Below are 141,977 nucleotides of genomic sequence, written 5' to 3'. Positions count from 1 at the left end.
GCCCCACTGTGTCCCGTAAGTAACCCACATCCAAAATATATCCTGAATTCAGCCATTTTCCTTCTTAGGTCAATTCATTCCTTCTCTCCCTCTCTTTCTCTCTTTCTCCTCCCTCTGTCAGAGAGACAGAGTCCTGCTCTGTCACCCGGGCTGGAGTGCAGTGGTGTGGTACAGTCATAGCTCACTGCAGCTTTGAATTTCTGAGCTCAAGCAATCCTCTTGCCTCAGCCTCCCAACTGGTTGAACTACAAGCATCTGCCACTGCATCCAGCTAAGTTTTTTTTGTTTTTGTTTTTAGTAGAGACACAATCTCATCATGTTGCCCAGGCTGGTCTCAAACTCCTGGGATCAAGCAATCCTCCTGCCTTGACCTCTCAAAGTGCTGGGATTACAGGCTCACGTGAGCCATGGCGCCCGGCCTCTTCCTCCTCCTCCTCTTCCTCCTTCTCCTCCCCCTTCCTCCTTCCTCCTCCTCCCTCCTCCTCCTCCTCCTCCCTCCTCCCTCCTCCTCCTCCTTCTCCTCCTCCTTCTCCTCCTTCTCCTCCTTCTCCTCCTCCTCCTTCCTCCTCCTCCTCCTCCTCTTCCTCCTCCTCCTCCCTCCTCCTCCTCCTCCCTCCTCCTCCTCCTTCTCCTCCTTCTCCTCCTTCTCCTCCTCCTCCTTCCTCCTCCTCCTCCTCCTCCTCCTTCTCCTCCTTCTCCTCCTTCTCCTCCTCCTCCTTCCTCCTCCTCCTCCTCCTCCTCTTCCTCCTCCTCCTCCCTCCTCCTCCTCCTCCCTCCTCCTCCTCCTTCTCCTCCTTCTCCTCCTCCTCCTTCCTCCTCCTTCCTCCTCCTCCGTCTTCTTTCCTCTCCTCCTCCTCCTTCTTCTTCTTCTTCCTCTTTTCTTCTTCTTCTTCTTCCTCCTCGTCCTCCTTCTTCTTTCTTCTTTCTTCTTCTTCTTCTTCCTCTTCTTTTTTTTTGAGTTGTACAAGAAAATGAGAGGTAAAAGGCCAGTGATTTACAGGCAGCCTGATGGAGGAGAAGTGGTGTGTGGTGTTGTTACATGCTCTCTAGGGCCATATGCTCTGGTTTGAGTTTCTAGTTCTTTGACTATATGACTATGGCTAAGCAATTAAGTTTTCTAGACCTGCATTCTCATTCTTTTTTTTTTTTGAGACGGAGTCTTGCTCTGTCACCCAGGCTGGAGTGCAGTGGCCAGATCTCAGCTCACTGCAAGCTCCGCCTCCCGGGTTTACGCCATTCTCCTGCCTCAGCCTCCCGAGTAGCTGGGACTACAGGCGCCTGCCACCTCGCCCGGCTAGTTTTTTGTATTTTTTAGTAGAGATGGGGTTTCACTGTGTTAGCCAGGATGGTCTCGATCTCCTGACCTCGTGATCCACCCGTCTCGGCCTCCCAAAGTGCTGGGATTATAGGCTTGAGCCACCGCGCCCGGCAGAAATTTTTTTTTTTTTGAGACGGTGTCTGGCTGTGTCGCCCAGGCTGGAGTGCAGTGGCGTGATCTCGTCTCACTGCAAGCTCCGCCTCCCGGGTTCACGCCATTCTCCCGCCTCAGCCTCCGAGTAGCTGGGACTACAGGCGCCTGCCACCACGCCCGGCTAATTTTTTGTATTTTTAGTAGAGACGGGGTTTCACCGTGTTAGCCAAGATGGTCTCGATCTCCTGACCTCTTGATCCTCCCTCCTCGGCCTCCCAAAGTGCTGGGATTACAGGCTTGAGCCACCGCGCCCGGCCCTCTCATTCTTTAAATAGGAATGATAACACCTCATACGTATCTAAACGAGATACTGTAGGTAAGTGTATTTCATAGAATTTTAAATCTGGTAAGTGTGTGGTAGGCTGAATAATGACCCCTAAAAGATGTCCAGGTCCTGCCGGGAGCTGTGGCTCACACCTGTAATCCCAACACTTTGGGAAGCCAAGGCAGGCGGATCACCTGAGGTTGGGAGTTCAAGACCAGCCTGACCAACACAGAGAAACCACGTCTCTACTAAAAATACAAAATTAACTGGGCATGGTGGCACATGCCTGTAATCCCAGCTACTCAGGAAGCTGAGGCAGGAGAATCACTTGAACCCGTGAGGCGGAGGTTGCGTTGAGCCAAGATCGCGCCATTGCATTCCAGCCTGCGCAGCAAGAGCAAAACTCTGTCTCAAAAAAAAAAAAAAAAAAAAAAAAGTCCATGTCCTAATCTCTAGAACTGTAGAATCTATGATTATAGGAAAGGAGACTTTGTAGATGCATCAAATTAAGAATTTTGAGATGAGGAGATAATCCTGGATTATCTGTGTTGGCCCAATATAATCACACACAAGTCCTTGGAGGAGGCAGGCAGACCAGAGTGAGTGGTAGCAGATCTGACGATGGAAACAACCGATCGATGAAGGGAATGTGAGCCAAGGAAGGCAGGTGGTCCTCTAGAAGATGAAAAAGGCAAGGACACATTCTGCCTTCAGAGCCCTCACAGGGAACCAACTCTGTAAAACCGATTTCAGATTCATGACCTCCGGAACTATGAGAATAAGCTTGTGTAAAGTCAGTATTTGTGGTAATTTCTACAGCAGCAGTAGGAAACTAATACCGGCCGTTACTCAAATGTATTTATTTATTTATTTATTTATTTTTGAGACAAAGACTTGCTCTGTTCAGGCTGGAGTGCAGTGGTATGATCTCGGCTCACTGCAACCTCTCTCTCTCAGGTTCAAGTGATTCTTCTGCCCCAGCCTCCCGAGTAGCTGGGATTACAAGCCGGCACCACTACAGCTGGCTAATTTTTATATTTTTAGTAGAGACGGGGTTTCACTGTGTTGGTTTCACTAGGCTGGTCTTGAACTCTTGATCTCAAGTGATCCACCTGCCTCGGCCTCCCAAAGTGCCAGGATTACAGGCATGAGCCACCGTGCCTGGCCTCTTTTCTTCTTCCTTCCCCTCCCCCTTTTTTGATTGAGATATAGTTCACATACTATAAAATTCACCCTTTTAAAGTGTGCAGTTCAGTGGTTTTTATTTTATTTTATTTATTTTTTTATTTTGTTATTTTTTTTTGAGACGGAGTCTCGCTTTGTCGCCCAGGCTGGAGTGCAGTGGCACGATCTCGGCTCACTGCAAGCTCTGCCTCCCGGGTTTATGCCATTCTCCTGCCTCAGCCTCCCGAGTAGCTGGGACTACAGGCACCCGCCATCTCGCCCGGCTAGTTTTTTGTATTTTTTTAGTAGAGACGGGGTTTCACCGTGTAGGCCAGGATGGTCTCGATCTCCTGACCTCGTGATCCACCCGTCTCGGCCTCCCAAAGTGCTGGGATCACAGGCTTGAGCCGCCGCGCCCAGTTCAGTGGTTTTTAGTGTAGTTATCAACTTGCCCAACCACTTTCATAATCTACTTCCAAACCATTTTTATCTTCCCCAAAGAAACCCCACACCCATTCACCGCCACTCCTCATTCTCTCACCACCCCCAACCTCAAGCCCTTGTCAACATCTAATCTAATTTCTATCTCTATGGAGATGCCTATTCTGGACATTGCATATAAATGGAATCATACGATTTACAGTCTTTCTGTGTCTGGCTTCTTTCACTCTGCATAATGTTTTCAAGGTTCATCCATGTTGCAGTGTGTCAGTGTGTGTGTCAGTAATGCATTCCTCTTTTTTTTTTTTTTTTTTTTGAGACAGACTCTCGCTCTGTTGCCTAGGCTGGAGTGCAGTGGCACGATCTCAGCTCACTGCCACCTCTGTCTCCTAGGCTTAAGCAATTATCATGCTTCAGCCTTCCGAGTAGCTGGGATTACAGGCCTGTGCCACCACACCCGGCTAATTTTTGTATTTTTAGTAGAGATGGGATTTTACCAGGTTGGCCAGGCTGGTCTTGAACTCCTGGCCTCAAGTGATCCACCCACATTGGCCTCCCAAAGTGCTGGGATTACAGGCGTGAGCCACTGTGCCCGGCTGCATTGCTTGTTATGGTCAGAATCATTCTATTGTACAGATAGGCCACATTCTGTTTCATCAGTGGATGGACATTTGGTTTGTTTCCACTTTGGAACTACTATAATGCTGCTATGAGCTTTCACATCCAAGTTTTTGTTGAACATGGTTACCGCGTGCCTGGATAAGATCACCAACCTCCTCACTGGACTCTCAACCTCTGCCCTTAACCTGCAAGGGCCCATTCTCCTTACAGCAGCCAGAGAAGTCCTTTGAAAGTCAGGTCATGTCATTCCTGTGTTCTAAACCACCAGTGGCTCCGCAGTGCCTTGAGGATAAAGTTGAAGACCCAACCCAGCACAGTCTCTACCCGAGCTCCAGCCCCACTTCTCCCTCACAGGCTGGTTCTCAGTTCCTCAAATAAGCCATCCTCCTTCCTGCCTCCCTCCCTCTGCAAGTGGCAGCCTTCTGCTTGGAATGCTCCTCCGGCTCCTTATTCCCTTCTGCCTTTAACTCCTCTTCATCCTTCAGGTCTCCAGGGAAAATCAGGGTTCAGGGAGGCCTTCTTTCTCTCTCTCTCTCTTTTTTTTTTTTTTTTTTTGAGACAGCATCTCACTCTGTCACCCAGGCTGTAGCGCAGTGGAGTGATCTCTGCTCACTGCACCCTCAACCTCCAGGGCTCAGCCTGTTGAGTGACTGGGACCACAGGCACCCACCACCATGCCGGCGAATTATTTATTTATTTATTTAGATGTAGTTTCGCTCTTGTTGCCCAGGCTGCAGTGCAATGGCGCCATCTCAGCTCACCGCAACCTCTGCCTCCCGGCTTCAAGTGATTCTCCTGCCTCAGCCTCCCGAGGAGCTGGGATTACAGGCATGCGCCATCACACCTGGCTAATGTTGTATTTTTAGTAGAGATGGGGTTTGTCCATATTGGTCAGGGTGGTCTTGAACTCCTGACCTCGAGTGATCCACCCGCCTCGGCCTCCCAAAGTGCTGGGATTACAGGCGTGAGCCACCGCACCCAGCCTGAATTTTTTAATTTTTTGTAGAGACGGGGTCTGGCTATGTCACCCAGCCTGGTAGGGAAGGCTTTGCTGATCTCCCCACTAAGAGGCGCTGGGGGTAGGTAATGAGGTTGGAAGGGCAGAGCGAGGGGGTTTGTCTTGGAGCTGCCTGTCGCTCACTGTAGAAGATGCTGTGGGTGTCCTGCCCAGATCCTTTTTCTCAGCAGGTGCTCCCATTCCCCAGCTGCCAGGAGTGTTGGCTGCTCCCTTCTCCAGAGAACTGTTCACGCAAGGGGCCCTGCCACTCCTGGGAGGTTACGATGTCTCCGCTCCACTCCCCTGCCTAGCAGCCTGCAGTGACATCAAATGGGTACAAAAGGCTGGCCTCAGCCAGGCTCCCTGGTTCATGCCTGTAATCCTAACACTTTGAGAGCTGAGGCAGGCAGATCACCTGAGGTCAGGAGTTCAAGACCAGCCTGGCCAACATGGTGAAACCCCGTCTCTACTACAAATACAAAAATTAGCTGGGCGTGGTGCTGCATGCCTATAATCCCAGCTACTCCGGAGGCTGAGGCAGGAGAATCGCTTGAATCCGGGAGGCAGAGGTTGCAGTCAGCCAACATCATGCCACTGAACTGCAGTCTGAACTCCAGTCTGTGTGACAGAGCGAGACTCCATCAAAAAAAAAAAAAAAAAAAAAAAAAAAAAAAAAAAAAAAAAAGGCTGGCCTCCTTGCCTCAAGGTGGGATGATTCTATGGCGCAGTTTAGACTCCAGAGCACACCCTCCCCATGGTGTGGGTCAGGCCAAGAATAGACTTTACCTGAGACTCGGCCCCTGATCCTCCCCATCCTGCTTCCTCTCCCTCACTCCTTAGTGAATCATGTATGCCTGTCTCAGAGTCCACTTCTAGGGAATTCAGAAATGAGATAGTGTTTTCCATTCCATGAGATTGACAAATTGTCCATGTCAATATCCAGCCTTCCCTCTCTCTACTCCTGCTGATGAAAATGAGAGGGAGGAAGGCTAAACCCACCCCCAACCCCTCTTTGGCACTGCCTCTGTAGGTCAGTACCCTGTGAGTGCTTCCCAGGGCATGACACACTTGCTGCCCCTACATTCTTCACTTGTTTTTGTGACTGTTCGTTTTTTTTTAGACAGGGTATCACTCTGTTGCCCAGGATGGGGTTCAGTGGCACAATCACAGCTCACTGCAGCCTCCACCTCCCAGGCTCAAGCCATCCTCCTGCCTCAGCCTCTGGAGTAGCTGAGACTACAGGTGTGTGCATCACCCCGCCCAGCTTGCTTATTTATTTATTTACTTTCACTTTTCATAGAGATGAGGTGTTACAGTGTTGCCCAGGCTGGTATTGAACTCCCAGGCTCAAGTGGTCCTCCCCGCTTGGCCTCCCAAAGTGCTGGGGTTACGGATGTGAGCCACTGCAACGGGCCCTACTGTTGATGACCTCTCCCCAACTTGATTTTAAGTTCTCTAAGTGCGGGAATCTCATCTGCCTCATTTTCTGCCTTATACTCACTACCTGGCACCTTGGGGGATGCTAACAAATACCTGGTGAGGAATGTTCCTTGTCACCCTGTTTATAATACCAAGAGATGGAAAACAACCTAAATGTCCATGAAAGGAGAATTATTAAATAAATCATAACATGGCTGTACAATGGAATACTATACACCCATTAAAAATGAACAGGGCTTGCACAGTGGCTCGTGCTTGTAATCCCAGCACTTTAGAAGGCTGAGGCAGGAGGATCACTTGAGGCCAGGAGTTTGAGACCAGCCTGGGCAACACAGGGAGACCTCATCTCTACACAAAATAGAAAAGTTAGCCAGGCAGGGTGGTGCATGCCTATAGTCCCAGCTACTCAGGAGGCTGAGGCAGTAGGAAGATTTTAAAAATGAACAAAGCAGATGGATGTGCACTGATGTAGAACAATCTCCAAAGTATACAGCTAAGTGAAAAAAAGCTAGATGTGGAATGGTATGTATAGTATGCTATTCTTTGTGTTTTAAAAAGTATGCATTTTCAAAGACAAAAGCTCCAGAGTATATATAGGGTTGCAAAAATACCCAACAAGGTAAAACTCACAGTTTCACAACCAGTCAAAAAAAAAGTATATGTACATTTTGGCTTGCTTATCCATAGGAGATTGGCGATCTCTACAGTGGGAACCTGCATGTCTACATGAGATGGAAAGGGAACTTTTGTCTTCTGAATGTTTACTATGTTCACAGCTTAGCTATTCAAATAACACAAAATCTTTAATACATTTTTGAATGAATGAATGGAGCTGGAAAAAGAAGCCCTTTTCATGCTCTCTATACAAAAATGGCTGAGTCCTGTCCAGCTTGGGCAACACAGTGAGATCCTTTCTCTACAAAACACAAAATAAAAAAAAATAGCCTGGTGTGGGGGTGTGTACCTATAGTCCCAGCTACTAGGAGGCTGAAGCTGGAGGATCACTTGAACCCAGGAAATGGAGGCTGCAGTGAGCTATGATCATGCTACTGCACTCCAGCCTGGGCAACAGAGTGAGACTCTGTCTCCTAAAAAAAAAAAAAAAGAGATAGCCTCTGGTCAGCTGGGCTTGCTTCCCCAGCAGACTTCTTCCTTGCTTGATTTCAAAGACCCACATGCAGCCAGTCAGCAGCTCTGGGTCCACTTCCCCAATGTCCTACAGCTGAAGCCAGAGACGTCAAAGAAACCTCAAGGCACCTCCCAGTCATCAGCCAACTGCTTGGGAACCAGCATAGGGCAATAGAAAGGGCGTGGGATTTATTTGCTATATGTATTTCTGAAGTCTAAGAAAAAAAATGTGCAAGCACTTTGACCCAGAAATTCCACTGCTAAGAATTTATCCTAAAGAAACAATGAAGGATCATGCATAAATCTCTAGCTACAGGGATATTCATGGAATGATTGCTTATGACAGTGGGGGAAAAAATGGAAACAACCTGCAGGAATAGGAAACTGACTAAATGAGTTAGGGTGCATTGGCGTGAAACATTGTACATATTCCTTATGCAGCTTATGGTGTTTTTTTTTGAGAGATGTTTCCCAGACTGGAGTGCAGTTGCTATTCACAGGTGCAATCATAGCACCCTACAACTTTGAACTCTTAGGCTTGAGTAATCTTCCTGCCTCAGTGTCCTGAGTAGCTAGAACTATAAGTACATGCCATTGTGCCAGCTTCTTGTTTTATTTTTCTTTTTTTGAGGTGGAGTCTCGCTCTGTCGCCCAGGCTGGAGTGCAGTGGCACCATCTAGGCTCACTGCAAGCTCTGCCTCCTGGGTTCACACCATTTTCCTACCTCAGTCTCCCAAGTAGCTGGGACTACAGGCGCCCGCCACCACGCCCAGCTAATTTTTTGTATTTTTAGTAGAGACGGGGTTTCACCGTGTTAGCCAGGATGGTCTCGATCTCCCTACCTCATGATCCGCCTGCCTCGGCCTCCCAAAGTGCTGGGATTACAGGCGTGAGCCACTGCGCCTGGCTACTGTGCCAGCTTCTTATGCACTTTTTTTTTTTTTTTTGAGGCAGAGTCTCGCTCTGTCGCCCGGATTGGAGTGCAGTGGCCGGATCTCAGCTCACTGCAAACTCCGCCTCCCGGGTTTACGCCATTCTCCTGCCTCAGCCTCCCGAGTAGCTGGGACTATAGGCGCCCGCCACCTCGCCTGGCTAGTTTTTGTATTTTTAGTAGAGACGGGGTTTCACCGTGTTAGCCAGGATGGTCTCGATCTCCTGACCTCGTGATCCGCCCGTCTCGGCCTCCCAAAGTGCTGGGATTACAGGCTTGAGCCACCGCGCCCGGCCCTTATGCAGTTTTTAAAAAGTTGTTTAGGCCAGGCATGGTGGCTCTAGTCGAGTAGATCACATCTCTACTAAAAATGCAAAAATTACCTGGGCGTGGGTGCGTGCCTGTGGTCACAGCTACTTGAGAGGCTGAGGCATGAGTATCACTGGAACTCAGGAAGGGGAGGCTGCAGTGAGGCGAGATTGCTCACTGCACTCTGGTGAGATTGCGCCATTGCACTCCAGCCTGGGCGACAGAGCGAGACTCCGCCTCAAAAAAAGAAAAAGAAAAAAGAAAAAACAAAACAAACAAACAAACAACAACAACAAAAGAACCAATGAAAGGGATGTCTAGTGTTAGACAGAGCTGGGTTCAAATCCCTGTTGTACTACTTATGAGTAGTGTGAGCTCCATCTGCTGAGCCTCTGTTTTCTCATTCTGTGAAATGGGTCTATCAAATACCGTGTATTCATCAGGATTGGCTCACTACTGTAACAATGACAAATATCTCACTGCCTGAACACAATGAAGGTTTATTTCCCTCCCCTACAGAGTCTGATGCAGATGTTTCCGGGAAGGGAGCAGTCCTGGGCAGTCTTCTTCCAGCTGGTGGATGCTGGGATTGGGTTCCTTTGCATAATAAGGCATCTTAAAGTCTTTTGCCCTCATCCTTATGGACAGGAGACAGAGACAGAGCATGAAAGATCAGACTGAATGTTTTATGACCAGGCCTGGTGGGCGGGTACATCCCTTCTGCCCACTGACAGTGCAAAGTACATGTCCCTTTCTAACTGCAAGGGGGCTGGGAAGTGTAACCCAGTCAGTGCTTAGAAAAAGGAAGTGGGTTTGGTGAGTCCTTTGCTTTGTCTCCAGCACATGCCTCATGGGGCTCCTCCTCCTCCTCCTCCTCCTCTGAATGAATGAATGAATGAGTGAGTGAAATAATTTAAACACCGTGGCACAGGACAAGTGCTTAAATGTGTCAGGTGTCGGCCGGGCCTAGTGGCTTACCCCTGTAATCCCAGGACTTTGGGAGGCCGAGGCAGGCAAATCACAAGGTCAGGAGATTGAGACCATCCTGGCTAACACGGTGAAACCCCGTCTCTACTAAAAACAAAAAAATTAGCTGGGCGTGGTGGCGGGCGCCTGTAGTCCCAGCTACTCAGGAGGCTGAGGCAGGAGAATGGCGTGAACCCGGGAGGCAGAGCTTGCAGTGAGCCGAGATTATGCCACTGCTTTCCAGCCTGGGCAACAGAGTAAGACTCCATCTCAAAAAAAAAAAAAAAATGTGTCAGGCGTCTTTTCCTCCATCCCTTCCCTTTAAGGTAGATTCTAGATAGGACCACCTTGAGTCTTTAAAAGTTGATGCCCTCGGCCGGGCGCGGTGGCTCAAGCCTGTAATCCCAGCACTTTGGGAGGCCGAGACGGGCGGATCACGAGGTCAGGAGATTGAGACCATCCTGGCTAACACAGTGAAACCCCGTCTCTACTAAAAAAATACAAAAACTAGCCAGGCGAGGTGGCGGGCGCCTGTAGTCCCAGCTACTCGGGAGGCTGAGGCAGGAGAATGGCGTAAACCCGGGAGGCGGAGCTTGCAGTGAGCTGAGATATGGCCACTGCACTCCAGTCCGGGCGACAGAGCGAGACTCCGCCTCAAAAAAAAAAAAAAAAAAAAAAAAGTTGATGCCCTCCTGAAGTTTTCCGTATGTTGAATCAAGATGTTTATGTGAGCTGGGCATTGTAGATGGGCTGGGCATGGTGTCTCATGCCTGTAATCCCAGCACTTTGGGAGGCTGAGACAGGAGGATTGCTTGAGGCCAGGAGTTCAAAGACCAGCCCGAACAACATAACAAGATTTCGTCTCTTAAAAAGAAAAAAAAGGGCCGGGCGCGGTGGCTCAAGCCTGTAATCCCAGCACTGTGGGAGGCCGAGACGGGCGAATCACGAGGTCAGGAGATCGAGACCATCCTGGCTAACAGGGTGAAACCCGGTCTCTACTAAAAATAAATACAAAAAAAACTAGCCGGGCGAGGTGGCGGGCGCCTGTAGTCCCAGCTACTTAGGAGGCTGAGGCAGGAGAATGGCGTGAACCCGGGAGGCGGAGCTTGCAGTGAGCTGAGATCCGGCCACCGCGCTCCAGCCTGGGCAACAGAGCGAGACTCTGTCTCAAAAAAAAAAAAAAAAAAAAAGAAAGAAAAAAAGATGTTTATGCTGGTGGGGGAAGAGGCTGAGGTACACTAGAGGGCAAGGTCTCCATTTAAAGGAGGCCTGGAGAAGAGACCACCCATCCCACCACTCCACCCTCACCCCACCTCTCTTAGGCCATAGGTGTTGCCAAAGGAATACCTGAGACTGGGAAATTATAGCCAAACTCTATCTCAGAAAAAAAAATTAGCCAGGTGTGTTGGCGCGAGCCTGTAGTCCCATGGGAGGCCAAGGTGGGAGAATCAATTGAACCCAGAAGGTGGAGGTTGCAGTGAGCCAAGATACCACCACTGCACTCCAGCCTGGGTGATAGAGTGAGATTCTATCTCAAAGAGAAAGAGAGAAAAAGAAAGGAAAGGAAAAGGGGGGGGGGAGGAGAGGAGAGGGGAGGGGACAGTGGCTCATGCCTGTAAACCCAGCAGTTTGGGAGGCCGAAGTGGGCGGAGTTCAAGACCAGCCTGGCCAACATGGTGAAACCCTGTCTCTACTCAAAATACAAAAATTAGCCAGACATGGTGGTGGGCGCCTGTAATCCCCGCTACTTGGGAGGCTGAGGCAGGAGAATTGCTTGAACCCGGGAGGCAGAGGTTGCAGTGAGCTGAGATGGCGCCATTGCACTCCAGCCTGGGGGACAAGAGCGAGATTTTGTCTCAAAAAAAAAAAAAAGAAAAGAAAAAAAAAGAAGAAAAGAAAGAAAGAAAAGAAGAGATATAAAGAAGAGGTGATGTGAGCACACAGCAAGAAGGTAGCTGTCTACAAGCCAAGAGAAGAGGCCTCAGAATAAAATCTACCTTGCCAACACCTTGATCTTGCACTTCCCAGCCTCCAGAACTATAAGAAATAAATGTCTTAGCTGGGTGCAGTGGCTCATGTCTGTAATCCCAGCGCTTTGGGAGGCCGAGGTGGGTGAATCATTTGAGGTCAGGAGTTCAAGACAAGCCTGGCCAACACGGTGAAACCTCGTCTCTACTAAAAATACAAAAAAAAAATTAGCCACTCATCATGGCACACACCTATAATCCCAGCTACTCAGGAGGCTGAGGCAGGAGAATTGTTTGAACCTGGGAGGCGGAGGCTGCAGTGAGCCCAGATGGCATCACTGCACTCCAGCCTGGGTGACAGCAAGTCTCCATCTCAGAAAAAAAAAAGAAAAGAAAGAAATTTCTCAGTCTACAGTATTTTGCTATGGCTGACCAAGCAGATAAGACATAACAGAACACACCTTAAATTATTGCTTCTTTTGGACGTATCTTTGACAGATATTTGAATATCTGGAAAGCACCTGAAACTGTGTCTGGCATGGAGTTAGCCCTACTCACTGTTTTTTTGTTTTGTTTTGTTTGTTTGTTTTTTGAGACAGAGTCTTGCTCTGTTGCCCAAGCTGCAGTGCAGTGGTGCTATCTCAGCTCACTGCAACCTCCACCTTTTGAGTTCAAGGGATTCTCCCACCTCAGCCTCCCAAGTAGCGGGGATTACAGGTGTGCGCCACCATGCCTGGCTAATATTTGTATTTTTAGTAGAGACAAGGTTTCACCATGTTGGCCAGGCTGGTCTCGAACTCCTGGCCTCAAGTGATCTTCCTGCCTTGGCCTCCCAAAGTGCTGGAATTACAGACATGAGCCATCGTGCCCAGCCCCCACTCACTGTTAAGATTGTCACACAGCAGCTATATGTATTTATGGAATGAATAAACAAATCAAATTTATTTTTCAAAATAAGTTCTTACATAGTGGATCTCTTAAAGTGGATTTGCCTGTATTATTATCCCAGAATTCTCGGAGACAGATGAACTTCTTTTTTTTTGTTTGTTTGTTTGTTTTTTGAGACAGAGTCTCACTCTTGTCACCCAGGCTGGAGTGCAGTGGCGTGATCTCAGCTCACTGCCACCTCCACCTCCCAGGTCCAAGTGATTCTCCTGCCTCAGCCTCCCAAGTAGTTGGGATTACAGGAGCATACCACCATGACCAGCTAATTTTTGTATTTTTAGTAGAGACGGGGTTTCACCATGTTGGCCAGACTGGTCTTGAACTCCTGACCTCAGGTGATCCACCCACCCTGGCCTCCCAAAGTGTTGGGATTACAGGCGTGCACCACTGTGCCTGGCCAGATGAACTTCTTAAAAAGAGAACTTACAAAAAACAAAAGTATCAACTTGAAATGGGCAGGTGGGTAGAAGAGGTATGTGTCTCCAACCTCTTCCGAGAGCATCCACCAGGGGACTGTGTGCCCTCTCCTTCTTCCAAAACATCACTGGCCCCTGGAAGCAATCATTTCAGAAATGAAGAGAAAGTTGGGTTTTCTCCATGGGTTTACCCATGGAAATAAACAAAGCCAAAGCCAATACAATCTAGGTGAGGCTGGGTGGAGAAAACAAAAGAAAACAAAACTCAGGCTGGGGTAAGAAGAAGTCTGGGTCTTTGTTTCACTGGCCCTGGGGAGGAGCCCAGGTGATATCTCTGAGCCTCAGTTTTCTCATCTGGAAAATGGAAATAATCCTATCTAGTGCACAGAGTTCTTGGGAGCACCAAATAAAAGCATTTTCTTTTTTTTTTTTTTTTGAGACAGAGTCGCACTCTGTCACCCAGGCTGGAATGCAGTGGCGCCATCTAGGGTCACTGCAACCTCTGCCTCCCGTGTTCAAGTGATTCTCCTGTCTCAGCCTCGCAAGTAGCTGGGATTACAGGCACCTGCCACTACGCCCAGTTAATTTTTTTTTTTTTTTTTTTTTTGAGACGAAGTCTCACTCTGTTGCCCAGGCTGGAGTGCAATGGTGCAATCTTAGCTCACTGAAACCTCCGCCTCCTGGGTTCAAGGGATTCTCCTGCCTCAGCCTCCCAAGTAGCTGGGATTACAGGCGTGTGCCACCAGCCCAGCCAATTTCGTATTTTTAGTAGAGACGGGGTTTCTCCACATTCATCACGCTGGTCTTAAACCTCAGGTGATCCGCCCTCGTCGGCCTCCCAAAGTGCTGGGATTACAGGTGTAAGCCACCGCACCCTGCCAATAAAAGCATTTTCTAAAAGATTAGCTGTTGCTATCTGACATAAGTAGGGCTGTGTCCCCACCCAGATCTCATCTTGAATTGTAGCTCCCACAATTCCCATGTGTTGTGGGAGGGACCTGGTGGGAGATAACGAAATCATAGGGGTGGTTTCCCCCATACTGTTCTCATGGCAGTGAATAAGCCTTACAAGATCTGATGGTTTTTGTTTTGTTTTGCTCCTACCCCTTGCCTAGTCGCTGGTTCTTTTGTACCCGCTCTGGTGGTCTTAGAAAAACAAAACAGTTTTATAAGGGGTTCCCGCTTTTGCTTCGCTCTCATTCTGTCTTACCTGCTGCCATGTAAGACGTGCCTTTCGCCTTCTGCCATGATTGTGAGGCCTCCCCAGCTGCGTGGAACTGTGAGTCCACCCTTTTTCTTTATAAATTACCCAGTCTCCAGTATGTCTATCAGCATCGTGAAAATGAACTAATACACTATCATATCACTAAGTTACATGGACCCATTTTATGTGGAGTATCTACTTATGGAGAGAGTGAAGGCCCCCTGAGACTACACCCCAGGACTTGCCCAATTCAGACCACCAATGTGTGTTGTTTAGCACTCAGCAATTAAATGCACTTAGATTGGACATAAATTCTTTTTGCCATAGTCTCTGCCATTACATGTTGTATATGCTTGTCTTGCTTTGCTTCACCTGCTTGGACCCTAAAGGCTTCTGAGTTTGCAACTTCTGGTCTAAATAGAGTTTTCCTCTGTGTCAGTCAGATGATATCTGGAGCGCTGCTATTTATTGAGGCAGGCACCAAGCTCCATGCGTAATATATGTAAGCCAAATATAACCAAGGCTTCTCATTGCCTCGTCTCTGCATGGTGACTTATTTGGCAGAAAAACATAATTGGAAGTAATTAAAATCTTTTCTCAATCTCAAAAAATGCCAGAGTGAGTACATTTTTAAAAAAGAGTGTTTTGGAGGTATAGTTGACATACAATAAACTGTACACATTTAAAGCATACGATTTCATAAATTCTGATATAAGCCTACCCCTGTGAAACCATCACGATGATCACAATAATTGGCCAGGCACGGTGGCTCATGCCTTACAATCCCAGCACTTTGGGAGGCTGAGGCGGCCGGATCACATGAGGACAGGAATTCGAGACCAGCTGGACCAAGATTGTGAAACCCTGTCCCTACTAAAAATACAAAAATTAGCTGGGTGTGGTGGTGTGTGCCTGTAATCCCAGCTACTCAAGAGGCTGAGGCAGGAGAATCCCTTGAGCCTGGGAGGTGGAGGCTGCAGTGAGCTGAGATCATGCCACTGTACTCCAGCCTGGGGAACACAGCAAGACTCTGTCTCAATAAATAAATAAATAAATAAATAAGAACAAAATAATTAATATAGTGATAACTCCTAGAAGTTTCCTCATGTCCTTTTTTGTTTTTGAGACATAGTCTTGCTCTGTCACCCAGGCTGGAGTGCAGTGGCATGATCTCAGCTCACTGCAACCTCCACCTCCCAAACTCAAGCGATTCTCCTGCCTCAGCCTCTGGAGTAGCTGGGATTACAGGCGTGTGCCACTGTTACTGGGAGTCCTTGCTCCCAGAGCTCCCAAGATGGTGGCGGGCCGCTTCCAAAATGGCAGAGGGCCACTTCCAAGATGGTGGCAAGCCTCCTGTTCTCTGACCTGGGGTTCTTGGCCTCACAGATTCCAAGGAATGGAATCTTGGGCCATGTAGTGAGTGTTATAGCTCTACTAGAAGCCGTGGGTCACGGAAGAGAACCGTGGAACCCAGTGACTAGTGTTCAGCTCGATTAGGACGAACTCAGGCACTTAGCCGTGCAGGAACAATGGCAAGCCTTAATATGCTGCAGGATCGGGAGCGGCAATGGGCGCCTCGCTGGATCAGGAGCATAGTGGACACCCCGCCGGATCTGGAGGGATGGAAGTCAGCGGCGGGTCTGCGATGGTGGCAAACAGCTGTGGTGGACTGCGAGTGAAAGCTCAGCTCCAGCCGTAACAAACACGGACCAGAAGAGTGCAGTTGCAAGATTTAACAGAGCGAAATAGAGTGGAAACAGAGCTCCCATACAAAGGGAGGGGACCCAAAGAGGGTAGCCCTTGCTGCTGGAATACCTGGGTTTATATCCCCATCATTGCCCCCTCCCCCTGTGCTCTCAGGCAATAGATCACTGGCTATTCCTTTACCTCCTGTTTTTGCCTAATTAGCATTTTAGTGAGCTCTCTTTACTATCTGGTTGGTTGGATGTAAGCTAAGTTGCAAGCCCCGTGTTTAAAGGTGGATGCGGTCTCCTTCCCAGCTAGGCTTAGGGATTCTTAGGAAATCCAGGTAGTCCTGTCTCTGACCACCATGCCCGGCTAATTTTTGTATTTTTGGTAGAGACGGGGTTTCACCATGTTGGCCAGGCTGGTCTTGAACTCCTGACCTCAAGTGATTTGCCCACCTCGGCCTCCCAAAGTGCTGGGATTACAGGCGTGAGCCGGCCTTCATGTCCTTTTGTGATCGCCTGGCCCAGACAGCGTCCATCACTCCTCTCAGTCCCAATTTGCTCACTCAAGGGCCGACTCCTGGAGGGAACATGTGACTGCCCTAGCCTGGATTATGTGCCCACTGTACGATTGCAGCTGGAGCAGGCATGGGGAGAACTGGACTTTTGTACATCTGTGTAGGGGGCAGGTGTGTCACCCACTCCCGTGACTGCTCACAAGGGAGGGTGGGTCTCCATCGGGAATGGAAGTGCTGTTGGCCACTGAATATCCCAAGCCCACAAATGGTCACTGCAGCTGCTACTATTTAAATCCAGGAAAGCGCTAGTCGTGGTGGCTCATGCCTGTAATCCCAGCACTTTGGGAGGCCGAGGTGGGTGGATCATGAGGTCAAGAGATCAAGACCATCCTGGCCAACATGGTGAAACCCCATCTCTACTAAAAATACAAAAATTAGCTAGGCATGGTTGTGCGTGCCTGTAGTCCCAGCTACTGGGGAGGCTGAGGCAGGAGAATCACTTGAACCCGGGAGGCAGAGGTTGCATCGAGGCGAGATTGTACCACTGCACTCCAGCTTGGTGACAGTGTGAGACTCCATCTCAAAAAAAAAAAAAAAAAAAAAAAAATCCAGGAGAGAAAGCACATGCTTCCCGATAAGACCAGGGCAGACTTAAGTGGCCTATTCTACCCTCCCTCGTTTCCCAAGTAATCACTAACCTCCCCTCCCCTCCCCTCCCCTCCCCTCCCCTCCCTTCCCTTTTCTGTGTCTTGCTGTGTCACCCAGGCTGGAGTGCAGTGGTGTGATCTCGGCTCCCTGCAACCTCCACCTCCTGAGTTAAATAAATTCTTGGCTGGGTGCGGTGGCTCACACCTGTAATCCCAGCACTTTGGGAGGCCAAGGCGGGCAGATGACGAGGTCAGGAGTTCATGACCACCCTGGCCAATATGGTGAAACCCTGTTTCTACTAAAAATACAAAAAATTAGCAGCGCAGGAGAATCACTTGAACCTGGCGTTACGAGCGGCCATGTGAAGAGACCACCAAACAGGCTTTGTGTGAGCAACAAGGCTGTTTATTTCACCTGGGTGCAGGTGGGTTGAGTCCGAAAAGAGAGTCAGCAAAGGGTGGTGGGATTATCATTAGTTCTTATAGATTTGGGATAGGCATACAAAGTACATTCTTTTTTTTTTTTTTTTTGAGACAGAGTCTTGCTCTGTTGCCCAGGCTGGAGTGCAGTGGCGCCATCTCGGCTCACTGCAAGCTCCGCCTCCTGGGTTTACGCCATTCTCCTGCCTCAGCCTCCTGAGTAGCTGGGACTACAGGCACCGGCCACCGCACCCGGCTAATTTTTTTGTATTTTTAGTAGAGACGGGGTTTCACCGTGGTCTGGATCTCCTGACCTGGTGATCCGCCCGCCTCCGCATCCCAAAGTGCTGGGATTACAGGCGTGAGCCACCGCTCCCGGCTACAAAGTACATTCTTAAGGGTGGGTGAGAATATTACAAAGTATCTTCTTAAGGTGGGGGAGAATATATGTATCAGTCAGGGTGACACAGGAACAAATCACAGTGGTGGAACGTCATCAGTTAAGGCCATTGTCACTTCTTTTGTGGATCTTCAGTTGCTTCAGGCCATCTGATGTCTACATGCAGGTCACAGGGGATATGATGGCTTAGCTTGGGCTCAGAGCCTGACACTCGGGAGGCGGAGCTTGCAGTGAGCCGAGATCGTGCCACTGCACTCCAACCTGGGCGACAGAGTGACACTCCGTCTCATAAAAAAAAAAAAAAAAAAAAAAAAAAAAAAAAAAATTCTCATGCCTCAGCCTCCCAGGTAGCTGGGACTACACACCACCACACCCAGCTAATTTTTGTGTTTTTAGTAGAGATGGAGTTTCACCGTTTTTGCCCGGCTGGTCTCAAATTCCTGGCCTCAAGTGATCTGCCCACCTAGACCTCCCCAAGTGCTGGGATTACAGGCGTGAGCCATTGTGCCCAGACTAATCTGCTTTCTTTCATGCAGATAAGTTTGTGTTTTGTAGAATTTTATGTATATAAAATTGTACAGTATATACTCATTTTTGTCGGGCTTCTTTCACAGCATATTATTTTGAGGTCTGTCTGTGTTGTGTGTAACAACAGTTCATTCTTTTTGATTGCTGAGTAGCATTCAGTTACATGGATAGACTATTTTCTATTTGTCCATTCACTGCTTGATGGGCATTTGGGTTGTTTCCAATCTTTGGTTGTGACAAATGAAGCTACTATGAACATGTGTGTACAAGTCTTTGTGTAGACATATACTTTCATTTCTCTCAGATAAGGAACCAAATGACTGGATCCTATGATAGTTACATATTTATCTTTTTTTTGTTTTTGTTTTTGAGATGGAGTCTCACTCTGTCACCCAGGCTGGAGTGCAGTGGCATGATCTCGGCTCACTGCAACCTCCGCCTCCCGGGTTCAAGCGATTCTCCTGCCTCAGCCTCCTGAGCAGCTGGGATTACAGGCACCTGCCACCACGCCCAGCTAATTTTTGTATTTTTAGTAGAGACGGGGTTTCAGCATGTTGGCCAGGCTGGTCTAACTCCTGACCTCGTGATCCGCCCACCTCGGCCTCCCAAGGCGTTGGGATTACAGGTGTGAGCCACTGAGCCCGGTCTGTCCTCAGATACTTATTTCAAGGACTGTATTGGACCCGGCACACATCATTTTTAAACCCTCCCTTCCTCTAAATCACAAAAATGTTTTCAGTATCAATCATGTAATCATCAATGATCATCATTTTCTTAATTCATTCTTTCATTTCAAAACAATTAACAATTAGGAATGAAGAATACATTTCAATTTTAAAGGTTTTATTTAAATTCAGTAAACTACTTCACATGTGAACTTTACTAAGCAAAAGTATTACACCCTGTTGACCGGGCGTGGTGGCTCACGCCTGTAATCCCAGCTCTCTGCGAGGCCGAGGCAGGTAGATCACCTGAGGTCAGGAGTTCAAGACCAGCCTGACCAACATGCTGAAACCCCGTCTCTACTAAAAATACAAAATTAGCCGGGCGTGGTGGCGGGTGCCTGCAATCCCAGCTACTCGGGAGGCTGAAGCAGGAGAATCGCTTGAACCCGGGAGGCAGAGGTTGCAGTGAGCTGAGATTGCACCATTGCACTCCAGCCTGGGCAACAAGAGCAAAACTCTGTCTCAAAAAAAAAAAAAAAAAATAGTATTACACCCTGCTGTTCATACTCTCTCACTGTTTTATATTTTAAACACAAATAAAAACTCCAAATGGACTCCTAGAGTGACAAATTGAAATAGACCAAGTTCTGTTTTTTTGTCTTTACAATCACTGCATTATAATTTTTTTAAAATCTGTATTTAAATGCGGGAATACATAGCACCATTGGGGCTGGAGTTATAAACTATGCCCAGTGATTTTGCATTATTATAGATTCCTTAAAACCATCACGGCCATAACTGAATCCACAATGTGCCAGGGATGAGCTGCAGAAGTGGGAATTCTCTGAATTAACTTTCATGTATGTGATAATGTTTGTTAAAGCATAAATTATTAGCTGGATCCGAGGGCTCACACCCGTAATCCCAGCACTTTGGGAGGCTGAGATGGGTGAATCACTTGAGGTTAGGAGTTTGAGACCAGCCTGACGACCATGGCGAAACGCTGTCTTTAGTAAAAATAAAAAAATTAGCCTGGCGCAGTGGCGCATGCCTGTAGTCCCAGCTACTCAGGAGGCTGAGGCAGGAGAATCGCTTGAACCTGAGAGATGCAGGTTGCAGTGAGCTGAGATTGTGCCACTGCACTCTAGCCTGGGTGACAGAGCAAGAGTCTGTCTCCAAAAAAAAAAAAAAAAAAAAAAAAAAAAAGCTATTTTGTCTAGGTGTAGTGGCTCACGCCTGTAATCCCAGCACTTTGGGAGGCTGAGGCGGGTGAATCACCTGAGGTCAGAAGTTCAAGACCAGCCTGGCCAATATGGTGAAATCCCATCACTACTAAAAATACAAAAATCAGCCGGGTGTAGTGGCAAGTGCCTGTAATCCCAGCTACTCGGAAGGCCGAGGCAGGAGAATCACTTGAACCTGGGAGGTGGAAGTTGCAGAGAGCCGAGACTGTACCACTATGCTGCAGCCTGGGTGACAGAGCAAGACTCTGTCTCAAAGAAAAAATTTTAAAAAGCTATTTTTAAATTTATATTGTGTTACATTTTATATTTTATTTTAGTTATAGGATTATGTTATTTATATTACTAAAACTCAGCAGTAATTATGGCATTTAGAACATATCAACTCAAGGAAGAGTATTTTATCACTGATATAGTTTAGAATTGCAATAGCATAGTGAGAATAAAAAGCAGACTGACTTTTAGTTGGTTTTATTCTTTTTTTTTTTTTTTTTCAGATGGAGTCTCGCTGTTGCCCAGGCTAGAGTACAGTGGTGTGATCATAGCTCACTGTATCCTCAAACTCATGGGCTCATGCGATTCTCCTGCCTCAGCCTCCCAAGCAGCTGGGACTACAGGCTCATGTCGCTGCAACCAGCTATTTTTTTTTTTTTTTTTTGGTAGAGATGGGGATGGGGTCTTGCTGTAGTGTCTGGGCTGGTTTTGAACTCCTGGACTCAAGTGATCTTCCCACCTTGGCCTCCCAAAATATTGGGATTATAGCTATGAGCCACCTCACCCAGCCTAGTTGGTTTTATTCTGGCTTTTACATTGTGTACACTAAATGCCCCCCTCTGATGCAAATTGCCCCACTGCCTCACCCTTGGCACGTCACTGGCAGAGAGACTGGACATCTCATCTGACATATATGACATAGACGTTAGGAGTCAGAGGCAGTGGATAACCATGTAGCCTTGACTTCTCTGCTTTTTTTTTTTTTGAGATGGAGTCTTGCTCTGTCTCCCAGGCTGGAGTGCAGTGGCGCGGCTCACTGCAACCTCTGCCTTTCGGGTTCAAGCAATTCTCCTGCCTCAGCCTCCCGAGTAGCCAGGATTACAGGCGTGCACCATCCCACCTGGCTAATTTTTATTACTAGTAGAGATGGGGTTTCACCATGTTGGCCAGGGTGGTCTCGAACTCCTAATCTCAGGTGATCCGCCCACCTCAGCCTCCCAAAGTGCTGGGGTTACAGGCGTGAGCCACTGCGCTCCGCCCTCGACTTCTCTGAACCCCAGTTTCCTCATTGCTAAAATGGGAATTTATTTTTATTTATTTTTGAGACAGAATCTCACTATGTTGCCCAGGCTGGAGTGCAGTGGCATGATCTTGGCTCACTGCAGGTTCTGCCTCCCAGGTTCAAGCAATTCTCCTGCCTCAGCCTCCCGAGTAGCTGGGATTACAGGCATGCACCATCACGCCTGGCTGATTTTTTGTATTTTTTGAATAGAGATGGAGTGTCACTATGTTGGCCAGGCTGGTCTTGAACTCCTGACCTCAGTGATCTGCCCACCTCGGCCTCCCAAAGTGCTGGAGTTACAGGCATCAGCCACTGCCCCAGCCTAAAATGGGAATTTAATAACATCTCTCTTAAAGGACAGCTATGAGATAAAAATGGGATAAGGTATGTGTAGATGCTCTCTTTTTCTGTACAGTGGATTTCTGCCTTGCCTTTGGGGGATCATAGGGAGAGATTTCCCTTACTGCCTCCAGCTGGACCAGGGACTGTAGATGGGGACTCCTGGGTCCACGCTGCCCCTGCAATGTCGTTACCCACAGAGTGATCTGTGGTACCCACTGAAGAGGCCACTCTTCCCCTCCCACACTCACAGCATCTCACCCACCTTCCTCCAAAGTCACCCTCATGCCTGGACCTTGAGGATGATTAACAAAGCCTTTAATCAAGGCAGAAGTTCTTCAGTGGGAGCACAACCTAGAATTCCCTAGAGGGCTTGGGAAACAAATCCAGCTCACTGGGCCCCACCCCGAGTTTCTGATTCAGCAGGTTTGAGGTGAGGCTGGAGGATGTGCAGTTCTAACAAATTCCCAGGTGAGGCCAATGCTGCTGGCCCTGGGACCACACTTTGGAGATCCACTGAGCTCAGTCAGTGCTGCTAATTCCATCCCCATTTGCCAGTGATTGGACCTGAGCCAGTGGGCCAATGAGATGCAAGGCAGGGCTTACTCTGGGCTGATGAGGGTGAGCAGCTCCTCCTTCTCCCCAAGGGAGAAAAAGGTGCCTCCGTGAGTGGTGGCAGCCACTTTGTGACCATGAGGAGAATCAGCCTTTACTGAAGCTGATGCTGTAGACTGAGAAAACCTAGACTCCTAATAACATACACCACCAAGCCCAACCAACTTTGGGATTTTTTTTTTTTTTTATTCTGGGGAAGCTTTTATTTTTATTTCCAGACCAACTGACTATGGGATATGAAAGAAAGTGAGGCATCAAGGATAAAGCCAATATTTGACCCAAACAATGTACAGGATGTTTGTTTTCAGCTTACTTGAGGAAGGCTGTGGCAGGGTAGAAGGCTTAGGGGGAGAAGACTGAGAATTGTTTTTTTTTTTTTTTTGAGACAGGGTCTCACTCTGCTGCTCAGGCTGGAGTGCAGTGGTGCCATCCTAGCTCACTATAGCCTCGACCTCCCAGGCTCAAAGAATCCTCCCACTTCAGCCTCCTGAGTAGCCAGGATTATAGGCAGGTGCTACCATGCCTGGCTAATTTTTTGATTTCCAGTAGAAACGAGATCTCACTATGTTGCCTGGGCTGGTCTCAAATTGGGCTCAAATGATCCTCCCACCTTAGCCTCCCAAAGTGCTACGATTATAGGCATGAACCACCTCACCCCATCAAAGATTAATTCTGATCAATGCTAAGGACTTTCCATTCTTTACAACTTTAACTTTGTTTTGGTTGTTTCAAAAGCTACATTTGATTTGTTTTTTTTTTTGTTGTTTTTTTTTTTTTGAGACAGAGTCTCACTGTGTCACCCAGGCTGGAGTGCTGTGGCCGGATCTCAGCTCACTGCAAGCTCCGCCTCCCGGGTTCACGCCATTCTCCGGCCTCAGCCTCCCGAGTAGCTGGGACTATAGGTGCCCGCCACCTCGCCCGGCTAGTTTTTTTTGTAGTTTTTAGTAGAGACGGGGTTTCACCGTGTTAGCCAGGATGGTCTCGATCTCCTGACCTCGTGATTTGCCCGTCTCGGCCTCCCAAAGTGCTGGGATTACAGGCTTGAGCCACCATGCCCGGCGATTTGTTTTGTTTTGAGATGGAGTCTCACTCGGTCGCCCAGGCTGGAGGGCAGTGGTGCAATCTCACTGCAACCTCTGACGCTCGAGTTCAAGGAATTCTCCTGTCTCAGCCTCCCGAGTAGCTGGGATTACAGGCGCCTATCACCACCCCCGGCTAATTTTTGTATTTTCAGTAGAGACGGGGTTTCACCATGCTGGCCAGCTGGTCTCGAACTCCTAAACTCGGGTGATCTGTCCACCTCGGCCTCCCAAAGTGCTAGGATTACAGGCGTGAGCCAGCACGCCTGGCCTAAGAGCTACATTTTTGATCACAGTCTTAGCCTTTTCATTTTCCCATACGCCACGCTTTCTATAATATAAGGGCCAAATGCGGCCGGGCGCGGTGGCTCAAGCCTGTAATCCCAGCACTTTGGGAGGTCGAGACGGGCGGATCACAAGGTCAGGAGATCAAGACCATCCTGGCTAACACAGTGAAACCCCGTCTCTACTAAAAAATACAAAAAAACTAGCCGGGCGAGGTGGCGGGCACCTGTAGTCCCAGGTACTCGGGAGGCTGAGGCAGGAGAATGGCGTAAACCCGGGAGGCGGAGCTTGCAGTGAGCCGAGATCCGACCACTGCACTCCAGCCTGGGTGACAGAGCGAGAGCGAGACTCCATCTCAAATATATATATATATATATGGGCCAAATGCAATAAAAGAGATGTGTATGTGCACTCATGCTATGGAGTGGAGGAAGATGCAAATCACTGTGATCCAGCCCCTGGCAGGAAGGTGGCAGCCCCGTAGGGTGTAGGGATCAGAGGTAGCCCAGGCCTTCCCTCCACTGTGTGTGTCCACAGGGCAGGATAGTTTATCCCAGAGCTCAATCAGTTGTTTCAGCTAACTTCCTGCTAAACAGAGCTGGTCACTAGGAGCCAGGCTGACACCTTTGAACCCCTTCTTTCCCTCTACCTCCTTTCTCAGAAAAACAGAAAATACAAAGTGCAAAATGGCCCAGAGGTGGACAGTGTGGGGAGGGAGGGGACACTGAGTCTTGATGACCTGTAGATTTACACCAGTTTCTGCAAAATCCTATCGTGGGCTTTATCTGATCTCAGAGGCACCCATCCCTTTGCAAGAAAAGATTGCATCTGTTCTTACTCCCCCTTTCTGTTGGAAGCTGATAAGCCAGGGACGTACTTTCCCCAGCTGCTCTCAGCTTTGATTCCCATTAACACAGAGGCATGCCCAGGAAAGGGTTGGGCTCCCCAAGGTGTTTGCTGGAGAACCCGCTGTCACTCTGCAGAGATGTACAGGTATTTAGTGAAAGAAGAACCTCTCCAGGAATATTGTGCAAGCAGATGACACTGGATCTCCCTGCCCTTGGATATGGTGAAGCTCAAAGAGGGGAATCCAATGCACAGAAAGCTCCATGTTTAAAGAATATCTTGTGGCCGGGCGCGGTGCCTCACGCCTGTAATGCCAGCACTTTGGGAGGCCGAGATGGGAGGATCACTTCAGCCAGGGAGTTTGAGAACAGCCTGGGCAACATAGGGAGACCCCCATCTCTATAAAAAATGAAAAAATTAGCCAGGCATGGTGGTGCACACCTGTAGTCCCAGCTACTGGAGAGGCTGAGGTGGGAGGATCACTTGAGCCTGGGAGTTTGAGGCTGCAGTGAACTATGATCATGTCACTGCACTCCAGCCCGGGCAACAGAGTGAGACTCTGTCTCAAAAAACAAACAAAAAACCAAACCAAACCAAAACAGAGCTTGTGAACTGGTTTGGGGATTGCTGGTAAGAGACAAAGGGATGATCATCAAGTCTGGGCGGGGGGCATCCACTGCCACATCCCCAAGGGGATCACTCCAGCTGGAGCACATTGCTGCACGTCGCATTTTTGTTTTGTTTTGTTTTGAGACGGAGTCTCACTCTGCCGCCCACAGTGCAGTGGCACAATCTCAGCTCACTGCAACCTCCACCTCCCGGGTTCAAGCAATCCTCCTGCCTCAGCCTCCCGAGTAGCTGGGATTACAGGCATGCACCACCACACTCGGCTAATTTTTTTTCTTTGTATTTTTAGTAGAGATGGGGTTTCACCATATTGGCCAGGCTGGTCTTGAACTCCTGGCCCCACCCCAGGTGATCCTCCTGCCTTGGCCTCCCAACGTGCTGGGATGATAGGCAGGAGTCACTGCACCCGGCCCTTTATTATTATTATTTTTTTTGGAGACGAGTCTCACACTGTTGCCCAGGCTGGAGTGCAGTGGCGTGATCTCGGCTCACTGCAACTTCTGCCTCCAGGGTTCAAGTGATTCTTCTGCCTCAGCCTCCTGAGTAGCTGGGATTACAAGCACGTGCCACTATGCTTGACTAATTTTTGCATTTTGAGTAGAGACGGGGTTTCACCATGTTGGCCAGGCTGGTCTGGAACGCCTGACTTCAAAGGTCTGCCTCGGCCTCCCAAAGTGCTGGGATCACAGGCGTGAACCACCGAGCCCGGCCTTGCACATTGCATTTCTAGAGACTAGAAGCCTCAAATTAAGGTGTTGGTAGGACCTGGACCCCTCTGAAACCTGGAGGAGAGGGGAGATTCCGCCTTTGCCCTTTCCAGCGTCCCACGTCTCTGGAAATTGTTGGCAATCTTTGGCTTGCCGCTGCAGCACTCCATGGTCGACCTCTCTTGTCCTAAGATGTTCTCTCTGTGTGTGTCCAACTTTGGATTTTTTGTTTTGTTTTGTTTTCATTAATTTTTTTTTCTTCTTCTTCTTTTTTTGAGATGAAGTTTCGCCCTTGTTGCCCAGGCTGGAGTACAATGGGGTGATCTCGGCTCACCACAACCTCCACCTCCCAGGTTAAAGCAATTCTCCTGCCTCAGCCTCCCAAGTAGCTGGAATTACAGGCACACACCACCACGCCCAGCGAATTTTTTTTTTGTATTTTTAGTAGAGACAGGGTTTCTCCATGTTGGTCAGGCTGGTCTTGGACTCCCTCCCAAAGTGCTGGGATTACAGGCATGAGCCACTGGGCCCGCCGTTTTCATTAATTTTCATTTGAAAACATCCTGATACCTAACCAAAGCCTCATGACTTTGGGGCTGAGAGGACAGGGTGGTGATGGATGTATAGTTGGCAGGGTGTGGTGGTACACACCTGTATTCCCAGCTGCAGGATTGCTTGAGCCCAGGAGGTCGAAGCTGCAGCAAGCCATGAGTGTGTCACTGCACTCCAGACTGAGCAACAGAATGAAACCCTGTCTCTTAAAAAAAAAAAAAGTACTGTAGGAGGATTATCTTTACCCAAAGACAGGTCTGGCTTTGCCTTCAGCTGCTGGGAGGTGATCTCTAGGCCCCTTAATGTCCTGTCTGATAGAAGCGTCTGTGTTTGCCTGGGGCCTTTGGCCATCAGATAGTCTAACAATGTGATCTGTAATGAAGGCTTTGGAACACCTGTATCTGTTCCAACCTCCAGATGAGCTGGATACACAAGAGTTAGCTCAGGAGGGACTGGGGATGAAAGGTCAGCCACACAGGCAGTATGAGATCAAGCCCCATTAACAAACGCTGGACACTGGCCGGCAGTGGCTCACGGCTGTAATCCCAGCACTTCGGGAGGCTAAGGTGGGCGGATCACCAGAGGTCAGGAATTTGAGATCAGCCTGGCTAACGTAGTGAAACCCTGTCTCTACCAAAAATACAAAATCAGCCGGGCATGGTGCATGCCTGTAATCCCAGCTACTCGTACTCTGGAGGCTGAGGTGGGAGAATCGCTTGAGCCCTGGAGGTGGAGGTTGCAGTGAGCTGAGATCACGCAACAGCACTCCAGCCTGGGTGATGAGAGCGAGACTCCATCTCAAAAACAACAACAACAAAAACAAAACCCCAAAAAACGCTGGACACCAAAGCCTCCGGAGCTTCTCTGCTTAGTAGTATTCTCTGAGTGTCATCACACATCATAGCTGGGAGGAGGTGACTGTCTGGAGAGAAGATAACTAGGAGCTTTGCACTTGAACCCCTTCCACGCCTCACCCTCTATGTCCTTTCTTGTGGCTGGTTCTGATCTGTATCTGTTTGCTATCATGAAAACTGTCGTTACGAGGCGGGGCACTTTCTGAGTTCTGTGAGTCATTCTAGTGAATTATTGAACCAGAGAGGGTGGTGGGAACCCTCAAATTTGCAGCCAACTGGGAGAAGTGAGGGTGGCCCAGGAACCCCCAGTTGTACCTGGCATTTGAAATGAAGGCTGCCTTGTGGAGGGACTGTGTTCTTAGCCTTGAGTTTGAGAAATTCATTGCCGTAGGGTCCTGTCATCTGCCTCTTACAGAACACCCTCATTTCCTTGCAATTTGGGACAGGTGTTAGGAGCCTCATTTTATTCTTCTGAAATCAAATCATCCCTGACTCAGACTTCAGGTAAGGTGGCATTCAAATGCAGTCGTGACTCAGGGCTCACTATTTCTATTCTTCTATAAAGGTTATGGGATTCTCATGTAGGTGGAAAAGTTTGAGTGGGCGCCTCTGGCCTTTGGTCTACACACACTAGCCTGATACATGTCTCCTCCACCAGGCTGTAAACTCCTGAGGTCTCTGTTTTGTTCCTGACTAGAACAAGGCTTAGCACCTACTGGGTGCTCATTAAACACATGAAGAATGAATCAGTGAGTGATTTCACATCTTGTCATCTCTGAAAAGCCTGTTTGCTCACTTCTAGGACCAGGAAACTCCTGGCATTATCAATAATGTTATTCCAGCTTTGGTTGGTTCTGAAAATAATAATAATGTATCCGTCCAATATTAGGTTTAGCTGTATAGAACAGAAAACCCCAAGTGAAATGGCATAAACATATAAGAGTTGATTCCTTCCAGAAGCAGGCAGTCTAGGACTGGTGCGGGCCTCCTCTGAAGGCTAACAAGACCACTATTTCTGTGGCAACCTTTGGCACAGGGTTCTTTATTCAGACTGGCTACTCCGTACCCAGAATCCAGCCTCCCCGAGTTTTGCCTAGGTCACCAATCCTCAGGATCCCCCAAATCATATCTCCAGTCTTGGGGCATCTCCAACATCCCATGAATCATCACCCATCTCTGTAAAAATAAAAAATCCCAGGCTGGGCGCGGTGGCTCATGCCTGTAATCCCAGCACTTTGGGAGGCCAAGGCGGGTGGATCACCTGAGGTGAGGAGTTGGAGAACAGCCTGGCCAACATGGCGAAACCTTGTCTTTATTAAAAATACAAAAATTAGCTGGGTGTGGTGGAGGGCGCCTGTAATCCTAACTACTCAGGAGGCTGAGGCAGGAGAATAGCTTGAACCTGCAGGTGGAGGTGGCAGTGAGTGAAGATCGTGCCACTGCACTCCAGCCAGGGCAACAGAGCGAGACTCTGTCTCAAAAAAAAAAAGTAAAAAAATTTTTTTAAAGTCCTAGAGCCCCTTTTTGTAAATTGCAAAGTACACAGTTCCCGAGTCTGCTGACTGTCTAAAGATATTCTTCTCTGATTTCTGCTGACTGCAGAGAGGAACAGGGGACTTTGGTCCTCTGTTCGATGTTTGTCGACTCCTTAGCAGGGAGGAAGGGGGCGTGGTCTCTGGTTCTCCAAGGCGCTGGCTGGAACAACAGGAGTTTCCACACCAGGCTGTAGCTGGTTTTCTCTCAACATATTTAAAATTAAACATGTCTCAAACCATAAAGATCAATTTCCTTCTGCAGTCATTCCCCTCTATCTTCTGAATGGGAAATTGATATTCCTCTGAGTTACAGCACTTTGATTTAATTCTATGAATCCTGATCTTATTATGCTAAGAGGACACCACCCCCTCCCTGCTCAGAGTCATATGACAAAGAGTTCGCATGTCAGTGCCCCCAGTGAAGGGGGCCAGGCCCAACTGACTCCTGTGCGTGCGTGTGCATGTGTGTATGTGTCCCTGGCTACCGAAGGGGCAGAGGGCAATCTTGTTTGACAGGGCCACATTTATTAAGTACTTAGGACTCTTAGTAAGCGCTCAGTAATGGAGATGGCATGATGATTTGTAGCTAGTTACAAACCTAATATCCATTCTTCCTATTTTTTTCCTTAATAACAGATTCCGATCGCGCTGCCTGGAATGAAGACATTTCCCAGCCTCTCTTGCATTTTGGTGTGGCCCTATGACTACACCACTATGTTCCATGGACTGTAGTAGGTAAAAGTATACGAGGCTCCCAGGAGCCTCAGCCTTGAGGTTCACTGCTTTTGTCCTTTATTCTACCTCTTTTTGCTGCCTCGTATTTGGATATAATGGCGAGAGTCCAGCAGCCACCTTGGACCATGAGGTAACCCTGAGTACAGAAGCCACCCACTGAAGATGGTACAGCAGGAAGGTCAAAGATCTGATGACACTGTGGAGCCCTCACACCAGTCCTGGACTGCCAGCTTCTGGAAAGAAATCAACTCCTATATGTTTATGACATTTCGCTTTGCAATGGCATCCTTGATAATGTCAGGAGTTTCCTGGTCCTGGAAGTGATCAAACAGGCTTTTTAGAGATGATGAGACGTGAAATCACTTGCTGATTCATTCTTCATATGTTTAATGAACACCCACTGCTAGGTGCTAGGGTTTGTTCTAGTTATGAACAAAACAGAGACTTTATGAAGCTTACAGCCTGGAAAAGAAGACAGACACCCTCACAAATGTTAAAAAGCAGCTTGAAAGAGCAAACACAGTGCAGGGATGGAGAGTCACAGAAAAGAATCTGTTCAGATGTGTCACCAAGGGCTCTGTGCAGAGGTGACGTTTAAGCTGAGAAGTAGGATGTCTTAGTCTGTTCCTGCTGCTATAAAAAAATACTATAGGCCAGGCACAGTGACTCATGCTTGTAATCCCAACACTTCGGGAGGCCAAGGCGGGAGGATTGCTTGAGGCCAGGAGTTCGAGATCAGCCTGGCCGACATGGTGAAACCTCATCTCTACTGAAAATACAAAAATTAGATGGGGGTGGTGGCGGGTGCCTGTAATTCCAGCTACTCAGAAGGCTGAGGCAGGAGAATTGCTTGAACCTGGGAGGCGGAGGTTGTAGTGAGCCAAGGTTGCCTGGACCACAGAGCGAGACTCTGTCTTGAAAAAAATAAACAAACTAACAAAAAATACCCCAAAAAACATAAACTGGGTTACTTATAAACAATATTTATTTCTCATAGAGTCTGGGATCTCCGGCAAGGGCACCTTTTTGCGGGGCCCTCACCTGGTGGAAGGGTCCAACAAGCTCCCTTGGGCCTCTTTGATAAGAAAACGAATCCTGTCCCCCAAAAGCCCCACCTCTTAATGCCACCCCCTGGGGGGCTAGGATTCTACATATGAACTTTGGCAGGACACAAACATTCAGACCACAGGATAGGGAAGGGATGAAAAGGAGGTGCTGATGGGAGGAAGAGCTAGGAGAGGGGTTCAGGCAGGAGGAATTGCACGGGCGAAGGGCCCAGGCAGGAAGGGGCTGTGGGTATGGGAGGAGCTGCAGGTGACCTGCTGTGCAGTGCAGGGGACAGTGGAAAAAGGTGATCATGGAGTGGACAGGGGGGCCCAGACCCTTGTAGGCAAAGGTGAAGCAGCTGAATTAAGCTAAATTAATTAATTTTCTTTTTCTTTTTCTTTTTTTTTGAGATGGAGTCTCACTCTGTCACCCAGGCTGGAGGGCAGTGGTGCGATCTCGGCTCACCGCAACCTCTGCCTCCTGGGTTCAAGTGATTCTCCAGCCTCAGCCTCCCGAGTAGCAGGGATTACAGGCACGTGCCATCACGCCCAGCTAATTTTTGTATTTTTTTAGTAGAGATGGGATTCCACCACGTTGGCCAGGCTGGTCTAGAACTCCTGACCTCAGATGATCCACCCACCTCAGCCTCCCAAAGTGCTAGGATTACAGGCGTGAGGCATTGTGCCTGGCCAATTTTTTTGTTTGTTTGTTTTGAGATGGAGTCTCGCACTGTCAACCAGGCTGGAGTGCAGTGGTGTGATCTCATCTCCTGGGTTCAAGTAATTCTCCTGCCCCAGCCTCCCCAAGTAGCTGGGATTACAGACACCCGCCACCACACCCAGCTAATTCTTTTGTATTTTTAGTAGAGACAGGGTTTCACCATGTTGGCCAAACTGGTCTCGAACGCCTGACCCCAAATGATCTGCCCGCCTCGACCTCCCAAAGTGCTAGGATTATGGGCGTGAGCCACTTCGCCCAGCCTACTTACTTATTTTGATACAGGGTCTTGCTCTGTTGTCCAGGCTGGAGTGCAGTGGCACTTTCACAGCTTGCTGCAGCCTTGACCTTCCTGGGTTCAGGTGATTCTTCCACCTCAGCCTCCTGAACAGCTGGGACCACTGGCATGTGCCAACACTCCCCGCTGATTTTCTTTTCTTCTCTTTTTTTAAAGAGATGGGGTCTCACTATGTTGCCCAGTTTGGTCTTGACCTCCTGGGCTCAAGCAATTAACCTGCTTCAGCCTCCCAGAGTTGGCATTACAGGTGCGAGCCACCTCAGTCAGCTTTAAATAAAAAAATTTTAACAGAGACAGGGTCTTGCAGTGTTGCCCAGGCTGGTCTTGAACTTCTGGGCGCAGGCAATCTGCCCGCCTCAGCCTCCCGAAGTGTTGGGATTACAGGCTTGAGCCACCGCACCGGCCTGAATTTTACAAGCAGTGGGCAATTATAATGCCAGGTTTCCACTTCAATGAAATCTTCCATGTTTCCGTCTCTGTTCGGCAAGACTCTTGGGTTGCAAGTGGTAGAAACCCAGCTTGAAATAACTTCAGGAAAAAAAAAGAAACGGCACTGATGCAAAGAACCTTGAAGTTTTGAGCTCGTAGCATTTACCTTTTTCTGTTCAGATGATCTGAGTTTTGAATAGTTACCCACATCTATCGGGTGGTGGTCTGGCCTCTTCTGCCATCGCTCCTCCTGTCTCCACCCTGCTCCGTGCGCAGGGGTCTCCCGTGCCTCTGCCCGGTGATTGGGTTTGATTAGCAGAGAGCCCAGGAACAGGAGGACATGAGGGAAGGCCTCACAGTTACCAGCCCAACGCTTCTCCCACCCCCTGATACTCCATCCCTTCCCTCTCCCTACATCTGCTCCCACTCACAGTCCTTTAATTTTATTTTTTTCTTTGAGATGGAGTTTTGCTCTGCTGCCCAGGCTGGAGTGCAATGGCACGATCTCTGGTTACTGCAGTCTCTGTCTCCAGGTTCAAGTGATTCTCCTGTTTCAGACTCCTGAGTGGCTGGGATTACAGACACCTGCCACCACGCCTGGCTAATTTTTATACTTTTAGTAGAGACAGGGTTTCACCATGTTGGCCAGGCTGATCTCGAACTCCTGACCTCAAGTGTCTGCCCGCCTTGGCCTCCCAAAGTGCTGGGATTACAGGGCTGAGCCACCGCGCCTGGCTTGTCCACCCTCTTCTTGGGTCTCTCGGTTCCTTCCCCTCCCCAGAAACAACAGTGTCCCAGGCTCTGACATCTGTCTGCCCAGAAATACGATCCCATGTTGTTTTATTTTTTCAATTATCAATAACTTGTGAGCGGAGAGGCTCCAAGCCAGGGATGTGAAGAATGTGACTCGCACATCAGGTCCCATGGAGACCAGGTTCAGCATGTTTTTCTTCTTGTCCCGTTGCATTCCCACAAAAGCCCTGTTTTCAGTGGGTAGAGTCCAGAGCCATGGTTTTCTGGGAGGGATGAGGTCTTGCACTGAGGCCGTGACTAACTGGCACTTGGCCATCGGTGGGACTTCTGTCAACAGTAAATGGCTTTAGCAAGACCCAGGCATTGGCACTTCCTGATCTGAGGGGTTCAGATGTGTGCTGGCCAATCTGGGAAAACTCGCAGGGCTAGGAATCCCAGCTGGGACCACACCTTAGGGCAGGTGGGCTGACCTTGGCCCTTTTGCTGTTTTGGGTCCTGCTCAGCTGAGAGGGCCACTTTTCCCAAAGCAGCCAATGTATAATTTTCATGAGCCCTAAACACCTGGTGGTTTTTCTCCCATGAGGCTATTTCCTCCTGGGGCTACAGGATAGGTTTTCTGGGCTCTAATCCCAGCTCTGCCATTTCCTAGTTGGGAGACATTGGGTACTCTTTTTTCTTTTCTTTTCTTTCTTTTTTTAAAGACAGACCTTTTTCTGTCGTGCAGGTTGGAGTGCAATGGCACAATCACAGCTCACTGCAACCTCAAACTCCTGGGCTCAAGTGATCCTCCCACCTCAGCCTCCTGAGTAGTTGGGATCACAGGCATGCACCACCACGCCCAGCTGATTTTTTTTTTTTTTAAGAGACAGGGTCTCACTATGTTGCCCAGTTTGGTCTTGAATTCCTGGGCTCAAAAGTGCACCTGCCTCAGCCTCTCAAAGTGCTGGGATTACAGGCGTGAGCCACTGCACTCAGCTTTAACATTTTTAAAAAGAGACAGGGTCTTGCTATGTTGCCCAGGCTGGTCTCAAACTCCTGGCCTCAAGCGATCCTCCAGCCTCCACCTCCCAAAGTGCTGGGATTACAGGGGTGATCCACCACACCTGGCCTGAGTACGTTTTTTTTTTTAACCTTTCTGTGCCTTAATTTCCTCATCTGTGAAATGGGGATAACAGATCCTGCCTCATGGGGTTGCTGTGGGAGTTAAAAGGAGCAAGTGAATGTTAGCACAAGGCTTGGCAGTAAGTGCTCAGAAATATTAGCTATTTTTCTTAGGATGAAAACTAACATTTAATCACATGCCGGCTTACTATATTCACAGTTGCATTTTATCTCGTTGTGAGTTAGGCCCACATAGCCCCACTCTGCAGATGCAGAAACGGAGGCTCAGAGTGGAGATGGGACTTGTTCAAGGTCATTCAGTTGGTATACTGCAGAACTTCCGACAGCCAGCTTTGCAGGCAGTGACCTCAGCCAGCCCTGAGACTGAAGTACACCTTTCTGGCTAATTTGTTTCTCTACTGATTTTGATTTGCATCTTTGTGTTTGAGATCTCTCTGGGCTTTTGCTTGTTGGAACCAGATTTCTTGTTTTCATTTGTAAACATCTCGAGGACAAGAGCCATATCTGAGATACCCAAGAGGCTGTGTGAGAGTTTCTGAAACTTGCTTTATCCTGGGAAAGTTGCCTGAAGTGTTTGTTCAAAGAAGAGATTCTCTGGCAGTTTGACGGGGAGTCTGACTCAGGAACAACAAGGGTGGGGCCCTGGAATCTGATTTTTTTTAACCCTGTGACTCTGAGAATTTATTTATTTTTTGCACGACTCGAAATTCTTAGGCTAACGTGTTTGGAAACTTTTGCTGCATGGAACTAGCATGTCCTTTGCTGTTGAAGAAGAGGACGGCAGCAGACAGAGGAGCTTCCAGGATCCAGCCTTTTCCTTCGACACGTGTTTTTCTTGCCTTAAGTCTTTATGCTGCCCTTGAGGGTCACTGTGTGCCCAGACCAGAGCTGGGCAGGGGCGAGGGGAGTAATAGGAAGGTCAACGTTGTCCCTGCACTCCCAGAGTTTACAGTCCAATTGGATTGACAAGACACCTTCAGCAAGTCATGAGAAATGCATTCAGAAATTGTGGATTGGGGTCCGTTGGGCAAGCATTTCTGGGGCATGCACAATGTGTGGAGTGCCAGGCGTGTAGGTGGTAGAGATTATGAAGCCCTGGATGCCCAGTAATAGACAGACCTTGGTTTTTGCCATCTGTGGCCCACAGCTGGGCGGGGATCCTGAGACAAACACCTCAGGCATGGAACAGAACTGTCGAGGGTTTTTTTTGGCTTTTTATTCTGTGAGATGGAGTCTTGCTCTGTTGCCCAGGCTGGAGTGCAGTGGTGCGATCTTGGCTCACTGAAACCTCCACCTCCCAGGTTCAAGCAATTATTCTGCCTCAGCCTCCCAAGTAGTTGGGATTGCAGGCATGTGCCACCACACTTGGCTAATTTTTTTTTTTTTTTTTTTTTTTTGAGACAGAGTCTCATTCTGTCACCCAGGCTGGAGTGCAGTAGTGCAATCTCGGCTCACTGCAACCTCTGCCTCCTGGGTTCAAGTGATTCCGCTGCCTCAGCTTCTCTAGTAGCTGGGACTACAGGCATGTGCCACCATGCCCAGCTAATTTTTGTATTTTTAGTAGAGATGGGGTTTCTCCATGTTTGCCAGGATGGTCTTGATCTCTTGACCTTGTGATTCACTCGCCTCGGCCTCCCAAAGTGCTGGGATTACAGGTGTGAGCCACCACATCTGGCCCATTTTTGTGTTTTTAATAGAGGTGGGGTTTCACTATGTTGGCCAGGTTGGTCTTGAACTCCTGGCCTCAAGTGATCCAGCTGCCTCAGCCTCCCAAAGTGCTAGGATTACAGGCATGAGCCACCATACTCGGCCTCTTTTTTTTTTTTTTTTTTTTTTTTTTGAGCGCGGTATCACCCAAATAAAAATTTCTTTGTTTTTTTCCAGATATAAATAATAAATGTTCATGTTAAAAGGTTCAGGGCTCATGCCTGTAATCCTAACACTTTAGAAGGCCTAGGTGGGAGGATGACCTGAGCCCAGGAGCTTGAGACCAGACTGGGCAACATGGCGAGACCCCCATCTCTACAAAAAAAAAAAAAAATAGCTGGGCATGGTGGCACATGCCTGTAGTCCCAGCTACTCAGGAGGCTGAGGTGGGAGGATCACTTGAGCCCAGGAGGTCAGGACTGCAGTAAGCTGTGATTGTGCCACCTTACTCCAGCCTTGGCAATAGAACAAGACCCTGTCTCAAAAAAAGATAAAAATACTGTGAAGCCTAGGTGGGTGGATCACTTGAGGTCAGGAGTTCAAGACCAGCCTGGCCAACATGGCAAAACCCCGTCTCTACTAAAAATACAAAAATGAGCCAGGTGTAGTGGCAGGCACCTGTAATCCCAGCTACTTGGGAGGCTGAGGCAGGAGAATCGCTTGAACCCAGGAGGTGGAGGTTGTGTGAGCTGAGATCACACCACTGCACTGTAGCCTGGGTGACAGAGCAAGACTTTATTTCAAAAATAAAATAAAATAAAATAAAATAAAATAGTAAAAAAATGAAGATTCAAGTAATATAGAAAAGAATAAACAGGAAAGTAAAAGTCACCTGAAATTTACCACCTAGAGATAATTATAGATACAGCTTGGGAGGCCATCTTTCCATAAGGTCTGCTGTGGTTCATTCTGATATAAAAATATACACTGTATCACTTCATTGTACATGAAATGTTTCACAGACGGCTCTTTTAATTATTTTCCTCTCCTTTGCTTTCATTTTTATTTTTGTGTATCCCTCCCTGCTAAAAGCAACCTATGTTGACAGTTTGGAGTATGTCCTTCCACATCTTTCTCAAATACATTTCATACACATTTTTTGTTTTGTTTTAACAGAGAATAATATTCAGCTCTCTGCCCTGTGATTCAAGGAGCTGGCCCATTTAGGGCGACATCCCAGACCTACTAAATCAAAATCTTTGGGGCTGGGTGCTGTGGCTCATGCCTGTAATCCCAGCACTTTGGGAGGCTAAGATGGGAGGATTGCTTGAGCCCAGGAGTTCAAGACCAGCCTGGGGAACATAGCAAGACTCCATCTCTAAAATTAAAAAAAAATGGAAAAAAAAAGAAAGTAAAAATCTTTGAGTGTAGACTCAGGAATCTGTATTTCCAATCCCTGGTCCAGGGCATTCTGATGGCTCCAGTAAGTAGGAAAGGCCAGCCAGTGAAGGCTCACATTGCTGTGGGTGGCAGAAGAGGACAGCAGGAGATTCTGACAAGGAAGATCTTGAAGACAGCAGCAGCTTGACAAATGGAGGTTTCCAGGTAGAGAGAGCAGCTTGTACAAAGGCACAGAGGTGAGACACTTCCGGGTATGTTCTGGAGATGACAAATAGAGTGGGTGAGGCCTGGGTATGGAGGGGCTGTGCAAGATGAGGCCGGAAAGATTCAAATCGAGGAGGGCTTTGAGTGCTAGGCTAAGGCATCGAAATTTACTCTCGCCTCCGGCATTTGCAAAATAGTGGTACACGAGGTAATTGTAGGTGATATGGTACACGTAGGGAGAACATTCTCTTTTTAGTGCCTTCTCAAGTGCTCACATCGGGGAGAAAGTTTTGGTTAGTTGCTAGTCTATCTTTAACACCCCTCTGAACACTGCCTAATTTCCTTTTAACATAGAAAAACCCTCCTTAGGCTTAGGGCCTTAGTGTGAAACAAGAATAAGTGTGAACGCTTCATTTCCATGTTTTAATGATTGCTTGCTGTTTATGGCAAAGGATACTGGTTTTCTTTTTCTTTTTTTGAGACAGAGTCTCACTCCATCACCCAGGCTGAAGTGCGGTGGCACGATCTCGGCTCACTGCAACCTCCACCTCCCGGATTCAGGCGATTTTTGTTCCTCAGCCACCCGAGTAGTTGGGATTACAGGCACTTGCCACCATGCCTGGCTAATTTTTGTATTTTTAATAGGGATGGGGGGTCTTACCGTGTTGGCCAGGCTGGTCTTGAACCCCTGGCCTCAAGTGATCCTCCTGCCTGGCCTCCCAAGTTGCTGAGATTACAGGCGCGAGCCACTGTGCCTGGCCAGGATACTGTTCTTTTGTGTATTAAAATTATATAAAGTTTTTCTTTTTCTTTTTTTTTTTTTGAGATGGAGTTTTGCTTGTTCCCCAGGCTGGAGCGCAGTGGCGCGATCTCGGCTCACCGCAACCTCTGCCTCCCGGATTCAAGCGATTCTCCTGCCACAGCCTCCTGAGTAGCCAGGATTACAGCCATGTGCCATCACGCCCAGCTAATTTTGTAGTTTTAGTAGAGACATGGTTTCTCCATGTTGGTCAGGCTGGTCTTGAACTCCTGACCTCAGGTGATCTGCCCACCTCGGCCTCCCAAAGTGCTGAAATTACAGGCATGAGCCACCGCGCCCGACCAAAACTTTTCTTTTTAAAATAAGTTTAATTTTAAAAAAGTCAGTTGACAGGAGCAAAACTGCTAAGTAAATAATGCTACAGGCAGTGGTGCTCAAATATGGGAAAACAATATGCAGGTGATACCAGATTCTTGCCTTTGGGAAATGCAGACCCAGGTCTTTAGACTTTAGAGCTCGTTGGCAATGGGGAGGTGTTTCGGGCAGAAGGAATAGCATCCATGGGGTGTTGGCTAGTGTTGAACAACCGGCTGAGAAAGCAAAATAAAACAAACATACACCAAATCTGATGATCTGTTTCCATGATGCGAATACCCCCAGCTGGGCCAAATTGACATCACTGAACACAGCGGAAAGAGATGACTGCAGTTTTCTCTCCTGGGAGCTTCAACACAGTACAGGCTGACAAAAGCGGGCAGGGAGTAAGGGCAGGTGGTGAGAAGGCCCTCTATGCCCGAGAAAGGAATGGGAAGGTCAGGCTGCCTTAGAGAGTGGGGTTGAGTTGTCCATGCCCTTGAATACCAGGATGAGGGCTAAAGGGTCAAATGGAATGGGTGACTTCATACGTAGAAGTTTTTACAAGAGGAGAGAACTCAGTTTGGCTAAGAGGAGTGGGGGCCTCATACTGGTAATCACATAACAGCGATTGTTCAGTCATACGGAATGCTTTCCGGGTGCTGGGCACTGTTCATTTTTTATTTTTATTTTTTGAGGCAGGGTCTCGCTCTTTCACCCAGGCTGGAGTGCAGTGGCGCAATCTTGGCTCACTGCAACCTCTGTGTCCCGGGTTCAAGCGATTTTTCTGCCTCAGCCTCCCCAGTAGCTTGGGTTACAGTCATGTGCCACCACGCCCGGCTAATTTTTATATTTTTGGTAGAGATGAGGTTTCGCCATGTTGGCCAGGCTGGTCTTGAACTCCTGACCTCAAATGATTCACCTGCTTCAGCCTCCCAAAGTGTTGGAATTGCAGATGTGATCCATCACACCTGGCCGCTTGCAGGGTGTTGGACACTATGGATGTTACCTCATTCATTCTCCTAACAACCCAAAGAAGAGGAAACTAAGGCAGAGAAGCAAGCTGCCCAAGGTCATATGGCTGGTAAATGGCAGAACTAGGCTCAAACCCAGGTACTCTGGCTCTAGAGTCTCTTCCTAACCGCTGTGCTCCAGCCCCACGGAACCTTAGTCTCTTCATCTGCAAAATGAGCACCGAGGTGACAAGGCCAATGGGCAGAGGGTTGGAGTTACCCAGAACAACAACAACAACAACAACAAAAGTAATAGTAACACATATTTAGTCAAGGCTTAGATTCTGGTATCATGGGGATCTGGGTTCAAATCCTAACTCTGCCTTAGCTGATTAGGTTCCCTATCCTCTTAAAGCCTTGGCTTCCTTATCTGTAAAATGGGGATATCAAGAAGCTGTTAGATGTTTGTTTGTTTTTTTTTTTGAGATGGAGTCTCGCTCAGTCACCCAGGCTGGAGTGCAGTGGCCGGATCTCAGCTCACTGCAAGCTCTGCCTCCCGGGTTCATGCCATTCTCCCGCCTCAGCCTCCCGAGTAGCTGGGACTACAGGCGCCCGCCACCTCGCCCGGCTAGTTTTTTGTATTTTTAGTAGAGACGGGGTTTCACCATGTTAGCCAGGATGGTCTCGATCTCCTGACCTCGTGATCCACCCGCCTCAGCCTCCCAAAGTGCTGGGATTACAGGCTTGAGCCACCGCGCCCGGCCGCTGTTAGATGTTAAATGAGAAAATGGATGAGAAAATTGCATGGACTGTCCATAAAGTTGAAAAGATAGCAGGGGTGGGAAGGAGAACAGTCCGAGTCTGAACACACGTGGGCCTGGGGCATTGTCTGGACTGAAGCACAAGGGTCAGTTGAATTGCCAAAGAGCTCTGAGATTGGCTGAAGGGACACTCGTCTTGTGCTGGCTGCTAAGACCAAGGGGAAGCCTGTGCCTTGCCAGAATTTTAGCCTTGCAAACAGCTGCTCACCCAGTAGGAGAGAATTGTGATAAAACTCACAGCCACCGTTTATTGAATATCTACCCTGCCCCGGGACACAGTGGACGATTTTAAAGAATTTGCTAAGGAAACACAGCGACATCTGTCGGACACCTTGCAAACTACCAGCTCAGGACAGTTACATTTGAATGTTAGATGGAGAAACCTTCCTTTCCACAATGACATGATTTTGTGAAGCTGAGTGTATGGCAGTCGTCATGATTAAAAGCAAGAGCCATGCAAAAGTTACTGTGTAACAGGAAATGAGAGTGATAGCGACCAATCTAATTTCAAGGTTTGAGTAGCTGTGGACAGCCCAACAAACAGCACACGTCTACCGTTAGTACATCCTTACAGGAAGTTAAGAATGAGTGAAAACAACAACAACAACAAAATATATATATATATATATATTTTTTTTTTTAAATTTATGTGCATTATTTTTTCCAAGCAGCTGCTAAGTTGTTAGGACATACTTAGTAGTTATCTTGGCCTACATACTGCACTTACTAAACATAACTGTTCATTTTCTAATTTTTAATTTTCAAATTTTTTTGAGATGGAGTCTTACTCTATCACCCAGGCTGGAGTGCAGCGGCATGATCTCTGCTCACTGCAACCTCCGCCTCCCGGGTTCAAGCTAGCCTCCTGCCTCAGCCTCCCGAATAGCTGGGATGACAGGTGTGCACCACCCCACCCAGCTAATTTTTGTATTTTCAGTAGAGATGGGGTTTCACCATGTTGGCCAGGCTGATCTGGAACTCCTGACTTCAGGTGATCCACCTGCCTCGGCCTCCCAAAGTGCTGGGATTACAGGTGTGAGCCGCCACGTTCGGCCGTTTCTTTTCTTTTCTTTTTCTTTTTCTTTTTTTTTTTTGAGACCGAGTTTCTCTCTGTCACCCAGGCTGCAGTGTAGTGTCATGATCTCAGCTCACTGCAACCTCCACCTCCTGGGTTCAAGCGATTCTCCTGCCTCAGCCTTTCTGAGTAGCTGGGATTATAGATGCCCACTGACAAGCCTGGCTAATTTTTTGTATTTTTAGTAGACACAGGTTTTCACTATGTTGGCCAGGCTGGTCTTGAACTCCTGACCTCAAGTGATCCGCCCACTTCGGTCTCCCAAAGTGCTGGGATTACAAGCGTGAGCCACCGCGCCTGGCCACTGTTCGTTTTTTTCTCAGTGATTCTCTAGTCCATTGCCTTAACCACTCACCATGACTACAGCTCTTATTTGCAGTAACTCTCAAGAATGCAAATGCCATTCCTGACCTTGAGTTAATTCAGCTTTGTCCCCTGAGTGTGGGGGAAGGGCAGGCGGGGGGCTGGAACTTTCTGCTTGTGTACCTATCTCTTTAGACTCTCTGGAGGCTCCTGCTCAACCTCTGTCATTCCCTCTCCAACCAAATCCACCTGCCATCCCAGACTCAAATACTCAGCCACCTAACTGCCTGAGGACCCAGCAGTTAATGAGTTTACATGCTGGGGGCAGGAGTCAGGCCCCATCCTCCTTGGTTCCTCTGGCTCCCTGAAAAGGGAAAGTCACCAAGAGGTGGCTGCAGGCAGCAAGGAGAGTAAGCAGGAGAACCTCAGAGCCACAAAGGGACAGCGCATAGCATGTTCCCTGTTTAGTCTGCACTTGAGAATGCTGTTCCCAGCAGGAAGCTGCCCAATCTCAAAGCAACTTGCACGGGGGGTTACAAAAAAATGCACTTGGCCGAGAGTGGTGGCGCACGCCTGTAATCCCAGCACTTTGGGAGGCCGAGGTGGGCAGATCACTTGAGGCCAGGAGTTTAAGACCAGCCTGGCCAACATGGTGAAACCCCGTCTCTACCAAAAATACAAAAATTAGCTGTGTGTGGTGGCGTGTGCCTGTAATCCCAGCTACTCAGGAGGCTGAGGTAGGAGGATTGCTTGAACCCAGGAGGCAGAGGTTACAGTGAGCTGAGATCGCATGACTGTACTCCAGCCTGGGCGACAGAGTGAGGCTCTGACTCAAAAATAAAAATAAAACATAAATGCCTGGAGGAAAGAGGGTACCACTCTCCTTAAGGCGGGGCTGCCAACTTGTCCTGCACAGCCAGCTGCCTGGCTCAGGGGAACTTAAAGCCTAGCTCTGAGGGACTCTGAGTCGTCATTTAACCTCTCCGAGCCTCTTTCCTCCCCTGCAGAAGGAGGATTATAACAGTTCCTAATTCATGAGTTGCTCATGGAGTGAAATACATTACTGGCCAGGTGAGACGGCTCCTGCCTGTAATCACAACACTTTGGGAGGCTAAGGTGAAAGGATTACTTGAGCCCAGGAGTTCGAGACCAGCCTGGGCAACAAAGCAAGACCCCCCCCCCCCATCTCTATGAAAAGTAAATAAATAGGCAGGGTGTGTGACTCACCCCTGTAATCCTAGCACTTTGGGAGGACGAGGTGGGCAGATGGCTTGGGCTCACGCGTTTGAGACCAGCCTAGGCAACATGTCAAAACCTTGTCTCTACAAAAAAAAAAAAAAAAAATACAAAAATTAGCCAGGCATGGTGGCAAGTGCTTGTAGTCCCAGCTACTGGAGAGGCTGAGGTGGGAGGATCACGGGAGCCCCAGAAGTGGAGGTTGCAGTTTGCCAAGATTGTGCCACTGCACTCCAGCCTGGGCGATGGAAGAAGACCCTGTCTCAAAAAACAAACAAAAAAGATAAATATATAAATGAAGCTGGGCATGATGGTGCATACCTGTAGTCCCAGCTACCTGGGATGCTGAGGTGGGAGGATTGCTTGAGGTCAGGAGTTCTAGGCTGAAGTGAGCTATGATCGTGCCACTGCACTCCAGCCTGGGTGACAGAGTGAGACTCTGGCTCTTAAAAAAAAAAAAAAGATGAAACAGGTGAAGTTATTTTCTTTAATTTTTAAAATAAAGAGTTATTTTTATAAATAAAATTTTAATTAATTTAAACCAAATTATTTTACACTATAACACTAATATATAATATACAAAAATATAATTTTAATTAAATATAAAATTATTCTAAACGTTAACTTTTAAATTGTCTTTTTTTTTTTTTTGAGATGGTGTCTTGCTGTGTTGCCCAGGCTGGAGTACACTGGCATGATCTTGGTTCACTGCCTCCTCCGCCTCCCGGGTTCAAGCAATTCTTCTGCCTCAGCCTCCTGAGGCTAATTTTTGTATTTTTATTAGAGATGGGGTTTCACCATATTGGTCAGGCTAGTCTTGACCTCCTGACCTCAGGTGGTCTACCCACCTCGGTCTCCCAAAAGTGCTGGAATTACAGGCATGAGTCACCACGCCTGGACTAAGTTTTCTTAATTTAAAATTTAACTCAATATACATTTTTTTTTTTTTTTTTTGAGACGGAGTCTTGCTCTGTCACCCAGGCTGGAGTACAGTGGCTGGATCTCAGCTCACTGCAAGCTCCGCCTCCCGGGTTTACGCCATTCTCCTGCCTCAGCCTCCGGAGTAGCTGGGACTACAGGCGCCCGCCACCTCGCCCGGCTAGTTTTTTGTATTTTTAGTAGAGACGGGGTTTCACCATGTTAGCCAGGATGGTCTCGATCTCCTGACCTCATGATCTGCCCGTCTCGGCCTCCCAAAGTGCTGGGATTACAGGCTTGAGCCACCGCGCCCAGCCTCAATATACATTTTTAAAAATTATTTCAAGAAGTGACATTAGCCATCTTTCAAGTGCTTGGTAGCCACATGTGGCTGGTGGGTGAGGGCAGGACTGTTTTTTGGTATTTGTTTTTTGTTTTTTTTTGAGACGGAGTTTCACTCTCGTTGCCCAAGCTGGAGTGCAATGGTGTGATCTCAGCTCACTGCAACCTCCGCGTCCTGGGTTCAAGCGATTCTCCTGCCTCAGCCTCCTGTGTGCATTACCACACCCAGCTAACGTTTTTTATATTTAGTAGAAACGGGGTTTCATCATGTTGGCCCGGCTGGTCTCGAACTCCTGACCTCAGGTGATCCACCTGCCTTGGCCTCCCAAAGTGCTGGGATTACAGGCGTGAGTCACTGTGCCTGACCACAGGGCCTGTCTTTATTTAGATGTTTGCTATTTTGTTCACCACAGATTATTTTACGTTAGTTAAAAAATATGTTTTGAGGCCAGGAATGATGGCTCACACCTGTAATTCCAGCACTTTGTGGGGCTGAGGTGGGAGGATCTCTTGAGTCCAGGAGTTTGAGACCAGCCTGGGAAACATGGTGAAGCTCTGACTCTACCAAAAAAACAAAAAAAATTAGCTGGGTGTGGTGTGTGCACCTGTAGTCCCGGCTACTTGGGAGGCTGAGGTAGGAGGATGATTTGAGCCCAGGAGGCGGAGGTTGCAGCAAGCCAAGATCATGCCATTACACTCTAGCTTGGGCAACAGAGCCAAACCCTGTCTCAAAAAATAAAAATAAATAAAAATGAAAAAAATAAAAAACAAAAATATCAGAATTGCACACATGGAATGGGTGAATTGTATGGTAAGTATATCTTAATAAAGCTAAAACATTTTTTTACTGATTTACATACCATCAAACTTGCCCTTTTAAAATGTGCAATTCAGTGGGTTTTAGTACAGTCCCAGAGTTGTCCGATATCACCACAATCAGTTGTAGAACATTTTTATCATCCTAAAGAAACCTGGCACCATGGAGCAGCCACTCCCCATTCCCTTCTCCCACCCAGGCCCTGACAGCCACGAATCCACTTTCTGTTTCTATGGATTTGCCTGTTCTGGACATTTCATATAAATGGACTCACACACTATGTGGTCTTCAGTGACTGCTTTTTCACTTAGCATCATGTTTTCAAGGCTCATGCATGTTGTGGCATGTACTGGAACTCCCTTCCTTTATATGACCAAATAATATACCATTGCATTGGCTGGATGCGGTGGCTTATGCCTGTAATCCCAGCACTTTGGGGGGGCCAAGGCGGGCGCATCACCTAAGGTCAGGAGTTTGAGACTAGTCTGGCCAACATGGTAAAACCCCATCTCTACCAAAAATACAAATATTAGCTGGGTGTGGTGATGCACATCTGTACTCCCACATACTCGGGAGGCTGAGGCAGGAGAATTGCTTGAACCCAGGAGGCGGAGGTTGCAGTGAGCCAAGATTGCACAACTGCATTCCAGCCTGGGCAACAGAGTGAGACTCCATCTCAAAAAAATATATATATACGTGTGTGTGTGTGTGTGTGTGTGTGTGTGTATGTCTATATCATTGCATAGTCGAGCCACATTTTATTTATTCATTCATCAGGTGATGAATATTGATGTTTTTTTCCACTTTTTGGGTCTTGTGAATAATGCTGCTATGAGCATTCATGCACAAGTTTTTGTAGAGACATCTGTTTTTAATTCTTTGGGGTTTTGTATTAACTTTAATTTTTAAAATATATTGCATAAAAATGTTATTTACCTTGGTGACTGGGTTTTTTGGCGCTCCCTTAAAATTTGCACCTGGGGCTGCCAAGCATGGTGGCTCACACCTGTAATCCTAACACTTTGGGAGGCTGAGGTCGGTGGATGGCTTGAGTCCAGGAGTTTGAGACCAACCTGGGCAGCATGGCAAAACCCCCTCTCCACAAAAAATACACAAACAAGGCCGGGCACAGTGGTTCACACCTGTAATCCCAGCACTTTGGGAGGCCGAGGTGGGCGAATCACTTGAGGTCAAGAGTTTGACACCAGCCTGGTCAACATGGTGAACCCCAACTCAACTAAGAACACAAAAAAATTAGCCGGACGTAGCGGCGTGTGCCTGTAATGCCAGCTACTCCAGAGGCTGAGGCAGGGGAATTGCTTGAACGTGGGAGGCGGAGGTTGCAGGGAGCCGAGATCGAGCCACTGCACTCCAAGCCTGGGTGACAGAGTGAGACTCCGTCTCAAGAACACACACATATACAACCCAAAACACACACAACACACACACACACAATCATCTGGGCGTGGTGGTGTGTGCCTGTAGTGCCAGCTACTTGGGTACTTGGGTGGTTGAGGCAGGAGGATCACCTGAACCCAAGAAGTCAAGGCTGCAGTAAGCCATGATTGCACCACAGCTCTCCAGCCTGGGTGACAAAGTGAGAACCTAGCTCAAAAAATAAATAAATAAAAATAAAAATAAAAAATTTGCACCTGGGGCAAGCGTCACACTCATCTCAACTCAGTCTCACCTTGCAAGTCTTGTGCCTTGCTGGCTGTGTGACCCTGGACAAGTTGCTTAACCATTCAGAGCCTCGATTTCCTCCTCTATAAAATGGGGATAATCTCTGTACCTACTCACAGCTGGCAGCGGAATGCGATGCAGTGAATTCGCCCTTACAGAGCCAGCACTGTTCTTAGCACATGGTAATCTTCACATATTTTTTCCCACAGGTGGGCTGGTGTCAGGCCGGGAGTGAGGTGGAAGAGTCCCAGAATGGCCGTGAGCGTCCTCTGCCCTTAAGAAGAGCTAGCCCAGCTGTCCAGAGCTCCCTGCGGCGGCTGCTCTGGTAAGCAGCAAGCATTTTTGGCTCTCCTGTCTCAGCATGATACCCCTACAAGGTTCTTTCGGGGGTGGGACCCAATGCTGCTCGCCCGATGGCCTCCCTGGCTCCCAGCACCTTCCATCCCAGCTGCTCAGGGCCCCTCACCTGCGCCTCCCCCACCCTCCCCTCTGCCCACTCCCATCGCAGGCCATAGCTCCCTGTCCCTCTCCGCTGCCATGAGGCCTGCACTTTGCAGGGCTGAAGTCCAAAGTTCAGTCCCTTCGCTAAGCACACGGATAAATATGAACCTTGGAGAATTTCCCCAGCTCCAATGTAAACAGAGCAGGCAGGGGCCCTGATTCACGGGCCGCTGGGGCCAGGGTTGGGGGTTGGGGGTGCCCACGGGGCTTGACTAGTGGGGTTTTGGGGGGGCAGTGGGTGCAAGGAGTTTGGTTTGTGTCTGCCGGCTGGCAGGCAAACGCAACCCACGCAGTGGGGGAGGCGGCTAGCGTGGTGGACCCAGGCCGCGTGGCCCTGTGGCAGCCGAGCCATGGTTTCTAAACTGAGCCAGCTGCAGACGGAGCTCCTGGCGGCCCTGCTCGAGTCAGGGCTGAGCAAAGAGGCACTGATCCAGGCACTGGGTGAGCCGGGGCCCTACCTCCTGGCTGGAGATGGCCCCCTGGACAAGGGGGAGTCCTGCGGCGGCGGTCGAGGGGAGCTGGCTGAGCTGCCCAATGGGCTGGGGGAGACTCGGGGCTCCGAGGATGATACGGACGACGATGGGGAAGACTTCACGCCACCCATCCTCAAAGAGCTGGAGAACCTCAGCCCTGAGGAGGCGGCCCACCAGAAGGCCGTGGTGGAGACTCTTCTGCAGTAAGGAGCCCTTCCCCGCCCCAGCTCCCAGGAAGAGCCTAGAGGGGCCCCCTCAGCTCCGAATGAGCCCCCCTTCTGAGTGGAGTCCCCATGAGCTTCAGCCTTTAGCCTAGTTGCTGGGAAGGGGGACAGGGTCCATGAGAGCACAGGGGTCCTTGCTTGGAGGGTTGAGCCTCCAGCCCCTGAACTGCTCCTCTGCAGAGTCCCAAATCCCCACGAGCTGAGGCCTTCAGCCCAGTCCTTGGGCAGGAGACATTTCCCCGGGGGGTCTAAGATGGGAGAAAAAGCAGCTGAGTTCACAACTCAAATGCCTGGAGAACTGGGGGTGGTGGTGGAAATGTTTAGCCACTAGGATCATGTATACTCTCCAGACCCTAACTCCTGCGCTGAGTCCTCAGCGGGTAGGCTCCGGGGGCCAGGAAGCACTGCCAGGGAGGAGGGCCTGAAGCTGGGGTTTTGGGGGCTTCCCTGGCCTCCTAGGGACTCATGCATTTAGCCAGGGAAGCCCAGGTCTTTCTTACCTGAGGCAGACAGAGCCTCGAGGTGGGAGCTGCTCCCCTTTCCTGTGTGGCCACAGGCACCCCGCCTCACCAGCAGGCGCCATTAGAGGCTCCCCGTTCTACATTCCCATCCGCTGGCGGACTCCCCGTCTCCTGGAGAACTGGGTGGGTCCTGAGCTCGATGCCTCCCCTCTCCTCAGCAGAGCTGATCTAGTTACTAATTACCCACATGCTTCATTATTTCTCTTTTGTTTTATACATTTATAAACGGCAAAAGGCTCTGATAAGGTCTGTGATCATTAACTTGTGGAAATGGTGGCCTGGAAAGATCTGGGCCAACCCACCTCCCACCTAGTGGGGTGGGGGACGGGGGTATGGGGGAGAAGGAAGGTGGCCTGGGGGCTGCAGGGGCCACCCCTCCCCAGGGGCTCCCTGACCTTCACCCTACAGCACCTGCTTGGGGAGGTTCACTACTTCCTGGGCACTGTGCTGAGGTTTCACGGGAATAATTTCCCTTCACGGTGAGAGAAATCCTGGGCAGAAGCTATTAGTGACTCTGCTTCACAAATGGGGAAACCGGGGCTTAGAGCGGCGAAGGAGCTGGACTAAGTTCACCCAACGGAGGCCCCAAACCTACTCTGTTTGCTGCTGTCAATTGCTATGACCAGGGGCCCGAGGCCTGCAGGGGGTGGCCACTGAGTCAGAGAGACAGCGAGTCCCAAAGATGCTCTGAAGGGACCCATCTCTTTTCTGTCCAAGGTCCTGATCCCAGCTGGGGTGGGGGAGGGCTGGTGGATTCCTGCTTTCCCAGAGGCCTCAGGGAGCCTCCCGAGGGCCTGGACAGGGGCAGGGGAGCAGTCAGGGCCCCCTGACTTGGCAGGAAGAGGAGGGCAAAGGACTCTAGAGCTGCAGGGGAGGGGCAGAGAGTCAGGCATCCCAGACCCAGGGCGAAGGCAACTCAGCGGGGTGGGGCTGGGCCAGACCTGCCCAGGGCCCCACATGGGATTGGGGGCTTTGGGGCGAGGGTGGGGGCAGGGGATGCTTTCTTACCTGAGTGAGCTCTCTCGGTCAGCAGCCCCCTTTGGTGGGATGGTGGGGTTGGGGGAGCCTTGATCCACAGCATTTGAAGGGGAAGCAGAGGTCCAAGTGCTTCCTAGGGACCAGCAGAGACCTGGAAGCTGAGGCAGAGAGTGTAGAAAGAGGCCATCGGGGGAGATGGAGAGAGAAGCTGGGAGAAGCAGAACGGAGGAGCCAGGGGGGCGGGGGCTCAGACCCAGCTGGGAGAAGGGGCACGGGAGAGAATGAGGTGCCCCAAGCTTGCAAGGAGGCTGGAGTGCTTCCCGCCTGCCCCGATTGGGTTTTCTTTAATGCTAACAGCATGCTATTTACTTTCCATTTAAATTTGAGATGTTGCTATAAATTATCAACCAGCTCCTTGTTCCTGCAGAGTTTATAACTAACTACCTGGGTTACTTATTGTTCAGGTAACAAAAGGGATCGGAAAACGCCCTGAGTGAAAAAAGTGGGGCCTCCAGAGTCAGGGTCGGGGAACGGGCCAGGGAGAAAGGGGCGGGGGACCCCTGTTGAAGGCCTGGGCCATCGGGGAGGTTGAGGCTGGGAAGATGGTACAGAGGCGGAATGTCTAGTAGCAAGCTGTTTCCTGGGAGAAGTCAGTGTCTGGGAAGGAGCTGGGTGGGTCCTGGGTCCCAGGTCTCCCTGGGGTGGCCCATGTTTGTGACCACTGCAGGAACTTGAGCTCTTTCTTCAGATCTGCCCCTTAGTTCCCTGAGTGAACTTGGGCAAGTCTGTTCCTCTCCTTCTGCCTTAGTTTCCCTTTCTGGCCAAGGAATAAAATCCAAACTCCCTGCCTTGGTTTCGTTCCCCTCCCTCCACCCCACCAAATTCCTGGATTTCTTCCCAGGTCTTTCTCTTCCTCCCTGCCTTTGCTGTAGCCATTTTGGCTTTGCTGTTCCTCAGCACCCCAAGCCAATTCCCACCCCAGGGCCTTTGCACATGCTCTTCCTGCTGCTTGGAACCCCTTTCCAGATCTTCCCATGGCCGGTTCCTTCTCCTTCACCTCCCTGATTGCTCCATCCAAAAGAGGGCCCCACCCCCCATCACTCTCTTCCACTGCTGTCGTTTACTTTCTCTGGTTCCCTGTCATGACTTGTGATCATCTGATTTATCTGTTTGTTTTCTATCTCCTGCCGTGAAAATAGCAGCTCTTCAAGGACAAGGCCTGTGTTGCCTTATTCACCACTTGTACCCACATCCTGCCCAGTGGCTGATGCACAGCAGGAATGAGTGAGTGACTGGGATTCTCTGAGGCCCTGAAGATATCTACTGCCCTGTTGGCCAGGGTCCAGCAGCCTGAGATGTGGCCAAGGGAGAAACTGGGACCCAGGGTTCCTTCCTGGGTGTCCTCCCAGGTCCTTTCTGTCCCTGATCAGCTCAAACCCCAACCTGTTTCTTTTTTGTTGTTTTTGTTTTTGAGACAGAGTCTTGCTCTGTTGCCCAGGCTGGAGTGCAGTGGCATACTGTACTCCGCCTCCTGGGTTCAAGTGATTGTCCTGCCTCAGCCACCCGAGTAGCTGGGATTACAGGTGCGCACCACCATGCCTGGCTGATTTTTTGTATTTTAGTAGAGATGGGGTTTCACTATGTTGGCCAGGCTGGTCTCGAACTCTTGACCTCAGGTGATCCACCTGCCTCGGCCTCCCAAAGTGCTGGGATTACAGTCGTGAGCCACTGCCCCCGGCCTTCAAACCCCAACCTTGAAGTGCTCTGATCCTGCCCATCAGGCAGGATCAGGGCACCGAGACCCAGGAAGACAGTTGCTAAGGGAGGATAGAGGATCTGACACCCCGACAAAAGCCCGACTGCCTGCATCCTAATCCCAGCTCTGCCCCTTTCTAGCCTGAGCAGGTGATTTTATTTTTCTGAGCCTCAGTTTCATCTGCAGGGTAGAGATGACAATAACCTTTGTCCATAGGGTAAAATGGCATGGCACTTGTAGAGTATACATGTAGTAAATGCAATATTAGTGATCCCATTTTATAGATGAGCAAATTAAGGCTGAGAGAGGCAGTGCCTTACCAAACGAAACTCTTCCAAAGGACTAAAGGCAGGCCAGGGCTTGGACCTGGGTCCTCCTACCTCAAGCTCCATACAGCAACCTCGAGGTTGCACTTTTCCCAGTCATTCCTGCTGTTCAACTTGACCATCAACACACTTCCATATAGTGCTTCGGAGTTCATAAAGGGCTTACAAAATGCGCTAAGCTAATTTTTCCCTCCCCACCATCTCTGAAGTCTGAAATATCATTAGCCCCATTTCACAGATGAGGAAACTGAGGCACACGGAGGTTAAGCAAAGAATCTAAAGCCCCCACACTGAGAAGTCAGCTCCCCCTCCAGATGTGGGGATGAACACCACAACCTTGCATGCCCTGAAACTCCAGGGGCCAGAGGGCAAGAGGCTCAAAGCCTTGAACATTCGATTGACCCTGGAATGGGTAGGAGGAAGATGTGGGCAGGTCTTCACCTCTCCTGGGCTCTGCTGTGTGGGGTCAATGGTCACCAGGGCTGCATTGTTAAGATGATGATGATGACCATATTATTCCACAAATTCAGCACTTACTGTGTGCCAGGCACTGCCCTAAGTTCATCCTCCCTATTTGAAGCTCATTTAATTTTCCCAGTAGCGGTGTGAGGTAGGGGTGGATTTTCCCCACGTTACAGGGCCGATGTGGGTCATACAGGAGCACGTGCGGCTAGGTTGCAGTGGTGGGATTTGAACCCATGTTGGTTTGACTCTCAAACCCATTAGAGTCAAAGCAGGAGATGCTTGGAGACTTGGTTGGCCTCTTGGTTCTTTTGTTTGTTGTTGTTTTTTTTTTTTTTTTTGAGATAAGAGTCTCACTCTGCTGCTGGGGCTGGAGTGCACTGGCACAATCTCGGCTTATTGCAACCTCTGCCTCCTGGGTTCAAGTGATCCTCCTGCCTCAGTCCCCTGAGTAGCTGGGACCACAGGCACATGACACCACGCCCAGCTCATTTTTGTATTTTTAGTAGAGACAGGGTTTCACTCTGTTGGCCAGGCTGGTCTCTAACTCCTGACCTTATGTGATCCACCCACCTCGGCCTCCCAAAGTGCTGGGATTAGAGGCGTGAACCACCGAGTGCAACCTTGGCCTCTCAGTTCTGAGCTAGGACAGTTGGAGAAGCTGCCCTCAAAAAGAGTCAGGCCCTTGGAGACTGTGTGTGTGTGTGTGTGTGTGTAAGAGACACACAGACAGATAGAAGAAAGTGATAGCAAAAGAGTGGGGGTGGGGAGAGAGAGAGACATTGATTCAGTAGGTTCTAGAAAAAAGTGGCACAGGAGGCTTCTCCCAGAAAAGGGAAAGTCAGGCCCCCTTGGCTCTCTGTCTCCTAACTGGCATGTAAAATTCACTTTTTTGTTATGGATTTGTTGCCCAACTCTACTAGGAATTGTTTAAAAGTGGAACATTCGTATCAGCTCACTTCAACAGTTTGCTTTCCATTTTCACATTCAAAAGCCTGTCTTCTGTTTCTAAGATATTCGTGCAGGGTGGCTGGCCTTTGTTGTATTTTCAAGTTCAACTTAAATTTGACCTGGTATGGGAGAAAGAGTGAAAGAGAAAGACAGAGAGAAAGGGAAAGAGAGAGAGAGAGAGAAAGGAGAGAGAGAGAGAGAAAGGAGAGAGACAGACAGACAGACAGACAGACAGACATGGAATCAGATGGACAGGGGCACATAGCAAATCTTTGGTTTGAGCCCAGGAGAGGCTCTGGTGAGAGGAAGACTGACCCTATTCTCTTTGGGGGAGAGAGAAGGGAAGGATGGAGGAAGGGAGGACACAGGAGGACACGGCACAGGAGGGTGATGGCTGCAGATGGGGGAGGGGAGGCATCGGGCAGCCTGGCTCTAGGATCAGATAAACATGTTTGCCACGGAGCACCAGGCTGGACTTTGTACTGCCCTTCCCAGAGCTCTGACTGGCAACCAGAGAAGCAGGGAGGTGAAGGAGAGAGGATTCTAGGAGCCCAGGAAAGAAGGGAGAGAGAGAAGCTGGAGAGAGGCCTGTGGGGGGGTTCCTGGAACATGAAATATTTTTCAGTCCCAACTAGATCACCTTGCACAAGTGACTGCGCCTTTCTGAGCCTCAGTTTTCTCCTCTGTGAAATGGGCACAGCGTCTACTTCATAGGGTTATAAGATGTAAGTGGGCAGCCCTCAGCACGGTGTCTGGCTCACAGTAAATCCTCAAGAAACATGAGTTTTCAGAATTTTTTTTTTTTTTTTTGAGACAGGGTTTCACTCTGTCGCCAAGGCTGGAGTGCTGTGGCGTGATCACAGCTCACTGCAGCCCCAACCTCCCAGGCTCAAGAGATCCTCTTGTCTCAGCCTTCTAAGTAGCTGGGACTACAGGCTTGTGCCACCACACCTGGCTAATTTTTCTACTTTTTTGTAGAAACAGAGTCCCACTGTGTTGTCCAGACTGGTCTCAAACTACTGAGCTCAAGGAATCCTCCTACCTTAGCCTCCCGAGAAGCTGGGACTACAGGTGTGCACCACCATGCCTGGCTAATTTATTTATTTTTTTATAGAGACAGTCTCACTATGTTGTCCAGGCTGGTCTTGAACTACAGGGCTCAAGTGATTCTCCCACCTCAGCCTTTCAAATAGCTGGGATTACCAGCATGAGCCACCATTGCTGGTTTACAATTCAGTTGTAAATATTACATATGCCAAGGCAGGAGGATCGCTTGAGCCCAGGAGTTTGAGACCAGCCTGGCCAACATAGCAAGTCCCTGTCTCTATCAAAAAAAAAAAAGAAAGAAAAAAAAGTACAAAAATTAGCTGGGCATGTTGGCATGTGCCTGTGGTCCCAAGCACTTGGCAGTCTGAGGTGGGAAGACCAATTGAGCTCAGGAGTTTGAGGCTACAGTGAGCTATGATCACGCTACTGAGCTCCAGCCTGGGTGACAGAACAAGTAGCCTCTAAAAAGAAAAACAAATACATAAAAATAAATATTGGCCAGGCGCGGTGGCTCACACCTGTAATCCCAGCACTTTGGGAGGCCAAGGTGGGTGGATGGCCTGAGGTCAGGAGTTTAAGACCAGCCTGGCCAATATGGTGAAACTCCGTCTCTACTAAAAATATAAAAATTAGTTGGCTATAGTAGACCGTGCCTGTAATCCCAGCTACTCGGGAGGCTGAGGCAGGAGAATCGCCTGAACCCGGGAGGCGGAGGTTGCAGTGAGCTGAGCTCGTGCCACTGCACTCCAGCCTGGCCACAGAGCAATGCTTTGTCTCAAAAAATAAATAAATAAGTAAATAAAAATAAAAATCACGTATGCATATATAGTATATTATATGTTATGTAATTTACAAAGTACACATGGACACCAGGGAAAACTGTCCTTCTCACTTCCTTCCCCAGCACCCCGTTCTCCTCTGGAAGCAAGCAGAGCCCCCAGTTCCGTGAGTGCCCTCTGGTATTTTACATGCGCACAAATATGTAGAAATCCTCTAGAAATCCTCTTTTACCTCACTTCAAATTTTTCATAAATAGCAGTATAGCAGACACGCCAGATAAACTCTGCTCCATCTGGGCACACAGAGCTTCCTCGATGGGGTTTTTTCAGTGGTTGCATTGAACAGATGCACCTCCATTTAGTTAATCAGTATCCTTTTGCTGGGCTCCTTCGTTGCTTCTCATCTTTTCTATGGCAAGCAACGTGGCAAGGAATTGCCTTCTACTTGTGCCATTTGTCACCTGTGCCAATATCAGAAGGCTCAAATTCTAGAAGCGAATTGCTCAGTGAGGCAGGGGAGAGCACAGGCTTTGGAATCACGCAGACCCAAGTTCAAATCCCAGTCTGCCTGTTTCAGTGCTACTGTATTGAGTTGTATTTATCTGTAACTTTTTTTTTTTTTGAGACGGAGTCTTACTCTGCTGCCCAGGCTGGAATGCAGTGGTGATCTTGGCTCACTGCAACCTCTGCCTCCCGGGTTCAAGCGATTCTCCTGCCTCAGCCTCCCGAGTGGCCGGGATTATAGGTGCCTGCCACAATACCTGACTTATTTTTTATTTTTATTTATTTTTTTGTAGAGATGGGTTTCCCCATATTGGCCAGGCTGGTCTCAAACTCCTAACCTCAAGAGACCCACCCACCTTGGCCTCCCAAAGTGCTGGGATTACAGGTGTGAGTCATTGCACCTGGCCTATCTGTGACATATTGGAAATATAAGTTCAGGAGAGGGAGAGAGAAAGAGGTGGGGATTGAGTCAGAGCAGGAGAGGAGGAGAGAAAATGTATATGGCTCAGGCTGTCTGATCCCTTCTGTCCCCCATGGGGAGACCTACAGTGAGCAGAGACATGAGTCACAGGTGGCATCGGGTCCCTCGAGTCTCTCTGGTGGGAGAATCTCAGCCCACAGAGTGGGATTCCAGTGTTCACATGCATTTTTGGTACTATGAGGCCTCTAAATGTCAACCTGTCACCTGGGACTCTGTGGAAAAACCAGCTGCCTGTTCTGGTGCGTGGGGAAACTGGCCTGGCCACAGCCAAGGGTGCAGATTTTCAGGAATTTTTTTTTTTTAGACAGAGTCTCACTCTATCACCCAGGCTGCAGTGGTGAGATTTCGGCTCACTGCAACCTCCACCTCCCAGGTTCAAGCAATTCTCCTGCCTCAGCTCCCCCAAGTAGCTGGGATTATAGGCTCCCACCACCATGCCCGGCAATTTTTATATTTTTAGTGGAGACAGGGTTTCACCATGTTGGCCAGGTTGGTCTCAAACTCCTGACCTCAGGTGATCCTCCCACCTCAGCTCCCAAAGTGCTGATATTACAGGTGTGAGCCACCGCGCCCAGCCTCAGGAAGCATTTTGACTTTGTAATTTTCTGCCTGAAAGGCTATCTTAGAACTGAATCCTTTTAGGTGGATGGGACTCTGCTTGCCCTGTGACCTTGGACAAGGGACAAAATGATGCAAATTCTGTGAGCCTCAGTGACCCTGGGTGTAAAATTGGAGAATCCATATTTCTTTCCTTGTTTTCAGATTCAATGCTTTCCTTTTTCCAGCAGGTCTCCTTCGTCCATCCATCCATCATCCATCCACCCACCCACCTCCAATCCATCCATCCATCCATCCATCCATCCATCCATCCATCCATTATCCATCCACCCACCAATCCATCCACCCATCTACCTGTCCATCCATTCTACCCTACCATCCATCCACCAGTCCATCCATCTATCCACTAATTCATCCACTCACCCACCCATCCACCCATCCACCCATCCATTCACTTATCCACCCATCCATCCATTCACCCATCCATCCATCTATCCATATATCTTCATCTGTGTCCATATGTCTGTGTATCCATGTTTCTAAACCTTTATCTGTTCCAGTGTCTGGGTCCATAGGCCTGTGTCCACATGTTTGTCATGTGTGTGCATCTACAAGTCTCTGTCCTCATGACCGGGTGTCTGTGTCCCTGTGTCCTGGCATAAATGACCATATCTCCCTGTCCCTGAGTCCAAGTGTAGGCCCCTTGGCTCTATAACTGCTTTCATGCACAGTCCCCACCCTCAGGGCTGACAAGGGTTCCAGCACCCAGGGCCCCAGCCCCACGTATAGGGAGGGATACCCCCTGCTGACCAGACCCTGTCCTTGCCCTCCTCCCAGGGAGGACCCGTGGCGTGTGGCGAAGATGGTCAAGTCCTACCTGCAGCAGCACAACATCCCACAGCGGGAGGTGGTTGACACCACTGGCCTCAACCAGTCCCACCTGTCCCAACACCTCAACAAGGGCACCCCCATGAAGACGCAGAAGCGGGCCGCCCTGTACACCTGGTACGTCCGCAAGCAGCGAGAGGTGGCGCAGCGTAAGTAACGACCCTACCCCGCGTCTTCCCTGGGAGGGCCCAGGACTCTCCCCTAACTCATAGTTGGGGGCTGGAAGCTTCACCATCCCCATTGCACAGACAGGTAGATGGAAAGGAAGTCAGTGGGATTCAACCTGCATTTATTACCTATTCTGCACCAAGCACTCTGTGGGACAGGAGTAGGCTTGGTCCTGAACATCCAAAGATGAATGAACTGGGTCTCTGCTTTCTTTTTTTTTTTTTTTTTTGAGACAGAGTTTTGCTCTTATTGCCCAGGCTGGAGTTCCATGGTGTGACCTCAGCTCACTGTGACCTCCTCCTCCCAGGTTCAAGCAATTCTCCTGCCTCAGCCTCCAGAGTAGCTGGGATCACAGGTGCCCACCACCACGCCTGGCTAATTTTTTGTAGTTTTAGTAGAGATGGGGTTTTACCATGTTGGCCAGGCTGGTCTTGAACTCCTGACCTCAGGTGATCCACCTGCCTCAGCCTCCCAAAGTGTTGGGATTACAGGCGTGAGCCACTGTACCCGGCCTGGGTCCCTGCTTTCTAAGAGCCCATGGTTAAGTGGGAAAGTGGGAGAAAAGATCATTAGGATCCAGTGAGACATGTATTAGAATAGGACAACAGCAGCCACAACAATAATAATAATGGCTACTATTTATCAAGTGTTTTTGGGGTGCCTGGTCCAGTGCAGAGTATTACACAAAGCATTTCAGGGTGCTGAGCTGACTGTCGACTGGGGAGTGACCTGTTCTTCCTCAGGAAGGCAGAGGTATTAGGAAGGCTCACATTGCAAATATGACCTTTAGACTAGGTCTTAAAGTGGGAGTTGAATTTTGACCCCTGGAGACGCCGGGAAGGGTGTTTCAGGCAGAAGGAACAGCATCAGTAAAGGCTCAGAGGCAAGGTCTACGCTCAGGAAATCCTCCACTGCAAACTCAGGAAGCTCTGGGAGCCCTATTATTCAGGGAATGGTGGTTTTCTTCTCCAGGCCTCATACCCCACCAAATCCCAGGTGCACTGTCACCTTCCAACCTCTATCTATGTGTAACATTTTTTGACATTTATTAATTATCCAGGTTTTTTAAAAAAAAGAAATAGCCAGGCATGGTGGTGTGCCGTAATCTCAGCTACTTGGGAGGCTGAGGTGGGAGGACTGTTTGAGCCCAGGGGTTCGGGTCCAACCTGGACAATATGGCAAGATTCCTCCTCTAAAAAAGAAAGAAAGGAAAGATAGGAAAGGGAGGAAGGAAGGAAGGAAAGAAGGAAAAGAAAAGAAAGAAAAAGAATGAGAGAAAGAAAGAAGGGCAATACACATTTGGTTAAAAAAAAGAAAAACAGAGTTTATAAGAAAAATTAGATGTCTTTCCCCTAAAGCAGCCACTGAAATTCCCAGACTCTTGTGTATCCTTCCAGAGAGATTTTCTGCATATAGTAGCAATAGATATGTTGTTTTCTTGCTCTTTTTCTGATTAATGGGAACATACTAGACACACTATTTTGCATATTGTGTTTTGTCTCTTGGCAATAAATCCTGTACATCTTTTCATATTGGCACTGAGAGACTGATTGATTTCATTCTTTATAAGGGCTGCTGGCTGTTATTTAACTGGCCACCTACTGAAGGACTTTTAGGGTTTTTGCAATCTGTGAATACAACCAACTGCAGCAAAAAACATCCTTATTTATATAAGTGCATGTTCACATGTGACTGTGTCTGTAAGATAAATTCCTAGAAGTGGAATGCTGGAACACAGAATAGCTGCTTTAAAATCTTGGGTACATATTGGCATAGTTCCTTCCAAAGAAGTTATATCAATTTACACTTCCACCAACAGTAAAAATCACTGCGGAAAAAAAAAAAGTATGTAGGCCGGGGGCGGTGGCTCACGCCTATAATCCCAGCACTTTGGGAGGCCGAGGAGGGTGGATCACTTGAGGGCAGGAGTTTGAGACCAGCCTGGCCAACATGGTGAAACCCCGTCTCTACTAAAAATACAAAAATTAGCTGGACATAGTGGCGCACGCCTGTAATCCCAGCTACTTGGGAGGCCAAGACAAGAGAATCGCTTGAACCCAGGAGGCAGAGGTTGCAGTGAGCCAACATCACGCCACTGCACTCCAGCCTGGGTGACAGAGGGAGACTCTGTCAAGTAAATAAACAAACAAATAAATGTATGTATGTACGTATGTATGTATGCATGCAACAGACGGCTCTAATCCTGACTCTATAGCTACCCCTCATCCCAGTTATTGGGGTGTTCACACTCTACTGTGCTGTAATACACACTCGGAAAAACAGTACATTTTAATACTATTTTAATTTGTATGAGAAGAAACAATAAAGATTCTGAAAATCTGTTAGAACTAGATTTAGTTTCTGAGAGAAACAGTGTTCTCTTAAAACCATCACTAGAAGAAATTTTACAATATTCGATAAAATGCATTAAAATTTTCTAACAGTTAGAAATGTCATCAAGGACTTCAGCCTAGAGCTGAGAATAGAGATGCAAACTGGCCCAAATAGCTTTCCCTGGGGGATTTTTAACTTAAAAGTTAAGGAGAAATTGGAGAATTTGAGATGCAGAGTCAATATATGACTGAAGTATTAGGACTCTTTCAGTAACAGGGGACAGAACCCCAACTCAAACGGATTTAAACAGAAAAGGGAAGGTATCGACTGATGCAATGTGAGGAGTCCAGGGCTGCTTCAGGCATGGTTAGATCAAGGGGCTCAAATGAGGTTCACATAGCATTTCCTGACTCTGTTTTCTTTTTTGTTGGCTTCATTCTCAGACGGGCTCTCCTCATATAGGCAAAGATGGGTTCTGGAAGCCCTGGGCTGCCATCCTATCAGCTTAGCAACCTCAGAAGGAAAAGAGCTCTTCTTTTCAGCTACTTTCAGTTGAATGACTCTTTTTTTATACACTTAATAATGCAAACTTTTATTTATTTTATTTTTTGAGATGAGGTCTTTCCATGTTGCCCAGACTGGTTTTGAACTTCTGGGCTCAAGTGATCCCTGCCTCAGCCTCTCAGGTAGCTGGAATGACAGGCTGGAATAACCTCTCAGGTAGCTGAATGACGCACCACTGTGTCTGCTATAACAGAAACTTTTAAATGAAGTCTAACATAAAAAGTGCACAAATCCAAAGCATACAGCTCAATGAATTTTCACAAAGTGAACACTCCAATACAGATAAAAAATAGAATATTACCAGCTCCCAGCCTGGTGTGGTTGCACCCACCTATAATCCCAGGGAGGCAATGGTGGGAGGATCACTTGAGCCTAAGAGTTCAAGACCAGCCTGGGCAACAGAAGGAGACTCCATCTCTACAAAAAATAAAAATAAAAATAAAAATAAAAATAAATGAGCCAGGTGTGGTGCACACCTGTAGTCCTAGCCACTTGTGCCCGCTGCTGCTTCTTGGCACTGAGATGGTGAGGGCCCTGCTGCTGCTGTGCCCCTGATTCAGAACCTACCTTCCTCTCTTCTCATAAAGTGCTGTCCTGGCACTTGTGTGTCCCAGTCCTTTGGTGGTCTGCTCAGGGATAATCCAGTAGACTAGTTTCCAGTAAAGTGGTATCAGCTGATGACGGCTGGTTGGGTCTCTTCCTCTAGCTAACATTTGCATTTAAAGCCTGATTTTCAAGTCTGGAAAGCTGAATATAATTCTGAATCTACAGAGGACATATGGCTCAAGTTTTTGCTGTACTGCATGACCCTGGAAAAATATGTAAGCTCTCTGAGCCTCAGCTTCCTCATCTGTAAAACGGGGATAGTAAATGTGCCAAATAGGAACAAATGCTAATGCTTACCTGCAGTCTTGTATTGAGAAGAATTGTGAGATCATATCTTGGGTTGGTAGGAAAGCATTCAGGGATTGATTAGTGATGTTTGCCTTGGACACTGGTTAAGAAAGTGATAGCATATGTGCTGTGTGTTTGTCATCACTGGATTAGATGATTTCTAAGTTCTAGCTATAAGCTCCTCTGGTTCAGCACCCCAGCAATGAGAAAGAATCAAGGGCAAGGTCAGGGAAACTGACCTGGGAAGTTGAGAGTGGCCAGTACCCCACTCACGGCTTTCTGTGCCTGCAGAGTTCACCCATGCAGGGCAGGGAGGGCTGATTGAAGAGCCCACAGGTGATGAGCTACCAACCAAGAAGGGACGGAGGAACCGTTTTAAGTGGGGCCCAGCATCCCAGCAGATCCTGTTCCAGGCCTATGAGAGGCAGAAGAACCCCAGCAAGGAGGAGCGAGAGACGCTGGTGGAGGAGTGCAATAGGTACAACGGCGGGCGGGAAACAGTGCTGTTTTGGTCTGGGCTGTGGCAAGGCCAGGGAAGGGGAAGGTGACTCTAGGTCCTGTAAAAGGCTGTCCAGTTGCCGAGAACTCCTGATATTGGCTTAGCCTGGCCCAGAAAATTAAGAATACTTGAACCTAACCCCATTCCTCGCAGCCCTCCTGCACCCTGGACACCAAGCAACCCCTTCCATGGATGCCCACCTAATCTGATTCCCTCTACAATCCTATGGCTCTTTTGCTCACTTTATGAATGGAGAGACTGAGGTCAGAGAGACTGTCACCTGCCCAACGTCATACAGCAGACCTGGCATTGGAACCCAGATCTGCCAGCTTCAAACCCTCAGGCAGAGCTCAACTTCTCAGAACCCTCCCCCCTCATGCCCAGGACAGGGTTCTTCTGAGCCTGGCCTGGAGACTCATGGGTGGCTATTTCTGCAGGGCGGAATGCATCCAGAGGGGGGTGTCCCCATCACAGGCACAGGGGCTGGGCTCCAACCTCGTCACAGAGGTGCGTGTCTACAACTGGTTTGCCAACCGGCGCAAAGAAGAAGCCTTCCGGCACAAGCTGGCCATGGACACATACAGCGGGCCCCCACCAGGGCCAGGCCCGGGGCCTGCGCTGCCCGCTCACAGTTCCCCTGGCCTGCCCCCACCGGCCCTCTCCCCCAGTAAGCTCCACGGTGAGTGGTATTGTGGGGACAGGGGACACGCGGGAAGGTGGGAGGGTTGGGGAGGACTGTCCCAGTGACAGCAGTCACCTAAACCTCTTAGCACTTCAGTTTGGTTCCATTCCATTCACACCACTCCTTATCACTCTACTTCACTCTGTTCATTCATCCATTCCACTCTATCTCCATTCCATTCACTCTACTCCTTTCCACTCTATTCACTCCATCCACTCCACTCCATCCACTCCAATTAACCCCATTCCATTCACCCCATTCCATCCACTCCATTCACCTCCACTCCATCCACTACATTCGACCCCACCCATCCACTCTACTGCATTCACTCCACTGAACTCCACTTCATACACTCCACTCCATCCTTCCATCCAACTTTATCCCATCCACTACATTCAACTCCACTCCATCCACTCCATTCACCTCCACTCCATCCACTCTACTCCATTCACTGAACTCCACTGCATCCACTCTACCCCATCTATTACATTCAACTCTACTCCATCCACTCCACTCCATCCATTCCATCCAAATTCATCCCATCTACTACATGCAACTCCACTCCAACCACTCCACTCCATCCCACTTCATCCCATCCACTACATTCAACTCCACTCCATCCACTCCATTCACCTCCACTCTATCCATTCTACTCCATTCACTCAACTCCACTGCATCCACTTTATTCTATTCCATCTACTCCATCCACTCCACTCCATCCATTCCATCCAACTTCATCCCATCCACTACATTCAACTCCACTCCATTCATTCCACTCCATCCATTCCATCCAACTTCATCCCACCCACTATATTCAACTCCACTCCATCAACTCCATACCCCGCTGCATTCACTGCACTCCATCTATTACATTCAACTCTACTCCATCCACTCCATACTCTATTCCATCCACTTACTCCATCCACTCCATTCAACTCCACTCCATCCACTCCACTCACTCAACTCCATCTACTCCACTCCCTCTACTTCATTTAACTGTGCTCCATCCACTTCACTCCACCCATTCCATCCACTCTACTCCATCCACTCCACCCATGTGACTCCATCCACTCTACCCACTCTTTTCTCCACTCCTCTCCACTCTGTACCATTTTATTCTATCTGTCCCATCCACTCTTCATCCCACATGACTCCACACTTCATCAATTCCACTTTGCTCCATCCACTCCACTCCAACCCACTCACTCCACTCCATACCATACCATTCCACTCCACTCTGTTCACATGACTCCATTCATTCCACTCCACTCCACACTATTCCTCACCATTCCACTCCATTCTATCCCTTCCCACCCATCCTCTCCACCCTTTACGGTACCCGTTTCACTTGATCCCACTCATTCCACTCAATTCAATCTATACTACTCCACACCATCCACTCCACTTCATATCATTCCACTCAACTCAACCTAAGTTGATTTGGGTTAATTCCATTCAATTCATTCATTTCAGAGTGTATCAATTCAATTCATTTCAACTCAACTAAATTCAGTTAAATTCAGTTCAGTTGTCTTCCACTGAGCACCTACTGCATGTCAGGTATAGAACTAGGCAGTGGGGGGAATGGAGCTAATAAATGCAGTCCCAGCCTTCAAGGAACTGGGAGCAGCTAACCCAGGGCTTGGCAAAAGGTAGAAACACAGGCAGATTTGCTGGCTGCATAAAGGCCGACAGGCAGCTGGCCTAAGCAGACCAATGGAGTTTGAAGCGATGAGGGCTATGGAGGCAGGAGAGGGCTGGGAAGTGGGGTGCTGAGGCAGGACACTGCTTCCCTCTCCAGGTGTGCGCTATGGACAGCCTGCGACCAGTGAGACTTCAGAAGTGCCCTCAAGCAGTGGCGGCCCCTTAGTGACAGTGTCTACACCCCTGCACCAAGTGTCCCCCACGGGCCTGGAGCCCAGCCACAGCCTGCTGAGTACAGAAGCCAAGCTGGTGAGCATCCTGCCTGTAGGGAAAACCCAACCTCATCTTTCCTTGGCAGGCAGATTCTGGAACAGTCCCCAGGGAGGCCCTGTTGGGACCCTGCCCCCACCCCCGACTCAGCTTGGCTTCCCCTTGTAGGTCTCAGCAGCTGGGGGCCCCCTCCCCCCTGTCAGCACCCTGACGGCACTGCACAGTTTGGAGCAGACATCCCCAGGCCTCAACCAGCAGCCCCAGAACCTCATCATGGCCTCACTTCCTGGGGTCATGACCATCGGGCCTGGTGAGCCTGCCTCTCTGGGTCCTACGTTCACCAACACAGGTGCCTCCACCCTGGTCATCGGTAAGCTGGAGGGGATGGGTGGGCACCTGGGTGGGAGGCTCATGGGGCAACCGCAGAATCCAGGAGCTGGAAGAGCCACTGGGATTCATTGATTCATTTGTTCACTTATTCATTCATTCATACAACGTGTATTTATCCAGTGCCTACTCTGGAGCAGGCACTGTGCTACATCAGTGATACCCGGGTGAACCAAACAGACCAAAATCTCAGCAACTCAAGCAGGGAGGCAGGCACTAAGCATAATACATCAATTCTGTGGTACCTCAGAAGGTGAAGGGTCTACAGGCAAATTACAGCAGGGTAAGGGGGACTGATGTTTTCTAAGTTTTTTGTTTTATGAAGAAAAATTAACCCCAGAAAGCCTTTATTTGTAGGTACAATTATGCAGAAGCCCAGTACATAAGATAGATAGGGAGCTGCTAGGAGAGGGGAGCAGAGAGCTAACCCCAGGGCCTTTGCACTGCTGTGGAACCCCAGGGCTCCAGGGAACCTCAGTTTGACGACTTTTGAACAAGTCACTGCCTGCCTCTCCCACTAGCCTAGATAAGGAACTAAAGGGGGAATGACTTGCCAGAGCCACTTAAATTAGTGGCAGGTCCCAGTGGAGGGCTGTTTCCTGACCATCCTGCCCCCTCCTCCAAACCACAGGCTCTGGGAAGGAGAGGTGGTGCCCTTGGGAGGTCTTGGGGGGGGTGATGGGGTGTAACTGGGGAGCCCAGCTGATTCCCGCCCCTTCCACTCCAGGCCTGGCCTCCACGCAGGCACAGAGTGTGCCGGTCATCAACAGCATGGGCAGCAGCCTGACCACCCTGCAGCCCGTCCAGTTCTCCCAGCCACTGCACCCTTCCTACCAGCAGCCACTCATGCCGCCTGTGCAGAGCCATGTGACCCAGAGCCCCTTCATGGCCACCATGGCCCAGCTGCAGAGCCCCCATGGTGAGCACCCTGTGCCCCACACAGGGGGAGATGATGATAGAGGTTTGGCTGTCAATGGATGCAGGGGAAGGGGGTGCCTGGCAGGCGTTGCAGTCTGAGTGTGTCTCCAGGACAAGTGCGTTTCCGTGATTGAGGGTGTCTGCAGGCCACAGTGTGTTCCCATGTGAATGCACGTATCTGTGTGTGTGTGTGCACATGACTGCTTGTGTGAGCAGATCCCTAGTACATGTCTGGGTGTGGGTCAGTTGTGCATGCATTTGTGTGTGCATGCCTGTGTTTCTCTGAAACTCTTAGGGCCATATGAATTTCTAAGATCTATTCAGATTTTAGAAAGGTAATCTGGGGCCAGGTGTGGTGGCTCACACCTGTAATCCCATCACTTTGGGAGGCCAAGGTGGGCGGCTCACTTGAGGTCAGGAGTTAAGAGATCAGCCTGGCCAACACGGTGAAACCCCGTCTCTACTAAAAATACAAAAATTAGCCAGGCGTGGAGGCACGTGCCTGTAGTCCCAGCTACTTGGGAGGCTAAGGCAGGAGAATTGCTTGAACCAGGGAGGCGGAGGTTGCAGTGAGCTGAGATTGTGCCACTGCACTCCAGCCTGGGCAACAGAGTGAGACTCTGCCAAAAAAAAAAAAAAAGAAAAAAGAAGAAAGAAAAGAAAAGAAAGGTAATTTGGTGGATATGCCAGCTATCACACAACACTCCCAGCAGAGTTTGAGACAGCCCACTGTGATCAAAGCACTGCTATTTCTGCAGCCAAAGTAGGATTTCTACAAGGCAGTTTAAATACTCATAACCTCATGTCAGGTTCAGGCTGGGTTTTGCCACCAAATGAGCTCTAGTGCCAATCTTAAGGAAATCTTTTGGTTTCAGACCTTTTTGGAATTTGGGACTGGGTTAAGAGATTTTGGGTCTGTATATGTTTCTGTGTGTACGTGGTTGAGAATGTATGTGTGTGTGTAAGTTTTTATATGAGTCACTGTGAGAATATGTGGTTTATGTGAGTTTTCCTAGCGTCTGTGTGTCTCTTGTGGGGTCTGTGTGTCTCCTGCGGGGTGGGGGGAGGTGCTGTAGGCAAAACATGGGGTTTTATTTGGAGAGGTGGCCCGGAGATGGAGGTACTGCTGTCCTCTGCCTTGCTCTTTGACAGGGGCCACCTGAACTTAGTACACAGCACCTGAGTTTAGTACAGTAGCACCTGTGCTTAGTACATAGCCCCTGCATTTAGTACAGTAGCACCTGCGCTTAGTACGTAGCACCTGTGCTTAGTACAGTAGCCCTGCACCCACGCCTCCCGTTCCCTTTCATACCTGCTGTCTCCAGGTGGCAAAAGCTGGAGTTGGTTTCTGGCCTCCTCCAGGCTCCCCTGCATCAATCCCCGCTGAGCAGTTCCCTGTAATGGGGAGAGGGTCTGTCCCTCTATCTGGAGCCCTCAGTTTTGAAAGTCAGTCCTGGATCTCCAATTGCTGCCCAGTCTGGTTGTTCGGCAGGCTCCATGCCCCCCTTTCCCCGGTCCTGAGGCCTGGGATGGGGGCTGTCAGGCACGTCTGCCACATCTGCCCCTCTCTCCCCTGCGGCCAGCCCTCTACAGCCACAAGCCCGAGGTGGCCCAGTACACCCACACGGGCCTGCTCCCGCAGACTATGCTCATCACTGACACCACCAACCTGAGTGCCCTGGCCAGCCTCACGCCCACCAAGCAGGTAAGGTCCAGGCCTGCTGGCCCTCCCTTGGCCTGTGACAGAGCCCCTCACCCCCACATCCCCGGGACTCAGGAGGCTGCTCTGCTCCCCCAGGTCTTCACCTCAGACACTGAGGCCTCCAGTGAGTCCGGGCTTCACACGCCGGCCTCTCAGGCCACCACCCTCCACGTCCCCAGCCAGGACCCAGCAGGCATCCAGCACCTGCAGCCAGCCCACCGGCTCAGCGCCAGTCCCACGGGTGAGAGGCCCTGGCTCCGCCCCCTCCCTTACTGTCCCCGCCCCCTTCCATGTTGGTCCCACCCCTTTCATTGCTGTCCTGTCACTGTGGGGCTGTGCACGCAGCAGGCCTAGGGCTGCCACAAGGAAGCACTGGCAGGCATGGGGGGTTGGGTGGGGTTCCCCGCCTCCCAGACATGGCCTGTGTGCCCATGAAGCCCAAGAGGCACAGGCGACCCCAGGAAGACAGGGTCCACCTTGCAAGAACATCTCAGGGGCTGGATTGAGGAAAAAGATGAAGTCATGATAAGGAGCAGGTCTCAGAGCCAGAAGCGACTCTTGCGTGTGTTTGGTTTGGCTTGGCTCAGGGTCGAACATTCTTTGAATTTGTTGCCAACGTTTCAAAATCAGGAATTTTCACATAGAAATCCAGATTTCTGGCATCTTTTGGGAAATTGGAAAAATTCATATTCCCATATAACAGCTCACCAGGCCTCACTGCATCCACTCATATCGGCTCCAATGACCCCTGGCAGTGGGGTGGTCACCTGGGTTTGTAATCCATGATGTCATTATCAGGAGTGGGCACTTTGGGGTCAGGTGGCTGGGCTTTGCAGCCTGTCTTTTTGCAAGCTGCCCCCTTTCTATAAGGTTCCTGGACCCGGCCCTGGCAGCTGTCATGACAGCCACCGAGGCCATTCTATGTCCTGGCATTCACCCCGTGAGGCGTCTGCATGATCACCTCCATTTTACGGATGAGAAAGTGGACACTCAAGGAGGGGAAGGACTTGCCTCATCTCCCACAGCTACCAGATGGCAGGGCCAGGACTTGAACCCAGGTCCAACCTCAAAGCCCATTCTCTTAACCATGGCCATCAGTCAGGGTTCTCCAGGAGCACAGAACCAATGCATTTACCTGAAGGACTTGGCGCGTGTCTGCAGGGGCTGGCAGGCCTGAAATCTGTTGCTGGCAACTCCGGGGAGCGAATTCTGCAGCCTTGAGGCAGAATTCCTTCTTCTCTGGGAAACCGGTTTTTGCTCTTACGGCCTTCCACTGATGGAGGCGGCCCACCCATATTTTCAGGGTAACCTCCTTTACTCAAAGTCAACTGATTGTGGCATTAACCACATCTACAAAGCACCTGCATTCACAGCAGCGCCTAGATTAGCATTTGGCTCAGCCTAGCCAAGCCAACACGTACAACTACCTACCCCAGCATCTCACCGGGGCTTCTCCAGCGTTCCCACTAAGATGTACTGAGGCCACTCCCTGGGCGGCCCCGGAACCTGGCTGGGAGGCTCCCCTTGTTAAGAACTGAGAGTAGAGGTGTGACTTTGGGGTTCCTGTTATCTGCTGTGATCCAGGAGGTGTGGCCCTGCCTCCTCATTCCGAGTACCTCTAGGGACGGGCAGGTGGGGTGCGTGTGGGTGCCTGGTGGGTGGTCAGCAGCCTTGTTTGCCTCCGCAGTGTCCTCCAGCAGCCTGGTGCTGTACCAGAGCTCAGACTCCAGCAACAGCCACAGCCACCTGCTGCCGTCCAACCACAGCGTCATTGAGACCTTCATCTCTACGCAGATGGCCTCTTCCTCCCAGTAACCACGGCACCTGGGCCCTGGGGCCTGTACTGCCTGCTTGGGGGGTGATGAGGGCAGCAGCCAGCCCTGCCTGAAGGACCTGAGCCTGCTGAGCTCCTGTGGTCCTTCCTGGACAGCTGTGCCTCGCTCCCCACTCTGCTCCGATGCATCAGAAACGGAGGGCTCTTGAGGCGCCCCAACAACCCATGCAGGGCTGCTTGGGTTGCACAAGAGGGGGCCATGGAGAGCTAGGAGCAAAGCCTGTTCCTGGCAGATGTAGGAGGGACTGTCCCTGCTGTGTGGGACACAATCTGCTTACTTGGAACAGAAGGGGGCGGCCTATGACTTGGGCACCCCCAGCTTGGGCCTGTGGAGAGCCCTGGGACCGCTACACCACTCTGGCAGGCACACTTCTCAGGAAACAAGCCTGTGTAGCTGTGACCTGCTGAGCTCTGAGAGGCCCTGGATCAGCGTGGCCTTGTTCGGTCACCAATGCACCCACTGGGCCACTCCATCCTGCCCCAACTCCTCCAGCTAGTGACCCACATACCACTTGTACTGACTCGATCACCTACTCACACAGGCATTTCCTGGGTGGCTACTCTGTGCCAGAGCTTGGGGCTCCAATGCCTGAGCCCAGGGAGGCCAAAGCTAACAGGGAAAGCAGGCAGGGCTCTCCCGGCTTCCCCTGTCCCCGGCGATTCCCTCTCCCAGGCCCCATGACCTCCAGCTTTCCTGGGTATTTGTTCCCAAGAGCATCACGCCTCTGAGGCCAGCCTGGCCTCCTGCCTCTACTGGGAAGGCTGCTTCAGGGTTGGGAAGTTGTCCTTCTTCCTGTGGGAGCCTCGCAACCCATGCCAAGTCTAGGTCCTGGTGGGGCAGCTCCTGTCTCGAGGGCCCTGCAGACCCCGCCCTTATTTGGGGCAGGAGTAGCTGAGCTCAGAAGGCAGCAAGGCCCGAGCAGCTGAGCAAGGCCCAAGCGGCTGGCCAAGCTGAGGTGCCCAGAAGAAAGAGGTGACCCCAGGGCACAGGAGCTACCTCTGTGGACAGGACTAATACTCAGAATCCTGGGGTCTGGCTGGCTGAGGGCAGTTCGCAGCCACCCTGAGGAGTCCGAGGTCCTGAGCACTGCCAGGAGGGTCAAAGGAGCCTGTGAATCCAGGGCAAGCATGGTCCCACATCCCTGGGCCTGCTGCTGAGAACCTGGCCCCCAGTGCACCGCATCCACCCTGGGATTCAGGAAAAGGCCTGGGGTGACCCAGCAACCCCTGCAGCTTGTAGCCAGCTTGGGCGAGCGGCACGTTTATTTAACTTTTAGTAAAGTTAAGGAGAAATGCGGTGGTAATTTCTTGCTTGTCCACAAATCATTCAGATGGGGTTTGGGCAGGTAGTGGGAGGCTGGGGCAGGCCAGGGGTCTGCGAAGAGGAGATGGGCTCCAGCACCCACACTCTCACACCCCACGTCTCTGCTTTTCTGGCTCTGCTGAGGCTCTAATGATGAAGCCAGATTTCATCTTAACCTCAAGCTTCTACTTTAAAAAAAATTTCGTTTTGGAGACGGCTCAATGTCACCCAGGCTGGACTGCAGTGGCATTATATGGCTCACTGCAACCTTGACCTCCCGGGCTCAAGGGATCCTCCCACCTCAACCTCACAAGCAGCTGGGACCACAGGCGCTCACTACCATGCCCAACTAATTTTTGTATTTTTTTTTTATAGACAAGGTTTCGCCATGTTGCCCAGGCTGGTCTGGAACTCGGCTCAAGTGATCCACCTGGCTCGGCCTCCCAAAGTGCTGGGATTACAGGTATGAGCCACCGTGCCTGGCCACGAGCTTCTTTTTTTTTTTTTTTTGGTTGCGATAGAGTCTCACTCTGTTGCCTAGGCTGGAGTGCAGTGGTGCAATCTCGGCTCACTGCAACCTCTACCTCTTGGGTTCAAGTGATTCTCCCACCTCAGCCTCCTGAGTAGCTGGGATTACGGGCGCGTGCCAACATGCTCAGCTAATTTTTGTATTTTTAGTAGAGATGGAGTCTCGCCATGTTGGCCAGGCTGGTCTCAAACTCCTGGCCTCAAATGATCCACCCTCCTTGGCCTCCCAAAGTGCTGGGATTATAGGCGTGAGCCACTGCACCCGGTCACAAGCCTCTACTTCTTGCAGAATGCCTTTGTCGCATGAAACCTAGTCCACGAGTGCTATGACACTTCCTGAAGTCTTGGGTGGGGTGAATGCACAAATCCTGGGAGTGCAGAGATTTGTGTTGTATTTAAAACATCTCAAGGTTCAGCATTGACAGGCAATACCCAAATCACTCGATAAGTTTTGTTTTGGGTCCTCTGACAATTGAGTTTCCATAATCTGGTCGGCTCAGAGACACTTTATCATGTGTGGTATATTCACAAATGCAAAGAAAATTCTAGAAAGCCAGGGGTGAAAAAGCTCTCCTTTTTCAGACAATTCTGTGAAGTCTATGGGGGCTAAGGAGAGAAGAACCAAACTTTTTCTGGGCCTTGGCCTCTTGGGGATCCCTTCTCTCATTTTCTAAAAACTTTCTCATACCAGGCTAAAGAGGTGGCGGGAAGGTCTCCCTTCCCCTGCCCACCTCAGACAGTTCTAGCGAGGTGGAGGTTTCACCACTTGGCCACCAGTCTCAAATAACTGGAAGGCTCCTTTCTTCCTGAGGCCATGGAATGTTGTGGAACCATAGGCCACCCTCTGACCCCCTGCCCCCAGCCCTCCACGGCAGCACAGAGGGGCAGGCCTTGCTTGGGCTTCTCACCCTACAGTCACTCTTTTGGCTCAACTCTCAAGCAAGCCCTCATCACCATCAGGGTCTCATGGGCAGTCTGGGTTTGCCAGCCCAGTGCTTGAACTTGGAGAGGGAGGTGGGGCCTGGAAATGCCTTGTCCCCAGGGGGGCACCTTGTCCTTGGAGCCAGCTGAGCCCTGTGCCCATGGCTGGGTTCAATTTGCAGGCACAGCTGCGGCACTCTTTGCTGGTGGGAATGGAGAGGCCTCGCTGGCCTTCTTCGCCTTTTTCTTCTTTTTCTTCTTTTGAGTCCCAAGCAACACCTGGTCCCCGTTGAGCTCACCTGACTTCTGCTTCTGGACTGTGGCCGTGCTGGTGGGGGTGGGGGTGATGGTGGCTACAGCTGAGTCGACGCTGGCCCCCTTCTTGGCTTTCTTCTTCAGCTTCCTTTTCTTCTTTACCTCCTTCTCCAACGTGCCAGGGCTGTGGATGGCTGACTCCTGCAGGATGTCGGACGCCGACACAGCTGCCTCCTGGCACCGCCGCCACTCCTCATCACTGTCCTCACTGCTGCAACAAGGGCACCCTGCGTTAGCTGGAGTCAGGACACAGCCCCAGAGCCGCCTCTCGCTGTCCTCCTTTGGTCCACGTCACCAGGAGGCAGCCACAGAGGGAGGCCGGTAGCGAGTTCAGGCTTGGGAGTGGGGCCAACCTGGCTTCCAATACTGGCGTCTGGGCGTAGCAGCCTTGTGACCTCCTTAAGTGACTTAACCTCTCTGACTGTCAGTATCTTCTATAAAACGGGGATCTTAACAGAGTCCAGGCCTCCCAGGGATGTCCCAGGAGGCAACTATGATCAAGTGAGGTGTCTGGCCCAAGATGGGTGCTCAAAAGCAGCAAACATCCAAAGCCGCCACCAAGAAGGCTTTCCCTCCTACTGAGAGCACGGTTTCTCCAGCTGCCTGACAGGGCCGATGCCTCGGCCTGGGCCTGGGCCTGCCTGGAGTCTGCTTGGCTATTCTGGGGAACCCACCAAGACAGAAGAGGAGGAAAAAGGATGGGATGTGAGGAGAGGTGTGAGTTCTCACCTGGAGCTGGAGGGCTGTCGCTTTCGGCGGGGTTGTGGAGACTCTTCCTTCTCACAGCCTCCAGGGACAGACGTGAAGAAAAGGCGGAAACCTAAGATTCAGACGGGCAGAGTCAAATGAAAACAAAACAAAACAAAAAGAAAGATGAGAAACAAAAAAGGTAAACAAGAAAAGAAACAAAAAAGAAAAAAAATTAAAAAAGAAACAAAAAGAGAAACAAACAAAAATTTAAAAAAGACACAAATTTAAAAAATTTAAGAAAGAGTAACAAGAAAACCCCAAATGAACAACAAAAAAAGGGGGAAGAGTCAGCACCGCCAGATGCCAACCCCTCTTCCGAGGTGCCAGGTGCTGAGGCTGCCCCACCTCTGCCCTCAGGAGCTCCTGGTCCAGAGGCAAAGACCCGGGAATCAGTCATCTAACTACAAAGTGATTCTGCCTCTGCCAAGAGTCATGCTGATGCCTGATGGAGCCAGTGGAGCGGGTGCTGGAGCGGGAGCCAGCAGCCACATCAGCTCAGCAAGCCCTCAGAGGCTTCTGGAAGTCAGCACTTGAGCTCCTGAACTAAGGCAGCCTTCAAAGTGGCAAATGTGTTGATACAGGACAGACACAGATGGGCAAGGCTGTGGAGGGCAGCAGGAAAGTGCTCCTGCTCGGGGTGACACAGACGAGGCCACCTCAGGCAAATGACTTTGTTTCTCAGGGCCTCAGTCGCCTTGTCTGTAAATGGGGTCTCATCATAATACCTGCCTAACCACAGGGCTGAGCGGATGAAAGAATGGTGCAGTAGGCTCATGCCTGTAACGCCAGTACTTTGGGAGTCTGAGGCGGGAGGATAGCTTGAGGCCAGGAGTTCAAGACCAGCCTGGGCAACATGGCCGAACCCTGTCTCTACAAAAAATACAAAAATTAGCCAGGTGTGATGGTGCATGCCTATAGTCCCAGCACTTTGGAAGGCCAAGGTGGGCAGATCGCTTGAGGCCAGGAGTTCAAGACCAGCCTGGGCAACACAGCGAGATCCTGTCTCTGAAAAAAAAAATAATTAGCCAGGGTTGGTGGTATATGTCTATGGTCCCAGCTACTCAGAAAGCTGATGTGGGAGGATAGCTTGGGTCTGGGAGGTTGAGGCTGCATTGAGCTATAATCGCTCCACTGTACTCCAGGCAGAGCAAGGCCCTGTCCAAAAAAAAAAAGAATGTGCCAAAAATGTTTCGCCCAGCTCCAGACACACATTAGGTGCTTAATAAATGATAGCTTCTATTAAGTATAACCACTCACCATCATCCTCTGAAGTGACTTTCTGTACCTTAGCTTCTGTTGGCTCCTTTGCTGCTTCTGAGATAGTAATGAAGCTAAGGGGAGAGGAGATGGTTGATTTAAGATAAGATTTTTGGATAACAACAAAAACAATTTTAAAAAATTCTTTTTGAAGTGGAGGGGATGGGGCACGTGATCAAAAATGCAAAAGCAGAAAGCATGCTGGCATAGTAAGAGGGTTGATGGTCTGGTTATAATATGCTGACCAGCCTCTGCCACTCAAACTGCAGTGCTTCATTTGTTTAAAGCCCACTTTATTCCAGCAAGTGTCGAAGAAGTTTTAAAGACATAGTAAAACAAAATGAAAGCAATTTCAAATAGGGCAAAGAGATATAAGGGCAAGAGGAACAGAAAGACCTAGAAGTGTGGTTAAGAAGTCCTACCTACTTGTTAGAGAGAGGGCATACATTTTGCTCTGAGCTTCCTAGCAGCAAGCATGAAAAGTGAAATATGACCAATCTAGAAAACTGGTTCAGAGGACAGCTTCTGGGGCAGGGCAGACCTGTTTTAAATTTTTTTTTTTTTTTTTTTGAGACAGAGTCTTCACTCTGTCTCCCAGGCTGGAGTGCAGTGGCACGATCTCGGCTCACTGCAAGCTCCGCCTCCCAGGTTCATGCCATTCTCCTGCCTCAGCCTCCCAAGTAGCTGGGACTACAGGTGCCCACCACCACACCTGGCTAATTTTTTATATTTAGTAGAGATGGGGTTTCACTGTGTTAGCCAGGATGGTCTCGATCTCCTGACCTTGTGATCCACCCACCTTGGCTTCCCAAAGTGCTGGGATTACAGGCTGAGCCACTGCGCCTGGCTACGCTTTTTTTTTTTTTAATTAAAAAAGTTGGAGATAATTGTAGACATGCAGTAGCAACAAATAATGCAGAGGTTCCACAGACCCTCCACCCATTTTCTTGCAATGGTAACACTGTGCCTCACTATAGCACAATATCACAACCAGGACATGGAAATGGATCCAATTCATGGACCTCATTCAGACTTCAGAGACCTGGGTTTTGAATCCTGGTTTTATCACTTATTAGCTGTGTCCCTTAAGCAAACAACTTTACATCTCTGAGCCTCTGTTATCCACCTGCGCAGTGGAAATGATGAAGGTCCCTACTTCTTAAGGTTGTCACAAGGATTGAAGGGGAAAACGGATATCAAGCACTTGTGGCACGTGGCCTGGCCACAAATACCTGCTCAGTAAATGGTAGCTATGATGATGATGCAGATGATGACTGTTATCAAGAAAAGCTTCGGCCTTCACAGGATCTCTAACATAAAAATAAACCACATTTCTCTAGAGGCACAAGGCTGCAAGCATGTCTCTGGTAAGTGCAGATGGAGATGTCACTGTGCACCGCAAAGAACAAGGCTCTCAGCAATGCCCTCAAGGCGGACGCACCAATGCCCTGGGTGCTTTCCCTAACCTCCCTTCCTATATGCCAAAGGCGCCCCCCACAAGTCCTGTTCAGGAAAAGCAACCTGGGGAGAGGGAGTAGAGATGATGCCACTCAGGCACCTGTTCTTGACCCCACACAGTGGTTCCATGGTGGCCACCAGGAGCATTTGGCAATGTCTGGAGACATTTTTGGATGTCACAACTGGTGGCGTGAGTACTACTATCATCAAGTAGGTAGAAGCCAGGGATGTTGGTAAACATCCTATAATGGGAAGAAGGATAGACCCCCACGACAAATGCTAGTCAAAGATGTCAACAGCGCCAAGGTTGAGAGACACTGACTTAACACAAGGGACCAAATGCAGTATCTTTTATATCTTTTTTTTTTTTTTTTTTTGAGGTGGAGTCTTGCTCTGTTGCCCAGGCTGGAGTGCAGTGGTGCGATCTCAGCTCACTGCAACCTCTGCATCCTGGGTTCAAGCGATTCTCCTACCTCAGCCTCTCAAGTAGCTGGGATAACAGGTGTACGCCATCATGAACAGCTAATTTTTGTATTTGTAGTAGAGATGGGGTCTCACCATGTTGGCCAGGCTGTTCTCCAACTCCTGTCCTCAAATAATCCGCCTGCTTCGGCCTCCGAAAGTGCTGGGATTAGAGGCATGAGCCGCCACGCCTAGCCTAAGGTATCATTTAGATTTCTTTGGAGAAACATGAAAACGCTGCAGAGGATATTCTAACCATGGCTGGCTGGCATTTCTACTGCAGAAACATCTCTGTGGCTCAGAGCAATGCCAAGCAGGCCCTGTTCAGCCTGAAGCCACAGAGTCACAAAGAAAAACTGTGCTCCCACAGGCTGAAATGCAGCTGCCTTCCTAAGCACCTCCCCTACATTCTCCAATTGAGGGGAACCCTGTAGGGTTCAGGCTGCGGGGCTCTGGCCCATTATTCTGTCTCAGGAGAATAGCTGGTTCACACTTTGGGAAGGCTCATTTGTCCTTTTGATATCTACTTCGACTGGAATGGCAATGGCCCCAAATCCTGCCTCATCTCCCTTTCAGAATCCTGCCAGGGCTCTGCCAGTCAGGAACAGATCTAGCCCAGTGTATCTCAAGACCCGTTCCATAGGTTGTTGACTGGTTTTCCATGAAACAAAGGCACTGTGGCCAAACAAGTTTGGAAAATGCTGGGCTAAACAGTTACACAGGTCTCTTCACTACAGGAATTCTCAGAGCCTTGAATATACTACTATGGCTTGCAGTCTGCAAGGACATGTGGAGGTATGTAGATTGCAGTGTTTCTCACACTTCTTTGCTGTTGGACCTCCTTTTTTGTAGAGCCACGCTTTGGGCTAGTGCTAGAATCCAAATGTTTGTGTCCTCCCCAAATTCTTATGGTGAAATCCTCACCCCAGCTGGGCATAGGGGCTCACACCTGTAATCCCAGCATTGTGGGAGGCCAAGCCGGCTGGATCACTTGAAATCAGGAGTTCGAGACCAGCCTGGCCAACATGATGAAAACCCATTCCTACTAAAAATAGAAAAAATACAAAAAATTAGCCAAGCGTGGTGGGCGCACACCTGTAATCTCAGCTACTCAGGAGGCTGAGGCATGAAAATCGCTTGAACTCAGGAAGTGGAGGTTGCTGTGAGTCGAGATTGCGCCACTGTGCTCCAGAGGGAGACTCTGTCTCCAAAAAAAGAAAAGAAAAAAAGAAATCCTCAACCCAGGGTATTAGGTTTAGGAGATGGGGGCCTTTGAGAGGTGATTAGGTCATGAGGGTGGAGCCTTCATGAATGAAATTGGTGCTCCTATAAAAAAGGCCTAAGAGAGACCATGTGAGGATGCAGTGGAAAGGCGCCCTCTGTACTGGGAAGAGGGCTCTCCCCAGATGCTGAATCTGCTGGTGCCTTGATCTTGGACTTCTCAGCCTCTAAAATGTGAGAAATCCATTTATTTTGTTTATAAGCTACCCAGTTTATGTTATTTTGTTATAGCAGCCCATATGGACTCAAACAGGTTGTATTCCTTGACACCTACTTTAAGAATGCCAACCTGTATCCTTACCAACTGGGTGATCAACCTGTGTTGAGAATGTAAGATAGAGACCGGGCACTGTGCCTAGCACCCAGAAGGCACCCAAGAAATAGGAACACGGCCCTTCCTTGCCCTCTTGTGGCGGGAATGAGCTTCTCGATGTTCCTCTCTTACTCTCATGGTTGCAGGATAATGCAGGGGTTAAGAACATGGGCTTGGCCAGGCACAGTGGCTCACACCTATAATCCCAGTACTTTGGGAGGCCAAGGTGGGCGGATCACTTGAGGTCAGGAGTTTGAGATCAGCCTAGCCAACATGGTGAAACCCCATCTCTACCAAAAATTCAAAAATGAGCCTGGTGTGGTGGTGGGTGCCCGTAATCCCAGCTACTCGGGAGGCTGAGGCTTGAGAATCGCTTGAACCCAGGAGATGGAGGCTACAGTGAGCCAAGATCGTGTGCCACTGCACTCCAGCATGGGCGACAGAGCGAGACTCCATCTCAAAAAACAAAACAAAACAAAAAAACATGAGCTTGGAGTCAGACAAATTTGGGTTTGAAGCCCAATTCTGCTCCCTCCTGGGTTCTGAATCCTGGCTTTGTCACTTAGTAGCAGTGTCCCCTGGGCAAATGACTTTGCCTCTCTGAGCCTCAGTTACCCATCTGCACAGTGGGAATGATAAGAGTCCCTACCTCTTAGGGTCATAACAAGGATTAAATGAGAAAATGGACATCAAGCACTTAGCACAGAGCATGGCCACAAACAGTTGCTCAGTAAATGGTAGCTATGACGATGATGTGACGTTAAGCAAACATATCTCCTTGCTGACAGCCTGTTTCCTCACCTGGAGAATAAAGGTAACAGCAGGACCCACATGATAATGTTGTTTATGAATGCAGGGAGGTGACATATGCCAGGTGCCTGCCACCGTGCCTGCTTGGACACCGTGAGCTCCCAGCCAATGTGAGCCATTGCTGTTTGTATTAACAAGGGCAGGAGAGGAGAAACTCCACCTTTATTTACCTGTCCAGCAGGGCTCCCAGCTTCTTGGCTACGTGGGCTCGGAATTCAGGGGTGGTCTGAAGCTCGTTGCCATCTTGTTCATGCTCATCCACCTTATGCCTACGACACACACAAAGAGACCTCACTTCCTGCCCTTGGCCGGGCGCGGTGGCTCAAGCCTGTAATCCCAGCACTTTGGGAGGCTGAGACGGGCGGATCACGAGGTCAGGAGATCGAGACCATCCTGGCTAACACAGTGAAACCCCGTCTCTACTAAAAACTACAAAAAAAACTAGCCGGGCGAGGTGGCGGGCACCTGTAGTCCCAGCTACTCGGGAGGCTGAGGCAGGAGAATGGCGTAAACCCGGGAGGCGGAGCTTACAGTGAGCCGAGATCCGGCCACTGCACTCCGTCTCAAAAAAAAAAAAAAAAAAAAAAAAAAAAGAGCTGTCCCCATGAGCGCAGGGACCATGTCTGTCTTGTTCACCTGGAAATGCCAGGTGTGTAGTCTAGCATCTGGCACACGCAGGGGATCAGTATTTGTTGAATGAATAAGTGAAACTTGAACCCAAAGTGCATAGTACCTGAGGCTCCGTTGGGAGGTTGACAACTGGTTATTTGCAGCACCTGTGGAAAAATAAAAATTGGGGCATTTATAGAGGAAACAATGACAGCAACAACAAATGCGTGCCAGGCACTATTTTCTGCAGCTTAAAATACATATAACTCATATATATACATACATATGTAACTCATATACATTATATCTATATATAACCTAAAATAGTTATATACCCATAACTTAAAATAGTTACATATATAATTTAGTTATATATGTATATAATATAGTTACATATTTTATATAAGTACATTTTATATAGTTATATATATAACTTAGTTATGTAACTTAAAATAGTTATATATATAACTTAGTTATCTATACATAAAACTTTTTTTTTTTTTTTTTTTTTGAGACGGAGTCTCACTCTATCACCCAGGCTGGAGTGCAGTGGCCGGATCTCAGCTCACTGCAAGCTCTGCCTCCCAGGTTTATGCCATTCTCCTGCCTCAGCCTCCCGAGTAGCTGGGACTATAGGCGCCCGCCACCTCGCCCGGCTAGTTTTTTGTATTTTTTAGTAGAGACGGGGTTTCACGGTGTTAGCCAGGATGGTCTCGATCTCCTGCCCTCGTGATCCACCCGTCTCGGCCTCCCAAAGTGCTGGGATTACAGGCTTGAGCCACCGCGCCCGGCCTAAAACTTAAAATAGTTATATATGTAACCTAAAATATATATCACACATATAACTCAGTGACTCTTTCCAACAACCTGATTGGAGGGGCTACCATTATCCCATTTTGCAGAAGAGATGTAAAATAACTTAGCCAGAGTCAAATACCTAATAAGTGACAGAGTTGGGCTGAGGGCCCAGGCCATCTGACTCCTGAGCCCCCTCTTAACCACCACGCTATGCTGAACAGGCAGGTCTAAGTGTGATTTGACTGCACAATCTAATGCCTGCCTGGCTGTGTGCTAAGTGCAGGGGAAGAGAGAGAAGATGGCTCTTTTGTGGATCACATTTTTCAAGCCAAAATGGTGGGGTTGCCTGGCCTTTTGGTCATTCCCTCAAACCAGATACTGAATGCCTTTTATTAACCAGGTGTTGTCATTGCTGAGCAACTTACTCGAATATCACTGTCTGCATGGAGCTTACATCTAGTTGGTAGAGAGAGATGATAAACACACATACATAAACAAAATGTAAATTTGGATAATGGTAAGTGTATGGAAAAAAATAGAAACAAAGGAGGAGAGGGAGGTGGGGACTGTTATATAAAGGTGGGCAGAGAGGGCTTCATTGTACAAGGTAACATCTGAACAGAGATTTGAGAGAGGAGAGAGAGTGAACAAAGTTGGCATGTGGGACACAGCCTTCCAGGCAGAGGGAAAGCATCTGCAAAGGCCCTGAGACTGGAGCCTGCCTGTGTGTTTAGAACCAGCAAAGAGGTCAGTGTGATCAGAGCCCACCCAATAAACTGGGAGCAGCAGAGATGGAGAACTCAGGGGGACCAGATCATGAAGGGCCCTGATGTGGACCAATGGGAGGACCTGGGCTTTGAGGAGGAGGAGCTCTGGAACTGAGCAGAGGAAGGACATAAACTGACCTGGGTTTTGACAGAGCATCTTTGGCTGCTGTGCGGCACGAGACTGTTGGAGCAAAGGCAGGAACACGGAGTCTGCTGCAGTAATTGAGGTGGTGAGAAGTGGCAGGACTCCAGATAGATGCACTTTTAAGATGGAGTCAAGGCCGGGCACGGTGGCTCACGCCTGTAATCCCAGCACTTTGGGAGGCCGAGGCGGGTGGATCACGAGATCAAGAGATTGAGACCATCCTGGCCAACATGGTGAAACCCCATCTCTACTAAAAATACAAAAATTAGCTGGGTGTGGTGGCACACACCTGTAGTCCCAGCTACTTGGGAGGCTGAGGCAGGAGAATCACTTGAACCCAGGAGGTGGAGGTTGCAGTGAGCCGAGATCACGCCACTGCACTCCAGCCTGGCAACAGAGTGAGACTCGTCTAAAATAAATAAATAAATAAATAAATAAATAAATAAATAAATAAATGGAGTCGATAGGATTCACTGACAGACTGACTACAGGGCGTGAGAAACGAGTGAAAGTTAGTGCTGAGGTTTCTGACTTAACTAACAAGACAAAACGTGCTTGTATATTTAAGGGGCCAACTGAACAAAGTGGACACTTGGTAGCTCCGGGCCCAGTGGAGGGCCATAGTGTATGAAACTGCTCCATGGGGGCACTGCTGTGTTTACGTCATCACACATACACGTTGCCTCTGTGTCCTAGTACCTTGTGGTCTATGTCACTGTACCTCAGAGCACAACACAGAATGCTAAACATGCCCCATGCTCCTGGAGGTGGGCAATGTGGGGGCCTGGATGGACAGTCTTTAAAGACCTGGTCTTTCATCTTCAGCAGATAATCACACGGAAGAAGAGCATCTCTTCCATCATGACTACAGTGTGATGAAGGTGAGGTACCATCAGCGAACAGAAACAGTTATTACAGAGGGAGACAGTTCAGTTGAGTCCTGGCTGTGCCACCAAGCTGTGTGATGCTGAGCAAGTCACTTTATCTCCCTGAGTCTTTGTTTTCTCATCTATAAAATAGGAATACAATCACCAACCTTCTGGATGTAGTGTTGGAGACACTGTTTCCATGCCCGTCTCCTTCCTGGATTTGTAAGCTACTTGAATATATGGTCTGCCTCTTTTTATCTTTGTATCCCCAGATCCTGCCATAGTATCTTGATTTGAATTAATTGTTGGAAAAATAAATCAAAGTATATGCTACCCTAAAATTAAAGTGGTTTGAGTGACCAGTTCATCACTGGATTTAAGAGCTGTCTCTAGAGGTTACATAAATAAAATAGTGACCTATATTTCCACATAGTCATGGACCAAAGGGTGGGAGTTCTGACCACAATAGACACTTGTCAATGGCAGAGTGGCACAGCAGCAATGAAGAGCATGGACTTGGAGTCAGGTAGGCCTGGATTTACGCCTGGCTCTGCCACTTACAAAGTGGACAACCTTGGCCAAGTTATTTCACCATTATGAGTATCAGTTTTCTGTAAAATGGGGCTAATATACCCTTTTGTGGCATTGCTGGGAAGATGAAAACAGACAACAAAGTGTTTAGAACGGGGCAAAAAATAAATGCTCAACTCCTGGTGGCTATTACCAGACGCACTCAAGAATGTAATCTAGGCTGGATGCGGTGGCTTATGCCTGTAATCCCAGCACTTTGGGAGGCCAAGGTGGGCAGATCACCCGAGGTCATAAGTTCGAGACCAGCCTGGCCAACATGGTGAAACCCTGTCTCTAATAAAAATACAAAAAAAATTAGCTGGGCCTGGTGGCAGGTGCCCGTAATCCCAGCTACTCAGGAGGATGAGGCAGGAGAATTGCTTGAGCCTGGGAGGCAGAGGTTGCAGGGAGCCAAGATTGCGCCATTGCACTCCAGCCTTGGTAACAGAGCAAGACTCCGTCTCAAAAATAAATAAATAAATAAATAAATAAAAAGACCAGGCGTGGTGGCTCCCACCTGTAATCCCAGCATTTTGGGAGGCCGAGGCGGGTGGATTGCCTGAGGTCAGGAGATACCAGCTGACCAACATAGTGAAATCCTGTCTGTACTGGGCATGGTGGCAGGCGCCTGTAATCCCAGTTGCTAGGGAGGCTGAGGCAAGAGAATCACTTGAACTCAGGAGGTAGACGTTGCAGTGAGCTGAGATTGTGCCACTGCACTCCAGCCTGGGCAACAAGAGTGAAACTCCATCTCAAAACAAAACAAAACAAACAAACAAAAAAACTAGAAGCACAGGGGCTCACACACCTGTAATCTCAGCACTTTGAAGGTCGAGAAGGGAGAATCATTTGAGCCCAGGAGTTCAAGACCAGCCTGGGCAACATGGCAAAACCCCATCTCTACAAAAAATACAAAAAGTACCTGGGACTACACATTGGTAGTCCCAGCTACTTGGGAGGCTGAGGTGGAAGGATCATCTGAGCAGGGGGAAGTCGAGGTTGCAGTGACCCATGATTGTGTCAGCCTAGGTAACAGACTGAGACCCAGTCTTGAAAAAAAAAAAAACAAAAAAAAAAAAACAGAGCAAGAATTAGGCAGAAGGAGGAAAGCAGTCCATGTGGAAAGACCAACCACATATTTGCCACCATGTATTGGGCCTTTAAGATGTGATAAGCACTGTAGATTGCATTATCTCAGTTACTTCTCAACCTTATGGGGTGGGTACTACCACTACCCGCACTGTACAGATGAGGAAATTTAGGTACAGTGAGATTTAAGTACTTTGCTCAAGTTCCCACTGCTAATGAGTGAGATGGAAAGGCAGATCTGCATATAGAACTTGCAGAGAAAACTGTGGTTATGGTACTAGGGGGTGAGGGGGGCAGACTATGATCTGGAAGCTACCTACAGGAAGTGCAGTATGGCAGGAGGGAAGGAAGGGAGAGGAACGCAATAAATGGATCACCAAAGGGCTTGTAAGTCCTTTTAAACAAATGCAGTGGTTCTCAATCTTGCTTTGCCATAGCCTTCTCTAACAGCCTGGTGAAGCCTGGTTCTCTTCTCAGAGTAATGTTTTAAATGCATGAAATGCAACATATGGGATTACAAAGAAAACCAATGATACTGAAATTTAATTATCATGATAGTAAACAACCAAACTTGTGATGTATGCTCTTCTTACATCTTAGATCTAGAGATGGGTCTAAAAATTAGAGTGGCACATTTTAAATCAGGGATGAGTGTAAATGACTTTTTCCCAGTATCTTATTATCAATAAAATGACATATTGAGATCTGTATCTGCAAAGATTGTAATGAGATATGAAAATCTGTGACTTCTGTTGGTATAAAGTAACGGTATTGCCAGAACTACTGTGGCTTAGTGCTTGCATGATGGAAAGAGACTATAAAGTTCAGTCAGAGGAGAATGGAAAGCAAAGATGCAACATTTTTTCATTCCAGATTCAAGAACCCTTGGGTTCTAGAATTAGGCCCCTTGATGTTGAGGGGGGTTCTGTATTTATTCCCAGGGGACTAGGGAGTCATGGTCAGAGTGATGTGCTGAGCACTGCTCTTGGCAACCTCAAGGGTGGGAGAATGATGTGTTGGAGGTGGGGAAAGGCTGGGTGCGAGAATACCGGGAGGGGGCTGTTGCAGTCATCTCGAAGAGAGGGCGGCCTTCCCAGTGTGGGGCAGTGAGGATAGACCCAAGGAAGCAGAATCAAAAGACATTTGGGTACCTCAGTTTCCCCGACTGGGATAATGAAATACCCTCCCTACTGCACCTGCTCATGCTTTCAATCAGCACTACATCCAGTCCCTGGAGCTCTCTCAGGGAAGGAAGTCGAGTTCCAGTGACTCCCTCCTCACCATCCATCCTCTCAGGCTCCAGGGGAAGATCCCACGCCCCTCGGCCAGTCTCCCCAAACATAGTACCCTACCGGCTCTTGGCCTTACTGCCCCGTGCGGGCGTTGCTCCAAGCCCCAGGCCGGCATTGCCGCCTCGCGGCACCGCTCCAGCTCCCCCGCATCGCTACTGCTGCTGCTACTTTCCGAATCGCTCATAGTGGCACTGGGCGCCGCCATCTTGAACCACCGCAAAGGATTGTGTAGAACACCCCCGTTATCAGCCCTCCTGCACGACCTCACGTGAGCGGAGAGGCGCGAGGCATTGTGGGGATTGTAGTTCCAAGACTCGGACTGCCAATGGCCTTGAACCGTACTGGGTTGGGGATACCAGGTGGGAATGGGGAGGTGGGCGGTTCTCAAACGCAAGAGCTAGAAGGGCCTAAGAGATTAACCTCTCCAATCTTTTCTTGATGAAGAGATTTCCAGAGGGGAAGGGAATCTCCTGAGGAGCTAATGACAGAACCAGGATTAGTTCCCAGGTTTTGATTCGATGTCATTTATTCTAGTAATTTCCCAGTCCAGCTGGGTCTAAGAAACACCTTAGAGAGCTGGAGATGAACAAAATCACTTTATTTTTGTCTGTGGAATGCTGTTTCATGTTTTATCTTTGAAGACAGGTATGTCAAAATTTTACTAAAATAAACTCTCTGGCCTTGAGCTTTTTCTATTTCAAAAAAGAGGAAGGTGACTGATATGGTCTGAATGTTTGTATTCCTCCAAAATTCATATGTTAAAATTGGCACCCTAAAATAAACAACAGAGAGACTGACTCTCCAAAATAAAGCATTTATTCAAGAATTGCAAGGAATTGCAATTTGAGATATGCATGCTGTCGTGGACTATAGGCACATTAAAAGAGGTTGTGGCAAGGAGAAAAGACAAAGAAAAAGTCCACATAAGCTTCTTTGAAACAAGTACCATTGATTACAGGAGCCTGTTGCAGGAGCTGGTGTTAGCTTATTGTGGAGACACCCACTGTTAGGCAAATATCCTTGTGCAAGTGGCTTATCTATAATACTGTGGTTTTGAGGAACTTTTTTTTTTTTTTGAGATGGAGTCTTGCTCAGTCGCCCAGGCTGGAGTGCAGTGGCATGATCTCGGCTCACTGCAAGCTCTGCCTCCCGGCTTCACACCATTCTCCTGCCTCAACCTCCCGAGTAGCTGGGACTACAGGCGTGTGCCACCATGCCTGGCTAATTTTTTTGTATTTTTAGTAGAGATGGGGTTTCACCATGTTAGCCAGGATGGTCTCGATCTCCTGACCTCGTGATCCACCCGCCTTGGCCTCCCAAAGTGCTGGGATTACAGGCGTGAGCCACTGCACCCGGCCTGAGGAACTTGTTGAGATAATTTCTGTGACAGGCATTTGTTAGGGTTTGACATAAGTGACTCCATTTTTGATACTGATAACTTCCAAAAAGTCCTCACTTCCAAGGTGATGGTATTAGGAGGTGGGACCTTTGCGAAGTAATTAGTGAAAGGGTCTCGTATTGGTTTGAACCCCGACAGCATGCCAACACACAACATGAGGCAGTGTGGAGCAACACGCTCTTTTAATGAGCACCTGCGTGCAGGTGGGCTGAGGCTTAAAATGGCGTCTGCACCACATGAGGACAGGGCAGGGGTTTTAGATTCTCCTGTAAACAGGAAGTGTCTCAGTCTGATGTGACTGCTACGCAGTACCCGGACGGCCTCTCTCTCAGTCCTCAGGGGGTACGTGTCTTCCAGCCAGCTCTCTTCATGCTTCTGCTATATTGCTGATGCATGCTGCTGGCACAAGTGGCCTTGTGCTTTGGGACTGAGCCCGAGGAGGGAGGAGTTTTTCATTCTATTAAGCTTTCAGGCCCTGGGGAGAATCTTTCAATTACGTAATGGGGCCTGAGCCCTCATGAACTGGATCAAGGTCCTCATAAAAGAGACCCCAGAGACACCTTTGCTCCTTCCACCATGTGAAGACTCAGTGAGAAGCTGCCATCTATAAATCAGGAAAAGGCCCTCACCAGACACCAAATCTGCCAGCGTCTTGACTTGGACTTCCCAGCCTCCAGAGCTGTAAGAAATAAATGCTTATTGTTTATGAGCCATCCAGCGTATGGTATTTTGTTTCAGCAGCCCAAGTGAACTAAGACGTTGAATTTTTCATTCTTTTTTTATTTTAAACAAGAATTTTCCCACCACCTACAAAGTAGGCTGTGCTGGGCATTATGAAAGGCACAAAGCTGGGGACTGGAACAGCCTGTCTGCCTCCTGGAAAGGAGGCACTTTTTCTGTCCCTGAAGGTAGAGGTGGGAAATACACAGATTATGATTGCTAAATTGACCAGAGGCTGCTGATAACCAATTGTAATGTGCATTTTCTATGCTATGGTAGGTGAGTAGCCCACCAGAAAGCTAGGCAAAACGGGAGGGCAAAAGGAAACATTTTATTGCTTGGAGTAAACCTGATCACATGACATCCTTTGATAATAAAGATGCTGTCATCTTCCTACACTTTCCTGACTGTTATGTACTGTTTGTGTATGGGTTTTAGGAGTTGAGGTGATTTTTTTTATACTGTATCATCCTCAGTCTCCCATTCTTTGTCTCTTTTTGCCTCAGTTTCCCCAGTCCTCATTTCTTAGAGTTGAGAAGCTCAAATGATCAAGCAATAACCATTAGGACAGCATTAGGCCCTGTGGAAACAAAGAGCACCCAAATGAGAACTAACAAAGGCTATTTATTCTCAACTTGCTGTAGCAAAGGAACCAGCCACCATCTCTTGCTTTTGACAGAGATTTAAAGACAGGCAGGAAAATGGGAAGGCTTCAGGGATACCCTGATTGAGGCTGTTGGTATGGGGAAGTTGGAAGTGCACTGACCAGAAGCAGGGCTAACCATGTGATTGGTCTGGGGAGCTTATTTGGGTTTCTTGGTTGGTCATAAATAGGAAGCGGGATGGGAGTGGGGGTGGGGGGGAGGAATTAGAGAAGCTGCCAGTTATTGCCCTGATGGTTTGGGGTTGATTGCTAAAGAAGGTTGTGGGTCAGAGTTCTGTTGTTGTACGTCACGTGGCCACTGTCTATTTGTATATTTAGTCTCTCACACCCCTCCTCATCCTCCTCCTGGCAGGGCTGGGATAATTATTTTTTTAAACAGATTTACTTATTTTTATGTTTTAGTTTTTAGACACAGGGTCTTGCTCTGTTGCCTGGGCAGGAGTGTAGTGGCGTGATCATAGCTCACTGCAGCTTCAACCTCCTGGCTCAAGTGATTCTTCTGCCTCAGCTTCTCGAGTACCTGAGACTACAAACGTGCACAACCCCACCCAGTGAATTATTTTTTATTTTGTAGAGACGGGGTCTGCCTATGATACCCAGGCTGGTCTTGAACTCCTTGGCTCAAGCGCTCCTCCCACCTCGGCCTCCCAAAGTTCTGGGATTACAGGTGTGAGCTACCACGTCTGGCCTGGGATAACTCATTATAAAGCTGGTGAGACCTGGGACCTTCCCAGTAGACAATGGGACAGAGTGACTGACAGGATGAGTTCTGGAATAGATGGCAGAAATGTACAGAGAAGTTTCCCAGAGAAAACTAACTGGCTGGAAACAGAGACTCTCCCTCTTTCTTCTTAGAGAGGATGAGAGTGTCACTGTCTTGGATGCCGTAGCTCCCCAGACCCAACCAGTCCTGCAGGACTTGGCCTTGGAATTCCAGCTGCTGCTGCTTTTTAGGAAGCCCCTGCTGGTCTTCAATCTGCTGCTTCAGACCCAGGATGAAGCTGTTGGGGTGGATGGCATAGGCGTGGCTCCCACCATCAGGATTCTTCACGAAGACCTGGATCTCGGAGGGGATGGTCTCCAGCAGATAGATGTGAGTGTGGGAGAAGATCCCATATTTGGCTAAGGAGCATCTGCTGCTGAGAAGCTGCCTGTCACTGCCGGGAACCTGGAAGGACAGACGCTGCAGGCCAGAGTAGCCCCTCATCCTCCGGATTTTCCCTTTAACCTTCCTTATGGGCTCATAAGGGTTCACCATGAGGTTGAAATCTGGGTAACCCCTCTGCTCCACTGTCACATGGATGTCTCGTGCCCTCTGGAAGGGAGAGGGAGAAGGAGAGGCGTTAAGTCCACACTTCTCTGTCTGATGTGCAAATGTTCCCTTCATCTGTCCTTATCTTTACAATAGTAGCAGCAGCAGCAGCAGCAGCAAATGTGTAGGGAGTGGTAAGCACCTTCCAGGCTGTATACTGAGCACCTTCCATACCCTTAATGCATTTTATTCTCAGAGCATCTCTATTAGTTGGTGGGTTCTACGGTTATCCCCATGCTATTGATGAGGAAACTGTCTGAGCAGGGTTAAATAATTTGCTGAACACCAATCACATAGGTAGTAATGAGTAGGGCAGATATGTGAAGCGAGGTCAGTCAGACTCTACAGTCTGTGTTCTCATCACCTCCAGAGGCTACACTCCAGGGCCTGAGAGCCCCAGGTGGCTGGAGAGAACCTGGAAAATGCTGGAGAGGGTCAGGCCTTTAGCTGATTCTTTCCAGAAGAAATATAAGCCTTGGCCGGGTGCAGTGGCTCATACCTGTATTCCCAGCACTTTGGGAGGCTGAGGATCACTTGAGGTCAGGAGTTTGAGACCAGCCTGGTCAACATGGCAAAACCCATCTCTACCAAAAAATGCAAAAATTAGCCGGGTGTGGTGGCGTATGCTTGTTGTCCCAGCTACTCAGAAGGCTGAAGTGGGAGAATCTCTTGAACCCAGGAGGTGGAGGTTGCAGTGAGCTGAGATCGTGCCACTGCACTCCAGCCTGGGCAACGGAGGGAGACTCTGTCTCAAAAGAAAAAAAAAAGAAAGAAAGAAAGGAAAGAAAGGAAAGAAAGAAAGAAAAAGAAAGAAAGAAAGAAAGAAAGAAAGAAAGAAAGAAAGAAAGAAAGAAAGAAAGAAAGAAAGAAAGAAAGAGAAAAGCCAGAAAGAAAGAAAAGCCTGGCATTGCCAAGTTTTCTGATTTGTCAAGATAAAAAATCTTTGCACAATGTTTTCTGTGTTTGTTTTGTGTTTTGAGACAGGGCCTTGCTCTATCACCCCAGGCTGCAGTGTGCAGTGGCGCAGTCTTAACTCACTGCAGCCTTGACCTCCGAAGCTCAAGCAATCCTCCCACCTCAGCCTCCTGAATAGCCAGGACCACAGGTGTGTGCCACCATATCTGGCTAAGTTTTTTTTTTTTTTTTTTTTTTTTTTGAGACAGAGTCTCACTCTGTTGCCAGGCTGGAGTGCAGTGGCACAATCTTGGCTCACTGCAACCTCCACCTCCCAGGTTCAAGCGATTCTCCTGCCTCAGCCTCCCTAGTAGCTGGGACTACAGGCACATGCCACCACACCCAGCTAATTTTTTGTATTTTTAGTAGATATGAGGTTTTACCATGTTGGCCAGGATGGTTTCAGTCTCTTGACCTCGTGATCTGCCTGCCTTGGCCTCCTAACGTGCTGGGATTACAGGTGTGAGCCACCGCACCCGGCCAAGTTTTGTATTTTTAGTAGAGATGGGGTTTCACCATGTTGCCTAGGCTGGTCTTGAACTCTTGGGCTCAAGGGATCCACCCACCTCGGCCTCCCAGAGTGCTGTGATTACAGGTGTGAGCTACCGCCCCCAGTCTACAATGGTTTTTATATTCAGGAAAAATCCAAAGGCGTATATTTTCCAGCCCATGTGTGGGCCTCCTCATTTGGCCAGGGGGTCCCCGTTTATACTCTCTGTACCTTACCGGAGCCTCTGATTCTGCTTCTTCCTTCTGCTCCAAGCAGGTCAGTCTCCTGTTCCGGTACACATCTTGCTCATCCCAGCCTCCCATGCTTTGCCCCTCATCATCCCTTATCCTCTGTTCTGAGTGTCTATATCTCCCCCTGGCCTTTAGGGCTCATTTCAACCCCTAACTTTTTAAAGGAATCTTCTCTGGTGACTTTAGCTAACATTTATTCTGCTTCCAGACCCCCAGAGCCTCTGGTTCTGCTGCCTCTTAGCAGAATGATCTTAGTTAATTAACCTCTCTGAGCCTCGGTTTTCTCTTCTGTAAAATGGCAATAATAGTAATGATGATGACGATAATAAAGATAGTGATGATACTCGACCTTCTGACTTTACAGAACTGCCCGTTAGGGTCAACTGAGACAGACCTTGGACAAGAGCTTTGCAAACTAGAAAGTGTGATGTTAATAAAATAGATTTTTGTGATCTCTGCCTATACCGTAGGTTTGGCATCGCAGAATAATATGACTTAGTATTTTTCTTTTTTTGCTTTGTTTTCAGAGTATCTTGTCTTCTCTGGTCATTCTAGCAGTTTTGTGTAAGTTCGTTTCATGGACTTGCTTCCTAACGACATAGGGTGAGTTCTTTGAGAGGAAGGGTCTTGTCTTTTTTTTCTTTTTTCTTTTTTTTGAGACAGAGTTTCCCTCTTGTTGCCCAGGCTGGAGTGCAATGGCACAATCTCAGCTCACTGCAGTCCCCGGCTCCCGGGTTCAAGCGACTCGCCTGCCTCAGCCTCCAGAGTAGCAGGGATTACAGGCACCCGCCACCACGCCTGGCTAATTTTGTATTTTTTTTAGTAGAGATGGGTTTTTTCCATGTTGGTCAGGCTGGTCTTGAACTCCTGACCTCAAGTGATCCACCTGCCTTGGCCTCCCAAAGTGCTGGGATTACAGGCGTGAACCACCGCGCCTGGCCGAGCTTCGGGGTCATGCCTTATTTCTGTGCCTGTGTTGTCCCCCAAACCCCACCCCCTACCCCATCCCCGAGCACAGCACTGGCACAGAATGGCTGATTGAGCTGACTTGGCTGGACCCAACTCATGCAAAGAACGATCAGGAACACGGAACTGTTCGTTCCGTGTGATGTGGAGCATCGTGATGTCCACATCCCGGGAATGTTCAGGAGGGCCCCAAAACACCGCAGGATGGAGACAATGCTATTTCCAAGAATTCCTATCTGGCCAGGTGCGGTGACTCATGCCTGTAATCCCAGGCATGATTCTCCAGTAGTTTTTGGGAAAAAGAAAGGAAAGAACAACAATTTGAAGGTAAGAAACCCGAGGCCCTGAGAACCAAAGAATTTGTCCAGTTCACAGAGCCCGTGGGTGGTGCAGCTGGCCCCTAAACAGTGACTCTGAAGTTCTGTTCTCCATCAGCACAGAACTGAATGAGTAAATACTGAGTAGTTGTCTATCATTCTGAGCTTCAAGCCCTTGACAGCCCAGAGAGGAGCCGTTACCTTCACATTCCAGCTGGTGATGGGGTTCTCCCTGTTGTCATAGCAACAGTCCTGTTTCAGGCACTGGCAGGCCTTCTCAGCGACGATGTCCCACCTGTACCCTTCTGCCACATTGTGGGTGGGGTCGGCAGGATCCAGGATGATGGGCCTGTAACACAGGAAAAGGGTGCCCAGGTTCGTAATGGTTTGGAGGCCTTCAAGCCAGAAAAAAACCTTCTCAGCAGTTATTTAGTCCAGCCACTGAGCATCGTGATGTCCACATCCCGGGAATGTTCAGGAGGGCCCCAAAACACCGCAGGATGGAGACAATGCTATTTCCAAGAATTCCTATCTGGTCAGGTGCGGTGGCTCATGCCTGTAATCCCAGAACTTTGGGAGGCCGACGCGGGAGGGTGGCTTAAGGTCAGGAGTTTGAGAACAGCCTGGCCAACATGGTGAAACCCTGTCTCTACTAAAAATACAAAAAATTAGCCAGGTGTGGTGGCACGCGCCTGTCATCCCAGTTACTCGGGAGGCTGAGGCAGGAGAATTGCTTGAACCTAAGAGGTGGAGGTTGCAGTGAGCCAAGATCGTGCCACCACCCTCCAGCAGCCTGGGTGACCAAGTGAGACTGTTTCCAAAAAAAAAAAAAAAAAAAGAATTCCTCTTTGGGAGAGTGCCTTAGGTGTTTGCAAGGAATGTGGGGGGAGAATGAGGCCCCAAGGGGTGTGATAAAGGAATAACAGATGCCCATTCAGGCAGGGGGCCCTTTACGTTGGGAGTAGGCTTTGCAAGTTTAAGGTTAGAGCTGCTGAGTTGCTTTGGATAATAAAAACACCACCGCCACCAACTACTGACATTTATTGAAGAACAAGGCCAAATCCTATGCAAATTAGCCTATTTTAATCCTTACAGCAATTCTGTGAGGTAGGGACTGTTATTTTTATTGTTGTGGTTGTCCTCATTTTACAGATCTCCTTCAGTTCTTTTTTTTGTTTTGTTTTGTTTTTGAGACAGAGTCTCGCTCTGTCACCCAGGCTGGAGTGCAGTGGTGCAATCTCAGCTCACTGCAACCTCCACCTCCCAGGTTCAGCTGGTTCTCTGCCTCAGCCTCCTGAGCAGCTGGGATTACAGGCACCTGCCACCATGCCCAGCTAATTTTTGTATTTTTAGTAGAGATGGGGTTTCCCCATCTTGGCCAGGCTGGTCTTAAACTCCTGACCTTGTGATCCACCTGCCTCGGCCTATAGGCGTGGGCCACCGTGCTGGCCTATATCTCCAGTAGTTCTTACAGCCAGTAGATGGGGCTCTTACCCGTCTACCTCCTCAACAGAGCACAGGTTGGGCTGCCCTCAAGAGTCTCTCCTTTCTGTAAATATTGAATAAATGTTTTAAAGAATATTGGCTTGAAGGGGATCTTGGGCTTGCTTACTAACTTGGGGTGACTGCAAGTCCATGATCAAGACCAGCTCTTTGAATGGGGCTCGGTGGCTCAGGCCTGTAATCCCAGCACTTTGGGGGGCCGAGGTGGTCAGATCACTTGACGTCAGGAGTTCAAGACCAGCCTGGACAACATGGTGAATCTCCATCTCTACTAAAAATACAAAAATTAGCAGGGCGTGGTGGCGGGCGCCTGTAGTCTCAGTTACTTGGGTGGCTGAGGTGGGAGGATAGCTTGAATCCAGGAGATCGTGGTTGCAGTGAGCCAAGATCGTGCCACTGAACTCCAGCCTAGGTGACAGAGCAAGACTCCATCTAAAAAAAAAAAAAAAACCCAACAACAACAACAACAACAAAAAACACAGCGCTTTGTACTCCGGGGCTTGGGAGGGAGCTGCGACTTTATCTGTGTAATAGAATGTGACACAGGCTACTGGAATGAACTGGACTTTGGGCTCCAGGCTGGCTCCTCCCAACACTGACTGCTCCCTAAAACAGTCCTGCCTGAAAGTGCCAGGCTGTCCCATGGGATGGGGTCACTGATCTAAAGTGGCTCATTCTGTTGGTTGGCAGGTGGCCCAACACACGGGGTCTGTGTCCTGTGACCAGTAATCAGACTGGTTCCCTCTGGGGTTTGGATATGGGGATGATGGAGGTCCCTTATACCTGGGAGGCAGAGGGGAGCAGGACAGGTGTGGAGAGAGAAGCAGAGGCTGAGGGGAAAAGTGCTGTGGTTCATGAGAGAGAGTGACAGAGAGAGGGAGTCTCAGGTCCTCATGCTTTCTCGATTTTTCTGGGCATGGTTATAATAAATCCTCTTTTCATGAGCGGACTTGGCTTTTCTTCCTTACAAAAGAGACCCAATACTATATAACAGAACACGAAACATTGTGATATTGCTCACAGAGGCCCAGAGCTTCTAACATAGGGAGCTGTCTGGGTTGGGCTTCCCCTGAAGCAGATCCCCACATAAGGATTTGGCTGATTTGGAAAGTGATTCCAGGAAGCATGAATAAGGGAGTGAGACAGTGAGACAGAGAAGGGAAGGCAGACAACAAAGGGTGGGTATTGAAGTAATTACTACTGTGGTCAACTGGAGGCGATCTTTGGGAAAGAGTACGGAATGGGGCCTGGTGTGGTGGCTCACGCCTGTAAGCCCAGCACTTTGGGAGGCCAAGGCGGGTGCATCACCTGAGGTCAGGAGTTTGAGACCAGCCTAGCCAACATGGCAAAGCACTGTCTCTACAAAAATACAAAAACTAGCCGGGTATGGGTGATGGGCACCTGTAATCCCAGCTACTCAGAAGCTTGAGGGAGGGGAATCCCTGGAACCCAGGAGGTGGAGGTTGCAGTGAACAGAGGTTGCAGTGAACGGAGATTGAGCCACTGCACTCTACCCTGGGTGACAGAGCAAGACTCTGTCTCAAAAAAAAAAAAAAAAAAAAAAAAAAAGAAAGAAAAAAAAGAAAAAGAAAAAAGCGTATGGAATGAGACCCAGATTCCTTCCATCTTTGGGGTGAGGGAGCTGTGGTATTTATTCACCAACTCCCACCGGATCTGGTGAAGGGCTGTTCTCAGAGTGGGTCTGCTGGCAAAGGGATGCAGGTGCTGACAGTTGGAAGTGAAACCAACCTTCCCTAGAACGGTAAAGGCCGAGGGGATATGAATGGGATGCTGAAGCACATGCTCCAATATAAGCATTTACTTAGCATCTGCCAGATGCTAGATATTGTGGATCCTTAACACAGATCTTCTCCAACCCTTGCATGAATCCTGTATTGCATGTTCCAGTTTATTCCTGCTTATGGATAAGGGATTGAGGCTCATAGCAGTAGGAAAATGGCTGAGCTGGGATTTAAACTTGAGTCTCCAAGATTCTTTCCATTTTCCCATGCTAGCTCCTACAGAGCACTAAAATGGTCTTCAGAGAGCAAGAGGGCCAAGCTAAGGTGGAGGGTGGCTTAGGAAACAAGGAACAGGCTTATACCCGCCCCATGGCCCCCCAGTGACTTTGATAAGCCACCAACTTGAGATGCCAGCTGTGTTGGTGTGGGAGGTCAATGCTCAACTATGGTGGCAGCCTTACTGCTTAATACAGCCAGTCCATAAAACTCTATACCACGTTACGCTAGCTCCTCTCTCTTCTTTTTCTGTGAGATTTGGTGGGCAAACAGTGGTCCAGTACCTCTCTTTTTTGAGCTGTTTTCTGACACAATCCTCAATGATTGCATTCTGGAGTGTGTAGTACTTGGTCCAGTAGATACAGATGACTTTATACTCCTGGAGCAGGTCCATCACAGTGGTGAAGCCTTCGTCCAACATGAAATTCTCATCTTCTTCAGTACCCATTTCCCAGGCATAGATGGTTAGAAGTTCGAGAGCATAGAGAGGGGGCAGATTGGCCCTGGGGGACCTGGCTTTCACATACTGTTGAAAGAGATGGGAAGACAGAGAGAGAGAGAGAGAGAGAGAGACCGTAAGATTCTGTGTAAGGATGGTGTTGGACCAGAAGCTGAGAAATCCAAGTTCTAGTCCTGGCTCTGCTGCCTACTGGCTGTGTGACCTTGGCCACGTCACATTCCATCTGTGGACATAGGTTTCACCATTTTAGAATTAAAGGGCTGAGTTAGTCCATTGGGCTTCAATATGTGCTTGACAGATGTAACTCCTGGAATGAAGTTAGGAACAGGTGTGAGCAGGCTGTGCTCGGTCACAAGCATCCTAGCCTAACCAGTCCCATTTAAATCTATTTTAATGTATTAAGCTTCTGAGAAATGTTTCTTTAAAGAAAGGAAAGGTTTCCTTAGATAGAGGAAAAAATGGTAATAGTTGAGATTCTGTAGTGAAGATTGGGGTTGCCTCTCTAGCAGACATTCTTTCCTTCCCCATTGCATAGTAGCCATGATGTTTGGAAGGGGTTGACCCCCACCCGCAGCTCCAGGATGGACCCTGACTGGCACAGGCCTATCAGCATAAACCTTTCCCCCTTGCAAATGATTGGTTCAAGAGAAGGCATGCGATCTAAGTTGGCTCAACTAGAGTAAAGCCTAGTTCTTTTGTTCAGTGGTTGAAAGAAGAGAAGTCCTCCCACGTGTGAATATGAGGGCAGGAACAGTTGTGGCCACTTTGCCACCAAGAGGGAAACAAGCCAAAGGACCAATTTGACATATAGAGGAATGAGAAGCTGAGAGAATGCCAGAGAAACAGAGCCAGTGCCCTCTCCAGTGCCTGAAGCGCCTCCCTCCACACCCCGCCCCCCCGACTGTTTAGGGGTTTTCATACATGAGCTGATAATTCTCTTTATTGTTTAAGCTAGTTTGAGTTGGTTTTTGTATTTTTCTCTTACTTGCAAAAGAAAGCATCTTAATTGACACTGGTCACTTCCTGTGTTAAGAATCTCACTGAGGCCAGGCGCAGTGGCTCATGTCTGTAATCCCAGCACTCTGGGAGGCCGAGGCGGGTGGATCACTTGAGGCCAGGAGTTCGAGACCAGCCTGGCCAACATGGTGAAACACTGTCTCTACTAAAAATACAAAAATTAGCCAGGCGTGGTAGCAGGTGCCTGTAATCCCAGCTACTTGGGAGGTTGAGGTGGGAGAATTGCTTGAACCTGGGAGGAGGAGGTTGCAGTGAACCAAGATTATGCCACTGCACTGCAGCCTGGGCAAGAGTGAGACCTTGTCTCAAAAAAAAAAAAAAAAAAAAAAAAAAGAAGACGACTCTCACTGATAACATTGATACTTAGCCAGAAAGTGAAAATTTTGGTCAAATATTCAGTAGTTTGATATGTGGAAGTAAAATGTATTTTCCTATGGCCATCATATATGAATATTCGATCACATCCCAAGTTTAGAGAAAAAAAACTATAACACTCTGGCCTTGAGACAAATACAGAATCATCTTGTATAATTCTCATCTCCCAAATAAATGAAACTTTGGGCCTTTCCTATAAGTCACTGACTTACTAACAGAAAAACTTTATCCCTGATTTTAGAAATTCAATTTTGAATTAAAATTTATTTATAAGGCCAGGTGCAGTGGCTCACGCCTGTAATCCCAGCACTTTGGGAGGCCAAGGTGGGCGGATCATGAGGTCAGGAGATCAAGACCATCCTGGCTAACACGGTGAAACCCCGTCCCTACTAAAAATACAAAAAATTAGCCGGGCGTGGCGGCGGGCGCCTGTAGTCCCAGCTACTCGGGAGGTTGAGGCAGGAGAATGATGTGAACCCGGGAGGCAGAGCTTGCTGTGAGCCGAGATCATGCCATTGCACTCCAGCCTGGGCGACAGAGCAAGACTCTGTCTCAAAAAAATAATATAAATAAATAAATTTATAAGTTAATTTGTTTTGTAACTTTTTGTGAATTCATACTTAACACTCAAATTTGTAAACCATAACTAATAACATTATAATTTTGTTAGAAATTTAAACTATGGTAATATAAGTTATTTTCTCCAATACTAGTGAAGTGTTATATTCTTAAAACTTAGATGATATATAAAATGTAGGATGCCTGTAATCAGTAAGATGTAAGCCTTAGTGAATGGATAAAAACATTACCCAGCTCAACTTACTTCACCTCCCGACTCAAGTGATCCTTCCGCCTCAGCCTCTCAAGCAGCTGGGACTACAGGAACCCACCACCACCCCCAGCTAATTTTTTAAATTTTTGTATTTTTTGTAGAGACGGGGGTTTCACCATGTTGCTCAGGCTGGTCTTGAACCCTTGGGCTCAAGTGATCCTCCTACCTCAGCCTCCTAAAGTGCCGAAATTACAGGCGTGAGCTACCATATTTGGCCAGTAATTGTTTTTTCTTTAAATCTCTGTTACATTTTATTTTTATTTTTATTTTATTTTATTTTTATTTTTATGTTTTTTGAGACAGAGTCTCGCTCTCTTGCCCAGGTTGGAGTGCAGTGGCACGATCTTGGCTCACTGCAAGCTCTGCCTTGTGGGTTCACACCATTCTCCTGCCTCAGCCTCCCAAGTAGCTGGGACTACAGGCGCCTGCCACCATGCCTGGCTAATTTTTTGTATTTTTAGTAGAGATGGGGTTTCACCGTGTTAGCCAGGATGGTCTCGATCTCCTGATCTCATGATCTGCCCGCCTCAGCCTCCCAAAGTGCTGAGATTACAGGCGTGAGCCATCATGCCCGGCCTATTTTATTTTTATTGCATCAAATCTTTCCTTCTGCTGTCTGATTCCCTTGTAACTTCTCTGCAAGTTTTATATAATAAATGATTTTTGTGTCTGAGTTCTGTTTTGTAGTTGGAGTTTCCATTGATTATCTTGGGGGCAGATCTTGTTTCCAAAACTGACTGAACTGCTGCCTGAGAAATGTCCCTGAGGACGGTTTACACTCACACATGCCCTCTTTTTGACTCCTGGGGTGGAATTAAAAAAATCCTTCCTCTTGTTGGGCCCTAACCTGCTGTGATTAATGGCCATGGTACCTGGCGAAGTTGACATCTGCCAGTCCTAGACTGTAATTGAAGGGTAACAAGAACTTGTGGGGTGGGTGTGGTGGCTTGTGCCTGTAATCCCAGCTCTTTGGGAGGCCAGGGTGGGAGGATCGCCTGAGACCACTTCGAAACCAGGCTGGTCAACATAGTGAGACCCTGTCTCTACAAAAGAAATGTAAAAAAATTAGCCAGGCATGGTTGTGTGTGCCTGTAGTCCCAGTTACATAGGAGGCTAAGGTGGGAGGACCGCTTGAACCAGGGAGGTCTTGATCCAGGGAGGTGGAGGCTACAGTGAGTGGTGATTGCACCACTGCACTCCAGCCTGGACAACAAAGCAAGACCCTGTCTCAATAAATAAATAAATAAAAATAAAATAAAATAAAAAGAACGAGTTTACTGAAATACTGTAGAGTACCTATTTTTCTCCTTCCTTCTCTGTTTCTTTCTCCTCTTCCTCTCCTCCTTTTCCACCTTCTTCACTGACGGTTTCACTTTACATTTCAAAAGACTAGCATTCTCTCCCTCTCTACATGCTTCCATTTCCCCTGGGTGCAGTTTCCTGAGATGAAAATCAGGCCCTGTCTTTCCTCCCCACCCTCCTCCCTCTCCTTGCCTCTACCATCCTGGCAACCCCCTCACCTGCTGGTACCAGTGTTTCACCAGGCGCAGGAGGCTCTTCAGCTTAGTTGGCCGATGTTTCACGAAATTTCTCTGCAGCTCGCTGAAGGATGGGGAGAAATTTCCAGGACCACCACAGGCCTTGATCAGGCTCACATAGATCTCAGGGGGTGGCTGGGAGTTGGGAAGAGAAGGCCCTGAGGAGTGAGGAAGCAAAGGGAGAGATTGGGGATTGAGGAAGCCAGAGGGTGGTAAGTAGTATTTTGGGGAGAGCCTGCTTATACATTGGAGTTATCCCTCCAGGGACACTTGAGACCTCATATCTACAGAAACCAAAGGTTTGCCTTGTCTAACTGTCCTTTTTGTGAAATTCTTACTCTCGAGAACCAACATTGGGCTTTCCATGCGTCAGGCCCCTCCTGTTGTCCTCCCTGAATGTCCTCAATGTCCCTCGTTTTCTTTAATGTCTGTTTTGGATCTCTTTCAACACTCATAGGGAGGCCGGGCGCAGTGGCTCATGCCTGTAATCCCAGCACTTTGGGAGGCTGAGGTGGGCAGATCACCTGAGGTTAGGAGTTTGAAATCAGCCTGGCCAAGATGGCAAAACCGTATGTCTACTAAAAATACAAAAATTAGCCGGGCATGGCATGGTGGTGGGTGCCTGTAATCCCAGCTACTTGGGAGGCTGAGGCTGGAGAATTGCTTGAACCCTGGAGGCAGAGGCTGCAGTGAGCCGAGATCGCGCCACTGCACTCCAGCCTGGGCGAGAGAGCGAGACTCCGTCTCAAAAAAAACCAAAAACTCATAGGGAGAACAAGTTCCATGGTACACATCACTGAGACATCCCAGCACTCTCTTCCTTGCTAAAATCAGATCCTGTCTCTTACACCTTCTCCAAAGAGCAACTCTGCGCAGCAGGCCACTGCAGCTGATAGGAGTTAGCACATGACATGAAACCTCTAGGGTCTGGGCTTGCAGCATGTAGGTTTTACCTCAAACACCTAGGACTCTGCCCGAGGACAAACAACAGGGCCAGTGAGTTAGTGCTCCGGAAGCAGCCCCCAACCAGTGACAGCTGGGAAGCTGGTGAGTAAGCACTCCAGCGTCCCACTTGGGATCCCGCGGAGGCACATTCCGTAACGTGACTGCGAGTTCTCCCAGGACATGAAGCTCAGGGTGGTGACTTGCCCACGGATGCATGTTGTATTGAATTCTTGCCTTTCCCACCTCAATTCCGACTTCCCTACCAGTGCTTCCTGGGATGAACACCCAAATAAACTGCTTGTCCTCACATCCATGTCTTAGGATCTGCTTCTAGAAAACGCAGTGACAGACCCCCAACCCCACTTTTAGCTCCTTCCCCTCACTGGGTGTCAGAGCCTCCTGAGTGTTCTTTCCCCAGAAAGCCACTTCCTGAGCACTCTTTCTATGGTTATCCAGGCCACCATTTACATCATTTGCAATCATGTTTTTTTTTTTTTTTGGTGACAGAGTCTTGCTCTGTCGACCAGGCTGGAGTGCAGTGGCTCAATCTCGGCTCACTGCAACCTCCACCTCCAGGGTTCAAGTGATTCTCTGCCTCAGCCTCCTGAGTAGCTGGGATTACAGGCGACCACCACCACACCCGGTTAAATTTTTTAAATTTTTAGTACAGATGGGGTTTCACCATCTTGGCGAGGCTGGTCTTGAACTCCTGACCTTGTGATTCACCTGCCTTGGCCTCCCAAGGTGCTGGGATGACAAGCGTGAGCCACCACGCCCGGCCTGCAATCATGTATTTCTCTCTGCAATTCTTTGGTCAATTTCTGTATTTCAAGTTAAGCGACATGATAGCCAGAGTTGGGTTAATTCTGTGCACTGCAATAACCCAGCCCTGAGCATAGGACACAGATGGAATGAATGAATGTGGGTGTGTGCGCATGGCCATGAGTAAAGGTGAGACACTGGGAAGTCTCCTGGGGTGGGCAAGTGTGTGAGTCGGGTGGGCTTCCCCTCCCCTTACCCAGGGCTCTGTAGGCAGGCACGATGGTGACCGTGATGGGCTCCGCAGTCCCCCTGGTCTGGATGGTGAGGACGAGAGCACTGGGGACTCTCTGCTCCACCCTCAGGTCCTGGAGCCCGAGGGCCAGCAGGTCCTGGCTTTGCCACATGGTTTTCCGTATCAGCCTCAGAACTTCTTGGTGGTGCTTGGCTGCCTCCTGGAAGCTGTGGAAACAGCTCAGAAACGCCACCAGCTCCACCTCTCTGGTGCTCCTGAGAATGGTGCCATTCCCAAAGGAGCCCACCTGCGGAACACAGAGCCGTCACCCTGAGGCCCATGCCATGTGCCAGGCAACCCCTGCAGCACTTCACATGCACCATCTCACCGAATGCTCACCACCCGCTGAGGGTAGTGGGTGGTACTGATACCCACACTTTACAGGTGAGGAAACTGAGATGTCTGGAGGATCTCGAGACATGGGATCGAGAAATGGCGCAGCCTGAAAAAGATCTTGACTCTTCCCTGTTCCTTAGCTGGGTAAATGTTGTGACTCCTAAAACCTTCATCTGTAAAATGAAAGCAATGGTGGAACATGAGTCACTGGGCCACTGGGAGGATCAGATGAAATAATGTATACCAAGGGTTTGGTGGGGTGCCTGGCACACAGGAAGTCAGCAATAGGTTTCTCTTTCTCCTCATTAGTCATTTGTCCTGGGTCTTGCAGTTTGTAGCCCTCAGAGCCCAGCCTTTTTTTTTTTTTTTTTTTTTTTTTTTGAGACAGGGTTTTACTCCCATTGCCCAGTTTGGACTGCAGTGGTGCGATCTTGGCTCAGGTGATCCTCCCACCTGTCTCCCAAGTAGCTAAGACTACAGGCATGTGCCACCATGCCTGGCTAATTTTTGTGTTTTTTTGTAGAGATAGGATTTTGCCATATTGCCCAGGCTGGTCTCGAACTCCTAGACTCAAGCGATTTGCCCCCTTGGATGCCCCAAATGCTCAGCTTCTTATCTACTACACTGCATTGCTTCTGAGACCCAGTCTTCTTATCCACAGAGTAAGGCCAACTCCAGAGGAATGGTAGCATCTACTCCTGTAGGGTTGTTTGAGGATTCTGGGGGTGGTGGTGGGGCTGAATAATTTCATGACATTATAAAGCAAGGAGCAAGTTTGCCTGGTGGATTTAAGAGCCATAGGCTGTGAAATGGGGCAGCCTGAAAAAGATCTTTACTCTTCTCTGTTTCCTAGCTGGATAAACATTCTGACTTCTAAGACCTTCATCTGTAAAATGAAAGTAATGGTGGAACAACAGTCACTGGGCTACTGGGAGGATCAGATGAAATAATGTATGCCAAGCGTTTGGTGGGGTGCCTGGCACACAGGAAGTCAGCAATACGTTTCTCTTTCTCCTCATTATCCAGCTGACTTAGACAATCCCTTCTGCTGCCGGGCTGTCAGTTTTCCCCCTTAGTAACAGAAGGAGGTCGAGAAGGGATTTTTTGATGTTTTGAGATTCTAAATGAGCTCTCCAGGCCCTGTTGCCTCTGGTATGCAAAGCCCCACAACTCTCTGGCCTCCTCTCCTTCTCATTCCGTGTCTGGAGGTGGAATTGCTAAGGAGGCACCAGACCCCCAGTGGGCTACTTTTCCTGGTGGATGGAGTCACTGCACATGAATCAGATTCTAGCTGTTGCTGAATGACGTAACACAACCTGTGTGACATGAGCACGGATGCTGGATGACATGAGCACGCCCTGTGTCCGGCACCCCTGAGAGCCCTGTGTACATATTATCCCTTTTAATCTTTACTTCCCAGCCAGGCACCGTGGCTCACACCTGTAATCCCAGCACTTTGGGAGGCCAAGTTGGGCAGATCATGAGGTCAGGAGTTCGAGACCAGCCTGGCCAACATGGTGAAACCCTGTCTTTATTAAAAATACAAAAATTAGCCAGGTGTGGTGGTGTGTGCCTACAATCCAACCTACTGGGGAGGCTGAGGCAGGAGAATCACTTGAACCCAGGAGGCAGAGGATGTGGTGAGCTGAGATCTCACCACTACGCTCCAGCCTGGGTGATACAATGAGACTCCATCTAAACCACCCCCCCCAAAAAAACCCTTCACTTCCTGTATTGAGGTGGGTACTAGGAGGCACCTCAATACAGCCTCCATTGAGGCAACGGGCAGCTTGCCGTGGTCTCCCAGCCAGGAGGCAGCGGAGTCAGAGAAAGAGCCAGAACTCAAGTAGTGCGTGGTTCTTCTGCCTCTTTCTTCCTCGTGACCCAAGGCTGTGAGCCAGTCCCTGCTTCCAAGGGATCACGGGCATTCAGACCCAGCACCTCCACCCTCTGGGACCGGGCTGGAGATGGCATCCTGTGTGTGAATGAAGGACACATTCCCCGCAAAGGCCAGTCTAGACTTCCCTTTCTTTTTGAGACAAGGTCTTGGTCTGTTGCCCAGGCCGGAGCGCAATGGCACGATCTTCACTCACTGAAGCCTCGACCTCCTGGGCTTAAGCAATCCTCCCACCTCAGCCTCCCAAGTAGCTGGAACTATGGGCATGCACCACCATGCCCAGCTAATTTTTTATACATTTTTTGCACATTTTGCCCAGGCTGGTCTCGAATTCCTGGGCTCAAGCAGTCCTCCCACCTTGGCCTCCCAAAGTGCTGGGATTACAGGCGTGAGCCACTGTGCCTGGCCTAGACTTCCCGTTCTGCCTTTCCCACTGGTAAGACCCAGGCAGAGAGAAAAGAACACATCCAGAACAGGCTTCCTGATTTGCTTCAGTTTTAAACGTATTTAAGCACAATTCATTTGAAGACAAGCATTCCCTTATGTGGACCAGCTCCACTCACTAGATTTTCAGAGGGTGGAGAAAGGGAGGGTTTAGACTCAAAATAAGATATATTATTCCTCATTAGTCACGGCTCTCTGGGGATTGCTACCATTTAGTGATTTCAAGGGGAGAAGTGGCTGTGACGTGCAGGAAGAATTTGAGGCTTGGGTAAATAGCATTTCCTGCTGTAAAAACTCATTCTTGGCCGGGTGCAGTGGTTCACACCTGTAATCCCAGCATTTGGGGAGGTCGAGTTGGGTGGATCACTTGAGGTCAGGAGTTCGAGACCAGCTTGGTCAACATGGTGAAACCCCGTCTCTACTAAAAATACAAAGATTAGCCAGGCGTGGTGGCGTGTGCACACACAAAAATAAACTTATTCTTGTAGCATCCTCCTCTTACCGGACATTCCTTATTCCCTCCACTTTGTTCTCAAGGTTGTTGGGGAGGGGGTGGTCTGGGAGGGTCTGCCAGAGTCAAACATGAGTCCCAGGCCCAGAAGAAAGATTGGCAAGAATTATAATGATGCTTCTGTTTCTGAGCATTTATCATGCATGAATCATTGAGCCTGCATGGCCCCACTGGCTTGGTGAAGGAGAGATGATGATGCCCCAGTCACAGATGAGAAGATTGCAGGTTTCAGAAATAAGAGTGGGAAGGTCAAAGCCACAAAGCTGGTAAGGGAGGAAGTGAAGAGTCTGCCTAATATCAAAATTTGTGGTTTCTCACTTACAAATTGTATGGCCTCAGGCTTCATATGCTGGGGACAGGTGCAAAGAACGGATAGGGGCCCAGGGCTCCTAGATCCCTCTGTGAGGTGGTTGCCCCTAGAGAGAGAACTTGAGCACTGGGCTGGGAGTCCGGGGTCCTAATTCTAGTATTGCCTTTGCCACCAACTTGCTGTGTGACCTTGGGATATCTCTCACCCTGTGCCTCAGTTTACATATATATATATATATATATATATATTTTTTTTTTTTTTTTGAGATGGAGTCTGGCTCTGTCGCCCAGGCTGGAGTGCAGTGGCCAGATCTCAGCTCACTGCAAGCTCCACCTCCCGGGTTCACGGCATTCTCCTGCCTCAGCCTCCTGAGTAACTGGGACTACAGGCGCCCGCCACCTCGCCCGGCTAGTTTTTTTGTATTTTTTTAGTAGAGACGGGGTTTCACCGTGTTAGCCAGGATGATCTCAATCTCCTGACCTCGTGATCCACCCATCTTGGCCTCCCAAAGTGCTGGGATTACAGGTTTGAGCCACCGCGCCCGGCCCAGTTTACTTAATTATTTAAGTGAGTCATTGGTTAGACTGTCTGATTCTCCAAAGCCTTTCTAGCTCTGACCCTCTTGAATTTTCATCTTAACTAACACAGGAGGTGGCATGAAACAGCTGGAGGAAGGGCTTGGGGAAAAATCTCAGTGAGGTGGGCTTGGGTTCCTTGAGTCAAGTTCAAATCCCAGCTTCAACACTGTGTGACCTTGGACAAGTCACCTCACCTCTCTGAGCCTCCATTAAAAAATCATTTTAGTCCAGGCGCAGTGGTTCACTGTAATACCAGCACTTTGGGAGGCCAAGGAGGGCAGATCACGAGGTCAGGTGATCAAGACCATCCTAGCCAACATGGTAAAAACCCCGTCTCTACTAAAATACAAAAAATTAGCCCGGCGTGGTGGTGGGCGTGTGTCGTCCCAGCTACTTGGGAGACTGAGTAAGGGAAATCGCTTGAACCCAGGAGGCGGAGGTTGCAGTGAGCTGAGATTGTGCCACTACACTCCAGCCTGGTGACAGAGCAAGACTTAGTCTCAAAAAAAAAATAAAGAAAAAAAATCATTTTATTGGCCGGCCAGACATGGTGGCTTAGACCTGTAATCTCAGCACTTTGGGAGGCCAAAGTGGGCATATTCTTGATCCCAGGAGTTCGAGACCAGCATGGGCAACATTGGTGAAAAGCTGTCTCTACAAAAATACAACAATTAGCTGGGCATGGTGGTGCACGCCTGTAATCCCAGCTACTTAGGAGTCTGAGGATCACCTGTAGCCCAGGGAGATCAAGGCTACAGTGAGCGGTGATTGTGCCACTGCACTCCAGCCTGGGTGACAGAGCGAGACTCTGTCTCTAAAAAAAAAAAAAAAAAAAAAAAAAAAAAAAAAAAAAAAGGTCATTTTATTATAAAAAAGTTAAAACATATAGAAAAGTAGAAAGATGATACAACTAATACTCATATACCCAACTAGTTGATTCAACAAGTCTAAATTCCTGGCTACATTTGCTTAATCTAAGCCACGTTAAAGTAAATTACAGGCACCAAGGAACTCTATCCCTAAAATACCTTGGTGTTCGTGTCCAAACAAAAGAGAACACTCTCCCTGATGACCACAAAACTACTGTTACACCTAACAAAATCAACAATGATTTCCTATATCAGATATATATATATAGTATCTGATATCTAGGCCATATGGAAATTTCCCAGTTGTCCCCAAACTGTATTTTACAGATGGTTCATTCACACCAGGATCCAACCACGGACCTTGCGTTGTATTGGTTCTGAGCCTCCATTTTGCTAACCTGTAAACTGGGAAAAGAATAGCACCTATCTCACAGGGTGCAAGAATTAGAGATAGTGTATGTTAAGAGGTTAGGCTAGTGAGCCCCCAGATGTGAACTATTATTGCTAGAGTCATTCTGCTCAAGGCAGTGGTGTAGACAGCAAGGTGGGATAGGGTGTTCTGTGATGTCATCAGCATGGGCTAGGGATAAGGAGGACAGGGGTCCCCAGCATCTTCAGGGACGTGGACTCTGATACTGGGTTTTGTCCTGTGTGGGGGCTGGAGGAGCCCAGTCTTACCTTGATTACCTTCAGCACCTGCACATCCTGGTCCAGCCCATGCTTCCCGTGGAAATGCTCCTGTCTCAGAAACTCCTCCACGGTCCGCACAGCATCTAGCACCTCCTTCTTCCACTCCCGGTGGGGCTGCAGCCACTGAGCCACGAAGGAGTCCAGCCTGGAGGCTGGCGTGCTGTACAGTTCCTGCATCAGTGCCATCTCTGTCCTGAGAGTACCACTGCTGGGCAAATATATAGCCGGGCAGATATACAGCCAGGCACCTACCCAGCTACCTGGCACACACCTCCTTTTTTAAGGCAGCTTCTCCTCAATTGGCCTCCGGTGCTCTATGGGAAGAAGCTCCCTAGCAGAGAGGAAACCAGGTCTGATGGGCTGACTCCGGGTCCCCCTTCTTGGAGACCCCCTTGCTGCAGTAGGGGCACAGGAGGATGCTGGGCTGAGGCTGGAATGTCTGGGGCCACCTTAACAGGTTGGCCATCTAGTCAGTCTCTCTGCTGTCAGTTTCGATTCTCAATTTTTAGTGTTTCCTTTTATGACGTTTGGAAACTGAAATTGGATAGTGTTTGACCCCAGAGGAGGCAACTTGCCCCATAGGTTGGAGTTGGATAGTGGTTAGCCAATTCAGCTGCTTAAATCTGTCTAAGGAAATTGAGACTTGGGAATGGAAGGGACTCACTCACGTTCGGGTGATGGAGTGAGAATCTGGAGCCCAAGATAACAGACTGGGAATTCTAGTCTACCCTGTGCCAGACTCTAGCCTCTCTGACCCTCACACTCACTATTCATAGAGTGGGTTTTTTGTTGTTTATTTTTTATTTATTTATTTTTAAATAAATAATATATTTTTATTTATTTATTTATTTTTATTTATTTATTATTTTTTTGACAGGGTCTTGCTCTGTTGCCCAGGCTGGAGTGCAGTGGTGTCAGCTCGCTGCAACCTCTGCCTCACGGGTTCAAGCGATTCTCCTGCCTCAGCCTCCCGAGTAGCTGGGACCACAGACATGCGCCACCACGCCCAGCTAATTTTTTTTTTTTTTTTTTTTTTGAGGCGGAGTCTCGCTCTATCGCCCGGACTGGAGTGCAGTGGCCGGATCTCAGCTCACTGCAAGCTCCGCCTCCCGGGTTTACGCCATTCTCCTGCCTCAGCCTCCCGAGTAGCTGGGACTACAGGTGCCCGCCACCTCGCCCGGCTAGTTTTTGTATTTTTAGTAGAGACGGGGTTTCACCGTGTTAGCCAGGATGGTCTCGATCTCCTGACCTCGTGATCCGCCCGTCTCGGCCTCCCAAAGTGCTGGGATTACAGGCTTGAGCCACCGTGCCCGGCCCAAGCTAATTTTTTTTGTATTTTTAGTAGAGACGGGGCCTCACCATGTTGGTCAGGCTGGTCTCAAACTCCTGACCTCAAATGATCTGCTCACCTCGGCCTCCCACAGTGCTCGGATTACAGCGTGAGCCATCATGCCCAGCCCATAGCGTGAGTTTAACAGGTATTATGATTCATGCACTGAACCAAGAAGTTCACGCATTGAGCCAGGAAGACAAAATAAGATGAGGTTCCTGTTCCAAGGGGGCTCCCAGAACGGCAGGGGAGACATAGAAAAAAGAGACTCCAAAAGTCCAGTGCGATGTATGTTAAGAAGGAAAAAAAGCATGAAAATTTGGTGGGAAGCCAGCAAATGAGTTTTGTTTGGTGTTAGCAGACACTTGCTCAAGAGGAATCTTAAAGACCAGGGATCCGGGCCGGGCATGATGGCTCAAGGTGAGAGGATCACTTGAGGCCAGGAGTTCAAGACCAGCCTGGGCAACATAGCTGGGCAACATAGCAAACTCTGAATAACATTAAGTGCTCCAGGGCTTAGTCCTGGGTCCTTTTCTCTTCTTGCTCTAGACTTACTCCCTTGGTGATTTCAATGTATTTAAATGTTTTTACTCTGGGAACTCCCACATTTCAATTTTATTTATTTGTTTATGTTTGAGACGGAGTCTCCCTCTGTCGCCTAGGGGCACGACCTCAGCTCACTGCAACCTCTGCCTCCTGGGTTCAGGCAATGCTTGTGCCTCAGTCTCCTGAGGAGCTGGGATTACAGGAGCCCGCCACCGCGCCTGGCTAATTTTTTGTGTTTTTAGTAGAGACAGGGTTTCACCATGTTGCCCAGGCTGGTCTTGAACTCCTGACCTCAAGTGATCTGCCCTCCTCAGCCTCCCAAAGTGCTGGGATTACAGGCGTGAGCCATCGCACCCAGTGACTCCCACATTTCTATCTTAAATCCATACATCTTCCCTGAAATCCAGACTCATGTATCCAACTCCCCACTCCATGTCGGCCTTGAATTCTGGTCTGCCCTTTGTCACACTCATAACTTCTCTGTTGCTGTGGTTAGGATGATTGCAAGGGCAAGAGCAGATGTAGGGAGATGGTCAAGACACTGCACAGTGGTGCAGCTGAGAGGCAGTGGTGGCCTGGAGCAGTCGCTACAAAAAAAAAAAAAAAAAGCTAGGTGTGGTGTTGTGCACCTGTGGCTCCAGTTACTTGGGAGGCTGAGGTGGGATGACCACTTGAGTCTAGGAGTTCAGGCTACAGTGAATTATCATGGCGCCACTAAACTCCAGCCTGGGTGACAGCATGAGACTCTGTCTCAAAATAAAAAATAAAAAAGACTGGCATTCCAGCCAGGAGGATGAGGGTACAGCATAAATAGAGGCTGAGAAATGTAAATAATGCTAGGGTGTGCCAGGGACTCAAGTGTCCTGTGTGCATGAAAGGGTGAGCAGGGGAGTGGTGAGAAATGTACCTGGACAGGTGGGCAGGATAGAATCTTGGAGTGCCATTCACTCATTCGTTCATTCATTCAACAGATACTTATTGGGCACCTACTCTGTGCCAGGCAGGTGCTGTGGATACAATAGGAACAAACAGTAGTGAAAAATCCCTACCTGCAGATAGCTTTCTTTCTGGTACTGGAGACAATGAATAGGATAAACAGGCAAAATTATAGTAAAGAAGATGGTGATAAGTGCTAAGCAGAAAAACAAAGGAAGGGATTAAGAGGTTGTGTGTGTGTGGGGGTGGGTGGGTGGGTGGGTGTATTTGTGTTCAGTCTTACATAAGGTGATTAGGGAAGGCCTCCCTGAAAAGGAGACATCTGAGCAAAGACATAAGAAGGTGAGGAGTGAGCCACGTGTGTAACAGAAGGAAGAGGACTCTTCATGGCGGAAGGAGTGGAAAGTGCGAGGACCCTGTGGTGGTACTGCTCGGTGGCAAGTCTAAGGAACATCAGTGTGCCTGGAATGGAGTGATCAAGAGCGGAGAGTGGAAGGGAATGCGGTTTAAGTAGTAAAGAATGGCAAGGCAAATAGATGCAGGATTTGTTTTTGTTTTTGTTTTTTGAGACGGAGTTTCGCTCTTGTTGCCCAGGCTGGAGTGCAATGGCACAATCTTGGCTCACTGCAACCTCCGCCTCCCGGGTTCAAGCGATTCTCCTGCCTCAGCCTCCTGAGCAGCTGGGATTAAAGATGCCTCCCGCCGCCGCCCGGCTGATTTTTGTATTTTTAGTAGAGACAGTGTTTCACCATGTTGGCCAGGCTGGTCTCTAACTCCTGACCACAAGTGATCCACCCGCCTCGGCCTCCCAAAGTGCTGGGATTATAGGCGTGAGCCACTGCACCCAGCCAGGATATAGGATCTTTTAAAAAAGATTTATTCCATAAACAAGGAGGAGGAGTGGATAGGATCTTGAAGACAACTGGGGAGCATTTTTTGTTGTTCTGTAGGAGTCTGACACCATATACACTGGAGAGTTTTCAGTGGAGGAGTGACACGGTCTTTCATTTTAATGGGATTAATCACATTGGCTGCTGGGAGGAAATTAGATTAGAAGCAGAGGGTGGAGTGGAGGTGAAAGTGGAGGCAGGAGTATGGTTAGGAGGCTACTGCAACAGTCCAGGCAAGAGGTCAGCTGACTTGGATCAGAGCAGTAGCAGTGAAGGAGTATGATTTAATTTTTCTAAGTTTGGAAAATTTCAAACAAAGTGGAATAATATAATGAACCTCCATGTACCATTACCAGCTTCAACAATGATCAACTTACAGACAATCTGGTTTCAATTATACCCCCATCCCTAGATTTCCTACTGTGTTATTTGGAAGTAAATCTGGACATCATGTCATTCTGCTGGATGTATTTTGACTCCAAGGCTGACAGGTCTTGCTAATGGGTAGAGTATGATGAGAGAGAAAGATCAGAGTCAAGGTCTAAGTCCAGGGCTTTTGGCCTTAGCAACAGAAAGGTTGAATTGCCCTTAACTGAGGTGGGATAGGCTGGGCATGGAGATCAGGAAGGAACTCGGTTTGGGAACTGAAGTTTGGGGTGTCTGTCAGAGACCCGGGTGGAGATGTGTGGTGGGAGTTGGATATGCAAGTCTGGATTTCAGGGAGGAGGTCTGGACTTGAGATACAAATGTGGGGGTCACTGGCATAGAGATGCTTAAAGCCATGACACTGAATGAGATCACCAAGGGAGTGATAACAGCAGGAAGAGAAAAAGACCCAGGACTGAGCCCCAGAGCACTTAATATTATTCAGAGTTTGGGCGTTGCATGAGTCCAGCAAAGAAGAAGGAAAAGAAGTAGCTAGTGAGGTGGAAGAGAAATCAGGAGTGATGGTTTGAAGGCCAAGTGAAGATATTGTTTTAAGAAAGAGGAAATGAGATGGGCATGGTGGCTCACACCTGAAATCCCAGCACTTTGAAAGTCAAGGTGGGAAGATTGCTTGAGCCCAGGAATTCAATATCAGCCTGGGCAATATGGCAAAACCCCATCTCTACAAAAAATACAAAAATTAGCCTGGTATGATGGTGAGTGCCCATAGTCCCAGCTACTCAGGAGGATGAGGTAGGAGGATCGCCTCAGTCCAGGGAGATCCAGGCTGCCGTGAGCCATGATCATGCCACTGCATTCCAGCCTGGGTGACCAAGTGAGACCAGGTGAATCTGCTTTTTGTCCTGAGGGCAGTGGCAAATTTAGGGGAGTGGCACATAGTGGAGTTAAGATCTAGAAAGACTGGTCTGGCTTCTTCCGTGGTGAGGATGGATGGCAGAGGGCAAGGGCAGACGCAGGGAAATGCATTAGGATGCTTCGCAGGGATGCAGGTGATAAGCAGTGAGGCCCACGACACGGCTGAAGCAGTGCAGGTGGAGAGGAGGGGTTGAATTCTAGGTCTATTTTGGAAGAAGGGTGGGCAGGACTTCTTGTTGACTATAGGTGAGGGGCAGGGAGAAGACAGGGATGACTCCCAGCTCTCTGGCTTGCGTCCTGGAGTAACTGCTGGGGCCACCATTCACAAGGAGAGGAGGAGGAGTGGGCATGGCTGTGGGGAGTTCTAGGAGTGCTTTTTGGACGATGATTTGGTAGTATCCAAAGATGAGAAGTGAGTGACCTGCTCCATGTGAAGACAGATTTGATTTCCCTCCGTATACACATGGTCATTGGTACCTCGGGGAGGAATGAATCACACCATCACACCAAAATGAACTAATGCAGAGACAGAGTCTCGTTCTGTCTCCCAGGCTGAAGTGCAGTGATGCAGTCATAGCTCACTGCAGCCTCAAACTCCTGGGCTCAAGCGATCCTCCCACCTCAGCATCCCAAAGTGCCGGGATTGCAGGCATGAACTGCTATGCCTGGCCAAGCCCCAGATTGAAGTGATGAGCAGAGGAAGAGAAATTTAGGCGGTTCCTGCTGGGGTGGCCAAAGAGGTAGGCACAAAACCAGAGTTAAAAAAAGTCACCCACATTGCTGAATGCTTCTGAGAAATTAAGAAATACAGATCTGAGAAGTACCCAAGAAAGCTACTGGTGATCAAGCTGGGTGCAGTTTTAGGAGAGAGGAGGGAGCTGAAGCCAGATTAGGCTGGGTGGGGTGGGGGACATGGAGACCAGAAATGCAGATAATTCTTTCAAGGAGTTTGTCAGTCATGACATATTCCAATTTAACTTTTCAAACTGGCTAACCCCAGGTGGAAAGCATCATGTATTTTAATTACATAAATTCTAAAATTTCTTGTATTTCCAATGTTTGGTAGTATTTGATCCTTGAGCAATACCATATTACGAGGATTATATTCAAGAGCAGTGACAATTTCATAAAGCTAAGTCAGCAATCGGTTAAGACTCCAAACATTTGCCATATAGTTATGATGACTGACAATGAACTGCAAGGCAATATAGAAGTTATTCAAACAATAAACATTCAGACCTTAACCTATTCGTTTTTTCTTCGACTTCATGAAATCTCTGAGGGTTATATAGCTTTCAATTTTTTGATCATTAATATGTTGGATGACATTTGAGGATTTCAAAAGGGAACATGAAATCTGTAATGTGTTGGTTTTATGGTTGTTAAAATACCACCCAGTTGAGCAGGCATCTGCAGGGAGGGAGAAGAGCCAGTGGATAGGAAAGGGCTGAGCTAGGTTTTGAGCAGGAGAAAGAGACACAAAGATGAGTATTGTCTTAGCTTGGATTCCCCTCAATGCAGAGCATGAGACAAGGGGTTGCATGAAGGTGGTTTGTTCTGGGAAATGATCTCAAGGGATAAGTGTGGGGGATTGGGAAGCAGAGAAAGCCAATCTGGGGAACTCTTTCCCTTTCGCTTTTCCTCTCCCTCTCCCTCTCCCTCTCCCTCTCCCTCTCTCTCTTTTTTCTTTCGATGTTGTCTTGCTCATTCACCCAGGCTGGAGCACAGTGGCGTGACCACAACTCACTGTAGCCTCAACCTCTTGGGCTTAAGTGATCCTCCCACCTCAGCCTCCTGAGTAGCTGGGACTACAGACACAAGCCACCGTACCTGGCTAATTTTGAATTGTTTTTTTTTTGTTGTTGTTGAGACGGGGTCTCACTATGTTGCCCAAGCCGGTGTCTAACTCCTAGGCTCAAATGATCCTCCCACCTCAGCCTCCTGAGTAGGTAGAACTACAGTCACCATGCCTGGTTAATTTTCAGAAAATTGTTTATGGAGACGGGGTCTTGCTGTGTTGCCCAGGCTGGTGTTGAACTCTTGGGGTCAAGTGATCCTCTCATCTTGGTCTTCCAAAGTGCCGGATTACAGGAATGAGCCACCGCACTTGGTCTTAAGGAACATTAAATTGATTACTACTGTGGGCATCTGGGGCTTGATCCCCTCAGGACCCTCCTAGGTACTTTGTAGAATGTGCCTTAAAATTGTCCATCTAGGGCAGGCACAGTGGCTCATGCCTGAAATCCCAGCACTTTGGGAGGCCAAGGCGGGCAGATCACTTGAGGCCAGGAGTTTAAGACCAGCCTGGCCAACACGGTGAAACCCCGTCTCTACCAAAAATATTACAGGCATGGTGGTGGGCACCTGTAATCCCAGCTATGTGGGAGGCTGAGGCAGGAGAATCGCTTGAACCCGGGAGGCGGAGGCTGCAGTAAGCCAAGATTGTGCCACTGCACTCCAGCCTGGACAACAGAATGAGACTCCATCTCAAAAAAAAAAAAAAAGAAAAAAAATTGTCCATCTAGGTCAGGCGCAGTGGCTCATGCCTGTAATTCCCAGCACTTTGGGAAGCTGAGGCGGGAGGATTGCTTGAGCCCAGGAGTTCAAGACCAGCCTGGGCAACATAGGGAGATCCCTTCTCTACAAAATATTTAAAAATTAGCTGGGTGTAGTGGCGTGTGCTTGTTGTTCCAGCTACTTGGGCACGGTGGAGGGCGGGGCTGAGGTAAGAGGATCTGAATGCGGGAAGTCAAGGCTGCAATGAACCCTGATTGCTCCACTGCAATCCAGCCTGGGCAAGAGAGTGAGACCCTGTTTAAAAAGAAAAAAATTATCCATCTGAGAGGTAGAAGAGGGGACACTGGTTCTGGCCTTCCCCTTGGTTATGGGTTGCTCCGTGGGGTGTTAGCTCCCTTGAATTTCTTGGTTTGCTCATGCATTCTAATGGATGAGTAGGCACCCACAGATGCTTCTTATGAGGTGGTGGAGAATGCCTTGATAGAAAGCAGGGCCATGTTTTCTATCCATGGAGAGAGATCATAGAAGAAAATGGCTCACAGGCTGGGCATGGTGGCTCACGCCTATAACCCCAGCACTTTGGGAGGCTGAGACAGGCAGATCACCTCAGAGGTCAGGAGTTCGAGATCAGCCTGGCCAAATGGCGAAACGCTGTCTCTACTAAAAATACAAAAAATTAGAGGGGCGCAGTGGCGGGTGCCTGTAATCCCAGCTACTAGTGAGGCGGAGGCAGGAGAATTGCTTGAACTGGGAGGCAGAAGTTGCAGTGAGCCGAGATCGTGCCACTGCACTCCAGCCTGGGCAACAGAGCGAGACTCTGTCTCAAAAAAAAAAAAAAAAAAAAAAGGCTAACAATGCATAGAATAATGCTGCCAATTGACTGGGCACAGTGGCTCACACCTGTAATCCCAGCACTTTGGGAGGCCGAGGCGGGCGGATCACAAGGTCAGGAGATCAAGACCATCCTGGCTAACACGGTGAAACCCGTCTCTACTAAAAATACAAAAAATTAGCCAGGAGTGGTGGTGGGCGCCTGTAGTCCCAGCTACTCGGGAGGCTGAGGCAGGAGAATGGTGTGAACCCGGGAGGCGGAGCTTGCAGTGAGCCGAGATCGCGCCACTGCACTCCAGCCTGGGCAACAGAGCAAGTCTCCATCTCAAAAAAATAAAAATAAAAATTAAAAAAAAATAAATAATAATAATAATAATAATAATGCCAATTTCCTCTCCTCCCTGTATACACACTCCTCTGCAAGGCTGGCTTTGCAGCTTCTCCCGGCAAGAGGTGGAGTTTATTTCTCTATTTCCTTCAAATCAAGGCTTGGCCATGTGACTGGTTTTGGCCAGTGGGACATTAGCAAATGTGATGCAAGCAGATGCTTAAAAAGTGTGGGCCTAGAGGGACTTGCCCTTTCTTTTGCTCCTGTCAGAGTCCAGTGACCACATGCACAAGCTCAGGTCGGCCTATTGGGTAAGGAGAAACCTATGGTGAAGGCATCCCTATTTTTCCCAGCTGAGATATATATATATATATACACACACACATATATAGTTTGTTTGCTTTTTCCTTAGACGGAGTTTCGCTCTTGTTGCCCACCCTGGAGTGCAATGGAACGATCTTGGCTCACTGCCACGTCCGCTTCCTGGGTTCAAGCGATTCTCCTGTCTCAGCCTCGTGAGTTGCCAGGACCACAGGTGCACACCACCATGCCTGGCTAATTTTTGTATTTTTAGTAGAGATAGGGTTTCATCATATTGGTCAGGCTGGTCTTGAACTCCTGACCTCAGGTGATCCACCCACCTCAGGCTCCCAAAGTGCTGGGATTACAGGTGTGAGCCACCGCACCTGGCGGAGAACCCCAGTACCTTTAAGGTCTGTCTGTTGTGTGATTATTTCTGTCTTATCTCCTTTACAGCTTGGTCCAGAGAGCTGCCTTAGACTCTCCAATGAATTTATTCAAACAGCTGCCTTTGTGCTGCTGTGTTTTACTTATCTGGCGGGGAGAGTTTCTGTGTCTGTTCCCAGGCATCTTCTTGCAGCTGCAGGCATCCCCGCCTCATCAGCTTCTAGCTTCCCTGTACTCTTTGTGCTGCTCTGTGGAAATGTGTCTGTGTAACTGAAGTGCTATGCAGGTCTGCGTGTGTGATTGTCAGGGAGAGTTGACCTGCCACATAAACCAGCTGGCACCCCCTCTAGCATCATCTGGCTTCCTGGATCCACATGACAGTTAATTTTAGGCATCAGGACGCCCAGAGAGTAAAACATTATCGCTGGGTGTGTCTGTAAGGCTATTTCCAGAGGAGATTAGCATTTGAAAGAGTACACTGAGGGATGAAGATCTGCCCTCACTAATGTAGGTGGGCATCGTCCAATCCACTGAGAGCGTGGACAGTTTGTGAAGGAAGGGTGGTGAATTTGCTGTCCTCCTTGGGAGCTGGGACGTTCATCTTCTCCTGCCCTCAGACATCAGAGCTCCAGGCACTCAGGTCTTCGGACTCTGAGACTTACACCACTGGCTCCTCTGGGTCTCCAGCTTGTTGATGGCATATTTTGGGACTTCTAAGCCTCTGTATCATATGAGCCAATGATATGGTTTCGACCTGTGTCTCTGCCCAAATCTGATGTTAAATTGTAATCCCCAGCATTGCAGGTGGGACCTGGTGGGAGCTGATTGGATTATAAGGGTGGAGTTCTCATGAATGGTTTAGCACGATACACCCTTGATACTGTATAGTGAGTTCTTGTGAGATCTGGTTGTTTAAAAAGTGTGCAGGAGGCTGGCAGATGAATTGCTTGAGGTCAGAAGTTCAAGACCAGCCTGGCCAACATGGTGAAACCCGGTCTCCACTAAAATACAAAAGTTACCTGGGCTTGGTGTTGGGCACCTGTAATTCCAGCTACTAGGGAGGCTGAGGCAGGAGAATTGCTTTAACCCAGGAGGTGGAGGTTGCAGTGAGCCAAGATCACGCCACTGCACTCCAGCCTGGGTGACAGAGCAAGACTCTGTATCAAAAAAAAAAAAAAAAGTGTGAAGGACTTCCTGCTTCTCTCTCTTGCTCCTGCTCCAGCCATGATTGTAAGTTTCCTGCGGCTTCCCCAGAAGCAGAAGTTGCTATGCTTCCTGTACAGACTGCAGAAGTGTGAGCCAATGAAACCTCTTTTCTTCATAAATTACCCAGTCTCAGGTATTTCTTTATAGCAGTGTGAGACCAGACTAATGCAACCAATTCCCCTAGTAAAGCCCCTCTTCTTTATCTACACGTATACACTATTGGTTCTGTTTCTATGGAGAACCCTGACTAATACGGTCCAGTTGTACCTAATGTTAGCTTCCCCTGGACTTTTATGGGCCATTATATTCTATTTATTGTGTATTTGTATTTGTATTTTTAGAGTCAGGGTCTCACTCTTTCACTCAGGCTGGAGTGTAGTGGCACAATCATAGCTCACTGTAACCTCAAACACCTGGGCTTATGTGATCCTCCTACCTCAGCCTCCCAAGTGGCTAGGACCATAGATGTGTGCTTACCACACCTACCTTTTAAATTTTTTGTAGATATGAGATCTCTATGTTGCCCAGGCTGGGCTCAAACTCCTGGCCTCAAGTGATTTTCCTGCCTCAGCCTTCCAAAGTGCTGGAATTGTAGGTATGAGACACCGCACCCAGCCCATTCTACTTATTTTTGCTTAAACTATTTTGAATTGGGTCTCTGTCACTTGCAACCCAAAATGTCCTTATGTTCCAGGAGTGAATGGACTGGAAGGACAAATGGGCAGAAAATTGAAGGCATCCACTAGGGAGTGACTGGCAGGCTTGACCATGGGGTCTGGGCTGGATAGAAACGCAAGTAAACAAGGGTGTAGAATAAATGAGTCAGCAGCCCAAGGTCCATCCTCCTTGAAACCTTAAGCCTTCCTTCTCTGAATCTCTTCTTGGAGCTGAATGAAATTCACTGGAGGCCTCCTGGCCTCCCCAGTGATACTGGGCTTTTGCTAACTCATATCAGCCTGTTTTCTATAGGTCCCCAGAACTCCACAGAATTGTGACCGCCTCCCTGTTTAAAGGTAGGAAAATGTGGAGCCCCGTCCCTGATCATTACCATAATTCATCTCCTTGTATTCTGGCAAAACAGCCCAGTTGGGCTTCTGGGACTTAGGGACTTTCTCCTTGTGATATCTGGAGCACCACAGAATAAAGCTGCATCTAGTTTTCAACCTACCCAAAGACAGAAACTTGCACAAAAATTGTCTCAATGCCTAATATCACATTTTCTCCATCCTCCTTCCTGACTCTAAAGCAGGAGGAAGATAGCTCCTGGAGATTCTGAAATCAACAGGCAAATGGTAAAGGTTGTCAGGAATAAACATGCTAATTTATGCATAAAATATAAAATAATGCCAATGGTCAAAACTTAATCACATGGTCACACCCAGCTGCAAGGGAGGCCGGGAAATGTAGTCTTTAGCCTTTGGGAATGTGCCTAACTGAAAATTCTATTGCTATGGAAGAAAGGGAGAAAGGGTATTGAGGGAAAATAGCAATTTCTGCCACAACATGCATTCTGTTTTTGCCATTTTGGCTCTGGTATAGAACTAGGAGTGAGGGAACTGCCAGGACTGTAGAGGTGGGAATAGGATCTTCAAGATGTGAGTGTTTAAGGTCATATAAATGGTGCGCCTCCCATCAAGACAGGGCATTTCAATCAGTAGAACTTTATTATAACATATGTCAAAGTACTTGAACACCTTCAAGCCCATTCTTAAGAGAATATGCATTCCGTTTCTGGTTCTGATCAGGATTCCCCTGTTCTTTGTGTTTTTGTTTCGGATCTGGAAAGCAAAGATGCTGCCAGAGCTCTACAGCAGAGGGAGCTTAGGGCACATTCAGATGTGTGGACGTGTTAAAAGCCAGAAAGGCAAAGTTGTATCTTTTTAAGCAACCACGGAAGCTTGAATTTGTTTTGAAGCTCACGGTTTGCTAGTAACACTCCTGATTATTTGCCTTCAACTCCATATTTAAAGATTCTTTTTTTTTTTTGAGACACTGTCACCCAGGCTACAGTGCAGAGGCATGATCACAGCTTACTGCAGCCTCGACCTCCTGGCCTCAAGTGATCCTCCCACCTCAGCCTCCCCAGTAGCTGGGACCACTGATGGATGCTACCATACCTGGCTAATTTTTTTTGTATTTTTTGTAGAGACGAGGTTTTGTTATGTTGCCCAGGCTGGTCTCGAGCTCCTGGGCTCAAGCAATCTGCCTACACTGGCTTCCCAAAGTGCCGGGATTACAGGCGAGAGCCACTGTGCCTGGCCTGAAGATTCGTTAAAGCTGCATTTCCTTCCTTTTCAGTCTTATTCTTGGCAGTCGTTGCCACTCCCAAGTGAAGTCTGATTTGCTTAAGATAATGTTAGATGTCTTTCATTCTAGCAAAATGAGCCAAATCTAGATTTATGGCTAAGGCATTTTTGATTTAGGGTGATGTATTAAAAGTTGAACTAGGCCGGGCGCGGTGGCTCAAGCCTGTAATCCCAGCACTGTGGGAGGCCGAGACGGGCAGATCACAAGGTCAGGAGATCAAGACCATCCTGGCTAATACGGTGAAACCCCGTCTCTACTAAAGAACACAAAAAACTAGCCGGGCGACGAGGCGGGTGCCTGTAGTCCCAGCTACTTGGGAGGCGGAGGCAGGAGAATGGCGTAAACCTGGGAGGCGGAGCTTGCAGTGAGCTGAGATCCGGCCACCGCACTCCAGCCTGGGTGACACAGCCAGACTCCGTCTCAAAAAAAAAAAAAAAAAAAAAAAAAAGTTGAACTATAGCTTAGTACTTTCCCAGGGAAACCATGCTATAAATAGGGATTTGATTCCATGGTCAGCTCCTAACAAACCCTCTGAACCCAGAGAGTACCCTCTGATATTACCTAATTGCTAGGTAGTTTCTAACAAAATCAGTCAGTGCTATTTTATTTTATTTATTATTATTTTTTAGATCGAGTCTCACTCTGTCACCCAGGCTGGAGTGCAGTGGCGTGATCTCAGCTCACTGCAAGTTCCACCTCCCGGGTTCATGCCATTCTCCCGCCTCAGCCTCCTGAGTAGCTGGGACTACAGGTGCCCACCACCACGCCTGGCTAATTTTTTTTTTTTTGTATTTTTTTTCAGTAGAGACGGGGTTTCACCGTGTTAGCCAGGATGGTCTCCATCTCCTGACCTTGGGATCTGCCCGCCTCGGCCTCTCAAAGTGCTAGGATTACAAGTGTGAGCCACTGCACCCGACCAGTCAGTGCCATTTTAGAATGAAAATATAGATGACCTTTATCACTTTAGGGGTAAAATGGGGCTTGTTAAAGAGGAAACAAAAGGCATAAATTTTATTTTAATTTCTTAGAAAAAATTTTTTAAATAATATATTAAAAAGTTAAAAATTTTAAATAATTGAGGTCTTGCTATGTTGCCCAGGCTGGCCTTGAACTCCTGGGCTCAAGCGATCCTTCCCCCTCAGCTTCCCAAAGTGCTGGGATTACAAGTGGGGGCCACTGTGCCCAGCCAGAAGACATAAATTTTATACAAACCTGCTATCCATATTCCACTTGATTCCCTGGCACTTAGACAGCTGGATCCCAAATCATCATCATCATCATCATCATCCAGATTTGTAGAATAGTTTACTGCTTAAGAGCACTTTTCTACGCTTTATCCCATTTATTGTGCATTAGAAACCAGTTTTAGAGAGGAAGAGACTAATGCTCAGAGAGACAAAACAACTCATCCCTTACCATCCCACAGCCCCACAGTCCCACAGGGCAGAGCTGGGATTTGGACTCCGGGGGTTCCTGAGTGCTCACCTTCGCCACTTTCAGCACCCTGACTTCTTGGTCCAGAATCAGCTCATTATAGAAGCGCCGATCCCTCAAGAACTGCCCGATTCTGTGCCCGGCATCCTTCGCTTCATCCTTCCAGTCTCCCTGAGGCTGGAGGCTGTTTTACGAAGGCAGACTGGAAGGACGTTTTACGAAGGCATCTAGCCTGTCCCTGTTGGTGTCATACAAGTCCTGGAAGCCTGCCTTCTCTGTGGGACTAGGAATGAATCGTCTCTGCCTCTGCCCAGCCCTGTAAGGGGCAACTCCCAGCCTTTGTCCAGCAGGCCACAGAACTGCAGAAAGGCAGGGAGATGGTGTGGTTTAGAGAGTTAGCTACCTTTTTTTTTTTTTCTTTTTTTGATACAGAGTTTTGCTCTGTCACCCATGGCGTGGTAGCTCACTACAACCTCCGCCTCCTGGGTTCAAGTGATTCTCCCACCTCAGCCTCCCTTGTAGCTGGGATTACAGGCACCTGCCATCATGCCTGGCTGATTTTTGGTATTTTTAGTAGAAATGGGGTTTCATCATGTTGGCCAGGCTGGTCTTGAACTCCTGTCCTCAGGTGATCTGCCCGCCTCGGGCTCCGAAAGTGCTGCGATTACAGGCTTGAGACACCGATGGAAGAATGGCTAAGCTTATTTTCTTCTCTTTAGGGTGCAGAGAGGGCTAGGGGGCCCTCCAGGCATCAGCTGAGCCTCCCTCTGCTGGGCTGCCTTAGTTCAGCAGCCATCTCTCCTGCCGACTGAGAACGGAAACTGAAACTGAACTTTGTTTGTTTGGGTTTTGTTTTGTTTTAATTGGAAACAAACTTTGCTGAGCTTTCAAAGAGGGATTTTCTCTTTCCATTTGAGGTTGCCAGGAAAAAAGGCTGGAGATGGAGTCAAGTGCCCCTTGGGCTTCCTTGAGAGGAAGGTTCTCAGGCTGGGAATGTCCCACAATGTCCTGGAGCTGGGCTGCCCCCACCCCTCCATCCCCTATTTCCTGCTGCGGGAGAAGGAGACCTTGTCTCCCTATAGGAACTCAGTAGCGTCTGCCCTGTCATCAGGAGGTGCGGGCTCCTCGGGGTGAGGGGGTAGGGGCTTGGGCTGAGCCTGGGGAGTCCTGGGGCCTGGGATTGACTCTTTATTTTCTAAAAGCAAAGGCAAACTCACCCCTTTACTGCTTGTTTTGTTGCGTATATTTAGGTCTCCCCTATCCCCCCCACCAATAATCCACAGGAAGGAGGTAATCTTTTAAAAAATTGTCTTCAGGGAGCGCTGTTCTCTCAAGAACATTTTGAAGAGCAAACTGACCGTTGGTGGTGGACACTTTAGCCTTTAAAGATCTCAACTAACCACCAGGCACGGTGGCTCACGCCTGTAATCCCAGCACTTTGGGAGGCCGAGGCGGTAGGATGGCTTGAGGCCAGGAGTTTGAGACCAGCCTGGCTAACATGGTGAAACCCCATCTCTATAAAATACAAAAAAATTAGCCAGGCGTGGTGGCAGGCGCCTGTAATCCCAGCTACTTGGGAGGCTGAGGCAGGAGAATCACTTGACTCCCAGAGGCGGAGGTGACAGTGAGCCGAGATGGCACCACTGCACTCCAGCCAGCCAGATTCTGTCGAAAGAAAGAAAAGAAAGAAAAAGAAAAGAAAGAAAAAGAAAAGAAAGAAAAGAAAAAGAAAAGAAAGAAAGAAGGCCGGTGTGGTGGCTCAAGCCTGTAATCCCAGCACTTTGGGAGGCCGAGACGGGCGGATCACGAGGTCAGGAGATCGAGACCATCCTGGCTAACATGGTGAAACCCCGTCTCTACTAAAAAAAAAATACAAAAAACTAGCCGGGCGAGGTGGCGGGTGCCTGTAGTCCCAGCTACTCGGGAGGCTGAGGCAGGAGAATGGCGCAAACCCGGGAGGCGGAGCTTGCAGTGAGCTGAGATCCGGCCACTGCACTCCAGCCCGGGCAACAGAGCGAGACTCCACCTCAAAAAAAAAAGAAGAAAGAAAGAAAGAAGGGAGAGGGAGAGGGAGAAAGAAAGAGAAAGAAAAGAAAGGGAAACTCCCACATTGATACTGTGCAGGCCGTAAGTATGCACCTATAGGATGCATTTTTAAAATGCCCTAATAACGCATAAATATGTCGCTGAAGTTTGTTAAGAATGTCCAGATTCCCAGCCTGGGCAACACAGTAAAACTCCATTTCTACAAAATATACAAAAAAATTAGCTGGGCATGGTGGCATGTACCTGTAGTCCCAGCTACTAGGGAGGCTGAGGTGGGAGGATCGCCTGAGCCTGGGAAGTCAAGGCTGCAGTGAGCTGTGATCAAACCACTGCACTCAAGCCTGGGCAACAGAATGGAACCCTGTCTGAAAAAATTAAAAATAAAAATGTCCAGATTCATGACAGCCTCTCTCTCATTCTGCTTAATGGAGTAAAAAATACTGAGTCCCGAAACACAGGCATAGAAGATTCAAAAATTGCCTCGGAGAGGGAGAAACACCGAGTGGGAGATGCCTGTGAAGAGCTTGAGTTAAAAAATCTTTTTGAAAACTGAAAGTGGAAAAGAGTAATATTTATATATTACCCCATAACATATACAAATGTATAGTCATATCTAAATAAATTAACAAAATATTGGAAATGCATATTTGATTTCCCTTAAGCTTATATAATTAGGGCTATGCCAATATATTTTTATTTTTCATTTATTTATTTTTATGTTTTTCCCCATTGGTTTGTGTGATTCTGAAACACATTTTTATTTTCTCACTGGCAAATATTTGTTATTAATCAATTGGAAAAATTGGATTTGGGGATCACCTTGCATTAGGGCATTTTTGGTATACGTACTTATATTTTAAAAACTGTGGATTCCAATATATATTCTTAATAGTAAACTGTAACATTTTTGTCAATTTTCCTCTCTTCCACAAGGTGATGCTCCACGCCCACCTAAAACAATCACCATTTCTAGTTCCTAGGATCCTAGTACAGAAGAGACAGAGGGGATCTGCTTAATCCTTGTACTTTAGAAGGCGAACAGGAGTCCAGAGTGTTTACCAGGGCTCTTTGACATTATGGTACTGATATTAACTCCGATAGCTATTACTTATCAAGCACTCTGTGTATACCAGGCTCTCCACACAGTTTATTTTATTCTTTTTTTTTTTTGAGATGGGGTCTGGCTCTGTCACCCAGGCTGGAGTGCGTGGCACGATCTGGGCTCACTGCAACCTCACCTCCCAAGCTCAAGTGATTCCCCTACCTCAGCCTCCTGAGTAACTGAGACTACAAGTATGCATCACTGCGCCTGGCTAATTTTTGTATTTTTTTGTAGAGATGGGGTTTTGTTATGCTGCCCAGGTTGGTCTCAAACTCCCGGGCTCCAGTGATCCACCTGCCTTGACCTCCCAAAGTGCTGAGATTAGAGTCGTGAGCCTCCACACCCAGCCTCTTTTCACAGTTTAGTTCCCATAATCCCCACAAGACTGTGTGATGCAAGTTCACACCATGTGACATGATGAAGAAATCGAGTCTCAGAAAGATGTGACCTGCCCAGAGTCACACACCAAAGAAGTGGACAAGCTGTGATACAAACCCAGGTTCTCTGATTCTAAATGCTTACCCACGACATTATCCTACTGCCCAAGGCACTTCTTATTTATTGAGCTCCTACTACGTGCTGGGCAGGCACTGGGCGAGGCTTGGAGAATACAGAAATGAATAAGGCAGCCCCATTCTATGGGCAGTTTGGTATGTGTCTTCTCTACTGGGAATCTTCAGGGTGAGAAGCACGTGGTCCCACGGTCTAGCACAGAGCTTGGCACACAGTGGCACACAGTCAGTTAACGTTGACTGAATAAATGAACGATACCATATTTCCTAGGAAGCAAAAGCACTTCAATCTTGTGACTGTATTTTTAAGTCCATAAAAGGGATAAATGGTGGAGGACAGAGAACTTCCTGGTGACCTTCTGCTTGCTCCATCAAGGCATCTATCAAGGGTCCCCATCTTTGAGTATGGTGGCTCAACTACAGTGGACCATCCCAAAGGTCCCCTCTGGTTCTGCATTGCAGACACTATGCATGGTGGTGCGGGACCTCTTTCCCAGAGGTGCTTGCTTCTTCATTTACCCCAGTGTTTCTTAACATTTTGGAGTCTTGTGCATGTAAGGGACCGTCCCTCTAAAAAACATGTTTATGCTTATATATTTGCAAGCAATTTCAGGGGCTTCCTGGACCCCAAGTTAAGAATCTCTGCTGTGGGGCCGGACATGGTGGCTGATGTCTGTAATCCGAGCACTTTGGGAGGTCGAGACGGGTGGATCACTTGAGGTCAGGAGTTTGAGACCAGCCTGGCCAATATGGTGAAACCCCATCTCTACTAAAAATACAAAAGAATTACCCAGGGGTGGTGGGCGCCTGTAATTCAAGCTGCTCGGGAGGCTGAGGCAGGAGAATCGCTTGAACTGGGGAGGTGGAGGTTGCAGTGAGCCGAGATCGCGCCACTGCACTTCAGCCTGGGCGTCAGACTCTGTCTCAAAAAAATAAAAAAATAAAAAAATAATATCTGCTGTGGAAGATTCTCTTTTTTTTTTTTTTTTTTTGAGACGGAGTCTTGGTCTGCCAGCCAGGCTGGAGTGCAGTGGCCGGATCTCAGCTCACTGCAAGCTCCGCCTCCCGGGTTTACGCCATTCTCCTGCCTCAGCCTCCCGAGTAGCTGGGACTACAGGCGCCCGCCTCGTCGCCCGGCTAGTTTTTTGTATTTTTAAGTAGAGACAGGGTTTCACCGTATTAGCCAGGATGGTCTCGATCTCCTGACCTTGTGATCCGCCCGTCTCGGCCTCCCAAAGTGCTGGGATTACAGGCTTGAGCCACCGCGCCCGGCCTATTTTTTTATTTTTCAAAATTTTTATTAGAGATGGAGGGGCGGACATCTCGCTATGTTGTCCAGGCTGGAGTCAAATTCCTGGACTCAAAGAATCTTCCTGCTTCATTCAGCCTCCTGAATAGCTGGGATTACAGTGCATGCCAGCATGCTTGGCTGCTCCTGTGTAAGATTCTTGAGGACCAAAAGACATCCTAAACAAGAGTCACATCTCAAACCTTTTTATTGAATTCCTGCTGTGCACTGTGTATCATGCTGAGTGCTAAGGGATACTGTAGGGAAAATCTGCAGCCTTCAGATCAGTCAGAAGGGAGCGCTGGGCAGCACGGCATCTAGTCATCAGCCTCTCAGTTCTCAAGTCACATGTGGGACTGGGATCCAGGTGTTTCCCACCTCCCGAGTAAGCCTGCAACTTTTTCTTCCATCTGGCTCCCATTTTAGAGCCTTGCATAGGTTTCTCCAAGGGAAGCCTGGATAATCCTGAATCACTTCTAATAACCACATTCTTTAAAAAAATTTTTTTTAAAAGAATGTGGTTTGTTGCCCAAGCTGGAGTGCAGTGGTGTAATCTTGGCTCACTGCAATCTCCCCCTCCCGGGTTCAAATGATTCTCCTGCCCCAGCCTCCTGAGCAGCTGGGATTACAGGCACATGCCACCACCTCTGGCTAATTTTTGTACTTTTTTAGAGACAGGGTTTTGTCATGTTGGCCGGGCTAGTCTTGAACTCCTGACCTCAGGTGATCTGCCTGCCTCGGACTCCCAAAGTACTGGAATTGCAGGCGTGAGCCACCGCGTCTGGATGTAACCACATTCTTTGTGTCCAACAGGTATTCCCAGGAAGTGCAAAAAACAGTTCCACTCAGGGTTCTAAGTTCGAAGTTGCCCTCATCCCAACCATCATCAACAAAATGCCAGAATGATTTTCTTCTTTTCGTTAATGGTAAAAATAAGATTTTGCCATTTGTTGGGATCATACGTATTGAGCACATTTGGGGAACTTGTGACTCTGGTCACAAAATAAGACTGGGTTTTTGGAAATGTGGCTGGATAAGGTGGAGTGAGGGGGGCGGGTTAAGTTCATGACTGGCTGCAAAAGGCTATCCAGGGTTTGTGGAGCTTCTAAAATTTTCTATATCCCTTTAAAGAAAAATGACATAAAACAGTGAAAATTTCAGCTCAAAAGTGATGTTTGTGATCTATGTCATTTTCCTTGTCTCTGAACAAGGTTTTTTTTTTCTGTTTTTTTTTAAATAACATTTCTTACAAGACAGATCTACTGGCGATAAATTACTGACAAATTTTGCCTAAATGCGATTCTCCATTTCCCTCATTCTTCCTGCATTTATGAAATGGAAATCTATATTCTTCCAACATGCCCCACCATTTTTTGCTTACCTTAAAGTTCTTTATTTCTCTCTCACTTTTGAAGGATAATTTTGACAGGTACAGAATTCTAGGTGTGGGGGCTTTTTCTTTCAACACTAGGTATTTTACTCCACTTTCTTCTTTCTTATGTGGTTCCTGACAATAAGTTCAATATAATTTTTTTTTTTTTTTTTTCCTGAGACAGGGTTTCACTCTGTTTGCCCAAGCTGGGATACAGTGCCATAATTTTGACTTACTGTAGCCTCAACCTCCCAGGCTCAAGCGATCCGGAGTAGCCTCCTGAGTAGCTGCCTCAGCCTCCTGAGTAGCTGGAACCACAGGCACACACTGTCAAGCCTGGCTACGGTTTCGTATTTTTTGTAGAGATAAGGTTTCTCTTTGTTGCCCAGGCTGGCCTCAAACTCCTGAGCTCAAGCAATCCTCCTGCCTTGACCTCCAAAGTGCTGGGATTATAAATGTGAATCACCGCACCCTGCCCAATGTAATTCTTATACTAGTTCCTCTATGAGTAATATGTATATTTTCCTTTGGCTTCTTTCAAAGTTTTTTTCTTTTTCTTTTCTTTCTTTTTTTTTCTTTTTGAGATGGAGTCTCGCTCTTATTGCCCAGGCTGGAGTGCAGTGGCGTGATCTCAGCTCATTGCAACCTCTGTCTCTTGGGTTTAAGCAATTCTCCTGCTTCAGCCTCCTGAGTAGCTGGGATTACAGGCACCCACCACCTTGCCCGGCTAATTTTTGTATTTTTAGTAGAGACTCTGTTTCACCATGTTGGCTAGGCCGGTCTCGAACTCCTGACCTCAAGTGATCTGCCTACCTCGGCCTCCCAAAGTGCTGAGATTACAGGCCTAAGCCACTGTGCCCAGCTTCTTTCAAAGTTTTTATCTTTGATTCTACAAAATTTGAATATGATATGATAAGATATTGACTTCTTTGTATTTATCCTGTTTGGTGTTCTGAGATTCCCGGATCTGTGGCCTGGTGTCTGTCAATAATGTTGGCGAGTTATCAGCCATTATTAGTTAAAATATGTCTTCTGGCCGGGCGCGGTGGCTCAAGCCTGTAATCCCAGCACTTTGGGAGGCCGAGACGGGCGGATCACAAGGTCAGGAGATCGAGACCATCCTGGCTAACACGGTGAAACCCCGTCTCTACTAAAAAATACAAAAAACTAGCTGGGTGAGGTGGCGGGCGCCTGTAGTCCCAGCTACTCGGGAGGCTGAGGCAGGAGAATGGCGTAAACCCGGGAGGCGGAGCTTGCAGTGAGCTGAGATCCGGCCACTGCACTCCAGCCCGGGCGACAGAGTGAGACTCCGTCTCAAAAAAAAAAAAAAAAAGTCTTCTGCTCCTTTTTCTCCTTTTAGAATTCCCTTTACAAAGATGTTATACCTTTTGTAATTGTCCTGCCATTTTTTTTTTTTTTTTTTTTTTTTTTTTGAGACGGAGTCTCGCTCTGTCACCCGGGCTGGAGTGCAGTGGCCGGATCTCAGCTCACTGCAAGCTCCGCCTCCCGGGTTTACGCCATTCTCCTGCCTCAGCCTCCCGAGTAGCTGGGACTACAGGCGCCCGCCACCTCACCCGGCTAGTTTTTTGTATTTTTTAGTAGAGACGGGGTTTCACCGTGTTAGCCAGGATGGTCTCGATCTTCTGACCTCGTGATCCGCCCGTCTCGGCCTCCCAAAGCGCTGGGATTACAGGCTTGAGCCACCGCGCCCGGCCTGTCCTGCCATTTTTTGATTTTTTTTTTTTTCTGTTTTCCTCAGCCTTTTTTTCTCTTGCTTTTCAGTTTGGGAAGTTCTATTGACATTTTCTCAAGTTCACTGATTCCTTCCTCAACCATGTGCAGTCCACTGATGGGTCCATCAAAGGACTTCTCCATTTCTTTTCTGGCATTTTTTATTTCTAGCATTCCCTTTTGATTCTTTGAGTTTTCACTTCTCTATTTACATCCCATTGGTTCTTGCATCTCATCCACTTTTTCCATTAGAGCCTTTAGCATATTAATCATAGTTATCAGTCTGATAATCATCAAATCTCTGTGTATCGCAGTCTGGCTCTGATGCATGCTCTGTCTTCAAACTGTGGTTTCTGCCCTTTAGTATGCTTTGAAAATTTTAGGATGAAGATGAGACGGTTGTTATGTTTCAAAGAAAATAGGTACTGGCTGGGCGCGGTGGCTGACGCCTGTAATCCCAGCACTTTGGGAGGCCGAGGTAGGCGGATCACCTGAGGTCAGGAGTTCGAGACTAGCCTGGGTCAACATGGCGAAACCCCATCTCTACTAAAAATACAAAAATTAGCCAGGCAAGGTGGCATGTTCCTGTAATCCCAGCTACTCGGGAGGCTGAGGCAGGAGAATCGCTTGAACCCAGGAGGCAGAGGTTGTAGTGAGCCGATCATACCACTACACTCCAGTTGAGATCGCGCCACTACACTCCAACAAAAACACACACACACACACATACACAAACCAAAGAGAATAGGTACCTTTCATGACATAAATATCACAGTACAAATGTTCATCATCACTGCTAAGTACAAATTTCAAGAACAAATAAACAGGTCATGAATGATGTATACAATCTGCATTGATATAGACGATGACATATTTTGTCCATTGATTACACAACAGAGGATGTAATGGGTTAGTTGCTGAAAGAATAGGTCATTCTGTATTGTTATAAACTTCAAAATCACAATGGCTTCCAGATTGAAAAAATACATGTATATACACAAATTTTGTATTTATATATATACACACACACTGATACTATAGTTATATGTGTGTGTGTATATACATACTCAGAAATGCAGCAAAATTAAAAAAAAAGAAACCAGATTCACAGGTTTGAATGCCCAATTGGAGGAGAAAATTTAAAAAGAAGTAGGAAATATAGTGAGAAAACGTCCCCATCCTTTTAGAGGAGCAGCGCTTGAAAGGCAATGATGAAGAGTAGTTGAAAGTTCCCATTTGAGGAACACTTTCCCATCTGAGGAAAGTCCCTAGTGATGAAGCTGGGGACTTTCTCTCCAGCTACCACCTCATTCGCCACAGTAAATGAAGAATGAACGAGAACACACAGGTAGAGTCCTTAGATAAATGACTGTCCCACTGTCCATGCTATATAATTATCCAAGTAAAAATGGTATGACACAGCTAATACAGTGCTGAGAACAAACCTGATTGCCCCAAATGCATACAGTAATGATGAAAAAAATTTTCAAATCAGTAATATATGGTCTTATCTCAAGATCCTAGAAATTAAAGAGCAAAATAAACAAAAAAGCAAGCATAAGGATGGACATATTAAACAGAAGAATAGAAATCAATGAAATTCAAAACAGGAAAATAATAGGAAAAATCTATGAAACAAAGAATTGCTGGCTGGGTGCGGTGGCTCACGCCTGTAATCCCAGAATATGGGAGACCGAGGCAGGCAGATCACCTGAGGTCAGGAATTTGAGACCAGCCTGGCCAACACGGTGAAACCCCTTCTCTACTAAAAATACAAAAAATTAGCTGGGCATGGTGGCATGCACCTGTAATCTGTGCTACTTGGGAGGCTGAGGCAGAAGAATGACTTGAACCCGGGAGGTGGAGGTTGCAGTGAGCCAAGATGGTGCCATTGCACTCCAGCCTGGGCAACAAGAGCCAAACTTCAGACTTGGAAAATAAGTCTTCCCGTTATTTATCAGTTTGGGACAGGTGCTGAGGAGTGGCCACGCACTGGAAGAATTTTATTGGTTGTCCCAAGTGGTGTCCCCGAACTCTCAAAATCTACAAGCTGTCCAAAAGCATTTGGGCTTTCTAAGTGGTTTTCATATAATGAATATGATAAACCTGTAGTATTTATGCACTAATGCCTGTGCTGGGCTATGTGACCACTGACGCTAGCATATAATGTGGATAGTGTGTAGGAACTCTATAGGCTCAGATAATTCCAGACATATCAACGCATACAGATGATGGAAATCTTTTGCACAGTGACTAGTGGTTCCACAGCTGAGGGATGATGGTGCATCAGTTGCTCAGAGCCTCGGCGCTGAGGCCACATGCTTGGGTTCCTCCCATAGTGGCTCTTTTACTTAGGAGCTCATAAACTTGATCACAGCCATCTCTTTCTCTTTTTCTCCATCCGGTGAAAGGTGAGAGTAAGTTAACCATGCCATATCTCTGTGGTGACTTCTGAATGGTTCGATATGTATAATGCTATCAGTGCAAATGCTCATGAAACTCGATTATCAGTGAAATGTCTTGCTTTAGATTGCACAACTTAACAAGCTCAAAGATTCATGCAAGCCCAGGATTCCGAACTTCCAAGCCATTGTTCTTTCTGTGACATCTTCCTGCTTGGTCTACAAACAACCACTTTATCCAAATTCACATTCAATTTTGAAATAATCAGATAAAGTTGTCAAAAGTGCTGTGTCTGCCTGAGCACACACTCAGTGGCCACTCCATATAAAAGGGCACCATTAGGAGGCCAGGCATGGTGGCTCACGCCTGTAATCCCAGCACTTTGGGAGGCCAAGGCAGGTGGATTACCTGAGGTCAGGAGTTCGAGATCAGCCTGGCTAACATGGGGAAACCCCGTCTCCATTAAAAATACAAAAAAAAAAAATTAGCTGGGTGTAGTGGCAAGTGCCTGTAGTCCCAGCTACTTGGTAGGCTGAGGCGAGAGGATCACTTGAACCCCAGAGGCGGAGGTTGCAGTGAGCCGAGATCACGCCACTGCACTCCAGCCTGGGCAAAAGAGCGAGACCCTGTCTCAAAAAACAAAACAAAACAAAAAAAGGGCACTATGGTCCTCCAGAGTGATTCAGTTGCTTGAGTCATGGTCAGCAGATGAGATGAGCGAATGGGATGAATACCAGTGCCCTAGGTGGAGCCGCTTATCTACTAACAAGCCTGCTGTGCTAAAACCACTGAAAAATACCATCTTGCCTTATTTATTCCTAACAAATGTAAGTGCCTCTAACCTTAGATTCTGTCTGAATAATGGAACCAACAGTATCTTAGCTCTCGGGAAGAACTCTGGTGATGGGTTAGGAGAACTAAGTCACACAATATATCAAAACAGTATTAACAATTTTTCAAAGCTGCAGCTCTATATGCAAACTTGTACAGTTATCACATTATTATTATTATTATTATTATTATTATTATTATTGAGATGGAGTCTCGTTCAGTCACCCAGGCTAGAGTGCAGTGGCACGATCTCGGCTCACTGCAAGCTCTGCCTCCCGGGTTCACGCCATTCTCCTGCCTCAGCCTCCTGAGTAGCTGGGACTACAGGCACCAGCCACTATGCCCGGCTAATTTTTTTGTATTTTTAGTAGAGACGGGATTTCACCATGTTAGCCAGGATGGTCTCGATCTCCTGACCTCGTGATCCGCCCATCTCAGCCTCCTAAATCACCTTATTATTTTTAAATTTATCTTTATATGTATATATCTGTATGACTTACTTGTTTCTTGGTGTGAATAAATCTGTATATATATCTGTACGACTTGTTTCTTGGTGTGAATAAATCTGTATATTCTGGGTTAATAGTGTCTCCCGACTCATTTCATGTCTCTATTCAAATATGGGCTACTCTTTGGATGAGAAAAAATGATTGTACTTGACTATATTTACCTTTGGAAAGGTAAGTAGGATGGGTGATCAACTGTAATTGATGCCTCTATAATTTTGCATAAACTTAATTATAAAATAAACTCAAATATAAATTAAATATACAAATAAAAGTGTACCTTGTTTTACACACTAACACATAGACAATACACATTCCTATTATTTCTTTCTTAAAAAGTTAATTTATGAGTATAAACGACATATACCAAATTTACTAAACTAAACAAACATTTCATCAAGAGGAAAGATATATTAAAAGCAAAGATAGGTAAACTTCATTGTGTGAAAAGCCACAAAGACATCTGCATCTTTCTAGGTTTGCTCCAAATTTTTGAAATTAATGATTTTAGTAGATTCTTAATTGGTAAAAAACTGCATTACAGGCCGGGTGCGGTGGCTCAAGCCTGTAATCCCAGCACTTTGGGAGGCCGAGATGGGTGGATCACGAGGTCAGGAGATCGAGACCATCCTGGCTAACACGGTGAAACCCCGTCTCTACTAAAAAAAAAATACAAAAAACTAGCTGGGCGAGGTGGCGGGCGCCTGTAGTCCCAGCTACTCGGGAGGCTGAGGCAGGAGAATGGCGTAAACCTGGGAGGCGGAGCTTGCAGTGAGCAGACATCCGGCCACTGCACTCCAGCCCGGGCGACAGAGCGAGACTCCGCCTCAAAAAAAAAAAAAAAAAACTGCATTACAACAAACTTTGCCGTATTTTCGCCAGGAGTATACTTAACTGGGGAGTTTGAGGGGTGCAGGATGTGACAGGAAATAACACATACTCTTTAAATAAAGGAAAAGTTCAAAGGCAACCTGCTTGATGCTAGAATCAAACACATAAATTGAGGAATAAAACAGAACCACAGAACACACTTATAAGTGTATACAAAAAATACAGAGGATGATTTTTAAATACATTTAAGAGAAGAGCATTCAACAGGCCAGTGTGAACATATCTCTATTGCAGGAACTCGGGTTCCCCATAAGAAAGACTAAAATCTGCCCGGGCGCAGCGCAGAGTGAAACTCTGTTTCCACCGCGCCAGGCCAGAGGTTCCATTCTTTCCACCATCAGATATTTCTACCATTCCTGAGTGACCTAATATTTCTAGAACCAATAAGCAAACTGTTCAGAATTAGATAAAAGACAGCACAAATAGATATTCAGTTATAAAAGTCATATTTCTCTAAAAGTTGTATTTCTAAAAGTCATATTTTCCTAAAAAGTCATATTTCTACCGTTCCTGAGTGATCTAATATTTCTAGAACCAATAAGCAAACTGTTTGGAATTAGATAAAAGATAGCATTAGTTGATATTAAGTTATGAAAATCATATTTTTCTAGCAATGTAATTATCAAAGTTAATTTTTCCACTTATCTCTATATATTACTATGCATTTGGTTATCTCCCAATCTTTGCGAATTCACAGATGAATTTATCTATCATTGTGTACGTAAATATCCGACTATTCACTGAGTCTTTAGGCTGAAGAAATAAAACTGCCCCAATTTGCAAATGACATGACACTGTATAGCAAATCATCAGAAATAAATGAAAAACTATTTGGACTAATAAGCAAGTTCAGCAATATTACAGGATACAAAATCAATAGGTAATAATTTTTCTCACCATAAAAATGGTAAGTAATTGAGGTTGTGGATATATCAATTAGCTTGATTTAATTATTCCACATTATATTCGTAAATCACAGTATCACTTTGCACCTCATAAATATATACAATTACAAATTGTCAACTTACAATGAAATAAAAAACATTTCTTGGGCAAGAATTACCGTGTCAAAGGATATGGTGCATTTTAAGGATCTTGATAACTTGCCAACTTGCTTTTCAGGAAGTTTATACGAGTTTATTCTTCCACTTGTCCATAAGAGAGGATTTCAAGGTTCTTTGAGCATAATCCTATATTGAGAAATAATAATAAACCTTTGACGAGGCTTGAAGGCTTGATAAACAAATCAATTATATTTCTATGAACTTTCAATAAACAATCTGAACTTGAAGAAAACAATTCCTTTTGCAATAGCATCACAAATAAACACTTAGAGGCCAGGCACAGTGGTTCATGCCTGTAATCCCAGCACTTTGGGAGGTTGAGGTGGGTGGATAATTTGAGGTCAGGAGTTCGAGACCAGCCTGGCCAACATGGTGAAACCTTGTCTTTACTAAAAATACAAACATTAGCCAGGATTGGTGGCGCACACCTGCAGTCCCAGCTACTTGGGAGGCTGAAGCAGGAGAATCGCTTGAACCGGGGAGGCAGAAGTTGCAGTGAACTGAGATCGTGCCACGGCACCTCCAGCCTGGGCAATAGAGCAAGACTCCATCACAAATAAACAAATAAACAAACAAACAAATAAATACATAGAAATGAATTCATCAAAAGGAGTACAAATCTTGTACATTGACAACTACAAAACATTATTTAAATAAATTTTAAAAGATCTAAAAAATGAAAAGACGTATGTTCATAGACCGGAGTGCTTATACTTAAGATGTTATATTCCCCTAATTCATTGACAGATTCAGCAAATTCCTATAAGGATTCCACCTCCCTTGAAACTGACAAGGTGATCCCAAAACTCATAAAGGAATAGAACCCAATGTAGAGAAAATAACCTTTTTTTTTTTTTTTTTTTTTTGAGACGGAGTCTTGCTCTGTCACCCAGGCTGGAGTGCAGTGGCTGGATCTCAGCTCACTGCAAGCTCCGCCTCCCGGGTTTATGCCATTCTCCTGCCTCAGCCTCCCGAGTAGCTGGGACTACAGGCGCCCGCCACCTCGCCCGGCCAGTTTTTTGTATTTTTTAGTAGAGACGGGGTTTCACTGTGTTAGCCAGGATGGTCTCGATCTCCTGACCTCGTGATCCACCCGTCTCGGCCTCCCAAAGTGCTGGGATTACAGGCTTGAGCCACCGCGCCCGGCGAGAAAATAATCTTAAAAAAGAACAAGGATTCAGACTTCCCAACTTAAAAACTTAATATAAAAGTAGTATAATCAATCTGTGTAGTACCAGTGAAAGGATGGATGTATACATCAGTGAAATAGAATTATGAGTCTGGAAGTAAACCCTCACATTTACTGTCAATTTTTAAAAAAGGTGGCAAGGCCAAAGACAGAATAACCTTTTCAACAAACGGTGTCAGGACAATGAGCATCCACAAGCAAAGAACGAAGTTGGACCCCTAACTCACACCATACACAAAAGTTAATTTAAGAGGCCAGGCATAGTTGCTCATGCCTGTAATCCCAGCACTTTGGGAGACGGAGGCAGGTAGATCACTTGAGGTCAGGAGTTCGAGATTAACCTGACCAGCATGGTGAAACTCCGTCTCTACTAAAAATACAAAAATTAGCCACACATGGTGGCACATGCCTGTAATCCCAGCGACTTGGGAGGCTGAGGCAGGAGAATCACTTGAATCCGGGAGGTGGAGGTTGCGGTGAGCCAAGATCATGCCATTGCGCTCCAGCCTGGGAGACATGGGGAAACTCTGTCTCGGGGGGAAAAAAAAAATTAAAAATGGATCAAAGGCTTAAGCCTTTGATAAAACATAAAACAAAAAACATAAAAGAGCTAAACTATATGAATCTCAGAAAAAAAGGGCATAAATCTTTATTTTCTTACATTTGGCAATGAATTCTTAGATGTGTCACCAAAAGTACAAGCAACCAAAGGAAAAATAGGACCTCACCAAACCTAAAATCTGTTGTGTTTCAAAGAACACCATCATGAAAGGGATACAACAACACAGAGTTGAATAAATTTTCTGCAATTCATCTATCTGATAGGGTCTATTATCCAGAAGAGATAAAGAACACTAGTAAATCAACAATAAAAGTCTAACAAATTTTCAAAATTAAAATAGGATTTGCATAGATACTGCTCTAAAGAAGATATACAAATTGGCAATAAATTAATGAAAACATGTTTAAAATCATTGTTAGTAGGGAAATGCCAGTCAAAACCCCTGAAATAGCACTTCACATCCACTAGTGTGGCTATAATTTAAAAAGCAAACACAAGTGTTAGCAACGATTGGAGAAACTGGGACCTTCCCACATCGCTTGTGCAAATATAAAAAGGAAAAGACTTTGGTGGTTCCTCAAACAGTTACAGAGCTACGATACGGCCTAGCAGTTCCAATGCTAGATATATATCCAGGAGAAATTAAAAGCATATATTCATACGACAATTTGAAGATGGGTGTTCGGCTGGACGCGGTGGCTCAAGCCTGTAATCCCAGCACTTTGGGAGGCCGAGACGGGCGGATCACGAGGTCAGGAGATCGAGACCATCCTGGCGAACATGGTGAAACCCCATCTCTACTAAAAAAATACAAAAAACTAGCCGGGCGAGGTGGCGGACGCCTGTAGTCCCAGCTACTCGGGAGGCTGAGGCAGGAGAATGGCGTAAACCCGGGAGGCGGAGCTTGCAGTGAGCTGAGATCCGGCCACTGCACTCCAGCCTGGGCGACAGAGCGAGACTCCGTCTCAAAAAAAAAAAAAAAAAAAAAGAAGATGGGTGTTCACAGCAGCACTATTCATGGTAGCCAAAAAATGAAAATAACGCATCTGTCCATCACTGATAAATGGAAACATGAAATGAGTTATGCTCCCACAGTGGATGGTATTCCACCATAAACACGTGAGGTCCAGGTATGGCCACAACACGGGTGAACGTGAATACCTTCCGCCTACTGAAGAAGCCAGGACGCACAAGACAGCCCATTGTATGATTCTGTGTATATGAAATGTCTAGAATAGAAAAACCTGCAGACAGAAAGCAGATTAGAGGCTGGCAGGGCAGGGTGTGTGGAGAGAATGGGGTTGGCTGACACGGGCAAGGGGTTTCTCTTTGGCGTGGTGAAGTACCGGAATTAGGTCGTGGGGATGATGGCAAAACCAGAATATACTAAAAACCACTGAATTGTATCCTTCAAAAAGGTGCATTTATGGAATGTAAATTATACTTCATTATATTTCAATACAAAAGAACATGACAACAATTTATTTTGTTTCTAAATCGGATGTACTGAATAAACGACAACAGTCACTGGTGAATAAATTGAATGATTAAATTCCCACAGGGACTTCAGTGGAGGGGCTTGTCCGGGATGATATTTGAGGCTTAGCCTTGGTCCTTAGCCAGATCCGGGTTTGATGCTGTTGAACAGCTGTGGGGCAAGGGGTACATTTTCTTCCCCAAGAATCCATCCCCATGTACATTCTTTATTGGAATCTATTATCTCCCTATCACTAACTGTCCAGTGGGGACACCGGAATGAAAGGAGTTAGGAAGAGGGATCTTGCAGTGAGGTGTGCATAAAATACCCCACAGACGGATTGTGTGGAAACAGTGACTTTCTTTACATGAGACAGTGTAGAAAGTCAGCACAACACAGTGACCAGAGCATGGGTGCTGGTGCCTGATGGCCTGAGATCAAAGCCACGTGTGCCCGGGACTGTCACTCAGCTCCTCTGTCCTCAGCTCCAGGGTGTGAACATGTTACTAGGGCTTGCTTAGTACTACCATGTTATAAGGCTAAAGATAAACTCAGACACAGCCTGGAGAAAAATGACAGGTACTTCATAAGTGCTGCCTACCTAAGTGTTCAATGATTACGCGTCAGGAAAAATAAAAAAGACACGAAGCAATGGTGACTCCCAGAGAGGGGACATAGAGGGTGACAGACGGGAGAAGGACAGGGCCCTACTGTTCCACATGGGCATAGGCACGACACTTTACAGCTCCTGGATGTGCAGAGCAGGGCCTGTAACATTTACTTTATGGTTCAGGGCACTGAAATTGACAGAGATTCAGTGACGTGCTCAGAGTAGCAACGGTGATGAGTAATGAAGCTCAGGCAGGGAATCTAGTTGGTTCCCAAGGGATGGAGATCCCTGAACACCTGAGACTGAGGCAGGCTATCAGCAAGACTCACTTTCCAAGCAACTATCACAGCCCTGCTGATGGAAACAAGATGTAGCAAAGAAACTGTCCCAAACAAGCTAGGACTAGGAATTCTATTGTATACACTAGAGTCACCCCCACCAGGGCCATGACAGCTTACAAATGCCATGGCAGTGACCTGGAAGTTGCCATGTGGTTCCAGGACTCCTGGTTCTGTTCCAGAAAGTCATGAATAGCCCGCCCCTTAATTGGCATATAATTAGGAGTGGTTATAAATATAGCTAGCCATCACTACACTGGTGCTGCTACATGCCTCTGGGACAGCCCTGCTCTGTCTGTGGAGCAGCCATTTTGGCAGACACTGTTGTTCACACAAACTTGCTGGCTTTCACTGCTGGCTGGCTCTTGTTTCCTGAGCAAAGCCAAGAACCCTCACGGCCTAAGGCACAATTTTGGAGTTCACCTGCATCAAGACCATTAGATCACACCCCGGACTCTGAACCAAGGACCCTCCTCACTCCTTTCCCAAATCCTCCTATCCCCATGGCTGCTGCAGGGAGACACTGATGCCTGGAAGAGGTACTTGGCCCAAGAGAAGGGCCCAAACCCTGACTCGACTCCTGGCTTTACATTTCAACCCCTGACCCAAGATGCCATGACTTTCCCCCACATGAAGCCTGCTGAATGCGTGGGGTCCAAATTTGTGTCTGTCTCCCACCACACTTGACTCTGTGGCTGCCTTGTGAAGAGATTTCCCTGTGGTCGGGTGACTGCCCTGAATGACCTTTAGCCTGCTTGACTCCCAACCGACTTGGAATGCAGGACGTCCCCCACCAACTGCCCACGTGACCGTTGGACTTTGAATCAGATTCGCCTTCAACTGACCAAACCGGGCTGCTGCGCACTGTGGGTTCTTTCATTGAAAAAGTGGCCTGCTGGGCTGGGGCTTGGGCAGTGCAGGGAGTGAAGCTGGCAAGCTGCCAGGGTCTCAGTGTCTCTTGATCAGAGCAGCTGTCCGAGCAGCCTGGACTCAGGCCTGGCTGAGAAGAGGCAGTGGCTGCCCCAGCTCTGAGTGGGTACCCCCCCGCTCCTGTCCTTCCTCACCAAGACTCAGGCCCTGCTGTACAAACCACAGCAACGATTCCAGTCTCCTGAGAGCTTCAGGTCCAGGACGCCTTCACTGGAGGAGCTGGCAGGTGCTGATGTCTGGGGCTCCTCCTGCCTTCGGCCAGATACTGACGGGATGCTTCTGGGAATGGCCAGGAGGGTTTTCTTGAGCCCAGATCACTTTTCTGGCATATTCTGAATTGGAGTCTTTCATGATCTCTTCTAGTTGTACCCATGAGCCATGAGTTTGGAAATATACATTCAAAATAGAGCCCCCTGTTGATACGGTGCGGGCAGGAGACAGTGGGCAGGTGTTGGCCTTTCCCAGGTCACTCTTGTCTCCAGCAGCTGCCTAGGAGAGCAACCAAGTCAAAGCTGGCTTAGGAGGAGGCGTCCTGAGGTGCTGTGAGCACTTCACACAAACACCCAGATGACTGCATGGGGACGTTACTCTAATGAGACAATTTGGGAGGGCAGCTGAGCTCAGTGACTGAGAGCAAGTGGCAGGTGCCTGATGGCCTGGACTCAGACCGTACCTAGAAGCAGACCCAGAGGAAGCCAATGGAAAAATGACACTTCATAAGTGCTAAAAAAGTGCTCAGATACACAATGTCTGAGGGAATGAGGGAGACACGTAGTAGTGGTTGCCTCCAGAGTGGCTACAAGTCACGAGTCAGTTTCCAGCCTTTACATGGGTGGGAACTTGTAGCTCCTGAAGAGGATCTGTTGTCATCCCTCGCGACCCTCACGTGAGCCCCATGAAGTGGGCAGAGCAGGGCTGTGACCCACATTTTACAGTTGAGGACACTAAGACTGAGAGGGGCTAAGGGAATTACCCAGAGTCACAATACTCAGGACGGACGAGGCTGAGCCAGGAACGTAGTTAGTGTCCTGGAGTCGGAGATCCCTGAAGCCCAGATTCCTCTAGATCATGCCCTGGGCGCCTGAACCACGGCTTCCCTCAGCCCATTTCCCAAATCCTCTTCCTCCAGGACTGCTTTGGAGAGAGGTGATGTCCTGAGGGAGGTGGCTGACACAGCCTCCTGCATCTACATTGCAAACCTTGACCCAAAAAAGGATGCAGGTGACCCCAAGGGAAGACCCTCTGAACAGGACCAGGGTGTCCAATCCGCACCACTTCTGCCCCAGCACCTTCACACCATGAGCCACCTCAAGGTGAGGTTTCTGGAAGTTCCAGTGACCACCCTGAATGACTAGTGTCCTGCTTGACACCCACTGGCTCAGAGCTCAGGACTCCCAAGCCAGCCACACCCTTAGGACAGAGCCTTTAGCTTCACTGTAACTGACAAACTCTTAGGAGCAGGGAAGGCGAGTTAACTGGGGAGGAGGGCTGCTGGCCTGGTTCTCTGGTGCCTCTATCAATGGAGACTGCCAGCTCCCTGCTTCCCTTTCCCTTCATGGACTGAAGATCTGAGCACCTGTCTGAGCAGCCTGGACTCAGGCCTGGCTGGTAAGAGGCAGTGGCTGCTCCAGCACGTAGTGGGCGCCTCCCAGCTCACATCCTTCCTCCCCAAGACTCAGTCTCTACAAGCTCCTCCTCCCTCCCTAGACTCTGCAGGGGCAGGGGCAGAGTCCATCTCCTCCTAGAGGGATCTGTCCATTGCCACAGCCTGAAGACA

General features: G+C 48.2%; 3 protein-coding genes across 7 annotated transcripts; 1 reads left to right on the top strand and 2 right to left on the bottom strand.

Moving 5' to 3' along the window:
- Nucleotides 1–47,352: 47,352 nt before the first annotated feature.
- On the top strand, nucleotides 47,353–70,344 carry HNF1A (HNF1 homeobox A). Of its 2 annotated transcripts, XM_010368309.2 has the most exons (10): nucleotides 47,353–47,879; nucleotides 57,101–57,300; nucleotides 61,403–61,589; nucleotides 62,048–62,289; nucleotides 64,094–64,245; nucleotides 64,375–64,576; nucleotides 65,321–65,512; nucleotides 67,095–67,216; nucleotides 67,310–67,454; nucleotides 68,901–70,344. In XM_010368309.2, the coding sequence occupies exons 1-10, from the start codon at nucleotides 47,554–47,556 to the stop codon at nucleotides 69,026–69,028; spliced, it is 1,896 nt and encodes a 631-aa protein (XP_010366611.1). In that variant the 5' UTR covers nucleotides 47,353–47,553; the 3' UTR covers nucleotides 69,029–70,344. The 2 variants fall into 2 exon arrangements, with proteins under 2 accessions (XP_010366611.1, XP_010366610.1); XM_010368308.2 differs by having other exon boundaries at nucleotides 47,466–47,879; nucleotides 67,095–67,454; nucleotides 68,901–69,155.
- On the bottom strand, nucleotides 70,261–84,807 carry C10H12orf43 (chromosome 10 C12orf43 homolog). 4 transcript variants are annotated; one of them, XM_030939609.1, is made up of 7 exons: nucleotides 84,645–84,794; nucleotides 80,758–80,829; nucleotides 79,179–79,221; nucleotides 78,616–78,714; nucleotides 74,122–74,195; nucleotides 72,844–72,934; nucleotides 70,282–72,325 (listed from the first exon to the last, which is right to left on the bottom strand). In XM_030939609.1, exons 1-7 carry the CDS (start codon nucleotides 84,787–84,789, stop codon nucleotides 71,971–71,973), a joined length of 879 nt encoding a protein of 292 aa, XP_030795469.1. In that variant the 5' UTR covers nucleotides 84,790–84,794; the 3' UTR covers nucleotides 70,282–71,970. The 4 variants fall into 4 exon arrangements, with proteins under 4 accessions (XP_010366613.1, XP_030795469.1, XP_010366612.1 ...); XM_030939610.1 differs by having other exon boundaries at nucleotides 71,311–72,322; XM_010368311.2 differs by lacking the exon at nucleotides 80,758–80,829 and having other exon boundaries at nucleotides 70,261–72,322; nucleotides 84,645–84,806.
- A 3,107-nt stretch (nucleotides 84,808–87,914) lies between these two features.
- OASL (2'-5'-oligoadenylate synthetase like) lies at nucleotides 87,915–107,507 on the bottom strand. The gene is made up of 6 exons (XM_010368317.2): nucleotides 107,023–107,507; nucleotides 101,364–101,646; nucleotides 99,383–99,558; nucleotides 95,463–95,704; nucleotides 91,859–92,006; nucleotides 87,915–88,682 (listed from the first exon to the last, which is right to left on the bottom strand). Exons 1-6 carry the CDS (start codon nucleotides 107,218–107,220, stop codon nucleotides 88,182–88,184), a joined length of 1,548 nt encoding a protein of 515 aa, XP_010366619.1. The 5' UTR covers nucleotides 107,221–107,507; the 3' UTR covers nucleotides 87,915–88,181.
- Nucleotides 107,508–141,977: the final 34,470 nt, after the last annotated feature.

Source organism: Rhinopithecus roxellana, chromosome 10 (genome assembly GCF_007565055.1).
Source record: "Rhinopithecus roxellana isolate Shanxi Qingling chromosome 10, ASM756505v1, whole genome shotgun sequence".
In the NCBI taxonomy this organism is placed as follows: Eukaryota; Metazoa; Chordata; class Mammalia; order Primates; family Cercopithecidae; genus Rhinopithecus; species Rhinopithecus roxellana.
This window is presented reverse-complemented; position numbering and strand designations above follow the sequence as displayed.

Bases quoted from the DNA above. Each gene is read 5' to 3' on its own strand.
- OASL (XM_010368317.2), bottom strand. From the start codon at position 107,220: ATGGCACTGATGCAGGAACTGTACAGCACGCCAGCCTCCAGGCTGGAC. The intron at 99,559-101,363 runs GTAAGGGGAGGG...CTCACTCCTCAG, and splicing joins GCCTGCCTACAGAGCCCTGG to GGCCTTCTCTTCCCAACTCC. The intron at 95,705-99,382 runs GTGAGGGGGTTG...CTCTTTCAACAG, and splicing joins TGAAACACTGGTACCAGCAG to TATGTGAAAGCCAGGTCCCC.
- HNF1A (XM_010368308.2), top strand. From the start codon at position 47,554: ATGGTTTCTAAACTGAGCCAGCTGCAGACGGAGCTCCTGGCGGCCCTG. The intron at 61,590-62,047 runs GTACAACGGCGG...CTATTTCTGCAG, and splicing joins CTGGTGGAGGAGTGCAATAG to GGCGGAATGCATCCAGAGGG. The intron at 64,246-64,374 runs GTGAGCATCCTG...TTCCCCTTGTAG, and splicing joins TGAGTACAGAAGCCAAGCTG to GTCTCAGCAGCTGGGGGCCC.
- C10H12orf43 (XM_030939609.1), bottom strand. From the start codon at position 84,789: ATGGCGGCGCCCAGTGCCACTATGAGCGATTCGGAAAGTAGCAGCAGC. The intron at 80,830-84,644 runs GTAGGGTACTAT...TTACTGCAGCAG, and splicing joins GGCAGTAAGGCCAAGAGCCG to ACTCCGTGTTCCTGCCTTTG. The intron at 74,196-78,615 runs GTAAATAAAGGT...CTCTCCCCTTAG, and splicing joins CTGGGAGCCCTGCTGGACAG to CTTCATTACTATCTCAGAAG.